Source organism: Ranitomeya imitator, chromosome 3 (assembly GCF_032444005.1).
Source record: "Ranitomeya imitator isolate aRanImi1 chromosome 3, aRanImi1.pri, whole genome shotgun sequence".
NCBI lineage: Eukaryota > Metazoa > Chordata > Amphibia > Anura > Dendrobatidae > Ranitomeya > Ranitomeya imitator.
The window spans coordinates 94915719-95053914 of NC_091284.1; the positions used below are offsets into that span (position 1 = coordinate 94915719).

Genomic DNA, 138196 nt, shown 5'->3' on the forward strand with positions numbered 1-138196 from the left:
GGGTTTGGACGACACTAGTCTAATGTGTATTGAGGGAGTGAGACTTTTGCAGTTATTTCAGAGTTAATTATTCAAATATTCTTGTTTCAAAGGATTCTAGATGCCAAATTCCACTGTGTAATCTAAAGTGCCAGTAGCACCACCTATACCTCCAGAACAAGATATCTTGACGGGATGCATTATTGAGACAGGACTAGTAGCAGAACTAAATCATTATATAAATTTATTAAAATCAACAAAAAAAATGGCTGAGATGGGTTTCATGGTTTTTATTAAAAAAAGCACCATCTAAAATCAGAGAGAAAAAGATAAAAAAAAAGAAAAAATATCTTAAAAAGCCACAAATGCTTTAGCGCTCCTGCTTGTCTGCCTGTACATCAATGATGCCTATGTTATACACTTTAATGGACAGATTAACCTTTTATCGACTAGCTGTCGACAATGTATGGATGGTCCGAGACCTCCAGGATGAGACACATTCTTTGTTACTGCTTCCAGCTCTGGTTAACAGATTTAGATCCTAAAAACCACAACAGTTTTCTATTTCCCAGTCTAGATGTTATATTTAGTGAATCTGCTCTACCCTGCGCTAAAGTTGTAAAATGATTTTATTTCATACAGAGAAACCGCTTGGTGCAGAATGTGGCACCTCTAAAGTAAAAATCTTGACTAAAACATAAGAAAAATGATTACACAAGACGTTTCACAAGATGAGAAAGGACCAGTAAGTCATTGCTGAACCGTAAACCCGAATCCACACAACTGGATGAATCCGTGGCACAAACGTATGTATAAAAGGCTTTCCATGGGCCACATGTATTAATTTGTGATTGATTTATAATCCATTTGTGATTGATACCTGTTGATTTATCTACACAATTTCCATTAGTCACGGAGCTCTAGTTGTCGTCTACACGTGTGTACCTGGCCAGACTGCCACCCTATACTGTTGTATAACTGTTCTAGAAGGAAAAAGATAAAATATTCATTTTCAGCATTTCTGATGTCCACAGTGTTTGTCACCAAAAATTATAAAGGATTTTGATTGTTACAATCTTCATGATTTGCTCCAAGAATAGAAAACTAAAAGGAGAAATTGATATAGCAATGAGTGAGCTAAAAAGAGGTGTCTTCCTGAGCGGTGGGTTTGATTGAGGTACAGCAGATCCGTTGCCTTTGATGCCTTTTCTTTTCTTGTTCTTGGTTAATCATGCGATGTTTGGTTTAATGTGGTGATCCAGTGCTAAACAGAGGACATTTTTGTCTTAATGGTGAAAGGAGGACAATAGGAACAGTTGGAATCACTTCTTCTCTATGCCAAAGCACCCATAGGGTCCCAGGCTGGTAGCACCACTGGGTCCTGCTTCAGCACCTCCAAAACTTCCTCAGGTACATGTTTCTTGTCCACAACAACTTCGTAGACATACTCTGAGAACCATTCATCAGTCATGATGAGGTAACCTAGGCAAGAGCAAAAGTATCTTAATTATTAATAAGTTGTAATCGCCCAAGACTCATCTGGAACTTCTTTTTTGATATGTTCTAACATTTTATACACATTATGTAATTTAACTTAGAAGACCTGTAATTTGCTCCAAAAATTAGGTAAATGCCTTATAAAAATCCCTGGACACCCCAGATTATGTATCTCTTTTGCAACTTGAACTGCATCACTCCACAGCAGAGATATTTACATTTGCTTTTTCTGGAGGGCAGTATGTGAGATCTCTGCTATGCCGTCCAACTGGGTGTTTCTTCAGTCTTTCATGGGGAGTGTACTCGACCCCTCTCTCGTAGATGCTGCCAATCACAGCTGGGCAGCTGATCTAAACAAACAGTCTCAGACGCTGCCATGCAGTGATTGGCAGCATCTGGGAGGAAAGGGTGAAATTTCACGTCCCCATAGAAGACTGAAGAAACACCCAGTTGGTTTGCAAAGGAAATATTTCACATGGGGTTATGCATCTATGTTTGTGTGTGTATATGCGATATATCTATCTTTCAGGAATATATTGTAATCATACAACACACATACATAACCATAAACAATCAAAAGTACTTAAGCCTTGAACCCATCTGTGGTGGTACTGGGACCTTGATCTGGGGACTGTAAATTATAGCAGAGAATTCATTATTCAAACACAAAGGTTTCTGGAGATCTAAACACTCTTGAGCTTACAAGTCATGCAGGATCAGAGAAATGTGACGTCAGTTTTTTTGCAGCTACAAAGTAAAATAAGTTCTTCAAGGTCTGCCAAAATCAGAGGCAATACGTTTCTCTGATTAGAATACAAGCAATTGAGCTTAGCTGAATCTGTATAATACACTTTCTTTCAAGATCCCACCCAAATTCCTGCAATTATGCGGAAAACAAAATTTCTGGAATGTGAGAGCCTTCCAGGGATTGTTAAAGGATTAAAGATCACAATTGCGGTAGACTAGTCAATGTCTGACCAGTTTAGCGGTCACTTTTTTAAAATTGACCACTTGCACCAGTGGCCTTTACAGAGTTAGCCCTACAGCTGTTGTAAAACTAAATATCCCATCTCATCCCAACAGGGGCATGCATAGAGTTGTAGTATTGTACAACTGGAAAACTAATTTACAGAAAGATATAATTGATAAACTTAATTTGGTGAGTGCGGAAACCCAATCTAATTCAGAAAAGTCCATTACTGCCTGTACAGAACGATCAATGGCGGAGTCATTGGTACATCACAACAATTAATAATGGGGACCAGCAGAACTGTTATTTCACGACAACTTTATGAAAGCAAAATGCAATACAGGGATTTGTGGAATTGTCAGATATTCTTTGCATAAACTCAGGTGTCCTTCATTTGCGTAATGGATATCACCCAGACTGACCCCGATATTGCCCCTGTTTATACAAGGACAGATGATATTATATATTAGTAGAATTACTGGCTCTGCGTGGATCCATGTGGTTTTACGGTTTGTGTGAGGTTAAAATATAAAGCCAACATATCAGGAGTTGTTGTGCACAGAAACTTTCAGTCTCTAGTAGCGCTCTGAAGAGATTTCAATTTTTGATTTTGTAATCAAGCACCTGTTTGATTTTACACCCCTTCTTTCTGTATTTCTGCTCGATTACCTTTCTATTATTACAAACCAATAAAACATATTTGATTAGAAAAAGATTATTTCAAACAGTTCCAATAAGGGAAACCGATCAGTGCATTTTTACATATGAAGGTTGTGGCGTGGCTTTATAGATGCTGGTCAAACAATAAAAATGACCCTTTCTTTATACTCATCTGATGTGCCACTCATGAGAAATCTAGAGTAGAAGCCATATGCAAATTGGGCTGTAAGCGCTCTGAAGGCATGTTCATGCACTTGGCCTACTTCTGGGCCCTCCTCCAATGCACCTCAGTCTGTTTTGCATAAGGCTTCTACACTCGATTTCTCATGACCGGCACATCGGATTTCTACAAATAAGGCACCATATTTATTAGGGGACAAGAGCTTATACAGCCATACCGCTACTTCCATATTTATAAATCGTGCCGACAGGTTCTCTTCAAAGGAATCTGGTCACCTTGAAAATGAAGTCCAATCTGCTGGCATCATGTTAGAGAGCAAAAGGAGTGGAGTTGATTGAAATGTAGTTTTGTGAGAAAAGATTCAGTTTAACTTGTGTTTTAATCATTTAAACCTTAGCTATTTCTGGGATTTTTGGTCCAGTTGGTGGTCCTATCTGCAATTTCATGAAATGCTGACAAAGTAAGAATTTGAAAGTAAGTTTGTTTTCTTTTTAGAACTTTCAATATAACTTGAAAATCATGATACTTCCTCAAACACTACTAAAGTCCTGGATAACTCTTCATTTTCCAAAAATAACGGATAAGGCACACAAAAATCACGAGACTCTGCCTTTTGGTGACGCTCAAAACCTTTCTACATTTTTGGATTCTCTGGAAAAGATTCAAAAAGATATTGTTTCCTTCAGAGATTGCTTGGCTAATTGCGAAGATTTTAAAAAAGAAAAACAACTTAAAAATCAGAGGAGTTCCGGAATTGGTCCAGCTCTCTCAACTAAAAGACTATATTTCTACTATGATATCTCATTTATTACCTAAAACTAATGGGAGAAAAAATTTGATCGGAAGGCTTTCAGAATCCGCAGGCCACTCTCTCCCAACGGACATAGCGAGAGATGTTATTGTGTCCTTCTACCCTATTTGGGTAAGAAATTATCTTCTGGTCCTAACAAGGGATTCAAAAATACTCCCATCTCCGTACAATAAAATTACTTTTTTTAAGGACCTTTCTAGGGCCACTCTGCAAAAACGGAAATCATTTTACCAAATTACACGTGAGCTTCTGCACGCCGGAATATCTTATTACTGAACCCAGAATTCAACCTTACAAGTGAAATTCGCATCAAAACTAATCGCCATCTCTTCTCTGGAGGAAGGAATGGAGTTCTTAAAAAGATCAGGAATAACATCTTCCGCAGCTCCTCGTGGACTCTCCTTCTCATCTCCACCGGACTTCGGTCCCACTTTAAGATCCGGGATTACAACACTTGCTACATTTATATGGGTACCTTACCTGGAGTACATCTTCAATCGTACCCGAAACAACGGACTTTAATATTTAGCTAACATAATTTAAATATCCAAGAGGTTTCCTAGTCCACTTGATATAGTTTTTATTGAACTGAACTTTCCCTCAAACTAGTTTTAGGGTCACCTACTAGTGTTCCCAGACGTGACAAGCTCTCATATATTTCAAATATTACTGTATATTTTATAGTAGGTTTTGCATTTTTGCATACTACATTAATATGTAATTTTGTAGACTCTGTATTATTATTACTAATGATTTTATTTCTAGGTGCTGAAATACTAAGCAAGACTTATGGAAGTATATGTACGCTTGTCTCTCCCTTATTTTTATAGGGGGTTGCTTTTTTATTTCTTGTCCCTTTTCCTTCTTGCCCAAGTTTACTTGTCCCATTCCTTCCCATTATTTTATCTTCCTTTCCCACTTCCGCTTATTCTATATCCTACTTCCATATCCTTTAAAATGTTACATTTGGTTCTCTTTTTTTTATTGCATCCCTTTCCATTCCCTTTCCCCATTGTTCAGAGCTATATTTTCCCTCCCCTATTCCCAATTCCTGGTTTTTATTCAAAAAATTTATAAAAAATATTTAAAAAGAAAATCACATCACATTTTAAATAAATTCTGCATTGACTTATTTTAACATAGCCTGAAACACTTTCTAGTTATCAGCATTACCATTGTGTGTTTACAAGGAGGTCTATTTGGGGTTGGGATTTCCTCTTATACCCTTATCTTGTTTCTGTAAGGGGGCCTCTTGCAAAACATGGTCACCCAAGTGAACAAAACTTCCGCAAGTTGATAGCCTCCCATTTCCAGGTGGAGATTTCCGGAAATCACTACGTTTTTCCTCTGGTATCAATCAAACTAGAGAGGAAGTTAATTCTCCGATCCATTGTTGCTCTACCAGAAATGTGTTTTATAAACTTGATTAATAGTTTCTGCTTACGATGACTTTGAAGGAAAAAAACTACGGCTCGATCAGACCACGGAGTAGACATTTGTTATAATAAATGAGAAGGTAGTGGGTACACACTAAATCGACATTAGCCAGCTAGCAGATTGTTATTGCTGCTATTGCCAATGTATAAGGCAGAGACCATGTGAAGAAGGTATAATGAACATAGCTGGAAAGTGAAGGTTTCCTTTAGAATAAATGTCCTTTAATAAGTGGCCATTCCGAGCATAGGTAAATTTATAATCTTGCAACGTCACACTGGCCAGAAGGAATATTTTAGACTATTTCCTTTCCGGAAGAGTTTTCAGCAGGCTCCTTATCATCAGAGGCAGGATTAAAATGACAGGTAACAGCCTCTATACAGACCTGATAACACAAAATCCACCAATCACAATAGGTGATGTCACAGCTGACCTTGCTTCCCCTCCGTCAATAGTTGCTTCATTACAAAAGATGAGAAAGATTGGGTCGGGGGTCTGACCATTGTAGCTAATGTAAACACACAAACCCGATTATATATACCGGTAGGTCATTTTCTGATTACAAGTTCCCTTTAATTTAATTCAACAGTCACAATTCTAGAAACTTCCCTGGTCTTGTAGACCTAAATCAAGAATAACTTGCCATCTAATATATAGCATTTGCTGGCATTGCTACAGAGAAACCTTCAGCTCTACATAGGAGTATCCAATAATAAGCTATGGAATCTTTCTTTAATCTCTGTGGCGCTTTACAAAGGTCCATTCCAGACAGTCTGCGCTGCAACCCCGGAACCTCTGCTAATTAATAATGTCGTTTGCCATTGCAAGGATTTGGTGATTTAGCTTTGATTAGAATTTATCCAGGCGGCTCTCAAGTAAAAAAAATCTACAGGCAGTTTCAATTTACACTTTCTCCCCAGACACAAGTTTTGTCTCCACGATCTGCTATTCATTACATACCTATCAGGATCCTGGGTTTGTAAAAATACATCAGATCTAGCAGAATGTACAGGAAGCCAAAATGTCAAAGCAATCATATTTCATACATATATACTTTTACATAAGGGACAGAATGAAAATAAACATAGGCTATCACACACTGTTAGACTAAATAACCACAAGAGGAGAACCGGTGGCACTCGTCTAGATGTGTATGCACAAAGCTTCGCTCCCCTTTGTCATCCAGGAGTTTGGTTAACCTCTCATGTACTTTCTATTACTTTTGGCCAATATTCGACCCCCTTGTTGTTCAGGTGTTTATACTAAAATTTGTGACGGTGAAAATATATTAAGTGGCCACTAGTGATGAGCAAGCGTGGTCGGATAAGGTGAGTACGCTCATGTTCTAATCGAGCATTTTCGGCATGCTCGAAAAAAATGCTAGAGTCACCGCGGCTGCATGTCTCGCGGCTGTTCAACAGCCACAACACATGCAGTGGTTGCCTGTTTGTTAGGCAATCCCTGCATGTGTTTTGGCTGTCGAACAGCTGCGAGACATGCAGCCGGGGCGCCTCGAGCATTTTTTTTGAATACGATGAAAATACTCGATTAGGACACTAGCATACTTGTATAAAACCTTATCCAAGGACACTCGCTCATCACTAGTGGCCACGCTACACGGCTGGTATAGACGTGAAATCATGCCTAAGTAGCATGCTGTGGCAGTAAGGCTGGTGTTTGCTACAGATAAGTCCTGTACAGGTACTTTAGCCAATAATAAAGTGCATATAACCATAGAGAGCTCGCTTTCCCTCTCCAAAAGCCCAAAACTAGATGTAGCGTCTGCCTCACCCCTGCTATTTCAATTGTGCTTCTGTTATTCTGTAATACGTAAGGTCCGATTGAATGCATCAAAATATCCTCACATAACAAGGCTTATCTCACCCATTATAACAGCAGTAAAGTAAGGCCAGATTTACCTTTATTTCCACGATCATCTCCCCAGGAGTTTTCGACTCGCCATTTTTCAAATTCTCCTTCTTGACCATCCTGGAGATATTAAAGCAAATTGTTAAATGTTAATGGGGTAGCTGAAAATAATATAAGAAAAGGGCAAAATCTCCAAAAACTCGATACTTGATCAAAAGCAATCAAAGACTTTTGGGTACTAATGCAGATTTTTTTTTTTTTGGCGTGAACACTTAGGGTAGGTGCACACGGTCAGTAAACGCTGCGGGTTGGACACTGCGTACTTGCACAGTGTTCAACCCGCAGTGGCCAGATGTTACAGCCTAGTGGATGGGATTTCAAGAAATCCCATCTCCACTATGGTGCACCGGCACCCACGGCTTCCCTGCGGAGACGGACAAGCCTCCTCAAGATAAATGTCATCCATAGAATGTATTGGATGCGGTGAATCCACACGGTTCGGTGATCACAGAGGATTCACCTGTGTTCAATAGCCAGCAGCGCTTTGGAAAGAGCGGACATGTGCTGCGTCCAAAGTGCTGCCAATTACTGAAAGTGTGCACCTACCCTTATTATATGTGACACCACACTACTTTAACCCATTAGGGACCGAGATTAATGACCAGGCTAAATTTTAGATATCTGACCAGTGTTGCTTCATGTGGTCATAACTCTGGAGAGCTTTATTGCTTTCCAGTGATTCTGAGATTGTTTTCTTTGTGACATACCGTACTTTATGATAGTGGTAAAATTTAATCAATGTGACTTGCATTTAATTGTGAAAATATCACAATTTTGGTTAAAGGTTTTTTTTGGGGGGAAATTGAAAAAAATAAAAAATAAATCGCAATTTTCAGTTAGTCATGCTGTGCAAAATAATTAGTAATTAACACTTGCTATATGTCTACCTTGCATCTGCATCATTTTTAAAACGTCATTTTATTTTGTTACGATGTTACAAGAGTTAAAACTTTAGCAGCAATTCCTCATTTTTTTCAAAATTTTTGACAAAACCTGTTTCTATAGGGACCTGTTCAGGTTTAAATGGAATTTGCGGGGCCTATGTTTTGGAAACTCTCCAAAAGTGATACCATTTAAAAAAAACGAACCTCTCAAATACTTCAAAACTGTTGTCAGCAATTTTTTTAACCCTTCATGTCCTACACAAGAGTTAATGCAAAGTGGAATGAAAAAAAAAAAGTACCTCTAAGTTGTTGCTTTAGCCCCATTTTTTAAACTTTTACAAACGGTAATACCAAAAAGTGGAACCCACAATTTGTTACCCACTTTCTTTGAAGTGCAGCGATACCCCCATTTGTACTCAAAAAGTTTAGAAAGCGGCCGAGCTCAGAAAGGAAGGAGCAATACTGGAATTTTGGAACACAAATTGGCTGAAAGAGATGGCGGGGCACCATGTCACATTTGCAGCCCAGAGCACAGACAGCGGAAACCCCCAACAACTGACCTCATTTTGGAAACTACACCCTTCAAGGATTTTATCCCGGGGTATTGTGAGGATTTTGAACCCAAAGGTACTACACAGAATTTGATAACGTTAGCTAGCCATATTGAATATGTCTTCATATCCTCATAATTTTTTTTTTGCTTATGAAAAACTTTAACCCTAAGCCCAACCCTAACGGCAAAGAATTAAAGAAATAAAAATTATAAAATAAAAATAATAATAATCTAAGTGGATGACACAGGGGAGGGATGATTTACGAATTATTGTTTTTTTTTAATTACTGTGATGGGGTCTACCACAGTGATCAAAAGTCAGGAACCAATAGAAAAAATCCCTGCTGTTGCTGGGTGCAGCCGGCAAATCTCGGCGGGCGCACTACGCATGCACCCACCATTTTTCTTTATGAAGAAAGCGGAGTCTCGAGATTTTTGGATGCTGGGGGAACGATATTCATTTATTCCCAATCATCATTTTAAAATGGAGATGAGGGAATAAGGCACCTTAGCGGTCGCCGTTTCAATATATATCAGTGGTTGTTAAATCAAATTTTTCTATTGGGTTGGAAATTGGCCTACATCTTTGCCGGCCGATGAGGAATGTGTTATTCAGCTATGCTCTGCCTCTTAATTGCAAGTGGAGAGGAGCTCTGTCCAAATTGCTAGCCTTTAAATGCTGTTGTCGATCTTAGGCCGGCGTCACACTACAGTAGAATACGGCCGAGTGCTAAGCGGTAAAACTTTACATAGCACTCGGCCTAGCATTAATCTATGGGGCAGCTCACATCAGCGTTTTTTTATCAGGCGTATTCGACGTGCATGTAAAATCGAAGCAGGCTGCGATTGGCACAGAGACTTGGCAATACAAGCCTGCTTCGATTTTACATGCACGTCGAATACGCCTGAGAAAAAAACGCTGACGTGAGCTGCCCCATAGATTAATGCTAGGCCGAGTGCTATGTGAAGTTTTTCCGCTTAGCACTCGGCCGTATTCTACTGTAGTGTGACGCCGGCCTAAGATCGACAACAGCATTTAAAGGCTAGCAATTTGGACGAGCTCCTCTCCACTTGCAATTAAGAGGCAGAGCATAGCTGAATAAATATATACACACACTACATAGATAGATGAAAAGCCGGCAATTCAGCAACTCTGTACTGTAAAATCAAAGCAGGAGCCAACAACAGCATAGAATAGATGGATTACATACAGTACAGTATATACACATAGAATAGGTAGTTATACAGATGTAAATGACAAATACAATTAGTACAGTGTGTGTGCAGCTTACTGTACATGTATTTCATTAACATATGAGTTGAGAAAATTTCCCAACACGCTTGACCTGATGTTACATAGGTGAAATGAGTACATTGGCTGTGCACACACAGGACCTGTCTGATGACACCGCAAGCAGGAGAACTTTCTCACGCTCGAGGTGCAGTCAGACAGGTAATAGGAGTTCACAGGGAGACACTGGGCAGCAGTAGCACACGCTGCTCAGTGTCTCTGCGGGGGGACAGGCTGTATGGTCGCATCATGCAACCTGTCATTCTTTCATTGATCGCAGATGTGTTGCCATAAAGAACCTTGTGCCTGTCAGGGTTGGCTTTCATTTAAGACCCCGATTTTTCCTGTATACAGTAATTCTGTGGTATTGTTGTATACATATATCAGCCGATTTAAGTTCCCTAAGTGGAAATAAAGGTTCAAATTGCCACCTTTTCCTCCATCAAAATTAAAGAAATAAAAAAAATACACGTGATCCCCCTGTTCGCAAAAGTCTGCTCTATAGAATTAACCAGATCGTAAACACCGTAATGAGAAATTGAATAGGTACGTCTAAGGCGCCCCCCCCCCCACCCCACCCCGTTTGCGGCATGATGAACATGCAACTTTCTGGCACATGTCAGCTGTGCCCCTAACAGCCATGGGTGGAATCGCGATCCACCCTGCGGCTGTTAATATTTTAAATGCTGCTGTCAATCTCTGACAGCGGCATTTAACATGCTTGTGCCAGAAGTGTGTCACTAATCCCACCACGTCACATGACCGCATGTCGCCATGACAACCCAGGGTCTGCAGTAGACTCCTCTGGTTGCCATTGCCGGATAGTTATAAGCGCTGTCCAGCAGCCAGCATTCATAGCAGATGAGCATTTTAGCTACAAACAGCAGGACTGCAGCCATGCTCTGTGTAGCACAAGCGATCAGATCATCACAGCTTCTAGTCTCACGTGGAGACTATTGAAGCAAGTGTAAAGTGAAAAAAAAGTTTTAAAAAAAATTTAAATCACCCTCCTTTAGCCTAATTAAAAATAAAACAATAAAAAAATACACATATTTGGTATCGCCGAGTTCAGAAATGCCTGATCTTCAATATATGAAAAGAATTAATCTGATTGGTAAACAGCGTAATGAGAAAAAAAATCAAAATGGCAGTATTACGTTTTATTGGTCGCAGCAACATTTCATCAACATTCAATAATGGGTGATTAAAAGATCGTATCTACACCAAAATGCTATCAATAAAAATTTCAGCTCAACACACAATAGATAAGCCCTCACCTAGCATCAGACTTTTTTTTTACCTGAGAAACTTTGGATTTTTTTTACCACTTAAATAAAAAAAGAACCTTTACATGTTTGGTATCTTGGAACTCTTAATGACATGGAAAATCATAATGGTATGTCAGTTTTAGCATTTAGGGGACATAGTTTAAAAAAAAAAAAAAACAGTTGTGGAATTGCACTTTTTTTTTTTTTCAATTTCACCACACTTGGAATTTTTTACCCATTATCCAGTACACGAAATGGCAAACCCAATGGGGTCGTTTAAAAGTACAACTCATCTCGCAAAAAAACAAGACCTCACATGGCCATATTGATAGAAAAATGAAAAAAGTCTTGGAAGAAAAGCAACAAAACACGGAAACTCAAAAACGGAAAAACCCAAGGTGGTGAAGGGGTTAATTATTATTATTATTATTATTTTTTTTTTTTAAGCACTCGACAATTTCTTTCCAGTACATCACATGATAAAAATAGATGGCGTAATTCAAAAGTACCATTTGTACCTGTCTTCTGCCTTCGACACTGTGGACCACTCCCTTCTACTACAGATCCTCAGACTTGGCCTTATCCTGGATCTCGTCATATCTGACAGACCGAACTTTCAGTGTCTCCCTCTCCCACACCACCTCCTCACTTCGCCCCTTGTCAGTCGATGTTCCACAAGGCTCTGTTCTAGGACCCCTACTCTTCTCCATCTACACCTTCGGCCTTGGACAGCTCATAGAATCCCAGGGTATGGAGTACCATCTCTACGCTGATGACACGCAGATCTACCTCTCCGGACCTAACCTCACCTCCTTACTTACCAAAATCCCGCACTGTCTGTCTGCTATTTCAGCCTTCTTTTCTGCTCACTTTCTACAACAGAACACGGACAAAACAGAATTCATAATTTTTCCCCCATCTCACTCTACCCCTCCACCAGACCCAGGGCCATATTTGCCACTAGGCACTTGAGGGCACGTCCCTAGGGCGTGGACGATGCGGGGGGGGGGGGGGGGGGGGCAGGTGAGTATGAGGGACGGAGGGGAAGAGAGAGGATGGGGAGCCTGGAGCAGACCCATGGGAGAAGGAGCGGGAGGGTGGAGAGATGAGTCATGCATACTGGGGGATTATGAGCCATGCAAGATGGGAGAAGGAGCGGGGGGGGGAGGTGTGGCGAGATGAGCCATGCATACGGGGGGATTATGAGCCATGCATACAAGAGGTGGGGGGAATTATGAGCCATACATACAGGAGGGGGGGGGAATTATGAGCCATGCATACAGGAGGGGGGATTATGAGCCATGCATACAGGAGAGGGGGGTGGAATATGAGCCATGCATACAGGAGAGGGGGAGGGAATATGAGCCATGCATACAGGAGGAGGGGGTGGAATATGAGCCATGTATACAGGGGGGGGGGGGAATTATGAGCCATGCATACAGGGGGGGATTATGAGCCACGCATACAGGAGGGGGATATGAGCTATCATACAGGAGGGGGGAATATGAGCCATGCATACAGGAGGGGGGGGGGGGAATATGAGCCATGCATATGGGATGGGAGGGAGATGAGCAAGATGGGAGGGGGGTATTATATAGTATTGAGCATCATGTGGGGTCATTATACAGTATGGAGCATCATGTGGGGTCATTATACAGTATGGAGCATCATGTGTGGCCATTATACAGTATTGAGCATCATGTGTGGCCATTATACAGTATTGAGCATCATGTGGGGCCATTATACAGTATTGAACATCATGTGGGGTCATTATACAGTATGGAGCATCATGTGTGGCCATTATACAGTATGGTGCACCATGTGTGGCCAATGGCCATTATACAGTATGGAGCATCATGTGTGGCCATTATACAGTATGGAGCATCATGTGAGGCCAATGGCCATTATACAGTATGGAGCATCATGTGTGGCCATTATACAGTATGGAGCATCATGTGTGGCCATTATACAGTATGGTGCACCATGTGTGGCCAATGGCCATTATACAGTATGGAGCATCATGTGTGGCCATTATACAGTATGGAGCATCATGTGAGGCCAATGGCCATTATACAGTATGGAGCATCATGTGTGGCCATTATACAGTATGGAGCATCATGTGTGGCCATTATACAGTATGGAGCATCATGTGTGGTTATTATACAGTATGGAGCACTGTGTGGCCATATTTATTTCTGTTTATAATTATTGTATATGAAACAGCGTGATCAGCAGTGCTAAATGGGTGTGGTTGGGACGTGGATATGGGTGTGACTAGTTGTGAAATGGGTGTGGTCAGAGGCGTGGCCTAAAATTTGCCACGGCGCACTATGTGTGCAGCAAACTTTATACCTCTTTCCCTTCTTCAAAAGTTGGGAGGTATGGTACCACATTTGCCAGATCACAGCAAGTGCCACAAATCCCAAGGGGAATGAATGAGGCCAAACGCAGTGTTGCCGTAAGTGATCCGTTACACGGCAGATGCAGAAAAACTGCCCGATCTACTGCAAAAGGCTACTTTCACATCAGCAATTCTTGCCAAAGTATATGCCCATAGTGTCATACTTACCAATGGGGGAGGCAGCACTAAAAGTGCCTAGGGCAGCAGAAACTCTAAATACGGTCCTGACCAGACCTATCCATCAATGTCAATGGCTGCTCACTTTCCCCAGTCCCACACGCCCGATGCCTCAGGGTGATCCTCGACTGCCCTCTCTTTCAAGCCACATATCCAAGCCCTTGCCTCCTCCTGCCATCTCAAACTCAAAAATATTTCCCGCATCCACGCATTCCTTGACTGCGACACAACAAAAACACTAGTGCATGCCCTTATCATCTCCCGCTTTGACTACTGCAACCTCCTACTCTCTGGCCTCCCCTCTAGCACCCTGGCACCACTCTAATCCATCCTACACTCTGCTGCCTGACTAATCTACCTGTCTCCCCGCTATTCCCCAGCCTCTCCCTTATGCCAAACCCTTCACTGGCTTCCTATCGCCCAGAGACTCCAGTTCAAAACCCTTACAATGACATACAAAGCCATCCACAACCTTTCTCCTCCATACGAGTCTCCCGGTACCTACCTACATGCAACCTCCGATCCTCTCAAGATCTCCTTCTCTACTCCCCTCTCATCTCTTCTTCCCACAACCGCATCCAAGACTTTTCTCGTGCTTCCCCCATACTCTGGAACTCTCTACCACAACACATCAGGCTCTCGCCTACCATAGAAACCTTCAAAAAGAACCTGAAGACTCACCTCTTCCAACAAGCCTACAGTGATCCTCAACCTACTGAACCGCCGCACAACCTGCTCTACCCTCTCCTAGTGTATCCTCACCCATCCCCTGCAGACTGTGAGCCCTCGCGGGCAGGGTCCTCCCTCCTTATGTACCTGTGTGCCTTGTTTTTCGCTCATGTTTAATGTATTTGTCTATATTTGCCCCATATTCACAAGTAAAGCACCATGGAATAAATGGCGCTATAAAAGTGTATAATAATAATAATAATTTGTTTTGCAAAAATTAAGCCCTCGTGGCTATATCGAAGATAAAATAAAAAAAGTTATGGCTCTTGAAAGAATAGGAGAACAAGGCAAAAAATAAAATAAAAAAATCTTATTAAGAGAAACACTAAACATTTAGAATGCACCAAAAATAATTCCTCCCTTATTTGATCCTTTTTGTCCCACATTACAAGTAATGGGTAAAGAAATCGTTTTGTGTCTTAGGTTCGCAGCCATATTCATCTCCTCCTCTTCACCGTACTATGTCTGGCTGTAAAAAGGACTAAAGGTACATACACACATAACGATTTAGTTAACGATATCGTTGCAACGTCACGCTTTTTGTGAGGTAGCAACAGGCCCGGTAATGATCTCGTTATGTGTGACAGCGACCAACGATCAGGCCCTCCTGGGAGATCGTTGGTCGCTGGGGAATGATCAGGACCTTTTTTTGGTCGCTGATCACCCGCTGTCATCGCTGGATTGGCGTGTGTGACGCCGATCCAGCGATGTGTTCACTTGTAACCAGGGTAAATATCGGGTTGCTAAGCGCAGGGCCGCGCTTAGTAACCCGATATTTACCCTGGTTACCATTGTAAAAGTTAAAAAAAAAAACAGTACATACTAACATTCCGATGTCTGTCACGTCCCCCGCCGTCAGCTTCCCTGCACTGACTGTCAGCGCCGGCCGTAAAGCAGATCACAGCGGTGACGTCAGTCAGTGCGGGAAGCTGACGGCGGGGGACGTGACAGACATCGGAATGTGAGTATGTACTGTTTTTTTTTTTTACTTTTACAATGGTAACCAGGGTAAATATCGGCTTACTAAGCGCGGCCCTGCACTTAGTAATCCGATGTTTACCCTGGTTACCCGGGGACTTCGGCATCGTTGAAGACAGTTTCAACGATGCCGAAGTCGTTCCCCTGATTGTTGGTCGCTGGAGAGAGCTGTCTGTGTGACAGCTCCCCAGCGACCACACAACGACTTACCAACAATCACGGCCAGGTCGTATCGCTGGTCGTGATCGTTGGTAAGTCGTTTAGTGTAACGGTACCTTAACTGCAGAAGGAGCTTCCCCCCACTTCCCAGTCTGCAGCCTTGATAAAGGGACAGAGCTTCAGTCGGTCACCAGCTTAACATGAAACTGATCGCCAGGAGAGTAACCTCTTTATTTGCTGCAGAATTTCTATAGGGCTTTAGTATTTCTATAGGGCTTTATTCACACATCAGTATTTTTGAGCAGTATTTCATCAGTATCTGTATACCAAAACCAGGAGTCTCTTCAATTTTACATACATTTAATATATTACCTAAATAAGATTTGGGAGTTTTAATTTTAGTCATAGATCTCTTGTTTGTCTGAAATACTGGATATCACAGATTTAATAAGTTCCCATGTGAAATAGAAGAGCTCTTCATTATTTTGGGACACATAGTAATAACGTTTTAAACATTTTTGTAATCCGATTTATATGTGATGTATCAGTACTAAATAGTCTAAGTTGGTGAAGTGAGAAAAATACAGGCAGAAATTATATTTATAGGATCAAATAACTAAAAATGACCATGTGCAGAGACTAGAGAAACAGTCCATACGACCACAATAAGAAGAATGGTCAGAAAAAAGTACGGTATTTGCTTACACACAAAAAATAGAAGGTTTGTTTTGAGTTTGTCAAAAGACATGTGGGAGACTCCCCAAATGTATGGAGGAAGATGCTGTGGTTAGATGAGACTAAAATTCGACTTTTCGGCTACCAAGGTAAACGCTATGTCTGCCGCCAAACCAACACTGCTCATGTTTTTCGGCAGCAGGGACAGGGAAAATGGTCCAAGTTGAGAGAAAGATGGATGGTGTGAAGTACAGGGATATTCTTCAGCAAAACCTGATTCAGTCTGTCACCAGAGGAAACCATCTAACATGAAGGAGTTGGAGCATTTTTGCCTTGAGGAATGGGCAAAATTCCCACTGGAAAGCTCAGAGACTTATCCAAAGCAACCTGCAGCTGTACAGTGGGTACTAGCTCAAAAGGGGGCTTCTACTCAATACTGAGCAAAGGGTCTGAATACTCCTGACCATGTGATATTTCAGTTTTTCTTTTTTTATAAATATGCAAAAATTTATACATTTCTGTTTTTTTTCCAGTCAAGATGGGGTGCAGAGTGTACATTAATGAGAAAAAAAATGAACTTTTTTGAATTTACCAAATGGCTGCAATGAAACAAAGAGTGAAAAATGTAAAGGGGTCTGAATACTTTCCGTACCCACTGTAACTGCCGCAAAAGGAGGCTCTACAAAGTACTGACACTAGGGGGGTGGTGAATAGTTATGCACACTGATGTTTTCAGTTATTTTGTCCTATTTGTTGTTTGTTTCGCAATAAAAAGAAAACCAAAGCTTCACAGATGTAGGCATGTTCTTTACATGAACTGATGCAAACCCTCAAAATAAACAGTGAAACTGCAGGTTGTGAGGTAGCAAAACACAAAAAATGCCAAGGAGGGGTGTGTGAATACCTTTGGAAGTCACTGTACAAACACTGATACAAAATACAGATGTGTGAATGAGGCCTAGGTAGAGATTATTTCAGGATCAAGCAGAATATGCTGCAGACCAAGGCCTCCCTTAGGCTACTTTCACACTAGCGTCGGCCCGTCAGAGTGCGTCGAGCCGACGTACCAACACATTGTGTCAACGCAACACAACGGGGGCAGTGGATGCATTATTACAACGCATCCGCTGCCCCATTGTGAGTTGCGGGAAGGAAGGGGCGGAGTTCCGGCCGCGCATGCGCGGTCGGAAATGGCGGACACAACGCACCAAAAAACGTTACAAGCAACGTTTTTTGGTGCCAACGGTCCGCCACAACACGTTGCAACCGTCGCAATGTGTGTGGCAATGCGTCGCTAATACAAGCCTATGGAGAAAAAACGCATCCTGCAAATAACTTTGCAGAATGCGTTTTTTCTGCAAAACGACGCATTGCGACATGCGTCGTACGACGCTAGTGTGAAAGTAGCCTTACGCGTCAACATTTTCCCCGTATGAAAAAACAGATCAATTTTGTGGGGGAATACACTTTGATCAGAGTTTGATACAAGTGGCATCAGTTTTTCTCGAACATGGAGGGCAAAAAGAGAAAAAAAAAAAAATTCTCCACTTTCTCGACAGTCCGTGAAATTTCTACCGCACTCAGAAGTAGTCCGAGTGCGGTCCGATTTTTACATGAACCCATAGACTTGCATTGCAGATTTGGATCCAACCATTGGATCAAAACTGGACATGTCTCTGCTCGGAAAGCACGGTCTGTGAAGAATCATGAACATTTGAATACCCCATAGACTGAAAGGTATGAGTGCCATCCGTGAACGCCACGTAATAAAGATTCCTATATTTTCAACAACAACTTACTTTTAGTGTAATAGTTTTCCCTAAAAAATGAAACCTCTCTTTTGAGTGTACAAAAAAAAGCGGGTGAAAACCGATTGCCCCCATCACACTGAGCGGCAGCTTATCTGATGCCTTTGATGATATTAGGTGAAGTCCAACAGTTAACAAGGCAGAGTCACAAGCTCATCTTGTACCAGCAGTATGAACAAGGTTTTAATGTTTTTCAAATATAATTGTGGATTTAACTTTTCTTAATCCTTTACCAACGTTATTGGGAAGCACAAATTCCCAGCAAGATTTTCTTTCTTTCGCTCTTATGCCATTTTATTAGATAATCCAGATAAGAAGCGGAGAAGTGCTGCATTCTGTAACCCCCTGGGAGGGAGGAATAACAAGTCAGGAGGTCGGTGTACAAATTTGATGTTAATGAATCTCCTCCCGGAGGTAGTTTCTCAGCATAAAACATTCATTGACTCAAGATCATTATATAACATAAGCGGTCTAATTTTCTGCTCGGATGTAAGTATTCTACAGAGTTATGTGAGTGGTGAGAGGTACAGGTTTCAAATAAAGGGCTGCTTTCTCCCCGTTTCAAATAAAGGGCTGTTTTCCCACACACAAAGTACATTTTAATCAATAGAGTAAGGAGTAAGACTTTAAAGGGGTTTTCCCACAAGCAAAGTTCATTTTAATAAACAATTTAATTAACAGATCTTGGAATTATAATAATTTCCACAATTGGATGTGATTAAATAAAATGTTCCTGTGCTGAGATAATCCAATAAATGTGCCCCTGCTGTGTACTGTGTAATGGCCGTGTCTGACCGTGCAAGAACATGGTCTGATCATACCACAGCTCCTGGGCAGGGGAGGCGTAAAAGAATATACAGACAGGACAGCACGGGATCACAAATAATTATTTTTACACTTAGTAGGAGAAGAGGATCATCATCGCGCTATTGTAAGTGGTATGTCCTGATGAAGGGGTCGTCTGAACCCTGAAACGCGTTGAATAAACCACGCTGAACCTTTACTATTCCTGGAATTCTTCTGGCGGCAGCGCGATGATCATCCTCTTCTCCTACTAAGTGTATACTTCTACCAGGTCCGGCACTGACCTGTAGATCTGCAGCAGTCGCCATTATTATATGTCTTTTTATCGTCCTCACCAGGTGAGTAGTTCACTTGGTGGGTGCACCCTATGCAACATGAGACAAGACCCTATTGCGTTTTTTGTGTCTCCTTTTTCTATCAAATAATTATTTTTGTGAGACCTGTTTTTAAAGAAATGTTTTACATCAAAGAAAGAATCAGCTGTGATACCATGATGTCCTGTCTGTATACTCTTTTCCCATTCCCAGGAGCTGTGGTATGATCAGAACATGTCTCTGCACGGTCAGACACGGCCATTACACAGTACACAGCAGGGACACATTTATAAGATTATCTCAGCACAGGAACATTTTTTGGATACGCATCCAATTGTGGAACTTATTATTATTCTAAGATCTATTGATTAAAATGTTTATTAAAATTAACTTTGCTTGTGGGAAAACCCCTTTAAAGTCTTACTCCTATCTTCATAGACAGATATTGTAGGGCAGTGCTTGTAAAAACTTACACTTTTAAAACTTACTACCCATTAAAATTCGGTAACGTTCTTGACCGGTTATCCTCTGAAGCCAGGTGTACAAGTCCCGGCTTCAGAGGATGAATGCAGTGAGGGAAAGAAGCCATACGCAGGCGCTAGCGATGACGCCGGCGCTTGTAAGTTATAATATCACACCCACAGGGGCATGATAACATCTAAGTGGGCCGACTAGTCTGGGGACACTAACACCCCATCGACTAGTCCAAGCCCTCATTTACATATCATAAACGGACTTTAGAAATACTTTTTCTACAGATCTATTTATGCATGTAATATAACACAGGGACTGTTAGGCAGTGTGTCTACATATGCAGACTAAACTGAAGGTGGTATAGTATAGAATTTCCCACATAGTGTTTTAGGAGAAAAATATGCTTTTTGCAGTTTTTTTTTGTGGGGTTATTTTCCACCTGGCTGCTGCCAGATATAACCAGAAAGCCAATAGTGAAATTGACAATTCTGGGTCCATGTGTTTTTTTCTTCAATATGCTTCACATGTGGCAATTTTTCAGGTGAATTCAAATAATCATCTCTATGATTTGTTAAAAACAAAAGAAACAACAACTAACATGTAACAATGTATGAATGGAAAGAAGAATGCATATAACATTTTTGCACTGGCCATAAAAGGTCAAACTCGCTATTTTCCACTCAAATTCCTTCTGTCAAACCATGCAGAAGGAAGTGGAGGTCAGTGTCTACAGAAGGGTAGAACACCGCACAGAAGCGAGGACTCTGGCGGTCAGAGCACTCCTGAGATTTCGTAAATGGTGTGTGATGTTAAGCGATACCGACAACGATCCGGATCGCTGCAGCGTCGCTGTTTGGTCGCTGGAGAGCTGTCACACAGACCGCTCTCCAGCGACCAACGATGCCGGTAACCAGGGTAAACATCGGGTAACTAAGCGCAGGGCCGCGCTTAGTAACCCGATGTTTACCCTGGTTACCATCCTAAAAGTAAAAAAAACAAACACTACATACTTACCTACAGCCGTCTGTCCTCCAGCGCTGTGCTCTGCACTCCTCCTGTACTGTCTGTGTGAGCACAGCGGCCGGAAAGCAGAGCGGTGAAGTCACCGCTCTGCTTTCCGGCTGACCGACGCTCACAGCCAGTACAGGAGGAGTGCAGAGCACAGCGCTGGAGGACAGACGGCTGTAGGTAAGTATGTAGTGTTTGTTTTTTTACTTTTAGGATGGTAACCAGGGTAAACATCGGGTTACTAAGCGCGGCCCTGCGCTTAGTTACCCGATGTTTACCCTGGTTACCAGTGAAGACATCGCTGAATCGGTGTCACACACACCGATTCAGCGATGTCTGCGGGGAGTCCAGCGACGAAATAAAGTTCTGGACTTTCTTCCCCGACCAGCGACAGCACAGCAGGGCCTGATCGCTGCTGCCTGTCACACTGGACGATATCGCTAGCGAGGACGCTGCAACGTCACGGATCGCTAGCGATATCGTCTAGTGTGACGGTACCTTTACACAAGTAGAGAAGCAATCAATACAGAGGTGTCGCTAAACATTAAAATAGGCTCTGGAGGAAGACTCTCCGGAAGATCTTTGTCCTGCCCAGAGATCTTAAAACCTAATTTACATATTAAGAAACACTTAATATAAGTAATCTGATTACAGATATTATTGTATAAGTTTATTCTATGACCTGCAGGTGGGCTTAGTTGTCCACTACTTGGAGAACTCCTTCTCATACAACTCGCTTGGCCCCCAAGAAATAATAAAGCTTATACTCACCACCTGTGCTGGCGCCATTCCCCCTGTGTTGGCACTCCTTCTCCCAGGGCTCCCATGTGTTTTTTTCAACATGTGTCGCCGGCGCCAAATCAGCGCTGGCGTCACTGTCCCCGCCTCCTGTCGACTTGAGCAGGAAGAGGAAGTCCAAAATCAGGTGCAGCCTGGACTTCCTCTTCATGTTCAATTGGTCCGAAGGCGCTGTTTGGGCACCGGCGTCACATGTCACAAGAGCAGCAATGGAGCCCCAAAACCGCGAGTCCTGACACTGTGGGAATGGTGCCGACACGGGATGTGAGTCTTCATTATTTTATGGGGGCCAAACATTTGGATCAAGAAAAGGTTGTCCTAATAGTGGACAACCACTTTAACAGGGCTTATCCCTCTAACAGATTCCCTTCAGGGTTCATGCAGACGACTGTATTTAGTCTATGAGGCTGTACACATGTCAACAACTATTTCTTTGGACAGAGTCTGTCCGAGGAAAATAAATAAATCACAGCATTTATCGTACTCAACCCTGCAAGTCAATGGTTTATAAAAAAAATAAAAAAAACAGACTACACTAACATCTAATTTTAAAGAACTGACAGAATGGAGAAGATAGAGAAAATTTTTTTATTTCTTCATCTTCTCCACAACCCAAAAAAATCAGGTCACTCTATGATCACACTCTGATCAGCATAACTGGACAGATTTTCTCGGATGAAAGAAAATACTGTTGTGTGACCATAGCCCTAAAGAGGTTGTTCAAGTACAATAAAACCTCGCCCCAGTGACTGAATTTGCAATCCTTGCATGTCTTGTGGCTGTTGAACATATTTTTCGAGCACGCCGAAGACACTCAGTTAGCACATGCTCAGATCACACCTTATCCGAGAACATTCGCTCATCACTAATGCCCAACTGTGCAAGATGATAAAAGTAGACTGATACCGGAAATCTTTATCTTCTTAAAGATTATGGTATAATTTGAAAATTGGTATTCCATTAATTTCAAATAATATGGAATTTGGAAAGTGGTATATTGCACCACTATGTAGAACTACATGGACGAAAATATTGCTAATGTGGCCATGGAGGGCTTGTGTGATGAACCGGTAAGGTAACATTTTGGCTTCATACTGTACCTTCTCAGTGACAGCAGTCAGAGCCATGGCGTGCGTCATCATTGAGTCTCCAAATATCAGTCGTTCTGCCTTGTTTATGTTCTTGACAGAAACACCGAACACCAACTCATGATCAAAACTGGAATAAAGGAGCAGAAAGGTTTAATATACACTCAAGCTAAATCCCATGAAAATAAAAAAAGTGAAATAATCTGTGCTTGTTCTTTATGTTTAACCTCAAAAAAATAATAATTTGTGCCGCCATTTTTCAAGACTCGTAACCTTATTATTTTTCGGTCAATAGGACTAGAAAAGGGCTTGCTTTTTATGTATCAAGCTGTAGGTTTTAATGGTATCATTTTGGGATACATACAATGTTTTGATAGCTTTTTGCATTTTGAGGGGTTTTTGGGGGACCCAAAAAAGTAAATATCGGTATATATATGTATATATGTATATATATATATATATATATATATATATATATATACACAAAGTTTGCCACTAGGGAATACATTTCATTTTTATGAAAGATTCAACATTTAGTTAGATGGGGATTCCAAAAATGGTTGCTTTTATATGTTTTTCATTATTTTTAAATAATGGGAATGGGAAGGGGGGTTATATTTCAAAATTATTATTTTTCTTTTCTTTTTTTTTACACTTTTTACGGTAATTTTTAGTCCTCAGAGGGAAGCTGAACCTGTAATTGGATGATCGCTTACACTTTAATTTCAATACTGTAGTGTTGCATTATATAATGAAACTTAGTCTTTCATGAAGCACAGCACGGGAACAGATTCCCTACGAGGATAGCGGTTTCAAGATAGATCGCGATAAAATAGCTGAGTTCATATCAATGAGTTTCCATGTTCTCCCTGTGTTTGTGCGTGTTTCCTCCGCGTTCTCCGATATTCTTCTACACACAATAGACATACTGATAGGGAACTTAGATGTGAGTCCCAATAGGGACAGGAAAGATGATGTCTGCAAAGTGTTGTGTATATTAATGGCGCTATATAAGTGAAAAATAAATTAAATAAATAAATGTAAGCGGTTAAACAGCAGTGATCGGAGATGGCTAGGACCGCTGCTGTTAATGGAAGATGCCAGCTGTATAATACAGCCTGCACCTGTAATGTGTGGAATATGCTCACCTCCTGAGCCCGCTCCACACTCCTACACCCACTCCAAGGCCTAATAGTACATCATGGGGCAGGAAGGTGTTTAGAGGTTTTTGAACACATAGAGACCCTCATTGATCCTGTGAACAAGAGAACTTCCTCCATAACTCATGCTACTCATTAAAATTAATGTATTTTTCTCGAGCTACTCACTTATTCATCGGGAAGTGAGAGGCACCGGTGATTATAAATTTACATGATGATCATGTAGGAGTCCTGGCAGGTATCTGGAGAAAAGATGTCTCCTGATTGAATTTGCCTTCTATGACATATCAGTGAAGACCCCAGTGATGCCCCCCATCAAATGTGGAAGTGAGTGGCGCCTGAATAATCCTTAAATGGAAAGACACATATATGACCAATAAAAGGGCTATACCTAGTTAATTCTCGTAATCTCAGGTCATAGACCCCTCGTTTGACCCAACAGGGTTTTAATACTGGAGGTTAGGACCATCCCGGTTGGGGTACACCTTGGCGCTGGTGGGAAGGCTTTTATGCTTTTAAATCAAAAACAGTGTTTACTAGGTTCCCCATGTTATTTATATGCACTATTGCTCTTACTTACAGTAGGGAATATGTTTATTTTGTTTCTTGTTATGACCTGGTGGTTAGGAGCACCCGACCTGATAGTTAAACTCATACAGGACGAGCTCTGGGATGTGGGAGCTCTGTTGACCGCAAGCCCTAATCCTATCGCACACACTAAAAATAGCCGTGGAGCACTCCTGACGCTCCCTAGGCGCCTCGTCACAGCCTCAGAGCTAGCTAACCCTAGAGATAGAAAATAAAGCCTACCTTGCCTCAGAGAAATTCCCCAAAGGAATAGGCAGCCCCCCACATATAATGATTGTGAGTAAAGATGAAAGTCACAAACGCAGAAATGAAATAGGTTTCAGCAAAGGGAGGCCAGACTTACTAAATAGACAGAGGATAGGAAAGGAATCTTTGCAGGTCAGCACAAAAACCTACAAAAGACCACGCAGAGTGTGCAAAAAGGGTCCTCCGCACCGACTCACGGTGCGGGGGGTGCCACTCTGCATCCCAGAGCTTCCAGCTAGCAAGACAAAATCAAGATAACCAGCTGGACAAAGAAACAAAGAGCAAAAATAACAATAAGGAACTTAGCTTCTGCAGGAGAAGACAGGTCACCAGGCAGATCCAGGAGCGAACTGAACCAATGCTAAAACATTGACAGCTGGCATGGAGTAATGATCTGAGTGGAGTTAAATAGAGAAGCCAACCAAAGGATAAACCACGTCACCTGTGTAAGGAACCTCAGAAGCAGCAGCTTCACTCATAGCCACCAGAGGGAGCCCATAGACAGAACTCACCGAAGTACCATTCACGACCACAGGAGGGAGTTCGACAACAGAATTCACAACAGTACCCCCCCCTTGAGGAGGGGTCACCGAACCCTCACCAGAGCCCCCAGGCCGATCAGGATGAGCCAAATGAAAGGCACGAACAAGATCGGCAGCATGAACATCAGAGGCAAAAACCCAGGAATTATCTTCTTGACCATAACCCTTCCACTTGACCAGGTACTGGAGTTTCCGTCTCGAAACACGAGAATTCAAAATCTTCTCCACCACATACTCCAACTCCCCCTCGACCAACACCGGGGCAGGAGGATCAACGGAGGGAACCATAGGCGCCACGTATCTCCGCAACAACGACCTATGGAACACATTATGAATGGCAAAAGAAGCTGGAAGGTCCAAACGAAATGACACAGGATTAAGAACCTCAGAAATCTTATATGGTCCAATGAAACGAGGCTTAAACTTAGGAGAGGAAACCTTCATAGGAACGTGACGAGATGACAACCAAACCAAATCCCCAACCCGAAGTCGGGGACCAACACAACGCCGGCGGTTAGCGAAACGTTGAGCCTTCTCCTGGGACAATGTCAAATTGTCCACCACATGAGTCCAAATCTGCTGCAACCTGTCCACCACCGCATCCACACCAGGACAGTCCGAAGGCTCAACCTGCCCTGAAGAGAAACGAGGATGGAAACCAGAATTGCAGAAAAAAGGAGAAACTAAAGTAGCCGAGCTGGCCCGATTATTAAGGGCGAACTCAGCCAAAGGCAAGAAGGACACCCAATCATCCTGATCAGCAGAAACAAAGCATCTCAGATATGTCTCCAAAGTCTGATTAGTTCGTTCGGATTGGCCATTAGTCTGAGGATGGAAAGCCGAAGAAAAAGACAAATCAATGCCCATCTTAGCGCAAAAGGACCGCCAAAACCTCGAAACAAACTGGGAACCTCTGTCCGAGACGATGTTCTCCGGAATGCCATGCAAACGAACCACATGCTGGAAAAACAATGGCACCAAATCAGAGGAGGAAGGCAGTTTAGATAAGGGTACCAAATGGACCATCTTAGAGAAGCGATCACAAACCACCCAAATGACCGACATCTTTTGAGAAACAGGGAGATCAGAAATAAAATCCATGGAAATATGCGTCCAGGGCCTCTTCGGAATCGGCAAGGGCAAAAGCAACCCACTGGCACGAGAACAGCAGGGCTTAGCCCGAGCACAAATCCCACAGGACTGCACAAAAGAACGCACATCCCGTGACAAAGAAGGCCACCAAAAAGATCTAGCCACCAAATCTCTGGTACCAAAGATTCCAGGATGACCAGCCAATATTGAACAATGAATCTCCGAGATAACTCTACCAGTCCATCTATCAGAGACAAACAGTTTCTCCGTAGGACAACGGTCAGGTCTATCAGCCTGAAACATTTGCAGCACACGCCGCAAATCAGGGGAAATGGCAGACAAAATTACCCCTTCTTTAAGAATACCCGCCGGCTCCGGAACACCCGGAGAGTCAGGCACAAAACTCCTTGACAGGGCATCAGCCTTCACATTCTTAGATCCCGGAAGGTATGAAACCACAAAATCAAAACGGGAGAAAAAGAGCGACCATTGAGCCTGTCTAGGATTCAACCGTTTGGCAGACTTGAGATAAGTCAAATTCTTGTGATCCGTCAAGACCACCACGCGATGTTTAGCTCCTTCAAGCCAATGTCGCCACTCCTCGAATGCCCACTTCATGGCCAACAACTCCCGATTGCCCACATCATAATTGAGCTCAGCAGGCGAGAATTTTCTAGAAAAGAAGGCACAGGGTTTCATCACCGAGCCATCAGAACTTCTTTGCGACAAAACAGCCCCTGCTCCAATTTCAGAAGCATCAACCTCCACCTGAAAAGGGAGCGAAACATCTGGCTGGCACAACACAGGGGCAGAAGCAAAACGACGCTTCAACTCCTGAAAAGCCGCTACAGCCGCAGAGGACCAATTGACCACATCAGCACCTTTCTTGGTCAAATCAGTCAACGGTTTAGCAATACTGGAAAAGTTAGCGATGAAGCGACGATAAAAATTAGCAAAGCCCAGGAACTTCTGCAAGCTCTTCACAGATGTCGGCTGAGTCCAATCGTAAATGGCCTGAACTTTAACAGGGTCCATCTCGATAGTAGAAGGGGAAAAAATGAAACCCAAAAATGAAACCTTCTGAACTCCAAAGAGACACTTTGACCCCTTCACAAACAAGGAATTCGCACGAAGGACCTGGAACACCATTCTGACCTGCTTCACATGAGACTCCCAATCATCCGAAAAGACCAAAATGTCATCCAAATATACAATCATAAATCTATCCAGGTACTCTCGGAAGATGTCATGCATAAAGGACTGAAACACAGATGGAGCATTAGAAAGCCCGAATGGCATAACCAGGTACTCAAAATGGCCCTCAGGCGTATTAAATGCTGTTTTCCATTCATCACCCTGTTTAATTCGCACAAGATTATACGCCCCTCGAAGATCTATCTTGGGGAACCAACTAGCCCCCTTAATCCGAGCAAATAAATCAGACAGCAGCGGCAAAGGATACTGAAATTTGACTGTGATCTTATTAAGAAGGCGGTAATCAATACAAGGTCTCAAAGAACCATCCTTCTTGGCCACAAAAAAGAACCCTGCTCCCAATGGTGACGACGACGGACGAATATGACCCTTCTCCAAGGATTCCTTTATATAACTCCGCATAGCGGCGTGCTCTGGCACAGATAAATTAAACAGACGGCCCTTAGGAAACGTACTACCAGGAATCAAATTAATAGCACAGTCGCAATCCCTATGAGGAGGTAGGGTGTTGTGAATTCTGTGGCTGAGTTCACTTCTGTGGTCACAAGTGGTATTGCAGTCTCTGGGCTTCCTCCCTCAGGTGTTTTGGTGAGCTCGTTGGCTGCCTTGCTATTTAGCTCCACCTGAGTCTGTCTTCCTTGCTCCTGGTCAATGTTCCAGTGTTGGATCTGAGCTACTGCATCTTTCCTTGGGCCTGCTGCTCTGCTAGATAAGTGCTTCTAGTTTGTTTTCTGTTTTTTCTGTCCAGCTTGCTATTAACTTTTGCTGGAAGCTCTGAGAAGCAAAGGGGTGCACCGCCGTGCTGTTAGTTCGGCACGGTGGGTCTTTTTGCCCCTTTGCGTGGTTTTCGTTTTAGGGTTTTTTGTAGACTGCATAGTTCTCTTTGCTATCCTCGCTCTGTCTAGAATATCGGGCCTCACTTTGCTGAATCTATTTCATTCCTACGTTTGTCTTTTCATCTTGCTAACAGTCATTATATGTGGGGGGCTGCCTATTCCTTTAGGGTATTTCTCTGAGGTAAGTCAGGCTTGTATTTCTATCTTCAGGCTAGTCAGCTCCTCAGGCAGTGCCGAGTTGCATAGGTAGTGATAGGCGCAATCCACTGCTGCTTATAGTTGTGTGAGGATAGATCAGGTATTGCAGTCTGCAGAGATTCCACGTCTCAGAGCTCGTCCTATTGTTTTTGGTTATTGCCAGATCTCTGTATGTGCGCTGATTACTGCACGCTGTGTTGCCTGATTGCCAGCCATAACAGTACCAGGAGCCACACCAATGATTCCCAATAGAGGGAAAAAAGAAATCCTGACATCATTTTTTTTTCTTAGCTCTGTCTTCAGTCTTTTTTTTCCCCTAGACATTAGAGTGCTTCAGGACACAGCTGTGGACATGGATATTCAGGCTCTGTGCTCCTCAATGGATAATCTCGTTGTAAATGTACAAAAGATTCAAGATACTATTGATCAGAAATCGATGCTAGAACCAAGAATTCCGATTCCTGATTTGTTTTTTGGTGACAGAACTAAGTTCCTGAGCTTCAGAAATAATTGTAAGCTATTTTTGGCCTTGAAACCTCATTCTTCTGGTAATCCTATTCAACAGGTTTTGATTATTATTTCTTTTTTGCGCGGCGACCCACAGGACTGGGCGTTTTCTCTTGCACCAGGAGATTCTGCATTGAGTAATGTTGATGCATTTTTCCAGGCGCTGGGATTGCTTTACGATGAGCCTAATTCAGTGGATCAGGCTGAGAAAAATCTGCTGGCTTTATGCCAGGGTCAGGATGATGTAGAAGTATATTGTCAGAAATTTAGGAAGTGGTCAGTACTCACTCTGTGGAATGAATCTGCACTAGCGGCTTTGTTCAGAAAGGGTCTCTCTGAAGCTCTTAAGGATGTAATGGTGGGATTTCCTATGCCTGCTGGTTTGAATGAGTCTATGTCCTTGGCCATTCAGATCGGTCGTCGCTTGCGCGAGCGTAAATCTGTGCACCATCTGGCGGTATTGTCTGAGAGTAAACCTGAGCCTATGCAGTGCGACAGGACTATGACTAAAGTAGAACGGCAAGAACACAGACGTCTGAACAGACTGTGTTTCTATTGTGGTGATTCTACTCATGCTATTTCTAATTGTCCTAAACGCACTAGGCGGTTCGATAGCTCTGCCGTTATTGGTACTGTACAGTCCAAATTCCTTTTGTCCATTACCTTAATGTGCTCTTTGTCATCGTATTCTGTCATGGCGTTTGTGGATTCAGGCGCTGCCCTGAATCTGATGGATTTGGATTATGCTAAACGTTGTGGATTTTTCTTGGAGCCTTTGCGGTGTCCTATTCCGTTGAGAGGAATTGATGCTACACCTTTGGCCAAGAATAAGCCTCAGTACTGGGCCCAGCTGACCATGTGCATGGCTCCTGCACATCAGGAAGTTATTCGCTTTCTGGTACTGCATAATATGCATGATGTGGTCGTGTTGGGGTTGCCATGGCTACAAACCCATAATCCAGTATTGGATTGGAACTCTATGTCGGTAACCAGCTGGGGTTGTCAGGGAGTACATGGTGATGTTCCATTTTTGTCTATTTCGTCATCCATTCCTTCTGACATCCCAGAGTTCTTGTCGGACTTTCAGGATGTATTTGAAGAGTCCAATTCTGATGCCCTACCTTCGCATAGGAATTGTGATTGTGCTATCGATTTGATTCCTGGTAGTAAATTCCCTAAGGGTCGTTTATTTAATTTGTCCGTACCTGAACACACCGCTATGCGCAGTTATGTGAAGGAGTCCCTGGAGAAGGGACATATTCGCCCATCGTCGTCACCATTGGGAGCAGGGTTCTTTTTTGTAGCCAAGAAGGATGGTTCGCTAAGACCGTGTATTGATTACCGCCTTCTTAATAAGATCACTGTTAAGTTTCAGTATCCCTTGCCATTGATTTCTGACTTGTTTGCTCGGATTAAGGGGGCTAGTTGGTTTACTAAGATTGATCTTCGTGGTGCGTATAATCTGGTGAGAATCAGGCAGGGAGATGAATGGAAAACGGCATTTAATACGCCCGAGGGTCATTTTGAGTATCTGGTGATGCCGTTCGGACTTGCCAATGCTCCATCTGTTTTTCAGTCTTTTATGCATGACATTTTCCGTGAGTATCTGGATAAATTCTTGATTGTTTACTTGGATGACATTTTGATCTTCTCAGATGATTGGGAGTCTCATGTGAAGCAAGTCAGAATGGTTTTCCAGGTACTGCGTGCTAATTCCTTGTTCGTGAAGGGATCAAAGTGTCTCTTCGGTGTGCAGAAAGTTTCATTTTTGGGGTTCATCTTTTCCCCTTCTACTATCAAGATGGATCCGGTTAAGGTTCAGGCCATCCAGGATTGGACTCAGCCGACATCTCTAAAAAGTCTGCAGAAATTCCTGGGCTTTGCTAATTTTTATCGTCGCTTCATCTGTAATTTTTCTAGCATTGCCAGACCATTGACCGATTTGACCAAGAAGGGTGCTGATTTGGTTAATTGGTCTTCTGCTGCCGTGGAAGCTTTTCAGGAGTTGAAGCGTCGTTTTTGCTGTGCCCCTGTGTTGTGTCAACCTGATGTTTCTCTTCCGTTCCAGGTCGAGGTTGATGCTTCTGAGATTGGTGCAGGGGCGGTTTTGTCACAGAGAGGTTCTGGTTGCTCAGTGTTCAAACCATGTGTGTTCTTTTCCAGGAAATTTTCTGCTGCTGAGCGTAATTATGATGTGGGCAACCGAGAGTTGCTGGCCATGAAGTGGGCATTCGAGGAGTGGCGTCATTGGCTTGAGGGTGCTAAGCATCGCGTGGTGGTTTTGACTGATCATAAGAACCTTACTTATCTTGAGTCTGCCAAGCGCTTGAATCCTAGACAGGCCCGTTGGTCGTTATTTTTTGCTCGTTTTGATTTTGTGATTTCATACCTTCCGGGCTCTAAAAATGTGAAGGCGGATGCTCTGTCTAGGAGTTTTGTGCCCGACTCTCCGGGGTTATCTGAGCCGGCGAGTATCCTCAAGGAAGGAGTCATTGTGTCTGCCATCTCCCCTGATTTGCGGAGAGTGTTGCAGAAATTTCAGGCTAATAAACCTGATCGTTGTCCGGCCGAGAAACTGTTCGTCCCTGATAGGTGGACTAGTAAAGTTATCTCTGAACTTCATTGTTCGGTGCTGGCCGGTCATCCAGGAATCTTTGGTACCAGGGAGTTGGTTGCTAGATCCTTCTGGTGGCCATCTCTGTCACGGGATGTGCGTGCTTTTGTGCAGTCCTGTGGAATTTGTGCTAGGGCTAAGCCCTGCTGTTCTTGTGCCAGTGGGTTGCTTTTGCCCTTGCCGGTCCCGAAGAGGCCTTGGACACATATTTCGATGGATTTCATTTCTGACCTTCCCGTTTCTCAAAAAATGTCGGTCATTTGGGTGGTCTGTGATCGCTTTTCTAAAATGGTCCATTTGGTGCCCTTGGTTAAATTGCCTTCCTCCTCTGATTTGGTGCCTTTGTTCTTCCAGCATGTGGTTCGTTTACATGGCATTCCTGAGAATATTGTTTCTGACAGAGGTTCCCAGTTTGTCTCGAGGTTCTGGCGAGCCTTTTGTGGTAGGATGGGCATTGACCTATCTTTCTCCTCGGCCTTCCATCCTCAGACTAATGGCCAGACCGAACGAACCAATCAGACCTTGGAAACATATCTGAGATGTTTTGTTTCCGCTGACCAGGATGATTGGGTGTCATTTTTGCCGTTGGCTGAGTTCGCCCTTAATAATCGGGCCAGCTCGGCTACCTTGGTCTCTCCATTTTTCTGCAATTCTGGGTTCCATCCTCGTTTCTCTTCAGGACAGGTTGAGTCTTCGGACTGTCCTGGTGTGGATTCTGTGGTGGACAGGTTGCAGCAGATCTGGACTCAGGTAGTGGACAATTTGACCTTGTCCCAGGAGAAGGCTCAGCTTTTCGCTAATCGCAGACGCCGTGTGGGACCCCGACTTCGTGTTGGGGATCTGGTTTGGTTATCTTCTCGTCATATTCCTATGAAGGTTTCCTCTCCTAAATTTAAACCTCGTTTTATTGGTCCGTATAGGATTTCTGAGACTCTCAATCCGGTGTCTTTTCGTCTGACCCTCCCAGACTCCTTTTCCATACATAATGTATTCCATAGGTCGTTGTTGAGGAGATACGTGGCACCTATGGTTCCATCTGTGGAGCCTCCTGCCCCTGTTTTGGTGGAGGGGGAATTGGAGTATATTGTGGAGAAGATTTTGGATTCTCGTGTCTCTAGACGGAAACTCCAGTATCTGGTCAAATGGAAGGGTTATGCTCAGGAAGATAATTCCTGGGTTTTTGCCTCTGATGTCCATGCCCCAGATCTTGTTCGTGCCTTTCATGTGGCTCATCCTGGTCGGCCTGGGGGTTCTGGTGAGGGTTCGGTGACCCCTCCTCAAGGGGGGGGTACTGTTGTGAATTCTGTGGCTGAGTTCACTTCTGTGGTCACAAGTGGTATTGCAGTCTCTGGGCTTCCTCCCTCAGGTGTTTTGGTGAGCTCGTTGGCTGCCTTGCTATTTAGCTCCACCTGAGTCTGTCTTCCTTGCTCCTGGTCAATGTTCCAGTGTTGGATCTGAGCTACTGCATCTTTCCTTGGGCCTGCTGCTCTGCTAGATAAGTGCTTCTAGTTTGTTTTCTGTTTTTTCTGTCCAGCTTGCTATTAACTTTTGCTGGAAGCTCTGAGAAGCAAAGGGGTGCACCGCCGTGCTGTTAGTTCGGCACGGTGGGTCTTTTTGCCCCTTTGCGTGGTTTTCGTTTTAGGGTTTTTTGTAGACTGCATAGTTCTCTTTGCTATCCTCGCTCTGTCTAGAATATCGGGCCTCACTTTGCTGAATCTATTTCATTCCTACGTTTGTCTTTTCATCTTGCTAACAGTCATTATATGTGAGGGGCTGCCTATTCCTTTGGGGTATTTCTCTGAGGTAAGTCAGGCTTGTATTTCTATCTTCAGGCTAGTCAGCTCCTCAGGCAGTGCCGAGTTACATAGGTAGTGATAGGCGCAATCCACTGCTGCTTATAGTTGTGTGAGGATAGATCAGGTATTGCAGTCTGCAGAGATTCCACGTCTCAGAGCTCGTCCTATTGTTTTTGGTTATTGCCAGATCTCTGTATGTGCGCTGATTACTGCACGCTGTGTTGCCTGATTGCCAGCCATAACAGTAGGGCACCAGATTTGGGCTCTTCAAATACATCCCGGTAATCTGATAAAAACTCAGGGACTTCAGAAGGAGTGGAAGGCGAAATTGACAGCAATGGAACATCACCATGTACCCCCTGACAACCCCAGCTGGACACAGACATAGATTTCCAATCCAACACTGGATTATGGACCTGTAGCCATGGCAACCCCAAAACAACCACATCATGCAGATTATGCAACACCAAAAAGCGAATATCCTCCTGATGTGCAGGAGCCATGCACATGGTCAATTGAGTCCAGTACTGAGGCTTATTCTTGGCCAAAGGCGTAGCATCAATTCCTCTCAATGGAATAGGATACTGCAAGGGCTCCAAGAAAAAACCACAGCGCCTGGCAAACTCTAAGTCCATCAAATTCAGGGCAGCGCCTGAATCCACAAATGCCATTACAGAATAGGACAACAGAGAGCAAATCAGAGTAACAGACAAAAGAAATTTAGACTGTACCGTACCAATGGTGGCAAACCTAGCGAACCGCTTAGTGCGCTTAGGACAATCGGAGATAGCATGAGTGGATTCACCACAGTAAAAACACAGCCCATTCCGACGTCTGTGTTCTTGCCGTTCAGCTCTAGTCAAAGTCCTATCACATTGCATAGGCTCAGGTCTTTGCTCAGAGAATACCGCCAGATGGTGCACAGCTTTGCGCTCACGCATGCGCCGATCGATCTGAATGGCCAAGGACATAGACTCATTCAGACCAGCAGGCGTGGGAAATCCCACCATGACATCCTTAAGGGCTTCAGAAAGACCCTTTCTGAAAATTGCCGCCAGGGCACATTCATTCCACTGAGTAAGCACAGACCACTTTCTAAACTTCTGACAGTACACCTCCGCTTCATCCTGACCCTGACACAAAGCCAGCAAGATTTTCTCTGCCTGATCCACTGAATTTGGTTCATCATAAAGCAATCCAAGCGCCAGAAAAAACGCATCTACATCTCGCAATGCAGGGTCTCCTGGCGCAAGGGAAAATGCCCAGTCTTGAGGGTCACCACGCAAAGAGTTTCAAAGCTGGAAACAGTTTACAATTATTTTTGAAATTCAAGAATCTAGATCTATCCCCAGAAAATAAATCAGGAATAGGAATTCTAGGCTCTAACATAGGATTCTGAACCACAAAATCTTGAATGTTTTGTACCCTTGCAGTGAGATGATCCACACAAGAGGATAGACCCTGAATGTCCATCTCTACACCTGTGTCCTGAACCCCCCAAAGGTCTAGGGGAAAAGAAAGACAAAACACAGTGCAAAGAAAAAAAAATGGACTCAGAAGTCCTCTTATCCCTCTATTGAGATGCATTAATACTTTGGGCCAGCTGTACTGTTATGACCTGGTGGTTAGGAGCACCCGACCTGATAGTTAAACTCATACAGGACGAGCTCTGGGATGTGGGAGCTCTGTTGACCGCAAGCCCTAATCCTATCGCACACACTAAAAATAGCCGTGGAGCACTCCTGACGCTCCCTAGGCGCCTCGTCACAGCCTCAGAGCTAGCTAACCCTAGAGATAGAAAATAAAGCCTACCTTGCCTCAGAGAAATTCCCAAAGGAATAGGCAGCCCCCCACATATAATGATTGTGAGTAAAGATGAAAGTCACAAACGCAGAAATGAAATAGGTTTCAGCAAAGGGAGGCCAGACTTACTAAATAGACAGAGGATAGGAAAGGAATCTTTGCAGGTCAGCACAAAAACCTACAAAAGACCACGCAGAGTGTGCAAAAAGGGTCCTCTGCACCGACTCACGGTGCGGGGGGTGCCACTCTGCATCCCAGAGCTTCCAGCTAGCAAGACAAAATCATGATAACCAGCTGGACAAAGAAACAAAGAGCAAAAATAACAATAAGGAAATTAGCTTCTGCAGGAGAAGACAGGTCACCAGGCAGATCCAGGAGCGAACATTGACAGCTGGCATGGAGTAACGATCTGAGTGGAGTTAAATAGAGAAGCCAACCAAAGGATAAACCACGTCACCTGTGTAAGGAACCTCAGAAGCAGCAGCTTCACTCATAGCCACCAGAGGGAGCCCATAGACAGAACTCACCGAAGTACCATTCACGACCACAGGAGGGAGTTCGACAACAGAATTCACAACAGTTTCTACCTTAGGCTATGTCCATAAAACTCTTTTGTAAGCGAGCCACATTGACCGATGACCATCATGTTTTCAGCATTTTTTTTCTTTTTGGGTGGCGGGGTGGAGAGAATACAGTGCTATTACCTAATAGATTCTGAAAAGCATTTAATATATACTAAAATAAGCATGAAAAATAGAAGCGCTATTTATGAATTCAGCTGCTTGAGACAGGAAATAAGAGGAATTACATTTCTGGGCAGAGACTCATTAAATATCTCACTTATCTGCCCTGTAATCAGTGTATATTTCACGGCTGGAGGGAAGAAGTGAGATAAGGGCGCAGAGCAGAATTATCCCCAAATGCACGGGTCGCTCTGCGCCACTCTTGTGTATACAACTCCTTTGCAGACCTTTGCGTCGCCGTGGTTACAGAATACAAATGATTGACCAAAACTTTCAAATTTAAAAACCAAATTGTATTTAAAGGGACCCTGTCACCCCGAAATTCACGGGTGAGGTAAGCCCACCGGCATCAGGGGCTTATCTACAGCATTCTGTAATGCTGTAGATAAGCCCCCGATGTTACCTGAAAGAGGAGAAAAAGACGTTATATTATACTCACCCAGGGGCGGTCCCGCTGCTGGTCCGGTCGGATGGGCGTCTCCGGTCCGCTGCGGCGCCTCCCATCTTCATTACAAGACGTCCGCTTCTGATCTTCAGCCACGGCTCCGGTGCAGGCGTACTTTGCTCTGCCCTGTTGAGGGCAGAGGATAGTACTGCAGTGCGCAGGCGCCGGGCCTCTGACCTTTCCGGCGCCTGCGCACTGCAGTACTATCCTCTGCCCTCAACAGGGCAGAGCAAAGTACACCTGCGCCGGAGCCGTGGCTGAAGATCAGAAGAGGACGTCTTGTAATGAAGATGGGAGGCGCCGCAGCGGACCGGAGACGCCCATCCGACCTGACCAGCAGCGGGACCGCCCCTGGGTGAGTATAATATAACGTCTTTTTCTCCTCTTTCAGGTAACATCGGGGGCTTATCTACAGCATTACAGAATGCTGTAGATAAGCCCCTGATGCCGGTGGGCTTAGCTCACCCGCGATTTTCGGGGTGACAGGTTCCCTTTAAAGACCTTTTTCTATTACTCACTGAACCGATTGCTGTAGGTAATAAGACCACGTCTTCTCAAACACAGCTGTATTACACAGGGGGGAATGAACGTACGACAAATCAAAGCGAAACCTGCACTAAACACTTCTTGGGGTCCATGCAGCACGATAATGGGGAAATGAGCGCTTGTAGTAAGGCTCGTTTCCGACAACTGGTCCATCTAAACAGACCAGCAAACATGCAAAAAAATGTGAAAAATGGTCGTACAACAGATACAATTATTTTTAAAACTTACTATCGCCCGGAGTAAACTGGGTATGTGCTGCCAATGTCATAGTGTATGGAAAAGAACGATGGTGTTAAAAAAATAATCATTCTGTGCACTTCTAAATGCAAAGATTTAAGTACATTTTCTCCCCAAGATGGACAAGCCCTTTAAATGACCGCCGATCAGCTTACTTGACATTACATCATTTTCTGGCCACGATGATGTAGTTTAACAACGGCCCAACAGTGATAAGAACACGGGTTTACATTTACTTTGAGAAAATGATCATGGGGTTTTTTGTCACTTGTTATCTAATCACATTATATTTTGAAGCCAGATACTTTGTATACGTTAACAAAATTAAATTTGGCACTACTTATGATTTTTTTTCCTTGGAATTCAACTTACATGTTCAAGTCATTGATTCCTAATTTTCCTTGAAAGTGCTTTCCAACATCACATCCAAACCACACAGCCTATGATAAATGAAGGAAAATGCCAGTAAGGAGTCAAACATGATGCAAAAATATAAACCCTCCTGTTAAAATGTTGAAGGGTTGGACCCCGCAAAAATTTTCTTCTTTAAAAGAGGCTATGTCTAATTTGCTGATTACTGCAGTCTATCAAATGGGACTTCCTCCAATCTATAAAAAAAATGTGTTTTGAAGCGCCCCATTAGAATAAAATCGTTGTCGCGTATACACCCCACTGCTTAATTTACTACCTATGGGATTACCGCAGACGGCATTGTAAAATGATTGGCCATCTCCGGCAGTCCCATAGACAATGAACGCAACTGCCAGATTCTATGGGACCTTTTAGTGTCCAGTCTCTGGATCGTTTGGAGTGCCAGCTGTCGGCCTCACCACAATCCCGTTCTGTGGACTGGTGCTAACCTACCAAGTTGGGGAAAAACCTTAGAACACCCGTTGGTGGATTCGGCAGACCTTAACACATATTCAAGTAATGAATAACTAATGGTTGGCAACCTATATGCTGATCATGGGGTTTCGACCATGCAGATCAGCAGGATGTAGGGTCTCAGATCCCCACAGCCCATTGTTTGTGCTTGGTCATTCTAAATAAATGCCGTGCTGGGTAAAAAAAACAAAACCAAAGTTTTGTCTGGAATTGGAATCTGGAATTCCTTGCCTGAGGAGGTGGTGATGGCGAACTCAGTCGAGGGGTTCAAGAGAGGCCTGGATGTCTTCCTGGAGCAGAACAATATTGTATCATACAATTATTAGGTTCTGTAGAAGGACGTAGATCTGGGGATTTATTATGATGGAATATAGGCTGAACTGGATGGACAAATGTCTTTTTTCAGCCTTATTAACTATGTTACTATGTTACTAAAGTACTGTACCCACCTCCCCATCCTTTATTGAGGCCGCTGCCAGCTTTTTTAATACTTCAATAGACTGGTTATTATATAGTGTTTTCCTGCCTTCCACCATGTTCCCAAGGAACTGAACAGTATATAGCTTCTCAAAAGGGTTTTGTGGTCGAGGATCATTTACAAGGCAGATCTGCAGAGAGAAACAGATAAAAACAGAAATCTTTTAATGAAATACTAATACAACACAGTGCTCAAAGGTACAAAGCAATCCTCCATATTGATATTAAATAACCATCGTTCTACATTTTTATTTCATAAAGCAATACTACGCATGAAAATTATATACACACATATATATATAATCTATCTCATGAGAAAAATCTGCTACTTTCTCCTCCTGGACTGAACACTCACTCTTAGGCTACTTTCACACTTAGCGTCATGCACTGCACGGCGCTATGCGACGTTTTGTAGAAAAAACGCATCCTGCAAAAGTGCTTGCAGGATGCGTTTTTTCTCCATTGACTTGCATTAGCGTCGCATTGCAACGCTTTGCCACACGTCGCAGCCGTCGTGCGACGGTTGCGTCGTGTTGTGGCGGACCATCGGCTGCAAAAAACGTTACATGTAACATTTTTTGCTGCCAACGGTCCGCCATTTCCGACCGCGCATGCGCGGCCGGAACTCCGCCCCCCCGCACCTCACAATGGGGCAGCGGATGCGCTGGAAAAATGCATCCGCTGCCCCCCTTGTGCGGCGCATTCACTGCTAGCGTCGGTACATCGGCCCGACGCACTGCGACGGGCCGAGTACGACGCTAGTGTGAAAGTAGCCTAAGGCTAATTAATTCATGGGTAACATATCTGTATTCAGTGAAGTCATACTGTACCATATATTCACATTACTCTTTTTTTTTTTTTAAACAAATTTTTATTCATTTACCAATTGTGTCGAGCATTACATCTTATTGACATTAAATTCTTAATAATTAACACAACGTTATGGGGATTAGGGAAGGGAAGAGGATAGAGGAAATGGTGACATTACAATAACTATCCAATCACATTCTCTATATGCGAATCTGCAAAGTTATTTAAGAACGGTATTTAAACGGAAAGGTAACCAATTGTTCCATTTTTTATAAAATTGAGCTATATTATTATTAGATGTAGCAATTATTTTTTCTGATAGGCAATTTTCGTTGATATATTCACATTACTCAGATAGGAGACAAGTTGGTGCTTTTCAGATTCTGTGGAGGGGGAGGAGCTAGAGGCTGTCAGACATTCTGCTGCTGTTTTCCCTGAAACACATTTCTCCATAGAACTTTATGAGCACCAACTGTCACATCCCATCTCAGTAATGGAACAGTCTATATTAAATAAAGACAGCTTTTACACCTGAATTGAGAATTTTGAGAATGAAGGATGGAGGAAAAAGAAAAGTGGAATTCTCTCATAAGATAATGTGTATCTATCTATATAGGATGGTCACTTACTCTTTAAATATTCTGTACATTCTCAGTCTCACTATTAGACTTTTATAAGAAAATGTTAGTACGTATTCAGGAAAAAAATGTGCTCAATTTAAAGAGATCAAATATTATTTCTTGGATTTGTATTAACTAAAACCAGACTTTATCCGTATTTTTTTTATTTACTATATAATACCAATACCGGACGAAGGGGAAGCGAAACGCGCCTTGGTGCGGTGTGTGCGGGGGGCAGTGGAGTGTCAGACTGGATGGCATGATTTGTCTTATGTTTGTGTATGCTTTTATTATTTAATATTAATTGCCACTTGGTATTTATCACATGATTTTTGCATATTTTTTCACACTTTTTATGTCTTACATGGAGTAGTTATAAGGGTTATTTTCTGCTTTATTATTGGTGCATAATTTCTCATTGATATTTATTTATATAGTTTTTTTTTAATATATGTATATATTTTTTTACCGAACAGTCTGATATTCCTTGCCCCTGTCACACGTTAATTTTGATATTGTTTTTTATGCTATTAATTTTTTGTGTAAATCAAGTTTATTAAAGAATTTGCAAGTAACAGAACTTTGCAATGTAAAATAATAACAATCAGAAACATATCAGGTACTCCCAACACAGTCAAGTAATGTGATACATAGAAAAATGATAAAGTATTCAAAATCAGCCTGTAAAAAGACTTCTTTGTCTCCTTAGACATATAGTGCGCTATCTTAGAGACTTTAGAGATGAGAGTCCGCGAACAGTGATCACGTTCTGGATAACGGGCCTAGTTACGTCTTCCCATCAACTCTGAAGTGGTCTATTGCTATGGGCAATAATAGTCCTGACCACTAAAAGTCTAATACTCCAGGACCCGCTTTATTAATTGAGGTTAATTAATACTGGGATAAGATTAACCAGGATGTCCCTTTATATAAACTTTGGTATGAATTAAACCAACATTAAAATGAACATACCGTATATTCTGGTGTATAAGACGACTGGGCGTATAAGACGACCCCCAACTTTTCTATATAAAATATGGAATTTGGGATATACCCGCCGTATAAGACGGGGGTCATCTTATACACCCAGTCATCTTATACGGCGTGTGGTTCCCAGGGTCTGGAGGAGAGGAAACTCCCCTTCAGGCCCTGGGATCCATATTCATGTAAAAAATAAAGAATAAAAATAAAAAACATGGATATACTCACCCTCGGACGGGCCCTGGCTCACAGCGCTGCTAGCGTCTGCCTCTGTTCCTTAGGAATGCAGTGAGTGAAGGACCTTCGATGACGTCGCGGTCACATGAGCGGTCACCGACATGCAGGATCGCTCCCTGCACACGCCGTACCCGGCGTATAAGACGACCCTTGACTTTTGGGACAATTTTTAGGGGTCAAAAAGTCGTCTTATACGCCGGGAAATACGGTACATATGAAAACCCGATAGCACCCTAATAGGTCAACCAAGCCAGATATTAAGCTCCTCAGTTTCCCTGAACACCAACCAGGGGGTCCAGACTCTCAAAACTTTATCCGAGGTTACGGTATCCTGACCAACCAACTGCTCCATACGAAAGACTATTAATTTTTTAATACAGGATTTTTTGTGACGTCAATTTTTTCCTGTATGAATATTTTATTTTAGATTTTTTTTTTTTCTTTGGTATTTTGTGTAATCAAGTTTTTACAGTGTTCAATGAAGTAATATATATATATATATATATATATATATATATATATATATATATATATATATACAGTACAGACCAAAAGTTTGGACACACCTTCTCATTTAAAGATTTTTCTGTATTTTCATGACTATGAAAATTGTACATTCACACTGAAGGCATCAAAACTATGAATTAACACATGTGGAATTATATTCTTAGAAAAAAAGTGTGAAACAACTGAAATTATGTCTTATATTCTAGGTTCTTCAAAGTAGCCACGTTTTGCTTTGATGACTGCTTTGCACACTCTTGGCATTCTCTTGATGAGCTTCAAGAGGTAGTCACCAGAAATGGTGGTTTTCACTTCACAGGTGTGCCCTGTCAGGTTTAATAAGTGGGATTCCTTGCCTTACAAATGGAGTTGGGAGTTGGAGTTGTGTTGTGCAGAAGTCTGGTGGATACACAGCTGATAGTCCTACTGAATAGACTGCTAGAATTTGTATTATGGCAAGAAAAAAGCAGCTAAGTAAAGAAAAACGAGTGGCCATCATTACTTTAAGAAATGAAGGTCAGTCAGTCCGAAAAATTGGGAAAACTTTGAAAGTGTCCCCAAGTGCAGTGGCAAAAACCTTCACGCGCTACAAAGAAACTGGCTCACATGAGGACCGCCCCAGGAAAGGAAGACCAAGAGTCACCTCTGCTTCTGAGGATAAGTTTATCCGAGTCACCAGCTTCAGAAATCGCAGGTTAAAAGCAGCTCAGATTAGAGACCAGGTCAATGCCACACAGAGTTCTAGCAGCAGACACATCTCTACAACAACTGTTAAGAGGAGACTTTGTGCAGCAGGCCTTCATGGTAAAATAGCTGCTAGGAAACCACTGCTAAGGACAGGCAACAAGCAGAAGAGACTTGTTTGGGCTAAAGAACACAAGGAATGGACATTAGACCAGTGGAAATCTGTACTTTGGTCTGATGAGTCCAAATTTGAGATCTTTGGTTCCAACGTGTCTTTGTGCGATGCAGAAAAGGTGAACGGATGGACTCTACATGCATGGCTACCACAGCATCTTGCAGCGGCATGCTATTCCATCCGGTTTGTGTTTAGTTGGACCATCATTTATTTTTCAACAGGACAATGACCCTAAACACTCCTCCAGGCTGTGTAAGGGCTATTTGACCAAGAAGGAGAGTGATGGGGTGCTACGCCAGATGACCTGGCCTCCACAGTCACCAGACCTGAACCCAATCGAGATGGTTTGGGGTGAGCTGGACCGCAGAGTGAAGGCATAAGGACCAACAAGTGCTAAGCATCTCTGGGAACTCCTTCAAGATTGTTGGAAGACCATTCCCGGGGACTACCTCTTGAAGCTCCTCAAGAGAATGCCAAGAGTGTGCAAAGCAGTCATCAAAGCAAAAGGTGGCTACTTTGAAGAACCTAGAATATAAGACATATTTTCAGTTGTTTCACACTTTCTTGCTAAGTATATAATTCCACATGTGTTAATTCATAGTTTTGATGCCTTCAGTGTGAATGTACAATTTTCATAGTCATCTGTGTGCCAGCACCGTCACTTACGGTAAATACTATTGTCAGAGATTGACAGCAGCATTGGAATGAATTAACAGCAGCTCCGGATGTCGCACATTTAAAAAAAATAAAATAAAATAAATTCTATGTATATTATATGAAGACTTTTACTGTTTTAAGTTTGCAATATGTCTTTCTTTGTTGTAAATGACTACCTTATTAATCACTTGTTTGTTGCCATTATTCTATATATTAGCTTCACGATAATTGTGAAATATGTCTGAGATGTTTCGTGACAACCAGTATTCCAATATGCGGACATGAGTGATGGCTGAGTGATATGCTGGAGAACAAACAACAAAATGGGAAGCGGATGAGAGGGAGGGCTGTTATCATAGTCCTAAAGCCAGGAAGAGCTGATAAAAACAGCGGCAGACAAATTCTCTGAAGTCTGGATGCAGTTTTCTCGAATTTCTCCATCCAGCACATGTGTTTTGTTTTTTCAGGGCAGAATACACAGTATAGTCTTACAGAAACATATTCCAAGAAACATTAGGAACATGAAATGTAGGAAAACTTCCACAGTATAATTATTAAATTAGCCACAAACTTGGTACGAGACGATTTGTCACTTGTTTGTGATTAAAGTAAACCAAATCTAAAGTGATCCACGTGAATTACAATCATTAAATTCAAATATAATGGATTGCATAAAATTCTACTCATTCAAGTAACTAAATGGTTGACACTTTTGGAAAATATTAAAAAGACATGAAGGGGTTTTTCAATGTAAAAAGTGGACCCCAAACCCTTTAATATAGAATACATAACAAATGGTAATGCTCCTAAGGATTCATTTGAGGGCGCGGATAGCAGCGCCGCCTCACAGCTTCTATCACTCACCCTGCTCCTGTCGCCACCCCCTGATGACATCTTGTGTCAGGGAAATAGGCAACGGAGACAGAAGCAGGGACTGTATCTGGATGATTGGACTGTATCTGCAGCCACTGAAGCTGCGTCACTTTTCCATCACCCCATTCAGAAAAAGGACATAATCAGGGTACACCAGTGAGAGTAGCTGTGGAAGAGGACTGCAGCGCCGCCCTTACAAATACTGATCCAAAAAACTGACAAAAATACTGAACGTGTGAATGAAGCCTTATGATGAGGTCTTGATTGACTTGACCACACCATTCTGGATAGTAAGGCCGGCGTCACACGCAGCGTATGAAAATACGGTCCGTATATTACGGCCGTAATACGCTGAAAAGTCCCGAAAATAGTGGTCCGTAGCTCCTCCGTAGGCAGGGTGTGTCACCGTTTTTTGCGCATGGCATCCTCCGTATGTAATCTGTATGGCAGCCGTAATGCGTGTTTTTATCGCAGGCTTGCAAAACCGACATACGGCTATACAAAGGGATCCATGTGTTAAAAAAAAAAAAAAACATGTATACTGTCTCTCTCTCTCTCTATATATATATGTCAGGGAGACACATATATGTATATATATTAATATTTCATACAGCACGAGATAGCAGAAAGCCGGTAATTCAATTACCGGCTTTTGCTTTCTCCTTCCTAAAACCCGACATGATATGAGACCTGGTTTACATGCAGTAAACCATCTCATATCACCATTTTTTTTGCATATTCCACACTACTAATGTCAGTAGTGTGTATGTGCAAAATTTGGCCGTTCTAGCTATTAAAATAAAGGGTTAAATGGCGGAAAAAATTGGCGTGGGCTCCCGCACAATTTTCTCCGCCAGAGTAGTAAGGCCAGTGACTGAGGGCAGATATTAATAGCCTGGAGAGGGTCCACGGTTATTGGCCCCCCCCTGGCTAAAAACACCTGCCCCCAGCCACCCCAGAAAAGGCACATCTGGAAGATGCGCCTATTCTGGCACTTGGCCACTCTCTTCCCATTCCCGTGTAGCGGTGGGATATAGGGTAATGAAGGGTTAATGCCACCTTGCTATTGTAAGGTGACATTAAGCCAGATTAATAATGGAGAGGCGTCAATTATGACACCTATCCATTATTAATCCAATAGTAGTAAAGGGTTAAAAAAAAACCACACACACATTATTAAAAATTAATTTATTGAAAAAAACACAAAGGTTGTTGTATTAATTTATTCTACTCTCAATCCACTCACTGAAGACCCTCGATCTGTAAATTAAAAAAAAAATAATAAACCAACAATATACATACCTTCCGAGGATCTGGCACGTCCAACGATGTAGATCCATCTGAAGGGGTTAAAATATTTTGCAGACACGAGCTCCGCTAATGCAGGATGCTCATTTCTGCAAAACCCCGGCGAATGAAGCTAAATATAGGTCAATGACCTATATTTACCTGCATTTGCGGTGAGGCGCCCTCTGCTGGCTGTTCCTAGATCGTGGGAACTTTCCTAGAAAGCTCCCTTGCTCGAGTTCATATGAGGACAACCAGCAGAGGGCGCCCTCTTATGATCTCGAGCCTGGGAGCTTTCTAGGAAAGTTCCCACGATCTAGGAACAGCCAGCAGAGGGCGCCTCACCGCAAACGAAAGCTAAATATAGATCATTGACCTATATTTAGCTTCATTCGCCGGGGTTTTGCAGAAATGAGCATCCTGCATTAGCGGAGCTCGTGTCTGCAAAATATTTTAACCCCTTCAGATGGATCTACATCGTTGGACCTTACAGATCCTCGGAAGGTATGTATATTGTTGGTTTATTATTTTTTTTTAATTTACAGATCGAGGGTCTTCAGTGAGTGGATTGAGAGTAGAATAAATTAATACAACAGCCTTTGTGATTTTTTCAATAAATTAATTTTTAATAATGTGTTTGTGGTTTTTTTTTAACCCTTTACTAGTATTGGATTAATAATGGATAGGTGTCATAATTGACGCCTCTCCATTATTAATCTTGCTTAATGTCACCTTACAATAGCAAGGTGGCATTAACCCTTCATTACCCCATATCCCACCGCTACACGGGAATGGGAAGAGAGTGGCCAAGTGCCAGAATAGGCGCATCTTCCAGATGTGCCTTTTCTGGGGTGGCTGCGGGCAGGTGTTTTTAGCCAGGGGGGGGCCAATAACCGTGGACCCTCTCCAGGCTATTAATATCTGCCCTCAGTCACTGGCCTTACTACTCTGGCGGAGAAAATTGTGTGGGAGCCCACGCCAATTTTTTTCCGCCATTTAACCCTTTATTTTAATAGCTAGAACGGCCAAATTTTGCATATACACACTACTAACATTAGTAGTGTGGAATATGCAAAAAAAATGGTGATATGAGATGGTTTACTGTATGTAAACCAGGTCTCATATCATGTCGGGTTTAGGAAGGAGAAAGCAAAAGCCGGTAACTGAATTACCGGCTTTACTCTCTAACAGCGCTGCGTATTCCTCGCAAGTCACACTGCTGGTCCGTGTGTAATCCGTATTTTTGGGGCTTCCATAGACTTTCATTGACGTTTTATTTGCGCAATACGGTGACAAACGCAGCATGCTGCGATTTTCTACGGCCGTAGAAAGCCGTATAATACGGATCAGTTTAATACGGCAGATAGGAGCAGGGGCATAGAGAATAATTGTGCCGTATTTTTTGCGAGTTTTACGGACGTAGTTTCTGCGCTCTTACGTCCGTAAAACTCGCAAGTGTGACGGCGGCCTTACACTGCTGACTGTCATTCCTGCATAGATTTAGATATTTTTTTTGCTTTATAATTAAAAGGGAGATCCAGAATAAAACACAAATTAAAACACAATTACTTCTGCTTTCTCTGCGCCACTCCTTTGTCACTGTTCCTGTGTTTCTCGCCAGTTCAGGAAAATAAATAAATAATGTTCCCTGACTGCTGCAGACAATCACTAGCCTCAATAATGCAGTTTGCATGTACAGAACATGATGACCAGTAATCGGCTGCAGCAGTAAGGCAATTGTTTTTCCTTTACTTGATAATATTTCTCACCTTAAAGCCAAGTTTGCAGGCACCTGGGAAAGCCATTTAATCTTCCTATACCCAGTTCTCTTGTACACTGCACGAAAATTTTCCATAATGAAAGCCCAATTTATCCTAATTTTTACCAAAGTAATTTGGTTGCTGGTGAAATTTACACAACTTGTCCTTCTCCCCCCAAAACTAATTCTGTGAGCCCCATTAGGGACAAAGCTGAGGTTAGGTTAATTATAATCTCTGTACAGCGCTGACGAATACGTTGGAGCTGTATAAGCAATAGAAATGCATAAATCTTACACATCTTTTTTAGATGCTCACCTTGTCTTCCACATTGAAAACCGGTTTTACATGCTCCTTATAAAAATCCTGGGGTGTCACAGGTCCAATCTTGTGATAAGTCTTCTCTTTGTCCCTGAATTCCCAGGTGAAGGTCTCTGGTGGGCTCCCTACACATATACTCACCACCCGGTATACCTGAAAAATAAAAACAAACAAACGATTTATATTCCGCCATCAAAAAGATAATGCACAATGCTTATTTAGCGTTTTTATGGAAGCAGATCAGACGATCATTCATTATAGAGAGGAGATTGAGAAGGTGTTGACTTGGCCTTCAAACTCCCCAGGTCTTAGTTGGGTACAACAGTAGCTGTAGGGTGTGCTGGAAATCTCAGTGGACATAGATGATCTGCTGCTAAAAGTCTTAATACTGAATACTGGCATAAAACGCTTTGAAATGTCGCCAACTTTTTGCACAACACCAGTTGTAAAGCAGTTCCGCCAAAATGGGTGGACGTGGGGCAGGATGAGGTGTGGTTTGCGTTGGCTTTTTTTTTTTACACCCGATATGCTACTCCAGTAGCATTTCTGTCAAGCCACAAGCCGATGAGAAGATGCACCAAATTAATTACGTAATTCTTAATGAATTCTGCGCATTGTCCTCTGATAAGTCCTAGTGAACCATTAGTATTAGATAACAGAGGAAACTGTGGCATTCTTTGTGGGGTCTGTGCCTCGACAGATCAACGTGGATTCAGAAACAAGAAGGACTTGCACATTATTAGGTTTTCACTTTATGGATGATTGGCGCACATCGGAAAACACCCAAGACAAATAGATTTGGCATGTGCCATGCATTTTGTTCTCTTTGTTCTGTGGGAACTTGAGCCTGAATTCGTGAAACCACAATGGTCCGGGCTCCACACATGATGTAATGATCTGCTCAGAAGAGATTTGGGTGTGACACCCCCCGGTTGGCATACTACAGGCAACTGCAGAGGAAATTTCAGTAAACAGATCAGAGAATAGATATGGAGGAATGCCGAGCGTTACTGAGGTGCCACAGAACAGGATGCCGGAGGGCTGAGATTACGGCACACAAACATTGGACTACCGAGGGCATACAGCAAGCTATGACATGATGGGAGGGCAGGAAGAGGGCACTAAAAACTCCGCCACTCCACAATCAGCGGTCCCAATGAGCTGTCAGCAAAGTGCCAACTGGAGAGATATGCAGGGTGTACACTACTAATGAAAGGAGGAGAAAGGGAAAAGGAAATGCTTCATTGTTAAACAATTCACTTGGCAACTTTGTGTAATGATGGAAGACGTGAAAAATAATCTACATATCCAACAAACGACACGAGCCGGTGCCAGAGGCATATCACGGGTTGTCAGCACACCGGGGGTGTAAGGCAAATTTTGTGCCTCCTAGCACAGTAAAATGCCCCTGAGTACAACTCCAAAAGAAATAATGTCACCTCCATTGAAAAAAAAAAAAGTTGATACTCACCTAATCCAATCTACTGAGTCCACTTTTTCCCTTAATAATCAACCCAATGCAGTGACGACGTGCAGCCTGTGCAGGGACGATGTGCAGCCTGTGCAGGGATGAGGTGCAGCCTGTGCAGGGATGAGGTGCAGCCTGTGTAGGGATGACATGGCGCAGCCTGTGCAGGGATGAGGTGCAGCCTGTGCAGGGATGAGGGGCAGCCTGTGCAGGGATGAGGCGCAGCCTGTGCAGGGATGAGGTGCAGCCTGTGCAGGGATGAGGTGCAGCCTGTGCAGGGATGAGGCGCAGCCTGTGCAGGGATGAGGTGCAGCCTGTGCAGGGATGAGGTGCAGCCTGTGCAGGGATGAGGCGCAGCCTGTGCAGGGATGAGGTGCAGCCTGTGCAGGGATGACGCGCAGCCTGTGCAGGGATGAGGTGCAGCCTGTGCAGGGATGAGGTGCAGCCTGTGCAGGGATGAGGTGCAGCCTGTGCAGGGATGAGGTGCAGCCTGTGTAGGGATGACATGGTGCAGCCTGTGCAGGGATGAGGTGCAGCCTGTGCAGGGATGAGGTGCAGCCTGTGCAGGGATGAGGTGCAGCCTGTGTAGGGATGACATGGTGCAGCCTGTGCAGGGATGAGGTGCAGCCTGTGCAGGGATGAGGTGCAGCCTGTGCAGGGATGAGGTGCAGCCTGTGTAGGGATGACATGGTGCAGCCTGTGCAGGGATGGGGTGCAGCCTGTGCAGGGATGAGGTGCAGCCTGTGCAGGGATGAGGTGCAGCCCGTGCAGGGATGAGGTGCAGCCTGTGCAGGGATGACATGGTGCAGCCTGTGCAGGGACGCTGACATCTTGTACAGCAGTTTATATCTCCCTGCTCCACCAAGGATACAACCATATTTGAGTCATGTTGAAATCTGGGGGATGTGCATGCGCTCAAATATTTACCACTAGCATCACTTCTTAAAAGACATAAAAGTTTTTTTGTTTTTTTTAAAAAGGGGGGGGGGGCGTGCAATTTTTGGAGTTGCAACATTTTGAAATAAGTAAGAGAAAAGACTACTTTTTTTCAGTATAGAAATTGTGTTCCCTCATCCACGTTACACCACTGGCTGGTTCTTCAGCTGCCACGAGCCTCCACGGTCAGCTTCTGCCTATATGTATACAACATTAGGATGGCCAATTTTAACAGAAACCTAATGCATTGTGGACCAGTGTAAGGCGCTTCCATCACACATCCGTGAAAAAACGGTATCGGTGCTACCAGTGTTTTCCATGCATGTGTCCATTTCTACTATTAGGGGGTCAACAGTATTTTTTATCGTATGTATAAAGAAAGAATTAGATTACAAAGCTTCTCCCATCCTTGGCAATGTTAAACACGTACAACACATGGATTGTACACTGATGCCATCCGTGGGCTGTACTTGTTTTTCACTGACCCACAGACTTGTGTTGGCCCTTGTCACCCGCGCTGCTGGAAGAAAACAATAATTTCTCCATGTTTTTTGCATGGACACACGGTCCATGTAAAAATACAGATATCACCGTAGGTTATATAATGTGCACATATTGTATCTGTGAAATAAAACGGATACCGCACGTAATTGAAACACGGGGTCTGAAGGAGACCTAAAGCTGCTGCAAATTTGGCTTGTGAAGTGTTGTACTATGGTCTTTCCTCCATGCTGGCACTACATTCACCAACAGGACACACAGGAGCTTCATAAAAAAAAAAAAAAAAACTATATATATATATATATATATATATATAAATAATAAATAAATATTTATAATGTAAAATGCTGTGTTTATTATAATATAAATATATTTATATTAATGAAAATTTGTATTTACTTATATTTTTTTTTATATTAAATATACAGCATTGTACATTATATATAACCTTTACATTATAAAATAATGGTACATACACTTTCACAAATGTCCCATTCCTTTAGGTTTCTTTCACACTTCAGTTGTTTGGCGTCAGTCAGCTCCAACATAGGGACAGATCGACGGATCCGTCACAATTGTTGAGAAAACCGTTCTAACGGATCCTTTTTTTTTGACGGATCAGTTACTTGGGGGTTGTCTGGGAAAAGTATCTACTTTTTGGAGCATGCGCAATTGAAAAAGCGAATTGGGGCGACGGATCCGCCGAAATGACGGTTGCGACGGATCCGTCGCCCATAGGCGGCCATTCTATGGAATGGCGGACGCAACGGATCCGTCGCGAACCGCCATTTCGGCGCAGACAAAAAAAAACGTTACAATGTCCGTCAACGTCTAGATGACGTCCGCCAAATTTCGACGGATCCGTCGCATGGCGGATGGAACGGACGACCATCCGCCACAATCCGTCGCTAATGCATGTCTATGGGAAAATAGCGGATCCGCAAAAATATGGCGGATCCGCTATTTGAGGAAAATGGCGGTTTCAGACTGACGCCAAAAGACTGAATTGTGAAAGAGGCCTTAGTGGAACAATCGCTGACCTGAGCCCGCCAATTCTTTAGTTTCGATGCGACTGTAAATAATCCGATTCATTAATACTAAACCCAGGAAGTGCAGAGATCTATGCCGTAGTCCTAAAGTAAAGGTAAAGATTACATAATGTGCTGCACTAAATATAACAAAATGATATTAGTGGTATTGAAAGGTGAACCCCAAATTAGTCAGCAGGAGGTAGTGTGTGTGTCTACAGTAGAAATCCTCACCCTGCATTTTTACATACAATTTAGGTTGTTTTCATATATTCAGGACGGCTTGCTGCACATTTTTCTCCAAGTTTCCCAAAAATAGGAAAAAAAAAACCCCAAAACTTGCATTGAACCTGAATCTAACAATGAGGATTATTAATAAGCCAGAAAACCTATCACCATGAGATTCTTCTCCACTTCTATTGCAATGAATCTAAATTGGCTTCTGTTGTTTTAGGAAAAACTCTCTGGAGCGGCGCTGGGTCTCTGCAATCCATTCGGTGTCCCCCTCCAATCTTTCTTTAGGCAGGAGGCAAGATTTATTGTAATAGTAATGCAGAATCCCTCTAAATACTGTTCTTTATGTCTTGCCAAAAAAAATGTGAACCATGACATCAACTTCCTTAGAAGTAGAGCAATGACCTACAAGACAGAGGAGGAACAAAGGCTGTTTCTTAAAACTTGGTAGTGAGGACATTGCTCAGTTATCCAGCATCTCGGATGTAGAAAGTCAGCTTAAAATGTTAACTTCGAAAAGGCTTTTGTTCCCAAGCATAATAATAAATGGAGTACAGCCTAAAGCGCTCAGGTCCGGCACCTATAGGCCGTCTGGAAACCAACTGTTAATGAACAAATTCAACAATCAAGAGCAGCAGAACCTATATTACTATTTCACAAAACATAAATGGAACCTTCAAACAGGAGCTGAGCCATAAATGGAACACGTACATGCAGTGTGATCAGCATGATATAACGAAGTTGAACAAAAAAGAAAAATATAGGTTTGTTGGAAAATTTTCAGTAAAACTTACACTGAAATCACTGGTGCTTACATGGATGAGTCCAGTGGGCGGTCCTAATAGTGACTGACAGCTATCTCTGCATGCACAGTCATACAGGGAAGACTGTCAGCCACTGACTAGGACCGCCCCCTGGACTTATTCATATAAAGATCAGGGATTTCAATGAATAAACGTTTTCCTTCCATCAAAAGCTGACGTCAATCTGATCGGCTCCTCCTGCCTTATAATGTCCTGCCTGCAGATCAGATACTATTTTCACCATGACAGGTTCCCTTTAAGTTTCATGATAGAAACCAAAACTATGAACATCTGTTTTAGACAAAAGCCAGATGTGTCTAGACCTAGAATGGTCCAATAAAAAAAAAAAACATTAAACTAAGGAAGATTCTTTTTTTCTTTCATCTGGACACCACGTAACACCAAAGATGAAATAATCCGCATTGTGATGGCGGCATGCCCGTCACCACAAGGTAATATGACACAAGATTGCATCTAATGGGCAACATTGGCTGCAGAGCCCTACACCAGTAAGTCCAGCTCTTATAATGAGCTGCTATAAAATGCCACCAATACCATTCATTTACTAAAATTGCTCTAGTTGCAAAAAAAAAAAATATATATATACATTTTTTTAATCTTTTTTTTCTTGAAACTAGAACAATTTTTGATTTTGGTATCCAAGCCAAATGAAGATTTTGGTCTTGGACGGTATTGGTGCGCTTTATTATTACTGTATAGTGTATATTGAAATTTAAGAACAAACATATGGATGCTCACACAGTATTAATAAATGCAGTTCAGGACAATGTATGGTCTTCTAATTTTAGTCTTGGGATAACAGGGACATAGAAGGCTACAATAGTTAATAGGTGTTAGTGACTACATGCATTCCTAATCTTTTGTTTGTGATTTCAGCTGTTTCAAAAAAGGAAAAATCCTAAAAACTGGAGTATTTTGCCATTTCTTGACATGTCTTCTGCTATACTGCCCTCTTGTGGTTGTCACAGTTCATCAAAACGTAATGGTAAAACAATTTATAAATCACATTTGTAATATACTAGATGGTGGCCCGATTCTAACGCATCGGGTATTCTAGAATATGCATGTCCTCGTAGTATATTGCCCAGCCACGTAGTATATTGCCCAGCCACGTAGTATATTGCCCAGATACGTAGTATATTGCCCAGTCAACGTAGTATATTGCCCAGCCACGTAGTATATTGCCCAGCCACGTAGTATATTGCCCAGCCACGTAGTATATTGCCCAGCTACGTAGTATATTGCCCAGCCACGTATATTGCCCAGTGACGTAGTATATTGTCCAGTCACGTAGTATATTGTCCAGTCACGTAGTATATTGCCCAGCCACGTAGTATATTGCCCAGCTACGTAGTATATTGCCCAGTCACGTAGTATATTGCCCAGCCACGTAGTATATTGTCCAGTCACGTAGTATATTGTCCAGTCACGTAGTATATTGTCCAGTCACGTAGTATATTGCCCAGCTACGTAGTATATTGCCCAGTCACGTAGTATATTGTCCAGTCACGTAGTATATTGCCCAGTGACGTAGTATATTGTCCAGTCACGTAGTATATTGTCCAGTCACGTAGTATATTGCCCAGCTACGTAGTATATTGCCCAGTCACGTAGTATATTGTCCAGCCACGTAGTATATTGCCCAGTGACGTAGTATATTGTCCAGTCACGTAGTATATTGCCCAGTCACGTAGTATATTGCCCAGCCACGTAGTATATTGCCCAGTGACGTAGTATATTGTCCAGTCACGTAGTATATTGCCCAGTCACGTAGTATATTGCCCAGCCACGTAGTATATTGCCCAGCCACGTAGTATATTGCCCAGTCACGTAGTAGATTGCCCAGTCACGTAGTATATTGCTCAGTCACGTAGTATATTGCCCAGCCACGTAGTATATTGCCCAGCCACGTAGTATATTGCCCAGTCACGTAGTATATTGCCCAGTGACGTAGTATATTGTCCAGTCACGTAGTATATTGCCCAGCCACGTAGTATATTGCTCAGTCACGTAGTATATTGCCCAGCCACGTAGTATATTGCCCAGTCACGTAGTATATTGCCCAGTCACGTAGTATATTGCTCAGTCACGTAGTATATTGCCCAGCCACGTAGTATATTGCCCAGCCACTTAGTATATTGCCCAGTCACGTAGTATATTGCTCAGTCACGTAGTATATTGCTCAGTCACGTAGTATATTGCCCAGTCATGTAGTATATTGCCCAGTCACGTAGTATATTGCTCAGTCACGTAGTATATTGCCAAGCCACGTAGTATATTGTCCAGCCACGTAGTATATTGCACAGCGACGTAGTATATTGCACAGCCACGTAGTATATTGCACAGCGACGTAGTATACAGCACAGAGCCACGTAGTATACAGCACAGAGCCACGTAGTATACAGCACAGACACGTAGTATATTGCCCAGCCACGTAGTATATTGCCCAGCTACGTATGTAACAGGTTAAAAAATAAAAAATAAACATATACTCACCTTCCGAGGGCCCCTTGTAGTCCTGTTGCCTGTGTGCGGTGCACGCGGCAGCTTCCGGTCCCAGGGTTGGTATGAGCACAGGAACTGTGATGACGTCGCAGTCACATGACCGTGACGTAATGGCAGGTTTTTCTCGCAGGACCTGTGATGACGTCGCGGTCACATGACCGTGACGTCATGGCAGGTCCTTCTCGCATACCATCCTTGCCAGCCACCGGAACCTGCCGCTTGCATGGAGCGGTCACCGGAGCGTCGCGAGGAGCGGGAAAGGCGGCGGAAGGTGAGTATATAATGATTTTTAATTATTTTTTATTATTTTTAACATTAGATCGTTTTACTATTGATGCTGCATACCGCCCCAGCTCTGCCCATTCTGTTAGAGCTTGGCGAAACTGGCGTGAAAACTTCATATTGCCCTAAAATTTTGCAACTTTTAAAAGCTATTTATGCAAGAATTGTGGTGTAAATTGCTTGGATGAATTGGGGCCAGTGTATTTTTTAGGCAAATTGAACTTGGAAAAGTATGGAATTTTGGTTGCGTGTGAAAAAACAAGAAAAAAAAAAAAAGGGTAGTGGATTGGCGGCTATCTGGAGATTTTCAAATCTATTTCCATGTGGAAATGGCATTAATAATAAAGTATAAAATCTGCAACTAAATCAGCACAAATATCTGCAATAAAATCTGCATGTAGCAAAAGCAAATTTCATGGTGGCACAAAAAAAAAAAAAAACGCGTTCAGAATTTTTTTAACCCCTTCCCGACCCATGACGCCGCGTAGGCGTCATGAAAGTCGGTGCCAATCCGACCCATGACGCCTATGTGGCGTCATGGAAAGATCGCGTCCCTGCAGATCGGGTGAAAGGGTTAACTCCCATTTCTCCCGATCTGCAGGGACAGGGGGAGTGGTAGTTTAGCCCAGGGGGGGTGGCTTCACCCCCTCGTGGCTACGATCGCTCTGATTAGCTGTTGAAAGTGAAACTGCCAATCAGAGCGATTTGTAATATTTCACCTATTATAACGGGTGAAATATTACAATCCAGCCATGGCCGATGCTGCAATATCATCGGCCATGGCTGGAAATACTAATGTGCCCCCACCCCACCGATCGCCCGCCCAGCCGTCCGATCTGTCCGGTACACTGCTCCGGCTCCCCTCATTCAGTGCTCCGCTCCCCCCCGTGCTCTTGTCCGCTCCCCCCGTGCTCCAATCACCCCCCCTGCATTCCGATCCACCCCCCCGTGCTCCGTTCCAGCCCCCCCGTGCTCCGTTCCAGCCCCCCGTGCTCCGTTCCACGCCCCCCGTGCTCCGTTCCACGCCTGCCGCGCTCCGATTCCCCCCCCCCGTGGTCCCCCCCACCCCATCACACTTACCGATCCTGCCGGGGTCCCGTCTGTCTTCTCCCTGGGCGCCGCCATCTTCCAAAATGGCGGGCGCATGCGCAGTGCGCCCGCCGAATCTGCCGGCCGGCAGATTCGTTCCAAAGTGCATTTTGATCACTGAGATAGATTATATCTCAGTGATCAAAATAAAAAAAATAATAAATGACCCCCCCCCCTTTGTCACCCCCATAGGTAGGGACAATAAAAAAATAAAGAAATTTTTTTTTCCACTAATGTTAGAATAGGGTTAGGGTTAGGGTTAGGGGTAGGGTTAGGGTTAGGGCTAGGGTTAGGGGTAGGGTTAGGGTTAGGGCTAGGGTTAGGGGTAGGGGTAGGGTTAGGGCTAGGGTTAGGGCTAGGGGTAGGGTTAGGGCTAGGGTTGGGGTTTCGGTATGTGCACACGTATTCTGGTCCTCTGCGGATTTTTCCGCTGCGGATTTGATAAATCCGCAGTGCTAAACCGCTGCGGATTTATGGCGGATTTACCGCGTTTTTTTCTGCGCATTTCACTGCGGTTTTACAATTGCGATTTTCTATTTGAGCAGTTGTAAAACCGCTGCGGAATCCGCACAAAGAAGTGACATGCTGCGGAATGTAAACCGCTGCGTTTCCGTGCAGTTTTTCCGCAGCATGTGTACAGCGATTTTTGTTTCCCATAGGTCTACATTGAACTGTAAACTCATGGGAAACTGCTGCGGATCTGCAGCGTTTTCCGCAGTGTGCACATACCTTTAGAATTAGGCTATGTGCACACGGTGCGGATTTGGCTGCGGATTCGCAGCAGTGTTCCATCAGGTTTACAGTACCATGTAAACATATGAAAAACCAAATCCGCTGTGCCCATGGTGCAGAAAATACCACGCGGAAATGCTGCGTTGTATTTTCCGCAGCATGTCAATTCTTTGTGCGGATTCCGCGGCATTTTACACCTGTTCCTCAATAGGAATCCGCAGGTGAAATCCGCACAAAAAACACTGGAAATCCGCGGAAAATCCGCAGGTAAAACGCAGTGCCTTTTACCCGCGGATTTTTCAAAAATGGTGCGGAAATATCTCACACGAATCCGCAACGTGGGCACATAGCCTTAGGGTTAGGGTTGGAATTAGGGTTGTGGTTAGGGTTGTGATTAGGGTTATGGCTACAGTTGGGATTAGGGTTAGGGGTGTGGGGGGGGGGGGTTAGTGTTGGAGGTAGAATTGAGGGGTTACCACTGTTTAGGCACATCAGGGGTCTCCAAACGCAACATGGCGCCACCATTGATTCCAGCCAATCTCGTATTCAAAAAGTCAAATGGTGCTCCCTCACTTCCGAGCCCTGACGTGTGCCCAAACAGTGGTTTACCCCCACATATGGGGTATCAGTGTACTCAGGATAAACTGCGCAACAATTACTGGGGTCCAATTTCTCCTGTTACCCTTGTGAATCTAAAAAAATGCTTGCTAAAACATCATTTTTGAGGAAAGAAAAATGATTTTTTATTTTCACGGCTCTGCGTTGTAAACGTCTGTGAAGCACTTGGGGGTTCAAAGTGCTCACCACATATCTAGATAAGTTCCTTGGGGGGTCTAGTTTCTAAAATATGGTCACTTGTGGGGGGTTTCTACTGTTTAGGCACACCAGGGGCTCTGCAAACGCAATGTGACGCCCGCAGACCATTCCATCAAAGTCTGCATTTCAAAAGTCACTACTTCCCTTCTGAGCCCCGACGTGTGCCCAAACAGTGATTTACCCCCACACATGGGATATCAGCGTACTCAGGAGAAACTGGACAACAACTATTGGGGTCTAATTTCTCCTGTAACCCTTGGGAAAATAAAAAATTGCAGGCTAAAAGATCATTTTTGAGAAAATAATTTTTTTATTTTATTTTCATGGCTCTGCGTTATAAACTTCTGTGAAGCACTTGGGGGTTCAAAGTCCTCACCACACATCTAGATTAGTTCCTTTGGGGGTCTAGTTTCCAAAATGGGGTCATTTCTGGGGGATCTCCAATGTTTAGGCACACAGGGGCTCTCCAAACGTGACATGGTGTCCGCTAATGATTGGAGCTAATTTTCCATTTAAAAAGCCAAATGGCGTGCCATCCCTTCCGAGCCCTGCCGTGCGCCCAAACAGTGGTTTACCCCCACATATGGGGTATCAGCGTACTCAGGACAAACTGGATAACAATATTTGGGGTCCAATTTCTCCTATTATCCTTGGCAAAATAGGAAATTCCAGGCTAAAAAATCATTTTTGAGGAAAGAAAAATTATTTTTTATTTTCATGGCTCTGCGTTATAAACTTCTGTGAAGCACCTGGGGGTTTAAAGTGCTCAATATGCATCTAGATAAGTTCCTTGGGGGGTCTAGTTTCCAAAATGGGGTCACTTGTGGGGGAGCTCCAATGTTTAGGCACACAGGGGCTCTCCAAACGCGACATGGTGTCCGCTAACAATTGGAGCTAATTTTCCATTCAAAAAGTCAAATGGCGCGCCTTCCCTTCCAAGCCCTGCCGAGTGCCCAAACAGTGGTTTACCCCCACATATGAGGTATCGGCGTACTCGGGAGAAATTGCCCAACAAATTTTATGATCCATTTTATCCTACTGCCCATGTGAAAATGAAAAAATTGAGGCGAAAAAAATTTTTTTGTGAAAAAAAAGTACTTTTTCATTTTTACAGATCAATTTGTGAAGCACCTGAGGGGTTAAAGTGCTCACTAGGCATCTAAATAAGTTCCTTTGGGGGTCTAGTTTGCAAAATGGGGTCACATGTGGGGGAGCGCCAATGTTTAGGCACACAGGAGCTATCCAAACGCAACATGGTGTCCGCTAACGATGGAAATAATTTTTCATTCAAAAAGTCAAATGGCGCTCCTTCCCTTCCGAGCCTTACCATGTGCCCAAACAGTGGTTTACCCCCACATGTGAGGTATTGGTGTACTCAGGAGAAATTGCCCAACATATTTTAGGATCCATTTTATCCTGTTGCCCATGTGAAAATGAAAAAATTGAGGCTAAAAGAATTTTTTTGTGAAAAAAAAGTACTTTTTCATTTTTACGGATCAATTTGTGAAGCACCTGGGGGTTCAAAGTGCTCACTATGCATCTAGATAAGTTCCTTGGGGCGTCTAGTTTCCAAAATGGGGTCACTTGTGGGGGAGCTCCAATTTTTAGGCACACGGGGGCTCTCCAAACGTGACATGGTGTCCGCTAAAGAGTGGAGCCAATTTTTGATTCAAAAAGTCAAATGGCGCTCCTTCCCTTCCAAGCCCTGCCGTGCGTCCAAACAGTGGTTTACCCCCACATATGAGGTATCAGCGTACTCAGGACAAATTGGACAACAACTTTCGTGGTTCAGTTTCTCCTTTTACCATTGGGAAAATAAAAAAATTGTTGCTAAAAGATAATTTTTGTGACTAAAAAGTTAAATGTTCATTTTTTCCTTCCATGTTGCTTCTGCTGCTGTGAAGCACCTGAAGGGTTAATAAACTTCTTGAATGTGGTTTTGAGTACCTTGAGGGGTGCAGTTTTTAGAATGGTGTCACTTTTGGGTATTTTCAGCCATATAGACCCCTCAAACTGACTTCAAATGTGAGGTGGTCCCTAAAAAAAATGGTTTTGTAAATTTCGTTGTAAAAATGACAAATCGCTGGTCAAATTTTAACCCTTATAACTTCCTAAAAAAAAAAAATTTTGTTTCCAAAATTGTGCTGATGTAAAGTAAACATGTGGGAAATGTTATTTATTAACTATTTTGTGTCACATATCTCTCTGGTTTAACAGAATAAAAATTCAAAATGTGAAAATTGCGAAATTTTCAAAATTTTCGCCAAATTTCCATTTTTATCACAAATAAACGCAGAATTTATTGACCTAAATTTACCACTAGCATGAAGCCCAATATGTCACGAAAAAACAATCTCAGAACCGCTAGGATCCGTTGAAGCGTTCCTGAGTTATTACCTCATAAAGGGACACTGGTCAGAATTGCAAAAAACGGCAAGGTCTTTAAGGTCAAAATAGGCTGGGTCATGAAGGGGTTAAGCCACCAAAATAGTGAACTAAACATGTCAGGCATCATCATAATTGTACGGACTTGAAGAATTATTTTTGATTAACGCTGTAAAAATAAACCATTTCACAGCAATTGTAGTTTTGAATGACACCATTTATTTTACTATATAAATGTACAGAAAAATGGCAAAAAAAAAAATTTCAACTGGTCCCATAAAAATCAAGGTCTCAGTGTGTTGGCGGAAAAAAATAATACAAAAAAAAAAAAGTAACTGCTCTATGAAAAAGGGAAGACGAAAGTGAAAAAAAAACAAAAGAAAATTGTCAGCATCCTTAAGGGGTTCAATAACTTAAATCACTTCAGCAAAACTAATGCAGCTACTGAAATTGGGAACGGTCCAGAATATCAAAGAATTCAGCGTGCCAGCCACACCCGAAGTGAGAAACATTCAGTCTGAGGGTATGTGCACACGTCCGGATTTTTAGCGTTTTTTTTTGCGGAATTTCGCAATAAAAACGCTATAAATCCGGTAAAAAAAAACGCTAACATTATGCATCCTATCTTTTAGAATGCATTCCGCATTTTTTGTGCAGATGTTAGCGTTTTTTTCCGCAAAAAAAACGCATTCCGCAAAAAGAACGGACATGCTCATTCTTTTTGCAGATTTTTTGCGGATTCCATAGCAAAAATGACATTCAGGAAAAAAAAGAAAAAAAACGCAAAAAATCCGCGCAAAAACCGCGCAAATTCCGCGAGAAATCCGCGCAAAAAAAAAAACGCGAATTTCTGGCAGAATTCTCAGGATTTTGTCAGGAAAAAAACCTGACGTGTGCACATACCCTGAGGGTGGAATTTACCAAGCTCGGCTTTTCTTACACCGGTTTTAGTCTGGACAGGAGTAAAATGCTACGAATATTAAATGGCAAAAGTCGATTTAATTAGTCCAGAAAAGCAAATTGACACCAGCTACAGACAGAGCAGATTTGCATAATGTTATACACCGCTTGTGTAATGGTGGGAGAGCCCCTCCCCTCATGACGCGACAACAGCAAGGTAAAAAAGGACAACATTTATCATAAAACAAAGTTGTTGTTTTTTTATGACAGAAAAATGGTGCACATCACTTAATAATTCTCACCGTAATATTAAAATCATATCCAAACATAAGATAGCACTCACCTCCTCTATCATAGTGTCCAAAGCTGCAGAGATTTCTTCCTCGGTGCAGCCGCTGGATACCATGTTCCTCAGTCTAAGACAATATTCCCTCATCTTCAATAAACAGAAATCGAAGATTGCAAATTAAGAAAAATGGCACAAAAGTGTTTTAATTTCAACTCTCACCTACACATAAATGTAAGAATGTGTCACCGCAATATGGTGCAACTCTACACAATCCGACATGCTTATTACTGACTTTCTGGACAGTGACACGGTGACCCTATTAACAGCGGGAATGTTAAAAGGAATCAGGTTTTGCCATGTAGTCTGAGAGCATGATGTAGGGGCGGATTCCAGTGATGCCTCACTTACTGGGCTGCTTGCTGTCATTTTGATACACAGTTTACTCTGTTGCAGATCTAGCAGCTCTCTTGAATGCTGAACCCTGCATAATCTTACCCACACCACTGATTGGCAGCTTTCTGTGTTCACTGTGCATAGGCAGAAAGTTGCTAATCAGTGGTGGGGGCAGAATTATTGACTAAGATGCAAGACACCTAGTCCTGTAGTGATAGTCTCCATGCTGAAAAAACACTAATTTTCTTGAAACAACACAGTCCAAAACAGGATTTTTGGTTGCTTACCGTAAAATCTTTTTCTCTGAGCCTTCATTGGGGGACACAGGAAACCATGGACACAGGAAACCATGGGTGTATGCTGCTGCCACTAGGAGGCTGACACTATGCAAATAAAAAAAGTTAGCTCCTCCTCTGCAGTGTACACCCTACCGACAGGAAGTAGGATATTCAGTTAGTGAGAAAGCAGTAGGAGAAGCAACGAGAAAGAACAATATAATAATAATAATCTTTATTTATATAGCGCCAACAAACTCCGCAGCGCTCCACAGATTAACAGTTTCAAACGCTCAAAGAGTGTTCAAAGAACTCAAACGTTAACAGTATAACAATAAACAGAGCTGTTCAACTTGGGAGCGTGCTGTGTCCCCCAATGAAGGCTCAGAGAAAAAGATTTTACGGTGAGCAACCAAAAATCCTGTTTTCTCTATCGCCTCATTGGGGGACACAGGGAACCATGGGACGTCCCAAAGCAGTCCCTGGGGCGGGAACAGCAGTCAACTCCAATCTAGGTCAGAGGAACTCACCACCGTCGCCTGTAAGGTCTTCCTACCTAAGCCGGCAAACGCTTAAGCTAGGCATCGAAGTTTCGCGAACATGTGGAGGACCGAACGTCGGTCTGTAGAGGTGCAAGGCAGAGACCTTATATGTGCACCGCCGGGAGACGCCCACTGCCCGGGTAGAGTGCGCCTTAAACCTGGAAGGAGGAGCACTGCTCTGACCTGGCAAATCTAAACATTGCTGACCGGATTTTGCGGGCATACGTTGATTAGGAAGCCGGAGGGCCTCTCTACGCCGAGCCCTTATACTGAAAAGGGGGCCTTAGCTGGATAGACCCGGTAGCGTGATGAGAGAACGCTACAAAGGACGAGTCCGAGCAGGACAAAGGGAAGGGAATCAAGAATGATGAACAGAACCATGGAGAACCTCGGCAAGGTAAGAGCAGAGCACTGAACCTGTGATCCACAGAATGTACAAAACTGCTGCCACAGACTCTGGAAGTGGTTGAGAGCCTGAAAGGAAGGTATAAAATTAAAATGGACCCACCCCTCGCAAAAATGCAGGAGTGTCCGATGTCTGAAGAAAGGGAGGACCTGGATGAAGGCTTTCATAAAATAAAGGCAAGCACACGCGGTCCCAGGAGGACTCTGTCCCTCCGAGGACCTCCTTAATAATTGGTTCACGTTGGAGACAAACTGACGGAAACCCTCGGAAGGCAAGCTGTCAGGGACTTCCTAGAGGATAAGTCCTGTCACGCCATAAGCAAGTGGTCCTTCGGAAGGGCACCATATTGCTGAATGTCCAAGTAGCACCTGCAGTGGCATCCGCGGGGACGGATACCATGCACTTCCTGCAGGATTAAATTAGTCCGCAAGGACAGAGATTTTCTCCGATCGGACTCCATGAAGGGGGCCCTGATGGAGCGGCTTAGCCCATGCGTCTATAAACCTTGCTGTCTAGGTGGAGACAAAGGCAGGGCACAATGTAGCGGCGGACACTTCAATGGCCGACTTTGCCGTGGACTATTAGTTCGTCGTTGGTATCCTTGAGGGATGCTCTCTGTGGAAGAGGAGGACTGGAAAAGCTGGAAACCGGAGGGTCCAGAGACGGAGAAGGGGTCCAGCTCGTAGTAAGTTCAGGGGAGAGGGAATATAGGAAAACCGAGAAGCTTCCCTCTTTGGAACGGCTGGACTAAGGATTTTAAGAGAAAACCCAGAAAAGACCATAAATTGAAATGACAAGAAAAAGCTTGAGAGCAGGGTACTGGGAGCCTGCTAGAAAACATGACAAGATGGGCATTGATAAGCACAATCGGACATGAGCAGTCAAGGGAGAAGAGTCCATGAAAAACTGGAGTATGTCAATTCGATGGGAAGTTGGCCCTATGAAGGAGTACATAGGCCCCGGAAAAAAACTTGACTGCCAAAAGGAAGATCCGTACCTATGACGACCTGAGTGACCCTATCCGTCCCGGACCCTCTGGAATGGGAGAGGATTGTAGTGTGTGGATCTACTTACCTAAGTATAAGACACCACACAAACGAGGATAACAATGAAAGGGATACGAATCCTGCTGAAGGAAGGAACGTATTATCCCAAAAACCCATCATTGGATCCAGGCGTGGAGCAGCCCTGTACACTGGACGATGCTTGCACAGAGTAAGATCCAATTCCTATCCGAGGTGGGAGAACCTGTTCCTGCCACAGTCGGAAATAAAATCCCGGCGCTGCTCGATGTTGAATCTAGTGTCTGTAAGAAAGAAGAGGTAAGAACTGATGCATAAATAGGAAGCTCTGTATAGAGGTAGTTCAAAGGCCCCTAGAATAGTGCCGTGAACAATCATGAGTCAAGGTATTATATGGGCTCTGACTTCGTAAGAGACAGCCAGACGTATAATACTGTAAATCATATAAGATGGAGTAACGCACTGGATAGTGCAGATAGATCTAGGACAGCACTGTAAACTTACCTACTGGATAGTTAGTGGTAGGACCGAATAACCAAACAGAGTGGAAAGGCTCCTGGGGAGCAACCCGCAATTAAGGCCCAGTGCGTGGCTGAAGGAAAACTGCAACCAGTTGGTACCTGACACCGGCGAGTCCGACCTACCTGAAAGTGGACTGGCCACTTATGCTGCCACTGAGGTCCACCCTGTGGCACTGAGATCCACCTTGTGGTACGTGCTAGATGTTCTGTTTAGCTGTTAATAGACCACAGACGTTATTGACCGTGAAATACACGGTAAAAGTTGCGGCTCTGACTCACCTGAATGCGGTTGTAACTGCTGCGGCAGTCAACCAGAAGTGATAAATACCGGGCACCTCTCTCTGAGTGGTGATTAAAGGGTAGCCTAGGCAGATGCTGCAAAAGAACCTTAGGAGAGTGATAGAGGGCGTTTCTGACATACCTGACTCTGGAGCAAAAGAGCAGGACCAGTGCAGCAATCGATCTCGGGCACGTCTAAACCACTGGAACGATGGCAGGTATTGACTTAATGTGTCTGGAAGATGATATCTAAAGCCTGGACAGTGCTGCTGCAATCGACAGGAGGAATAGGGGAGTGCACCTGACTTACCTGAATATAGTACAGAACGCCGGTACCCCTGCGGTGGTCAATCCAAGACATGACTGATCCGCTGAAGATACGACAGTTTCAAATAACGTACTGTACCTGGAAGGTGGTGCGTGTGAAACCTGGGTGTCGGATAGAGTGCTGCTGCAATCGGCTCTCGGTATCCTGCAACTATGGCAGATATAGTACTGGTGCGATCAGCTCTCGGTATCTTGCGACTATGGCAGATAGAGTACTGCTGCGATCAGCTCTCGGTATCCTGCGACTAAGGCGGATAGAGTACTGCTGCGATTGGCTCAGTATCCTGCGACTATGGCAGATAGAGTACTGCTGCATTCGGCACCCGATATCCTGCAACTATGGCAGATAGAGTACTGCTGCGATCGGCACCCGATATCCTGCAACTATGGCAGATAGAGTACTGCTGCGATCGGCTCTCGGTATCCTGTGACTAATCAGCCTGGAGAGAGCCCTGGAGAAGGGTATAGGAGAGAGTTGATTCTGTGTTGCGGTCTAGGTCGTGATACCTGACGGCATTAGGCAGAATAACAGCTTCCGTGTAGTAAGCCGCACCACGGAGTCTGTCTTGAAGTATGTCCTGCCGTGCTCATTCTCCTGAAGGTAGGACAGTAGGCTTGTCAACAGGGAGCCTAAACTCTACTCTCTGTTGTGCACCTGAGTTCAAACCTTTGCGCCTGCGATCTGTGGTCAGATTCTTTATCCACTGAGCCACAGCAGACGTTGCTGGGAAATACAGACTCTTAACCGGCTGGAAGTCAGGTCTGAACACTGCAGTCGTGAAGTGAGTAGGAGCAGCTCCCTTCTCTGCTTAGAGCAGTTTAATGGTTGCATCCGGAGGAGGCTGCAGGGAGATGGAGGGCAAGTGCCTGAGAGCAGGAGATATGGAAACATTTGATATGCCAGGGCTCTAGCATCGCTGTGTGTAGAGACATAGCCGAGCACCGCTGAAAATCAGGGCACAAGTCTGCAATAGCAGAAATCACAACAGCAGTGTGAAAACGTAGAACTCTGAGAAATATGCAACTGAAACCTTCTACGAAGTGAACGTCATATGGCAGGTCTTATAATGGTCCATCTCCCCGTGGAAGGTGAGGGGCGGACAGTGGCCCAGATGACGGCAGCGTGGGGCATACTGCCATACCCCGCTGGAAACTGCATGGCTCTAGGGCACTTATTACACCGGTGACTGCACGGCTCTTGCTACTACGCCAGTGACTGTACGGCTCTAGAGTGCTACTTTGCCAGTGATTGCGCGGCTCCAGAGTACTATTACGCATTATGCCGGTGACTGCACGGGTCTAGAGTACTACTACGTATTGCGCCAGTGACTGCACGGGTCTAGAGTAGTGATACACCATCGACTGCACGGCTTTAGAGTACTAATACGTAACACACCAGTGACTGCATTACACCAGTGGCTGCACGGTTGACCGGCTTGTATTAAAGGACGACGAGAACACTTTCTTATAGGATTAGGCATGATAAGCATACCTACTAAGGAATGCCAGAAGGTTAGGGGAACAGGAGAGATGCAGAGAGGAGGGCCAAACTGCTAAGCAGCGCTACTCACAGCAGTTGTAGTGTCCTGTAGTCTGCTCCAAGGTTGTAACTGCGAGAGGCATCAGGACACAGGTCCAGGGCACCAGTATGAAGATGGAGGCGGGGAACCCGGCCATTGCAGATGCACGCTGGTGGCAAGCACACAGATCGGAAGAGGGGGGGGGGGGGGGCGCGAATAGCCATCAGTTCCGGAGGAGAACGGTTCCCAACAAGATAGTGGCGATCCCAGGCCGAATGGTGCGGCTGGGAGTAGTGGGCGGAGCTAGCTGCTCTGAACAGGAATGGGTACAGACTAAACCGCCTGTAGGGGAGCACCAAGATGGCGCCGGTGGGCGGAGCTTGCCAAAGATGGTCGGGCGGGAGAAAAGCCCGCCCGATAAAAAGGAAGGGGGCGGAGCGCGGCACCGGAAGTAGGCCCCGGGAGAAGCCGGGGCCTAAATTAGAAGCCGGTGACCGCTGAAAAGTGTGCGCGGGCGCAAAGGAAAAGGTGCGGGCAGCTGCCGCATGCAAAGAGGCGCCGGTGCCGGAAGTAGGCCCCGGGAAGAGCCGGGACCTATATTAAAAGCCGGCGGCCGCAGGAGACTACCGCGGCCACTGGGAAGGACCGCGGGTCACCTAAAAGGTACGACCGCTGTGGTATTTCAGCGCGGCTGCCAGTAGGGGGGCCGCGCCGCAGAAGGCAGAGTGATCGCGGCCGTGGGGATATCAGAGCCGCCGCGCAAAAAGATAGGCCCCCGATTTCTTGTCCCTAATAGCCCCAGTGCAGAAAAGGTGCGGCCGCAGGGCTAGTAGTGCGGCCGCAGAAATAGTAGTGCGGCTGCCAGTAAGGCACCGCACAAAGTAGCAGGGGAGGTAGGGAATCCAAGACTCGGAGCACCAATACTCACCTAACATCCCACGCAGTCGTACTAACCTTAAAAAGAAAAAAAAAAAAAAAAACATGGAAGATATTAGACGTCCTTGGAGCTGGTGGACGTCCTCGTCTCCTCCGACCGACAGGCTCTGGAAGGCGAGTGGGTGGGGGACGGAGCCAGGACCGGACTTCTGAGCACGCTTGTGTGCTAGGCTCTTGGTCCTGGAGAGGGATTTATGAGGATACGGGGTGGCAGTACACGCCGTACTCATAGTCCGCTTTGTGGGACTACAGGTGTGACTGTTCACCCTGTATCCCTTCCGGAAAACCTGAAAAGAAACGACGCACATTGAGGTAGATAAGGGTCTAATGAAAGACCCGTGTCCACCTCCTACTGACACTAAGCTAAACTGAATATCCTACTTCCTGTCGGTAGGGTGTACACTGCAGAGGAGGAGCTAACTTTTTTTATTTGCATAGTGTCAGCCTCCTAGTGGCAGCAGCATACACCCATGGTTTCCTGTGTCCCCCAATGAGGCGATAGAGAAAGAGTGATACATCACTAGAACCAGGGCCTCTGCCCCTACATCATGCTGCTCTCAGATTACATAGCATGCTGACAGATTCACATTAATGCCCAGTTGTTAAATGTGTGAGAAAATTGTGCTGTTCGTTTGTTAATATAGATTTCTGAGAAAAAAATGGAGACTAAACAGAGTATGGACAGGTCCTCTCATAAGATGCTATGTTCCGCAAAAGTAAAATGAACCAAGGTGCGTTGTACGAAGACAAAAGTGACAATCTTGGTTGGCAAGATGAACTTATTAGCCCTCTTTTTACTAATTCTAAACACTTGCATGGGCTGTTACCTGGAAAATATGTTTAGATATTAAGCAAAGTGCACAAATTGGCCAGTTAATGAGAACCCATCAATTTGTGTGTAGATCCATGATGGAGTGAAACCATAGGAATTCCCTTGATGACAAGAACCAAGCAGCAGCTGAATAGGTCAATGTTGGTGCAAAGTTTCGACATGTACAGTAAGTCCTTAGTTCAGGATCAATGTTCCCATTCAGGCTGCTTGTGCTTACTGAAGTATTAACGACTGCTGCCCTGAGCGTGCGTGACGGCACCAGCTGCGGGCCAAAAAGATTATCCTACACGCTCCTACGTCCTCCAATTATAGCTCCGGAGCAGATGGCAGTCTTTTATAGGTACTGATATTAGTAGATCGATTTTCAATTAATATTTATAAATATCTGAATAAATCGCTCATCACTTGTCCCCAAAGGTGAATAATTCTATCTCGCCATTTAAAGGGAACCTGTCACCTCAAATTGGCTGGATATTTAAATGAGTTTTTACCGGTTCGATGGTCGGCGTTTCCTCTTCATTTCTCCACCCCGTCCATCCCTGTTGTCCACAATATGTTAGTGAATTAGAGTATATGGCGCTCACCTACGCTAATTCACTACCATATTGCGGACAACAGGGACGGACGGGTGGAGAAATGAAGATGAAACGCCGCCCATCGGACAGGTAAAAAGTCATTTAAATATCCCACCAATTTGAGGTGACAGATTCCCTTTAAGCCTGCTGGATTGCCCGTATTTAATTGGAATATCTGCTTTCTGCTTTCGACATTTGATGTATATAATTACCTTCTCTTCAATGTTTTTCTATGCCCCAAAAGAATGACCCTTTCATTTACCATTGTGTGACAATTTGTAATATTTGGACAGTGGATATCCTAGTTGTACGCGCGTTGTATCACACTAACCTGTAATTCCCGGTTGGTTCTCCCCACATATAGTTTATGACAGTGCCATTGAATGTAATAAATGATGCCTCTGCTGTGGTTATAGGATTCATTTACGCGATACACTTGGTGAGTCCTGCATTGAGCAGAGGGTCGGACACGATGACCCCAGAGGTCCCTTCCAACTCATACATTCTAGGGTTCTACAGTAGGAATCCTGATGGTAACTATCCCTCTGTAGTTCCAGGAGTATATACTGGACTGATATTTCCCGTCGAGTGGCACATTGTACTTTTTTTTTTACAGGGAAAGAAACCACACTTTTGTGATTGAGTCGCATGTCCCAATGGGTATGGATTTTTATATAACTTGCTAGGTTCCTCGCGTTTCTGTAAATGAAGCAAGGCTGGGGTGGAATGAGTTCTCTTATGATCGTGTCCTGATGCAGAAAGGACCGATGTTTACTATCTGTTTGAGTAACTTGTATCCCGAGTTATGATTAGGATATTGAAATGATTTTCATTCACCTCCGTACCGACATTATTATTGGGGGTCAGTAAGGATTCTCTAGGTATTTCCTCTATGTTCTTGCACAAGTTTTTTATCATGTTTCTTTTAAATCGCATAAATTGCCCCCTAGGGATATTGATAAGCCGCATTGGTATCCATTAGGATGAAGCCATTACTGTCGGTCGGCTTGATGCAGGATTTAGTGGCTATATTATCTCCATTAATAAAAATGGTGATATCTAAGAAGTTAATGGATACAATACTAATTGTGGAGGTGAAGTTTAAATTAAAATATTTTTATTAATAATATTTACTAACTGCGTTAATCTTCTCCTCTGGACCAAATATAATGGTGTACCCCGAACCATCAGGAAGAGTACTCATCGCATTACTTTTGTGTATGATGTTTCTCTTTTGAAGGGGTTAAATGGTGGGAAAATGTGCTTTTTCCTGCAGTTTTGCTCGTACATGTTCACTAGATGTTTAGCTTGACAGAAATTAGCAGTTCTCCCCTTCTCTTAAATGGGGGATAAAGGATGTAGGACTGTGGCTTAACTTAGATGTTGCCAGCAAGGTTGGGTGGGATACAAAAGGCTACAACGCAGCCAATTTGTAAGAAAGGTACCTGTTTTGCTTTCAATGAAGAGCAATGTAAATGGATGAAGACGTGCAAATATAGGCACGAGCGTTCACTTTGTGGAGGGGCACACCCAATGGCAAAATGCTTTTAAAAAAGCAAACGTGCCGGGTCAGCCCTCCACAAAAGAATATTTTAACAAAAGCACCGACGCCAGTAAAATTGGAGAACATGGTAATGTGGCAAGAGCGGTACCCAAACCGCAAGATGGATAAATTATGAACTGTAGGTTTTGAGAAAGGTTTTGTCATTTACGGATGTCAGTTGTTTATGAGTTAATAGTTTGAAGTGAGCAGAACTACACCTAGAGGTGGTGTAAGCTAAGTTAAGTAAGGAGATTAATGCAGGTAGAGTGCCTGGACCGTTTTCGGAACAGCCATTTCCTAATTTTCGTCTGTCACGTCTGGGGTAGTACCAAAGAAAGAGCTGGGCTCTTTCAGGTTAATTCTCCCAATAGCTTCCCTCACTTAATCTCCGGTCCTCCCAAGACCTCCTTCTCTCCTCCACACTTATTCGCTCCTCACCCAACCACCTTCAAGACTTCTCCCGAATATCCCCCATCCTCTGGAATTCTTTGCCCCAACATGTCCGACTATCAACCACATTCGGATCCTTCAGACGGAACCTGAAAACCCATCTCTTCAGGAAAGCCTAGAGCCTGCACTGACCCCGCTGCCGCCTCATCACTACCGAAGCTACCCCCTCACCAACACCGGAGCTCCTGCAACCCTCAACCTACTGTCTTCATCCCCACCATCATGAAGAATGTAAGCCCGCAAGGGCAGGGTCCTCACCCCTCTGTATCAGTCTGTCATTGTTAGTTTGCTTACTGTAAGTGATATCTGTAATTTGTATGTAACCCCTTCTCATGTACAGCACCATGGAATCAATGGTGCTATATAAATTAATAATAATAATAATTTGCCACTTGTCATACCCATACGGTGCTTCACTGAATGATAGTATAGACGGTAAGTTAGTGTTAACTTCTTACACATCATTTGATGAAGCGGCGGATATATTTAGAAGTTTTTGGCCTGGAGCATTGATGGCCAAAGCTGATATTGAAGCAGTGTGTCGATTACTACCTATCCACCCGGATGGTTTTAACGCATTAAGTTTTCAGGTTCGCGGTTGTTTTTATGTTGATAAATGTCTTCCTAAGGGGTGTTCAGTATCTTGTTTTTACTTCGAGGCCTTTTCTTCTTTCACTGAACGGGTGGTGGCGGTGCAATGTATGAAGGGTGGAATTGTGCATTATTTAGATGATGTTTTTGTTCGTATGACCTAGTGAGTCAGACGTGTGTAGCCAGATATTGGTTTCTTTTGAGCAAATTTGGAGTTATTTTGGGATCACATTAGCTAAGGATGAGACGGTTTTACCATCAACATGAATCGAGTATTTGGGGATCGTGATTGACACAGTTAAAGGAGAGTTTAGGTTACCAGTAGAGAAAGCTGTAAAATGTAGAAAAGCGTTAGCCGCAATATGTTCAAAGAAGAATGCAACAGTAAAAGAAGTGGCATCTTTGTTAGGGTTGTTGGCCTTTGCTTCCAGGGTGATACCTATGGGTAGAGTGTTTTTTAGGTGGTTGTCCATGCTTGTTGCATGGATAAGGAACCCATCTTTTCATGTGTGTTTTTCAAGGGAAATAAAGGAGGAGGATCTTGAGGTTTGGTTTTATTTTTATTTATATTTTTATGGCAAAGTTGTTTGGAGAGACCACTTTATGGCATTGGAGGACATGAATTTATTTACTTTATTTGATGTGTCCGGGTTGAGAGTTTTTGGTGCTTTCTGGCGTGGTAATTGGCATGTGGCTAGGTGGCATCAGGCCTGGGTAAAGAACAGAGTGATGACATCTTCCACAAGCTGTGGCAACCGTGGATGGACTTGAATTAGGATGATAAATGAAAATATAAGGAGCCTAGTATTCAATGGAAATATAACGGATGTTTATTCAAATGTTTGTATGATGATGGGAAGTGGGGTGGCTCTGGGTGAGGGCTCTGGGTGAGGTCTCTGGGGTTGGGCGGGGTGGGGGGGCTCTGAGTCGGGGGGAAAAAGTTATCTGTAAATGTTTAATGAAACATTGCCATGAGAAATATTCTGATTGTTTATTCTTTGCGGATAATAAAAATCTATCTGATATTAAAAAAAAGAAGAGTGATGAAGAACTTCATTTTGCTAGAGCTTTTTCCAGTTTTGGTAGCTTTAGTCTTTTGGGGCCCTCAGCTAGATAACAAATGTATTTTACTGTCAACAGATAAAGATGTAGTTTTTGCTGTAAATTGCCTGTCGTGGTGGTGTAGTTTAGTGGTAAAGTTGTTGAGACATTTGGTTTTGATTTGTTTAAAATTGAGTATCTGGTTGGAGGCACTGCACATTGAAGTTGCCCATGAACTAGCAAAAAGAGGACAGGATGGTCTTAAAATATGCATCAGTTAAAATGCGTTATTTAATGATTCATATGGCAAGGTCTAAAACCGATCCTTCCGGGAAGGGCAGTAGTCTAAGACTAATGCGTTTCCCTGAAGTCCTTATAAGTCCAGTTTGATTATCAAGAGAATACTTACGGTAGGTGTGCAGCCAGAAGGGTGCAGGCAGTTACTGCTGCACCAGTCGGCCTTGCCCTTAACGCAATTTCAATAAGAAAATATCTGTCAAATTCGGGATTAGGGGATAAATATTTTTCAACCCACTTGTTTCGTATTGGGGCAGCAACGTAGGCCGCTAGGTTGGGACGGAGTAAAAAGGTAATAAAGAGACTGGGAAGATGGGAGCCTAACTTATCAGTCGTACACTAGAAAGTAAATTTGTGCTAATCTTCTGTTTATATAGTTTTTACAGGTGTTACGGTCTGGATTCTGGGGCACCCTGTCATTCATTGGGCACAGATCAGAGCGCAACATCGGTGCTACGGGCAAAACCTGTCGTTGTTTCCTGATCGAATGAAAGTATGCTGGCCAAGGATAAGTGGGCAAAGATAGAATGGTCTGATCGACCAGGTGATGAGGAGGAGCGACAGAGTTCCAGCCCCCCGATATCATTAATGTCCACCTTGGAGGAAACAACGTTGAAAAAATGGGGACGGTGGAGTTATTATTTCAAATGAAAAGAGGGTTACCAGAAATCAGAAGGGTTAAGATTGTGTTTTCTGAAATTATTCCTAGGTTACTCTGGGCTAAGTTAGTGGATCTTAGATACTGCAAAAAGACAAGGAAACGCTTGAATAAATCAATTTATACACATTTTTGCCATTAATCTGATGTTTTTCATTTCATCACGATGACTTGGAAGGTGGGTTACCCGGGCTTTATAGAGATGACTTGGTACATTTATAGGAGAATGGTAATGATATTTTGAACCTAGACTTGCAAGCAATGGTGGAAATACCTCATGGTGGGGAGTGGCTATACCTGCCTGGTTAGGCAAGATGGCCTGGTGGAGTTAGTCATTCAGGTATCTGATTGGGCAGAAGGTTTTTTTGGTTAACGGGCTTGAGCTTTTGCCTAGCAGCGGCTATGTAAATTCTAGAAAAGTTGCTGAATATAAATGCTGTGTTTATATGATTATAATTAAAGGCCATGGCCAATTTTATCCACCCAAGTTAACGTGTCAGTACGTTTAGTTTGTGCTATATAGATAAGGTATAGGAGTTATATTGTGTAATGCCACGTCATCAATGAAGCGTTTCCAGAGCAGCAAATTTGCACCAGTTGGAGGGAAGGTCTCTCGTTCCCCCTGCCGACCAAAATTTTATTTTATTTTATTTTTTTAGGAAACTTGGTGCAAATCTGGCCCCTATCGCCATGCCCTGTAGATAAAATTGATCTTCACATTTAAAAAGCTATGTGTTAAAATAATAACAATAGCTTTTTTAATAAAACTGATGTTCTACCGGGATCTCTAAATTACCGACACCCATTTTGAGAGAGGCACCTTATTAGCTTAGGGTTCCATTCAAGAAAAGTCGCCTTGCCATGGTTGATGGGATCTCATGAATTGGCCAATTTGTGCGCTAAGTACCTTCATTTTTAAAAGTATTTTCCATAGCAGCAATGCAGTTCCAATTTCATATATTCAATGCTTGAGCATCATAGCGTAGTGTACAGAATGGAGACACCCGCGATTCATGAAGAAGTATGCACCTGAACCAGGTGCGTCTGAGTCCACCACGCCCCTTCATCAAGACCAGCGAGTAAACTGCCAGTGTTGCTTAATCGAGGCTTGAAAGTTATCATTTGGGATCTGCATCAATCCCGAAAACACACCCTATCTAAGTGAAGCAGTAGCTGTGCATGCACACCATCACTCTATTAATTTTCTCTGTTAATCTGTTGTAGATAGTCGATTGCAACTACAGAAGGTGAGAATGTCCAATGTTGAGAATAACTAACGAAAAATTAAAAAAAAAAATTTTTTTTACCTTGTGATTCAATATGTCGTTCATTCTACGAGTGGCCTCAGATGTATGGGATTCTGGGAAACATTTCTTTGGGATGACGCCATATTTTTCTATCGGAGAAAATAAAAGGAGAGACTTGTAATAGTTTATTGATTTTGTTTGTCAGAAAGTCTAGATTGGGGAAAAGCTAAAAATTTGCCATTCAGGCACACACAAACACATTCTGTTTTGTAGGCTCACTAGGCCTGTGCCTACAGATGACCCTAGTGGATAGTGTGTCTGCGGAAGTTATGTACATAAGACCACACATGGTAAATTATTACATTTCTAATAAATATTATATTATTATTAATCATTTATTTGTTAATTATGTGATCACAGTGTCGTGTGGCTGACCGAAGGACATCAACAGAGGAACAAGGGTAAATCCTTACCGATCAGGTTAACAAGCATGTCCCACTGGCCTCCATCATTGCTGGGGTTTGAGAGAAGGAACTGCATAAGTCTCCCATCGATTGGCTCATCCTTGTGTGCGGTTTCAACAAAAGCATTTAGGAAATAATTGCAGCGTTCTACCTGTGGAAGGAAAAGATTGTTAATAGGGTCTCAATAGTGAACTACTGAGGAATGTGATGGATTCTCAGAACACACATGTCTGGTCCATGTCGGAAGAAAAGTTTAGCACGGTGTTACTCAGAAAAAAGATTTATTGCCCTTAGTAAAAGAAACCACAAATAATTCCCTAGTTACCTTTTCAAAGACAGTTTTCCAAGAAAAAGTTGTTGTTTTTTAATTCCATAGGCTTACAGATGTAAAATATAAAATATAAATTCTCAGCGGTGATGACAAGGTAGTTGGCAACGTTTCACCGAGGTATTGGCTGCAGTGGTCATGTGCGCTGCAGCCTGTCAGCAAAGACCAGAGGGAGAGGCAGCACTGGATCTGCACAGGGTGACTATATGATTATAGTAGAGTTTATTTTTTATGTCTGCAAGGCTATGGAAAAATTACTTTAGGGTATGTAGAAACGGCATCTTTTTCAGGCGAATTCTGCCTGGACCCACCTGCAAAGCGCTCAATAAAGATTCAAAATAATGAACATATGCACAGCAATGACAAAACGACTTATTGTGCATACGTTAGGGCTTTTTTAACTTATTCAGGCTTCGAAAGGCCGTGAAGCGACTCTATCTACTGACCATTCTTCAGGTGGTTTCCGCTAGGAAGCGGACATTATTTTGTATTCTAAAAATATAAATTATACCCCCATGGGACATCAATTTTTATATTGTGAAATTTTTAACTGTAACTGTAATAAAGCGACACTTATTGTGATCGGTGGGCCCAACAGAAGCTGTGAAATTACCGATTTTTCTGTTCATAACATAGTGCATACACAGCAACATTTAGATTTTAAAAAGGTAGTTTCTTTCTAGTCCCACACTGCAGAGAGAGTGCAGGATAACAAGCTTCATTGCAGTGATATCAAAATACGTCCCTGCAGACGAGGAACCTGCACCACCCGTCTTCTGGGCTTTTGTTAAGACTTTAATGGCTAACAAAAGTAGATACATGGTACCAAGCCTAACATGTCCACTGCTCATCTCCCCTCCAGCAGGTCTCGGCACAGGAGAAGGAAGTTACAGGTTATCTTTTCGGGGCCGGCTGAACACAGGTAACTTTTTCAAGAGAGGAAGAGGAACATTATGGCTTGCACTTTAATGAACCAGCTGAGTCACAATACTGTAGCGGGATTTCCCGGGGCAATGGGATCCTTCCCTGTCCCTCAAGGTAGGAGGACCCTAGGCTATCCTTGTTCCACAGACTACCCCTGATGGTGGAGTTGCTGGGGTCTCGTACCTTGCTATGCTTCTATATGCACGTTGATCTGTTTCCTCCCCCAACAGGGAGTTATGGGACAGAAGTGTATAGGATAACACAAACCTGACAGACAGGGGAAACAGACAATGATAAAAGAAAAGAGTCATGCAAACACACTCACTAAACAACTGAGTGGAAATCAATTGAACAGTAGGAGGGGTAAACCAAATGGGAGAGGATTAGGATAGACACACAATGCCAAATCTATGCAGATATCTCCTGTAAACTACACCAACAGACTGGTACCAATTCAGAACTCTCCTTCACCACCAAACCAGGAAGTTGTAATTATCACCAGAAATTTCCTAGTGCAAGTGGAGAGCATATATACCTGAGATGAGTGGCCAACACAGAACTGCTGAGACAATTCAGAGAGCTCCAGGGAAGATAGACAGAACTGATTTACCCTTGCAATAACAGTGCAAGGAAAGACTGCACTGCTAATAGGAAGGTGAAGCAGATTAGTACGTGCAGGGGTTTGTGTAACCACACGACGCGATCTTCTGGCCCCTCTCTGTCGCGGTATCCCCGTGACACTGATACTATAAGAATATCCGAATTATTGAATTAAAAAAGCACTCTGCAAGTTAGGGAACTCATCAGCTATGTTGAACACTCTTATTTTAAAGGGGTTGTTTCTGTTTAGGGAAAACCCATGTCTCCCCCAAATCCATTAAGGGCTCCATTCACATCTTTGGTAGAAACCAGTCATAAATGCTGTCATAAAGGTCAAACCAAGTAGGTCCAAAAACATACGGCCTCCATGATATGATAGAAACCCATTATAGTCTGTTATGCACTATTGGTGTCTGCTTTGTGATGGATCCAACATGGCTGCCGTTTTGCCCTTTCAATTTCTGATTTCTCATGAAATTTGGAAAAATCTTTCAGAAGAGCAGTACTTTTGTTATTACAATACTGGGGATAATTTTTGGGCAGGGCAAGGCACCAAATCTGCAGCTACAGACTTTTCAGTGTGCATCCTTGTGCAGATCAACTTTACATGGCTTTAATAGAAAACATGATGATGATGATAACCAGATAAATTTACCTTATCCCAGAAAAACAGATATGACTGGCTAAACTCAAATTCTTCAAGATTGAACTTCTTTATAAAAGGTAATCTCATCACGTTCAGACAGGAAAATATCCAGCACCTTCCTGAAAAGATGGAAGAGAAGACGATAATCAATAATACATGGTATAAAAAGGGCAAAAATGCCAACCAGATATCAGTCTGGCACATTTCATTATATTCCATCCAAATCATACAATGTACATAGATTTAGTCATTAAAAGCTTGAACATCAGCCAACATTTTCAGAATTATGTTTATTTTTCTTACAGAATTATTGGCTTCTTTTCATTTTTGCAAAAGTGGCATCAGGAACTTGCTTTAATATCTGGTACATGAATACGTTTTCGGTGGGATCTGCTCACACATCTGTTTTAGTGGACACCTGCATTAACCATACTGGAGCATCTTTTCTTAAATCTCCAAGTTGTTCCTTAGAAATGCAAGAATAAATTGACAACTGCATGTTGAACAATCTCTTTGTCAATATGGTGTTCCCCTATCCAGCGTGCTACTGCTGATTGAACAGTGGGAAAGTGTACACCCCTAAACTGATAACACCCAGTTGTCAATTTATTCTTATATTACTAGTCGGAATAACAGAGGAACGTAGAGTTCTAAGAAAAGACGGACTATGAATGTTATAGGCAATACAATTATTTATTAAACCAGACAAGTGGGGGAAACCAGCAGGCTGTCTTTATCTATCCTATCAATCATATGCATATTTTCAGATTAATAATAATAATAATTATTATTATTATTTATATAGCGCCAACATATTCCTCAGCACTTTTATAATTAAGCGGGGACATGTATACACAATAAATTCAGTACAAGTTAAGACAATTTAAACAGTGACATTAGGAGTGAGGTCCCTGCTCGCAAGCTTACAATCTACAAGGAATGGGGGGACACAATAGGTGAAAAGTGCTTGTTATTTCAGGTCTGGCAATTATAATAAATAGAGATTTTCATCTAAAGCTGCATGATCCGGTCATCAGCCCGTGTGTTTAAGTGCAATAGTCAAGTATCAAGTGCAGTTATCGTGTGCATGGAGGGTGTGGAGACAGATGAATAGTAGGGTGCAGATTCAGAATAATATTTGGAAGGAGGGAACAGAACAAAGTTAGTTTACTGAGTAGTTGATTTGGTAGGCTTGTTTGAAGAGATGGGTTTTTAAAGCGCGCTTGAATAGGTCGGGGCTAGGTATCAGTCTGATCGTCTGGGGAAGTGCATTCCAGAGAACTGGCGCAGCACGAGAGAAGTCTTGTAGACGGAAGTGCGAGGTTAGGATCACGGGGGATGTTAGTCTTAGGTCATTTGTAGAACGGAGGGCACGTGTAGGGCGATAGACAGAGATGAGAGAGGAGAGAGGAGATATAAGGCGGTGCAGAACTGTGGAGAGCTTTGTGGGTGAGAGAGATGAGTTTATACTGGACCCTGTAGCGAATGGGTAGCCAGTGTAATGACTGGCACAAGATGGACTAAAAAGGCACGGATGACTGACCTCGTGGAGACCAAAACATCCAACACCGCGGAGACACCATCACGTGTTTCTCAACGCAGTGATCCAGAACACTGCCCCCAAATATGCAAATGCATGTAGAGGAGCTGCGGAGACACCATCACGTGTTTCTCAACGCAGGCAGTGAATAGCCAGGCCTTTCCCCGGGAAGGAACAACCAAGGGAAGGGCAGCATCCAATAAAGGAAAACATCCAATAAAGGAAAACCACCTATGCCAAGCATGGTATCCATCCACAGACAGCTGTTTCGGGGTTTTTGCCCCTCATCAGTGTGGAGTAGGAAACTGGCTATCAGGAGCAGTGCCTAGTAGAAAGTCTATAAAGGCACGGATAATTGACCTCGTGGAGACCAAAACATCCAACACTGCGGAGACACCATCACATGTTTCTCAACGCAGTGATCCAGAACACTGCCCCCAAATATGCAAATGAATGTAGAGGAGCTGCGGAGACACCATCACGTGTTTCTCAACGCAGGCAGTGAATAGCCAGGTCTTTCCCCGGGAAGGAACAACCAAGGGAAGGGCAGCATCCAACAAAGGAAAACATCCAATAAAGGAAAACCACCTATGCCAAGCATGGTATCCATCCACAGACAGCTGTTTCGGGGATTTTGCCCCTCATCAGTGTGGAGTAGGAAACTGGCTATCAGGAGCAGTGCCTAGTAGAAGATGGAGGCATCGGTGAAGCGGCTGGACAGAAATATGACCCTGGCTGCCGCATTCAAGATGGATTGGAGAGGAGAAAGTTTGGTAAGAGGGAGACCGATCAGAAGAGAGATGCAGTAGTCCAGACGAGAATGAATGAGAGTGACAGTAAGAGTCTTAGCAGTTTCAACGGTGAGAAAAGGTTGGATTCTGGAGATGTTTTTAAGATGCAGGTGGCAAGAGCGAGTGAGTGATCGGATATAGGGAGTAAAGGAAAGTTTGGTGTCGAATATGACCCCAAGACAGTGGGCATGCTGCTTGGGAGTTATGGTTGAACCCATTGGGAGAAAACACAAGAAGTTCCATTTTGGAGAGATTTACTTTCAGATAGAGGGAGGACATGATGTTAAAGACAGCAGACAGAAAATCCTTGGTATTCTGAATTAGGGTAGGGGTGATGTCAGGGGAAGAAGTGTATAATTGGGTGTCATCAGCATAGAGATGATACTGGAACCCAAATCTGCTGATTGTTTGTCCAATAAGGGCCATGTATAGAGAGAAGAGAAGGGGGCCTAGGACTGAGCCCTGCGGAACCCCGATAGTAAGGGGACGAGGAGAGGAAAAGGAGCCGGCAAAAGATACAGTGAAGGAGCGGTCAGAGAGGTAGGAGGAGAACCAGGAGAGGGCTGTGTCCTTGAGGCCTATGGAGCGGAGCATAGTGAGAAGGAGCTGGTGAACCACAGTGTCAAATGTGGCAGAGAGATCCAGGAGAATCAGCAGATAGCACTGACCTTTGGATTTAGCTGTTATTAGATAATTAGAGACTTTAGTGAGGGCAGTTTCAGTGGAGTGTAAAGAGCGGAAACCAGATTGTAAGGGGTCGAGAAGAGAGTTATCCGAGAGATAGCGGATTAGACGGGAGTGGACCAAGCGGGTTTAGAGATGAAGGAAAGGTTAGAGACAGGTCTGTAGTTAGCAGTAGAGTTCTGGTCCAGGGATGGCTTTTTAAGTAAAGGGGTTATGATGGCATGTTTAAATGAGGAGGGAAAGATACCTGAAGAAAGAGAGAGGTTAAATATTTTAGTCAGGTGAGTGGTGACCACTGGTGAGAGAGACTGCAGGAGATGTGAAGGAATGGGGTCACTGTTGCAGGTTGTAGGCCGATCAGAAGTGAGGAGCTTGGATACTTCTTCTGAAGCAGGCTCAAAGATGTCTAGTGAGCTTGAGGTGTGGCAGGGAAGGGGATCCAGGCACTGAGGAGATTGGGCTGAAATATCCTGATGGATGTGGTTGATTTTTTCTAGGAAATAAGTGGCCAGATCCTCACCACTGAGATTGGTGATGGGGGCCGGTACTTTAGGTTTCAGGAGAGAGTTTAAGGTTTCAAAAAGTCATTTTGGGTTGTTGGATAGTGAGGTGATGAGGGTGGTGAAGTAGGATTGTTTGGCCAGATAAAGGGCAGAGTTATAGGTTTTGAGCATGAACTTATAGTGGATGAAGTCTCCTGCTAGGAGAGATTTTCTCCACTGCAGCTCTGCACACCTTGAAAGCGTGTTTGCATAGTGTGCCAGGACTGCCGTTGTCTGTGTTGGGTCTTTCTGCGTGTAGAAGGTGCTGCTTCATCTAGGGCATTCTTAAGTGTATTAAGGTACCGTCACACTAAGCGACGCTGCAGCGATACCGACAACGATGTCGATCGCTGCAGCGTCGCTGTTTGGTCGCTGGAGAGCTGTCACACAGACAGCTCTCCAGCGACCAACGATGCCGGTAACCAGGGTAAACATCGGGTTACTAAGCGCAGGGCCGCACTTAGTAACCCGATGTTTACCTGGGGATTTATTATGATGGAATATAGGCTGAACTGGATGGACAAATGTCTTTTTTCGGCCTTACTAACTATGTTACTATGTTACTATGTTACCCTGGTTACCATCGTAAAAGTAAAAAAAAAAAACACTACATACTTACCTTCCGCTGTCTGTCCCCGGCGCTGTGCTTTCCTGCACTGGCTGTGAGCACAGCGGCCGGAAAGCAGAGCGGTGACGTCACCGCTGTGCTTTCCGGCTGGCCGGCGCTCACAGCCAGTGCAGAGAAGCACAGCGGGGGACAGAGAGCGGAAGGTAAGTATGTAGTGTTTGTTTTTTTTAACTTTTACGCTGGTAACCAGGGTAAACATCGGGTTACTAAGCGCGGCCCTGCGCTTAGTAACCCAATGTTTACCCTGGTTACCAGTGAAGACATCGCTGAATCGGCGTCACACACGCCGATTCAGCGATGTCTGCAGGGAGTCCAGCGAAGAAATAAAGTGCTGGACTTTCTGCAGCGACTGACGACATCACAGCAGGATCCTGATCGCTGCTGCGTGTCAAACTGAACGATATCGCTAGCCAGGACGCTGCAACGTCACGGATCGCTAGCGATATCGTTCAGTGTGACGGTACCTTTATTGAAGTGTTACAATGCTAAGTCTGGACAGGAGAGGGAGGAGATGAGGGCTAAAGATGGGTGGAGATTGTCCATAAGCTGCTGGGTATTAATGGTACGTGTATTCCAATAAGTGTGGTAAGGGGGGTGTCCTGGGTGAGGAGACAATTCTTGACAGAGAAGGAAAGAAGGTTGTGGTCCGAGAGCGGGAGCGGGGAGTTAGTAAAGTCTTGCATAGAGCCGTGACAGGAGAAAACCAGGTCCAGATTATTCCCGTCCTCATGCGTAGGAGAATTAGTAAACTGTGAGAGGCCGAATGAAGAAGTTAGAGAAAGAAGATGAGAGGCAGATTGGGAGAGGGGATCATTGATGGGGATGTTAAAGTCTCCCATGATGAGGGTGGGGATGTCACAGGATAGCAAGTGAGTAAGCCAGGTGGCAAAGTGGTCTAGAAACAGGCGGGAGGAGCCTAGAGGGCGATAAACAACTGACACTAGCAAGGAGAAGGGCTTAAAGAGTCTGATGGCGTGGACTTCAAAGGAAGGAAATGTAAGTGAGGGAACCGGGGGGATGACCTGGAAAGCACATTGTGATGAAAGGAGAAAACCAACACCTCCACCCTGTCTGTTCTCAGGTGTCTGGTGGTATGTGAAAATTTCTACCCAGTAAACGAGAGAGCGGCAGCGGCGGTGGTGTCCGAGTGCTGGATCCAGATTTCTGTAATAGCCAGAAGGTTAAGGGAATTAGAGAGGAAGAGATCGTGAATGTAAGTTAGTTTGTTACACACAGACCGTGCATTCCAGAGAGCACAGTGGAAAGCGATAGGAGAAGGCATACACTGAATGTTAATAAGATTAGCAGGGTTTCTATATGCAGCTGGAGGAGAGTAATATATGCTGGTGGAGGGAGGTCCAGGGTTGGGGGAGATGTCTCCTGCAACTAGAAGAAGGAGAAAAAACAGAAAGAGCAGGTGGTGGGATGATTTGTATGAACTTTTTGAGTGCTTCATGGAGGTAGTGGCTGGTTTGGAGTGGGTAAGAAATGTCAGTAGAGCCTCAGAGTTATACATGGGAGAGGGGAGAAGGGAGGGGTGGACATAGAGAGAGTGCCCAGAATTTGTTAAAGGGCGGGCGAGTTGTGAGAAAGCAGAAATAAAAACAAGTAAGAAGCAGATTGATTAAACTGGTAACCCCATCTTGTAGTAGGTGTAATAATAATATTAGCAAATACCTCCAATTAGAAATGAAGTATAGTTCTTTTGATTTGCTATATCACTTACCTCAAGTGCAGGGCATTGCAGTAGCTTAGGTATCCATGGCTATGACCACTAGCAACTAACCAACCTACTGTCACTATAAGAGTCGTAACCATAGATACCATATATTATTATTATACTGACTACATTCTGGGATAGGATCTTGCATATCTGAATACCCCTTTATCTAGTTCTTTTTTCGCATAGAGGGGTATTCAGACTCCACTCATTTGCTTTTCAAAGATTGAGCAGATCCGATGATGTCAGGTCTACTGATACCTGCTTGGATGAATAAGTGATTGACTAGTCTAGTGCACCGGCCGTCCCGCTTATTAGTATTCATTAGAACAGGACAAGGGGACAACACCTGCAGATTTATCGCTCATCCCAACAGGTGTCAGATGTGACATCACCAGCCCACTCACCTCCTGATGCAGAAGTATCCCATCAATTCCAATAATGCTGGATGTCTGGAATCATTTTTTTGCTGGGAACTCCAATTTTAATTGATATATTTTAAAGTATCCAATAAATACACTTATCACAAAGCAGATCATCATGAAAGATTAGTAAACTGCATTTTTTTCCTAAATTCCATCTTATCAAAATGTAATTCTCTACTATTCTATTTTACACAGGTAAAAATACAATCTAGCATACACCAGGACTCCCTACACTCAGTGTATGCACCAGAGCCTCAGGCTGGGCTCCCATAACGTTTTATGAATTATGGTTTTGCTCTGCTGTATTAGAAGGAGAAAAATAGTTTTTGCAGGGACAAAACGGACACGTGAAAAACCATTGGCGCCAGACTTGAGGTGTGTTCACACTGAGGTTTTTCAGGAGTTTTTGATGTGGGAAAGCTATGAAAATCATCATCAGAAACTGTGGATTTACACAGGATGACGTGCTGGTGAGAACTGAAAACTTTAAGCTTAAAATGCATCCGATGAACAAGCGGTTTGCTCAATGTCAAGTTATTTAAAGGAACCTGTCTGGTCCGATAACGCTATCAACCTTCAGATATAGGGTTACTTAGTAGGTAGTGTTGTGAAAGTTCCTGGCAACAATACAGAGAATGTGGCACTCGGGAGAACATGAACTTTGTTTCTCCTGGGAGCCGCCGGATTTCAGTCATACAAGTGTGTCCGGAGCAATAACAGTCACCGCCCCAGCATGGAGAGCGGCGTCTTAAGCGCACCTCAACGGACAGACAGCTCGCGGTGCAGTGCATCAGTACGGAGCTGGCTGGCTGTCAGTCGGGACAGCCAACGCTCTCAGTGTTGGGAGCAGTGACTGAGTTGCTCCTGGCATGAATCTATGACTGAAAGCTGGCAGCTCCAGGGAGAAATAAAGTTTATTTTTTCCCGGTTGCAGCACTTTTAGAACTGTTGAAGAGAAAGAACGGTTCTGTTGACGTGAGATTAAATCAGCGGTAGGAGCAGTCTGTGACCACCCTGAGCCAGAGGAGATCCGCGCAGGTCAGCCCAGGACGTTAGTAAGCGACTAGCTGCCGATAAGTGCTTGGACCCCATAAAATAAAGAAATTATGCTGGACCTTTTTTTTAACTGTATATATAAACTGATCCCCAACTTTCAAGCAGAAGTGGTCAGACGAATGGTCAGGTCACTTCTTTTAGCCACTTTACGGCTTTCAATGGCTGAAGTGGTTAAAAGAAGCTCACAAAGATGGAACATGTGCACACCGAGTCGTTTCGACCCTGCAGTGCATATGTTTATTCTTTTTACCATTTTTTTCCCCAAGTGGAATCTGCCTAAAAGGAGACGCAGTGTGCAAATACCCTAGGAAAAGAACATAAATAATAAAGGAGTTTTTTTAAGCTAGAAATGTTACACCAGCGCCTTACTTAAAGGGGTTGTCCACTTTTGGGGAGATTTTTTTTTTCTTACTTAAATGCATGTAATTGGGGCTAAAAATCATTTTTGCTGTTGTGTTTCATTTACATTTTTCTGCTGTTTGCCTCCTATGTCTTTGCATTACACTGTCCAAATTACCAGGGTGGCCTCATTATCTGTATTTTATCAGATGTGTTGGGAACATGACATGGCACTTACTACAGGTATGACAGGTTCTCCTCCTACTCGTTAGTGCCGCCTTCCTCACAGACTGAAGCTCTCCTGTCCGTACAATGGCGCTGGTGGAGGAGCATGTGACCAGAGAGGAGAACCTCTTCATTCGCGGTGATGCGCCCTCTGCTGGTTGTCCTCATATGAACTCGAGCCTGGGAACTTTTCTGATTTTTTCCCACGCTCGAAGGACATCCAGCAGAGGGAGCATCACCACGAATTAAGGTAACTACAGGTCATTGACCTAATTTACATTCATTCGCTGGGGTTTTACAGTCAGGAGCACAGCTGCACTATAGCAGAGCTCCTGCCTGTAAAAAAAATTAACCCCTTCAGATGGATTTACATCATGGGACGTGACAGATCATCGGAAGGTATGTATATTGTTGGTTTATTATTTTTTCTTTGTTACAGAGCGAGGGTCTTCAGGTGGATTACCAGGATAATAAAATATTCAAATAACCTGTGTTTTTATTTCATTAAAAGATTTTTTAATAATGTGTTTGTGTTTTCAGACTATTGGATTAATAATGGATAGGTGTCATAATTGACACCTCTCTATTATTAATCTAGCTTAATGTCACCTTACAATAGCAAGGTGACTTTAACCCTTCATTACCCCATATCCCACCACTACACGGGAATGGGAAGAGAGTGGCCAAGTGCCAGAATAGACGCATCTTCCAGATGTGCCTTTTCTGGGGTGGCTGCGGGCAGATGTTTTTAGCCAGGGGCGGGCCAATAACCGTGGACCCTCTCCAGGCTATTAATATCTGCCCTCAGTCACTGGCTTTACCACTCCGGCGGAGAAAATTGCGTGGGAGCCCACGCCAAATTTTTCCGCTATTTAACCCTTTAATTTAATAGCTAGAGCGCCCAAATTTTGCACATACACACTACTAAAATTAGTAGTGTGGAATATGCAAAAAAAATGGGAATATGACATGGTTTACTGTATGTAAACCATGTCTCATATCATGTCGGGTTTTGGAAGGATAGCAAAAGCCGGCAATTGAATTACCGTCTTTTAAGCTATCTAGCGCTGGATGAAATATTAATATATAATATATATATATATATATATATATATATATATATGACAGTACATATGTTTTTATTATTTTTTGAGCACATGGATCCCTTGTATATCCGTATGTCGGTTTTGCAAGCCTGTGAGAAAATCTCGCAGTACGGATGCCATGCGGATTACATACGGAGGATGCCATGCGCAAAATACGCTGACACACCCTGCCTACGGAGGAGATACGGACCACTATTTTGGGGACTTTTCTGCGTATTACGGCCGTAAATTACGGACCGTATTTTTATACGCTGAGTGTGACGCCGGCCTAATACAGCAGCTATAGGAGGTAATTGGTGCAAAACTTTTAATGAATCTTAATAGCAAAAATGATTTTTAGCCCCAAAGGCATCCATTTAAGTAACAAAAAAATTGTCCCCAAAGATAGACAACCCCTTCAAGAAAAGATATGAAGGAATAAGATTGGCCAAATTCATTAAGACTGAAGTCAGAAATGCCAAATTCAAATCGGGGATATAGATCCTATAATGCAGTTTCTGTGAATTTTGTGGTTGGTTCCCTTTAGATGTCTGATATGTGCCCTATTTTGCGGATATGCCACAGAACTGCTTTCACCATTCGTACATTTTGGGTCAGCTATGACAATATTCATTATGGCTCCATCACTTAACCAAACACAACCAAGCAGATCTCTGAAGAAAGCGTCATACCTGAGTTCTTCTGGTTGGTGACCGGTTTGCCCTCAGCGGGGATGGTGTGCTGGAAGACGTGGACACTGTCCTGGACTGTCTGCCTCTGTAAGCACACCTCCAGGGGGTCACTGCATGTCGCCACATTCTGGGCCAGCACAAAGCGGGGCTCAGCCTTCAGCTTCTTCCTAAAAGCTGCTGTTTTATCTAAGCTCAACCCTGGCCACACAGGAGACAAATAACAGCAAAACACGTTATACAAAATACCACAACGGGGACATAAAGGAACTGATTGGACAAGAAACCATTGTTAGAATTGCCTATGGGCAGTGATCAATAGGCCTCGTTGACGTTACTTATCAATAAATGTACGTGGACATAAACTTTTCTTTCTGTCTGGCTTTTATTTTCTGACCCCTTCTTAAGGTACCTTCACACTGAGCGACTTTAGAACGATAACGATAGCGATCCGTGACGTTGCAGCGTCCTGGATAGCGATATCGTTGTGTTTGACACGCAGCAGCGATCAGGATCCTGCTGTGACATCACTGGTCGGAGCTAGAAGGCCAGAACTTTATTTCGTCGCTGGATCACTCGCTGACATCGCTGAATCGGCGTGTGTGACGCCGATTCAGCGATGTCTTCACTGGTAACCAGGGTAAACATCGGGTTACTAAGCGCAGGGCCGCGCTTAGTAACCCGATGTTTACCCTGGTTACCAGAGTAAATGTAAAAAAAAAAAAACACTACATACTTACATTCCGGTGTCTATCGCGTCCCCCGGCGTCAGCTTCCCTGCACTGTGTCAGCGCCGGCCGTAAAGCAGAGCACAGTGGTGACGTCACCGCTCTGCTTTACGGCCGGCGCTTACATATAGAAATATATATTTCTCTGGAGATTTTATCCCTGTTATATTATCCAACATGTGCACTTTTATTTATATGTATCACCACTACTAATAAAGATTTATGATTGTATACGTATACCCTGCTTTGTGATCTGTTTCTGGGGTTGGGTCTTTTTGCCTTAGGTGGTTGGTTGTCCTGAGCTCTAAGTAGCAGATTCTACTGCACTACTCTCTGCCTGTGCCACACGCACCAGGCCGCCCTCTGCCTGCGCTACCCGCACCAGGCCGCCCTCTGCCTGCACTACACGCACCAGGCTGCTCTCTGCCTGCGCTACACGCACCAGGCTGCTCTCTGCCTGCGCTACACGCACTTTACTGACTTCTATCGGTAATTTTATATTTTACACCACATTACATGTTCTGCACAGCTTGCACTGTATTACTTGTTCTGCACTGCATGTACCGTAATACATATTCTGCACTGTATACACCATACTGCATGTTCTGCTCTGCATAAACCATATTACATGTTCTCTACCGCATTAGCTGGTTTGCACTGCATTATGTTCTACACTGATCTCTACCTTTGGCTGGAGTCACACTTGCAGTGTGATGTGAGAAACTCGCGTGAGTCTCGCGCATCAATACCCGGCACTGCTGCTGGCACTCGGGACCGAAGAAATACATGCAGCCACACACTCCGATCCTGAGTGCCAGCAGCAGTGTCAGGTATTGATGCGCGAGTTTCTCGCATCACACTCGCAAGTGTGACCCCGGCCTTTGCGTCAGGATGAGCTGCTCCTGTGGACACCATGTAAGGACAGCTCCATGTCACTGTAGTGCAGAGCGTCCTGAAGCACTAATGTCCCAGTGCCCGGCAGCTGTTACTGACTTTATATACACTGTGTTCCAAATTATTAAGCAAATGATATTTTTCTCGGATTTTCCTAAATGGTCGGTGCAAATGACAGTCAGTCCAATAAACGTCATCACCCGTTAGATTATACATCGAATTTTATTGAAGAAACCTCCCAGTGATAACAGTATAATCTCCAAAATGAATAAAAACTCAAAATGCACTGTTCCAAATTATTAGGCACAATAGAATTTCTAAACATTTGATATTTTTAAAGAACTGAAAATGCTCATTTGTGGAATTTGCAGCATTAGGAGGTCACATTCACTGAACAAAAAAGCTATTTAACTCCAAAACCTCCTAACAGGCCAAGTTACATGTTACCATAGGACCCCTTCTTTGATATCACCTTCACAATTCTTGCATCCATTGAACTTGTGAGTTTTTGGAGAGTTTCTGCTTGTATTTCTTTGCATGAAGTCAGAATAGCCTCCCAGAGCTGCTGTTTTGATGTGAACTGCCCCCCACCCTCATCGATCTTTTACTTGATGATACTCCAAAGGTTCTCTGTAGGGTTGAGGTGAGGGGAAGATGGCGGCCACACCATGAGTTTATCTCCTTTTATGCCCATAGCAGCCAATGACTCAGAGGTTTCTTTGCAGCATGAGATGGTGCATTGTCATGCATGAAGATGATTTTGCTCCTGAAGGCATGTTTCTGCTTTTTAGACCATGGAAGAAAGTTGTCAGTCAGAAACTCTATATACTTTGCAGAGGTCATTTTCACATCTTCAGGAACCTTAAAGTGCCCTACCAGCTGTTTCCCCATGATTCCGGCCCAAAACATGACTCCTCCACCTCCTTGCTGATGTCGCAGCCTTGTTGGGACATGGCGGCCATCCACCAACCATCCACTCCTCCATCCATCTGGACCATCCAGGGTTGCTCGACACTCATCAGTAAACAAGACTGTTTGGAAATTAGTGTTCACGTATGTCTGGACCCACTGCAACTGTTTTGATTGTGAACACTGTTTAGGGGTGGCCGAATAGTAGGTTTATGCACCACAGCAAGCCTTTGAAGGATCCTACACCTTGTGGTTCAAGGGACTCCAGAGGCACCAGCAGCTTCAGATAACTGTTTGCTGCTTTGCAATGGTATTTTGGCAGCTGCTCCCTTAATCCAATGAATTTGTCTGGCAGAAACCTTCCTCATTATGCCTTTATCTGCATGAACTCTGTCTGTGCTCTGTTTCAGTCACAAAACTCTTCACAGTATGATGATCACTCCAAGTTTTCGTGAAATATCTAATTTTTTCATACCTTGTCCAAGGCATTGCACTATTTAACACTTTTCAGCAGCAGAGAGATCCTTTTTATTTCTCATATTGCTTGAAACCTGTGGCCTGCTTAATAATGTGGAAGATCATATTTAAGTAGTTTTCCTAATTAGAATCACCTGGAAAACTAATTATCACCTGTGTTTAAGATTGATTTCAGTGATCCATTGAGCCCTGAGACACAATACCATCCACGAGTTTATTTGAAAAACAAAACAATTAAATCTTTATGACACTTGAATCCAATTTGCATAATAATTTGGAACACGGTGTAATGTCCCGATGCCCGGCAGCTGTTACTGACTTTATATATAAGAGGATATATTATCTGTATTATTCATCATACTTATCTCTTCCTCATATGTTTCAATTTTGGAGGCTGAGGAAGAAATTCTAAGTTTACCCACGATCAGCAATCACTGCAGGTTTCCGGCTACGTACTTGTTCAGCGTCCAACCTGCAGTGTCCACATGTTACAGTCTAGCGGATGGGATTTCCAGAAATCTCATGCCCACTATGCGCCCAGAGACGCCCGCGGAGACTGACATGTGTCGCGTCTTTCTCCGTTACTAGGTCATTATTACCAGGGCTGTGGAGTCGGAGTCCATTTTGATGGAGTTGAGTCGGTGTCATGGCTTACCGACTCCACAGCTGATTATTACCGCACGATGAGCGCCCGGATAAAACCCACAAACGCCGCGGTGGAACGGTTTCGTTTAGGAGCTTTTTTCCCCCCATCTTTCCGCGCATTGTTTAATAACACGACCGGCCGTTCAAAACGACAACTCACTTTGCAAAAGAAAAAATAAATCTCGTACGAAAAAAAAGTTACGGCTCTTGGAAATAGGGGAGGAAACACGAAAACGCATAAAAATTAAAAATCTGCTGCGTCCTCAGGGGTTAACTGTTTAACATCCCCTTTAAGCAGACCCCTCCCTCCTGTCTGTGGTGACCCCTGGAGTCAGGACACTCATCTATATGCCGGCACCCATGCAGACAAAGTGCTTAAGCTCATCCACGCACGTACAGCTGTCAAAAAAATGCTGGGACTTCTCGTTCTACAACACGTGACTGGTCAGCGGTCACCAACCCGCTGCAGACCTACAGGAAAGCCACGCCCACCCTCAAACCACGCCCCGTATCATAAACCCCACAGCCCATGCCCCGCCCATGACTCAGCACCAGCGTCTATGGCCCTAAAGAGGAAAAAAAAGAGCAGGTCACCTGACCGCGTCCGATGCTGAGGACCGCGGGGTTATATAGTCTGTCTCCCCCCGTGTTACCTGTGCTCATGGTATGTTCCTGTGCTTATATAACAGCGGCGCTGTGCAAAGAGTCTTCTCTACCGAGCCGGCAAGTCTCGTTGTCTCCGTGCGGCTTCCGGGGCTGGAGCAGGAAGTGGCGGACACACTTGCAGTGTGTAGATGAATCAGGCTCTATGGGGAGGGATCTGGGGGCGGTATTGGAAGGGGGATTTTTTTTTTCAGACACGTGATAATATACCATAAGTGAAAGGGAAAGTGAATGTGAGAGGAAGTGTCCGCCGGGGGCGCTGTCTGGTGGGTGGGCTCTGCTGCTCTCTCTGTCTGCATGGGCGGTTAAAGGGATCATGTTAAAACTGCAAACAAGTGACTTGTAAAACCATTTACTAATAATCCGCTCTGTTCTCAAGCACTGCTTGTCACCTAGGTTACTGGCCATCTCCACTGGCTTTCGGAGGTGGCCGGTTTCCTAGGCAATGACTGCACTGTAAGCACTGATCTGATTTGTAAGCAGCATTTTTTTCTAGCACTGGAGTGGTGCTTCTAATCTAATGCCATCTTCATCTTCTATCGGAGCCGACCTGGTTCTGCACCATCCTGTGACTACAACTTCTGACTGGCCGGAAGTTAGAAGTAACCATCACAGGCTGTCAATGTTAAGGTTGTCCACTATTACATTGATGTCCTACCCTTAGGACTAGTCATCAATGTGTGATCGGCCGGGGTCCGATTCCTGGCACCCCCGACGATCTGCTGTTATCTGTCTTCTGGTAATGGCTGAGGCTTGGTGCTGCACATCTGCATTCTGCTCAAATCAATAGGCGGCGGATGTGCAGTACCCTGCGGCAGTCGCTACAAGTAGACGGAGCACCTCAGCAGAAGAGCACTTCCTGCCAGGAGGCGCCAACACCAATAACAGCAGATCGTGCCAGGTGTCCGACCCGGCCGATCAGACATGGGTCATCAATCCTAACGCTAGGTCATCAATGTAAAAGTAGTGAGCAATCTCTTAAAGGGATCCTGTCACCCCAAAATGGAAGGTGAGCTAAGCCCACCAGCATCAGGGGCTTATCTACAGCATTCTGTAATGCTGTAGATAAGCCCCCAATGTTACCTGAAAGATGAGAAAAAAAGGTTAGATTATACTCACCCCAGGGGCGGTCCCGCTGCGGTCCGATCCGATGGGCGTCGCGGTCCGGTCCGGGGCCTCCCATCTTCTTACGATGACGTCCTCTTCTTGTATTCACGCTGCGGCTCCGGCGCAGGTGTACTTTGTCTTCCCTGTTGTGGGCGGAGCAAAGTACTACAGGTCGCAGGCACCGGGAAAGGTGAGAGAGGCCCAGCGCCTGCGCACTGCAGTACTTTGCTCTGCCCTCAACAGGACAGACAAAGTACGCCTGCACCGGAGCCGCAGCGTGAAGACCAGAAGAGGACGTCATCCTATGAAGATAGGAGACCCCAGACCGCGACGCCCATTGTACCGGGACAGCCCCTGGGTGAGTATAATATAAACTCTTTTTCTCCTCTTTCAGGATACATTGGGGGCTTATCTACAACATTCCAGAATGCTGTAGATAAACCCCTGATGACGGTAGGTTTAGCTCAACTTTCATTTTGGGGGTGACAGGTTCCCTTTAAGTTTATGCGAGCTAGACTTACATTGAAAAATGACCTCTGGCTCGCTACAGCACACACCGGAGTGATCCCATAGAAGAAGAGAGATGGTAAGTTTATGACTGTGGGCATTCACCTTAGGTTAGAAGCACCACTCCAGCACTGCAACAGGAAAAAACCGCAGTGGTGCTTGCAGTTGGCTGTATCTAGCCAGCCGCGTTGTCCGTGCGCTCTTCTAATGCTGTGTCTGGCCATACAGGAACATGGTCTGATCATAGCACATCTTCTGGGTAGGGAAGAGACAAAAGAGAGTATACAACAGGACAGAACTGTGCTTTTTGTGAGGTAAAACATTTCCCTGCCTGTTCACCCCCTGGCCATTTTTGTGTTTGTTTTTTCCTCACCTTCTTCCTAGAGCCTTAACTTTTTTTTTATTTTCCCATCAATATGGCCGTGTGAGAGCTTGTTTTTTGCAGGACGAGCTCTAAACTTATGATATATATATATAATTTTTTTTTTTTTTGTCCTTAAACTTTTTTTTTTGTTTTTACTGGCTTCAAATGTCTCCATGGGAGACTAGGAGCTGCGATTATCCGCTTCAGCCCTGTTGTATGTAGCTAAAATGATCACTTGCCATTAGCGCTGACCGCTGGGCTGTGCTCATCTTAGCTATCCAGCAATGACAACCACAGAGATCTCCTTCAGATTCCGGGTTTTCATGCCAACCCATCGGCGACTCGCGGTCATGCGATACTGACGCCGATGGGCAGGGTTTGTGACGCGCTTCTGGCGCAAACATGATAAATGCCGCTGTCAGAGATTGACAGCGGCATTTAACATGTTAACAGCCGCTGGTGATCGCGATTCCACCTGCGGCTATTAGGGGCACATGTCAGCTGATTTAATCTGACATGTGCCGAAAAAGATGTGGGTTCAGTGCTGGAGACCCAACATGCGCCGTACATGTACGCCACATGTTATGAAGAGGCTATATATAGGCAGGGAAATATCTCAACTCACAGAAACAGCTGCGATCCCATGCTGTCCTGTCTGTGTACTTTTTTCCTTCCACCCCTATGCAGGAGATGTAGCAGATTTCAACAGCGCAGCTGCCTGGGGGCAGAGGGTTTGGTCACTCCGGACCCCACGCTTTAAATGGCCCACCCGAAGCTATGCTACTGTTAACTACTTTGTAGGAGTGCACAGTGCACAGCCACTATATGGAGGCCATTATATTATATGGAGGCCTATGGGGAGTGCATTATGCTATATGGAGGCCTATGGGGAGTGCATTATATTACATGGTGGCCTATGGGGAGTGAATTATACTCCATGGAGGCCTATGGGGAGTGCATTATACTACATGGAGGCGTATGGGGAGTTCATTATACCACATGGAAGCCTATGGAGAGTGCATTATACTATATGGAGGCTCTTTAGGGTGCCATCTTATTGTGAGTGGGCCATCGTACAGTGTGGGGCCATCAAACAGTTTAGGGGTCAGTATACTTTGTGTGGGGTACAAAACAGTGCGGGGGCATTATACTGTGTTTAAGAGAGCATCATATTGTGTATAGGGGAGCTCTGCAGGGGGGGAGACTAGGTACATTATTAAATGTAAAGTGGGCACTTATAGGAGAACTAGGTTATTATGACTGTGAGAGGAGCACACTGGGCATTATTACTTTTTAAGGGGCAAAATGTTGGCACTTCTCTAGGGCACTTGCACAGGGTATTAATATATTTTAGAGGGCACACAGTAGGTGCAGTAATAGGGACACGTACTGCAGCAGCGGCTCAGTATTGCGGTATCAGCAGGATGAGGAGTTTGTGCAGTTTGGAATGGATAGTGACAGAGCTGGAAATGTGAGAAGTCAGATGAGACTTTGTTGTAATCTCTGGAGCCGAGTCCTGGCTTGAGAAATAATGTCGGTCTGGGCCAGATGGGAAAAGGCAGGAAAAGTGAACGTTTCCATCAGAAAGAACGTCGCCTGTAAAGCTAGGTTCACATATGCCAAAAGGGATCGCGTTTGCCGATCCCGCTAGCGCAGATGTCCGATCTGCGCTAGCGAGGAACGGACCGCGAACGCTGCAAGCAGCGTTCGAGGTCCGTCACTCAAATGACGGCACATCGCTAGCACACGCCCAGTGTGGGCGTGCACTAGCGATGTGTTCACCATTACAAGCAATGGCGGCGTTAACGGACTACGTTACACCGCGTTATGCTGCGGTGTAACGTAGTCCATTTAACGGGTTCACATGAGCCGTCTTGCTGAATCTATCCACCACCAATATTAGTGTTACCTGCTGATACAGTTAAATAATTATTGAAATCTACGGACAAATGAGTCCATAGTCTACAAGGAATCGCCAATGGTTGGCGAGCCGTGGACATACGAGTATCTTTGACCAGGACGAGGGTCATAGAGTGTGCACAAGCACAGTGTAATCCTGAATACACTGATGCACCCCAGACCACCAAACACGATGAGTAAGAAGGTCTGTGGTGGCTTTTACTACCAGTGTGATGTAGTGGCAGAGACCCTGATTCCAGTGATGTATCACTTACTCGCTTGCTGCAATTTCAATAAAATCCCTCTTTTATTTGCTAAGCTCTGTATAACCCAGCCCACACCAATGATTGGCCTGCTTTCTGTTTACATAAGCAGAAAGCATCCAATCAATAGTGAGGGCAGGGTAATACAGAGCCCTTGTATATAGAGTCTTCATGACAGCAGATTCACTAGTCCGGTAGTGATAATCTCCTGCTGATAAAACAGTAATTGTATAATAACTACAGCAAGCAGCCCAGTGACACATCACTGGAATCAGGGACTCTGCCTACATACAATGTTACTCTTTAATTAGGTAAACAAAACATAAGTTGCTGTCAGAGGATGATCAGGAAATCAGTGATACTGTCCAGTTGTCCTTTAGTGCCAGCACAGAATGGATTTACTATACAGCACGTACAGTATATCCATGGATTGTCGGTTACTGCAGGGTATAACAGCCATCCGGAGGCGAGAGCAAGACATGTTCTCTGTAACCACACTGACCACAAGGATCACAGACAAATGGCACCCCTATATTCCTTAGTATTCTTCAAGAGACTTTACCAAAATATGTTATTTGGGTTTTTTTTAGCTGGAGGACCCCCATAATTCAGACCACAAATTCTCTCCCATTGGCAACAGACTCTAATCAGCCCGGTCTCACAGTCATTACAATTATCCTCTAAGGCCGGTTTCACACGTCAGTGGCTCCGGTACGTGTGGTGACAGTTTCCTCACGTACCGGAGACACTGACTCACATAGACACATTAAAATCAATGTGTCTCTGCACATGTCAGCGTGTTTTCACGGACCGTGTGTCCGTTTGGAAAACACGGAGACATGTCAGTGTTTGTGGGAACGCACGGATCACACGGACCCATTAAAGTCAATGGGTCCGTGTAAAAAACGTACCGCACACAGATGCTGTCCGTGTGCAGTCCGTGTGCCGTGCAGGAGACAGCGCTACTGTAAGCACTGTCCCCCCAGCTTGTGGTGCTGACGCCCCATTCATTTCTTCTCTCCAGCAGCGTTCGCTGGAGAGAAGGAATGAAAAATCTTTTTTTTTTTCTTTGTAAAAATAAAGTTCCCGGTAATCTCCCCCCTCCCACCCCCTGTGCTCTCGCCCGCTGGCAATAAAATACTTACCCGGCTCCCTCGGCGCTTTCATCCTTTCAGCGTCGCAGCTCTTCCTGTATGAGCGGTTACGTGGTGCCGCATATTACAGTGATGAATATGCGGCTCCACCTCCCATAGAGGGTAGAAGGGGGGAGATTACCGGGAACTTTATTTTTACAAAAAAAAAAAAAAAAAAAGATTTTTCATTCCTTCTTTCCAGCGAACACTGCTGGAGAGAAGAAATGAATGGGGCTTCAGCACCACAAGCTGGGGACAGCGCTTAACTCTAGCGCTGTCTCCTGCACGGTGCGTGTGGTACCCAGTCGGCACATGGACGGCACACGGCTGCCGCACGTGAGCCACACTGATGTGCCACGTGAGCGCACGGACACGGATAACTCCGGTACCGATTTTTCCGGTACCGGAATTATCTGGACGTGTGGGACAGGCCTTAGGCCGCCTGCACATGTTCAGTATTTGGTCAGTATTTTATCTTCCTATTTGTAAGCCAAAACCAGCAAGGGGTGATAAACTCAGAAGTGGTGACGTGTTTCTGTTAGGCCGCCGTCACACTTGCGAGTTTTACGGACGTATGAGCGCAGAAAATACGTCCGTAAAACTCGCAAAACAAACGGCACAATTATTCTCTATGCCCCAGCTCCTATCTGCCGTATTTTACTGATCCATATTATACAGCTTTCTACGGCCATAGAAAATCGCAGCATGCTGCGTTTGTCACCGTACTGTGCAAGAAATACGCCAATGAAAGTCTATGGAAGCCTGAAAAATACGGATCACACACGGACCAGCAGTGTGGCTTGCGAGAAATACGCAGCGGTGTTAGAGAGAAAAGCCGGTAATTCATTGCGGTGTACAGTAAAATCACACTGACAGCTTACAATAGAATAGGTAGAATAAATGTGTACACATAGAATAGGTATATATATATATATATATATATATATATATAATCTCAGTAGATATATAAATATTTCTTCCAGCGCTAGATAGCTTTAAAGCCGGTAATTCAATTACTGGCTTTTGCTCTCTCCTTCCTAAGCCCGACATGATTTGAGACATGGTTTACATACAGTAAACCATCTCATATCCCCTTTTTTTGCATATTCCACACTACTAATGTTAGTAGTGTGTATATGCAAAATTTGACCGTTCTATCTACTAAATTAAAGGGTTAAATGGCGGAAAAAATTGGCGTGGGCTCCCGTGCAATTTTCTCCGCCAGAGTAGTAAAGCCAGTGACTGAGGGCAGATATTAATAGCCTGGAGAGGGTCCATGGTTATTGGCCCCCCCTGGCTAAAAACACCTGCCCCCAGCCACCCCAGAAAAGGCACATCTGGAAGATGCGCCTATTCTGGCACTTGGCCACTCTCTTCCCATTCCCATGTAGTGGTGGGATATGGGGTAATGAAGGGTTAATGCTACCTTGCTATTGTAAGGTGACATTAAGCCAAATTAATAATGGAGAGGCGTCAATTATGACACCTATCCATTATTAATCCAATACTAGTAAAGAGTTAAAAAAATACACAAACACATTAATAAAAATTATTTTAATGAAATAAAAACAAAGGTTGTTGTAATATTTTATTCAACGCCCAATCCAATCACTGAAGACCCTCGTTCTGTAACAAAAATAACATAATAAACCAACAATATCCTTACCTTCCGCAGATCTGTAAAGTCCAACGATGTAAATCCATCTGAAGGGGTTAAAATATTTTGCAGCCACGAGCTTTGCTAATGCAACGTTGTTCGTGGCTGCAAAACCACGGGGAATGAAGGTAAAGTAGGTCAATGACCTATATTTACCTTCATTTGCGGTGAGGCGCCCTCTGCTGGTTGTTCCTAGATCGAGGGAACTTTCCTAGAAAGCTCCCAGGCTCGAGTTCATAAGAGGCGCCCTCTGCTGGTTGTCCTTATATGAACTCACCGCAAATGAAGGTAAATATAGGTCATTGACCTACTTTACCTTCATTCCCCGGGGTTTTGCAGCCACGAACAACATTGCATTAAGGTACCGTCACACTAAGCGACGCTGCAGCGATACCGACAACGATCCGGATCGCTGCAGCATCGCTGTTTGGTCGCTGGAGAGCTGTCACATAGACAGCTCTCCAGCGACCAACTATACCAGTAACCAGGGTAAACATCGGGTTACTAAGCGCAGGGCCGCGCTTAGTAACCCGATGTTTACCCTGGTTACCAGCGTAAAAGTATAATTAAAAAAAACACTACATACTTACCTTCCGCTGTCTGTCCCTCGGCGCTCTGCTTCTCTGCCCTGTGTAAGCACAGCGGTCGGAAAGCACAGCGGTGACGTCATTGGGCGTTGAATAAAATATTACAACAACCTTTGTTTTCATTAAAATAATTTTTAATAATGTTTGTGTATTTTTTTTTAACCCTTTACTAGTATTGGATTAATAATGGATAGGTGTCATAATTGACGCCTCTCCATTATTAATTTGGCTTAATGTCACCTTACAATAGCAAGGTGGCATTAACCCTTCATTACCCCATATCCCACCGCTACACGGGAATGGGAAGAGAGTGGCCAAGTGCCAGAATAGGCGCATCTTCCAGATGTGCCTTTTCTGGGGTGGCTGGGGGCAGATATTTGTAGCCAGGGGGGGGGCCAATAACCATGGACCCTCTCCAGGCTATTAATATCTGCCCTCAGTCACTGGCTTTACTACTCTGGCGGAGAAAATTGCGCGGGAGCCCACACCAATTTTTTCCGCCATTTAACCCTTTAATTTAGTAGATAGAACGGCCAAATTTTGCATATACACACTACTAACATTAGTAGTGTGGAATATGCAAAAAAAAAGGGGGATATGAGATGGTTTACTGTATGTAAACCATGTCTCATATCATGTTGGGTTTAGGAAGGAGATAGCAAAAGCCGGTAATTAAATTACCGGCTTTAAAGCTATCTCGCGCTGGTATATATATACCGTATTTTTTTTTTTTTTTGTGACACATGGATCATGGTATGTTGGTTTTGCACGCCTGCGAGAAAAACACGCAGTACGGATGCCATACGGATTACATACGGAGGATGCCATGCGCAAAAAACGCTGACACACCCTGCCTACGGAGGAGCTACGGACCACTATTTTGGGGACTTTTCAGCGTATTACGGCCGAAATATACGGACCGTATTGTTTTACGCTGTATGTGACGCCGGCCTTATACTTTTCCTCTGATTGTTCCACTCCTGGTTTTGGTTATTCATACTGATGTAAAATACTGACCAAATTCAAATACTCAACGTGTGCACGTGGCCTAAGGCTATGTTCCCACAGTGTTTATTTGGTGAGTTTGTGACACTGCAGAAAATTTCATTTCATGCTTCAATTACCTATATTAGGTTGTGGGTTTTTTTGTTGCATTTTTGAGTGCTTATTTTATGTCTGTATCTTTTTTATTTTTTAATTTTCGCTTTTGTTTCTTTTTGTATATCATGTTTTAAATAAAGCTACTTTGTGTTGTAATCTTCCTGTCTCCTGAGCTTTGATAAAGCTTTAATGATAATCTTGTGTTGATTACATACATTTTTGCTGCATAAACGCAATAGAAACATATATGCATTTTTTTATGTGCTGATTTTCTGCATCTCCTTAAAGTCTATGGGAAAAACTCATATTAACTGCAAAAGAAATTGACATCTGCAGATTTCAAAAAAAACTCAATGCATTTCAAATTCTTTAGTGTTAAAAAAAGCATGAGATTTACATACATATCAGAAGCAAAAACATGCAATGATTGAGACAGACGTCTGAAACCTTAATCATTTTTAATGGGTTTTAGAGATGAAGTTGCAACTTTTTTTTCTCTATTTTTGCACAATAAAGTTTGTTTTTTGATAGAAGATTGTGATACTGGATCACTGTTCTTTGCTTCTTCATACCTCTTGCTCATTACAAGTCTCCGTGTGTGGATCTTCTTATGGGTGTGATGACTATCTTTGACTTTTTGATTATATGCATGACATCCACTTTGCTGGAGATGTAATACCCTTTAATATGTTTTTAGCATGAAAATATGCAACAGAACTTAGCTTACATGGGTGCGTCACTCAGGGGCAGCAGCTGGTTGTAAATGAGGTGGGGATAAGAAGGCGGTTATCATAGAAGTGACCATGTACTGCAGTCTGTCCTGGGGAGGGTGAAGAAAGGACAGTTTGTTTTTATAACAGCAATCGGGGGACAGGAGTATATGAAACCAGAAAACTCCTTTAATGCTTCCAACCTCCGCTGCTTCACTGCAACTCACACTATCAAATCAGTCAGGAAGGATTATGGGCACTTTTACTTGGCGATATTTTACATCAGTATTTGTTTCAGATGCCAGGAGAGGATCCAAAACACAGAAGAGGTGAAAATGATTCAGTTATTTATTTCCTCTGGTTTTTAGCTAACAAATACTGATGTAAATTACAGCCCCAAATACTGTGTGAATGAGGTGAGGAAGCTGCCTGTAATCCTGTAATATAGTGTGAGTCCTTACTCCGAGGATGAGCGCATACTCGCAGGTGCTGCTGCCGGCAGATGTCCAGACGTATGACCCATTGATGTGTGATGGACCCCCGACTCCCAAACATCAATCGGACATAAGCACAAAATAAATACACAAAGCATCGCAATTAGGTGTCAAACGTTCACAACGTTTATTTAAATTCACATGACACTGAAAATGGCACAACCGCCGACTCACGAAGAGTCACGCCCCAGCACTCAGGAGAGGAAAAAACCCCTGTGGTGGAAACCTCTAGGGAACCATGGCTGGAGGATCGCCCTTCCCTTGGGCTTAGAGAATTAGTGCCAATATATAACAGATGGAACTTCAGAATTTTATAATTTGTATATTTTACCACAATTAAAGAGAACGACATAACAAATATAGACTATAAATGTGATGAACTGGGTGTGGGAGAGATCTGGCTGCAATGTCTGTCACCACATTGGCTGGTAGAGCGAATTTGGTTGATCTGATTCCCAGGTGGATGTACAGGATCATTTCTCCCTTACAGATCTAGGTCCAAGTCTCAAGAAGTCCGACACTTGGTGAAATGGATTGTTCATTATGGATGACCCCTAATAGATAAATATCACCTCCCCCTCCCAATTTATCACCCATTAACGTCATAGATTATCCATGAACTCCCAAAGAAGAGCTGCTCTTTGTAGAGGGTAACAGAAGGGGATCCTGTGCTGGGAACCCCCTTCGGTTACCTTTCCATGCCCTGGGGGTGTCTAAAGAAGACACCCCATTTCCCTGCTAGAACCTCCAAATTACCACAAGGTCGGCACATTACGTGGGGTGGTCAAGCTCAACGTCCTCAGGCGCATCAGTAATGGCACGGATTGTGGCAGCTCAGCCCTCTATTATGGAACCTTCTTTATCAGACTTGTTTATGACCTCATAACAGTTGTCATGGTTTCTACAAGGGATATTACTGACGCCGGGCCAAGTATTAACCCTTTCATTATTGGTAATTTGCTTTCATTATAAAGACAAATAACTTCACTTGTTACCAGCAGGCGCCTATCATTATGGCTTCCCTTAGGCACCAGAAGAAATATAGATTATAGATTAAACATGCGAGTGTGTCGGGAGGGTTTTGCACTTTTTAGATGCAGAGATTGGACAGATAACTAGCACTTTACAAAGAAAAAAATTAAAAGGAAATTACTTGTAAAATAATATAGGGAATTGTAGCATTTTCCTAATGTACATTCTACATAGTTACATAGGCTGAAAAAAAGATCTAGGAATATAAAATTCAAACTATATTCATAGTTATACATTTTCTATTGTTAAATTATTTATAAATCACAATGTCATGTTTTGTTAAAAAAAAATATCCTGCCCTTTTTTAAATGCTGCTATAGTGTCTGCCATTACTCCCTCTTGTGGTCGGCATTCCACTGTCTGACTGCTCTAACTGTAAAGAACCCTTTCCCATTCAGCTGCCAGAATTGTCTTTTCTCCACGTGAGAAATTGTTCCATTACTCTTTGTAAGGTCCTCAAAAGTGATAAGTCCAGTACTGTGCATTGACCACATATGTATTAATACATATAAATGATATCTTGTAATAATGTACTGTAGTTTCCACCTTTGAACTGATTCTAAATTCCAAATATCTTTTTAAAATGTGGGGCCCAAATTGGATCCCATATTCTAGATGTGGCCTCACCAGCGATTTATAGACGGGTAATAATACATTTGGATCACAGAATTTTATCTCTTTTTATACACCTTAAAATATTGTTTCCTTTTGCAGCTGCTGCTTGACATTGAGCACTGCTGCTCTGCTTACTTGTAACGAGAATACCCAATTCCTTCTCCTGTTCTGTAATATCTAATATATTTACATTTAAAGGGAACCTGTCACCCCGTTTTTCAGTACGAGATAAAAATACTGTGAAATAGGGCCTGAGCTGTGCGTTACTATAGTGTATTTTGTGTACCCTGATTCCCCACCTATGCTGCCGAAATACCTTACCAAAGTCGCCGTTTTCGCCTGTCAATCAGGCTGGACAGGTCATATGGGCATGGCGACATCGCTGTTTCTTCCCCCAGATCTTACATATATTTCCGTTGGTGGCGTAGTGGTTTGCGCATGCCCATCTTCTGAATCCACTGGGCAGGAGAAGAAAAAACGCGCGATCGGCGCTATTTCCCTGGTGATCTGTGGGGGCAACCATCTTCCTGAGGCCGCGCATGCGCATATGGAGTCCTCTGCTGCCCGGGGCTTCAGGAAAATGGCTGCGGGATGCCGCGCGTGCGCAGATGGAGATCGCGGCGGCCATTTTCCGATTATTCCCGTTGTGGTAAATTACTCTACATTTATTAACATTAAACTTCATTTGCCATGTGTTTGCCTTTGAAGAATTCTTTTCCAAATCCTTTTGTAATATTGTAATGTCAGAGGTTAATAAGGTAGGGATATCCAGATGTTTTTGGGATTTTAAAAAAAAATGTATTGGTAGAATTGAATAAAAATAGAACATTTTGGAAAAGGTCTCACATTTTTTCTACAGTACTGGGAATGTTCTGTTTTTATTGAATTCTACTAAAAAGTTTTTTTTTTAGCAAACAAATAGCAGGTAGCCATAGGAAAAGATAGGGATATTTGTTCCTATTACAACCACCAAGCAGGAGTGTTTTTTCATCCGAGCTGGCTAGTTCAAAGTGGTTGAGCTGGATCTCTCTCTTTCTCATTTATTGCCTTGATCCATTACTTTTAGATTCAGAACAGCTGTGGTGTTAAAATAATTTTTACTTAAAGGGAATCTGTCAGCAGTTTATTGCTATTTCATCTGAGAGCAGCATAATGTAGGAAAAGAGACCCTGATTCCAGCAATGTATCACTTAGATGACCGGATGCAGCAGTTGTGACAGAGTTTTTAGATTTGGCAATGCAGCAGAGCTGAGAAAGCTGACCATGCCCCCGCCACAATTAACCCTGCCTACACCATCATTGATTGTGGATACTTCACACTACACCTTGGAAATCAAGGTCCCAGAGTCTGGAGGAAGAGTGGAGAGGTCACAATCCAAGCTGCTTGAGGTCTAGTGTGAAGTTTCCACAATCAGTGATGGTTTGGGGAGCCATGTCATCTGCTGGTGTAGGCCCACTGTGTTTTATCAAGACCAAAGTCAGCGCAGTAGTCTACCAGAAAATTTTAGAGAACTTCATGCTTCCCTCTGCCGACAAGCTTTTTGGAGATGGCAATTTCTTTCTCCAGCAGAACTTGGCCCCTGTCCACACTGTCAAAAGTACCAACACCTGGTTTACAAACAACAGTATCACTGTGCTTGATTGGCAGCAAACTCGCCTGACCTTAACCCCATAGAGAATCTATGGGGTATTGTAAAGAGGAAGATGAGAGACACCAGACCCAACAATGCAGACGAGCTGAAGGCTGCTATCAAAGCCACCTGGGCTTCCATAACCCCTCAGCATTGCCACAGGCTGATCGCCTCCATGCCACGCCGCATTGATGCAGTAATTGATGCCAAAGGAGCCCTGACCAAGTATTGAGTGCATTTACTGAACATACATTTCAGTAGGCCAACATTTCGGATGTTAAAATCATTTTTCAAGCTGGTGTTATAAAGTGTTCTAATTTACTGATATAATGAGTTTTGGGTTTTCATTGGCTGTAAGCCATAATCATCAACATTAACAGAAATAAACACTTGAAATACATCACTCTATTTGTATTGACTCTAATATATGAGGTTCACTTTTTTGTACTGAAGAACTGAAATAAATTAACTTTTTGATGATATTCTAATTTTTTTCAGATGCACCTGTAAACAACAGCACATAGCCGGATATGTATCACATCGTTGAGTTCTCGTGGCATTGTGGGGCACAAGGAACCAAATATTAAGGAGATGAAGATTACTTTCATAGAGGGGTTATGATTATTCATAAAGGCTTGATCTCCAGGATTAGGAGGGATTTGGGGTATAAACATAATAAAAAATCAAAGCAAACAGAAAAAGGGTCTGTGACCCAAACTGGTAGGTGAGACCGCCTAGCTCCATATTGTACGAGGTCACAAACTGGTTCACCTCAGGAAGGAAGCACTAATTAGTCCTCAGAAGCACATAACCCTGAAATATGCATTCATTATACACTGTCCATTATAAAAATGTCTAACGTGCTACTTACTACCTGGTTTTAGCTAAGATACAAGATTTACTTGTAAGGAGAGATGAAAAAGGTAATGGGGGATGACATATAAATATACTGAGGAACTCTATGTAACATTAAATATCAGCAAAAAAGAAAGGGAGGAATGGCGGGCACATCTATTCTTAGACACATTGTGACCTTCCTTTTAGAAAAGATGGAGTCTAGTGACCTCTAGAACGAGCTCAGCTAGTCCAGACGGTGAGGAGATAAGACCATAATGGCCTAAAGGCAGAAAAAACAAAAATCCCCAAAGTAAGGCTCTGTTCACGTGTCCAGTAATCATCAGTTAGAATGGATCCAGCAGCAATCTATTAAAAAAATAATGCAGACGGTAAAAAAAATGGTTTCAACTGAATCCGTTTTTTTTAACAGTGAAGTCTATGGAACACTGACCAGTTTTACAGTCTGGCCCCTGTGCACCGAAATCTCATTATTAGCAGAAGACTTCACATGGTGATTACAGATAACAATAGAGCGGATTTCTTCACCGTAGATACCAATGAGATCAGTATTACAGTCATGTCTTTACTTGCTGACAGAATCTCTTTAAGGAGCATTTATCCTGGCTGAGCATAGCTGATAAAGTGGTTTTTCACTCCAAAGAAATCTTTCAGCATACAGCGTACGGAATAACTGACAGTGTGCAGTATATGCAATGTCAGGATTCGGCTCTGCTTGTCGGTTGTAGTGGTCGTCACATCACTGCAGGAATGTGATTGACCCACGTTCTGACCAGATTGTCATCTGCTATACTGAGCAGAACATTGGGAGAATATGCTGAGGTTTTATCTATTGCTTCTCCTGCGGTTTGTTTGTGTGTTTCCCTTCACAGCACTTTTTCTATTTTTTTACATTCAAATGTTTCTTGCAGTCCTGGTGGCGGCCCAACGCCGGGGAAGCTTCACACACGTGCCTTGCATGGCTCACGTCCTCAACCTGGTGGTACAGTAATTTCTCTGCCAATATCCTGACCTGTATGCGCTGCTGCGGAAAGCATGGTCGCTTACGATGATAGCACCCTGCAGGTCATCGACTTGCATCGCTTCAGGGGTCTTTCGGCCTACTGGTTAACCATTTGATTTGTGATGTTCTGACAGGGTGAAATTCCACTCTGCACATGTTGCAGCGACTGTGGCAACAGCGACGAGCCCTGGGGCAGAATGTCCTTTTGCATAGCCTGGGCCAATGTAGTCTGGACATGGTGCAAATCACGCTTGAGGAGTGAGCACTGATGAAGGACCTCTGCACCTTTCTGAACAGTTTTGAAATGGTTGCTAAGATAATGCCTTCATCAGTATCACTATTCCGGTCATCTACGTGCTGCAGTACACTTTGAATAGTCTTCATGAGGAGGTGGTGGTCCCAGAGGAAGAGGTGGAAGCGGAGAAGGATGCGGAAGGGATAACAATGTCTCAAATTTTCGGACAGTCGCACAGGTGGGTGTGATGGGAGAGAGGCTTACAGCAATTGAGTGGGGCTCATGGTAGTGTTAGTGAAGGTGCAGGAGTCAAGGAACAATTGGAGGAGGACTAGGTGTTGGACATGCAATAGTCAGGAGAAGAAGAGGATAGTGATCCACTCTCAGTTGTCCGTGGTTGGCGGGAGGGAACTGAGGAACTAACCATGAGTGTTACCCTGACACCAACACACCATGGACTTCGACCTCATGGAAGCATTTGACACATCAGCGCCTTCTTGCTGCACTATCTTTAACATGCTGCCCATATTCTAAGGGTTAGAAATAGTGCTGACTACTGGGTTGCCACTCTATTAGATCCATGGTACAAGAGTAAATTTAGCCAGAAGCTTCCCCCCGGAAAGGGATACGCGCATGCTGGAGTATCGAAACACGCTTGTAGACAATCTTAAGAGTAGCTTTCCACAAGACACCAGTGAGGCACACAGTGTGCATACCAGTTCTAGATGTCCAACCCCGAGAACATCAAGGTGTCATCGCAAAAACATCAGTAGCAGCAGTGTAAGTGGCTAAAGCCATTTCGGTTAGTCATTTCACACATTTTAAGACCAGCCTGTGCACAAAGTGCACGTTGTGAACAACTGGAGAGGATGGTGCAGGAGTATCAGGAGCTCAATATCAATGCCATCAGGTGGGGGGGTTGGATCCTTTTGATCTTCAAAAATGGAAGAGTGGCCTGGGCTCGCCTGTCATGCCTTGGAGGTTTTGTCATGACCAGCAGCCAGCGTTCTCTCAGAACATGTCTTCAGCGCTGCTGGTGGTATCCTGACGGATAAGCGCATCCGGCTGTCCCCTGAAGGTGTAGACTGCCTAACTGTCATCAAAATGAAAAGTCATTGACTTTTGCATCCCAATTGCAGACTGGGCAGACTAGACGATGGTGTTGTTTATAGTGTCATGCATTGATCTTGCGTTATTGTAATCTGTGCCGTCTTTGTGGTATCTTCTGTGCCTACTGTTGCTACCGCTGCTGATGTTACAAACAATTTTTTTAAATGTGGAGACTCCGAGTTGGCTTTCCATCTGGTGGGTTGCCTGTAGTGGGATGTGAGTCAGATGCCTATTATATTTCTACTCTGTGGAAATTGATGGCACTTTAGCGGTGTGTGACATTTATTTTTTGAAATGTGAAGACTCCAAGTTGGGTCTCCATTTGGTGGGTTGCCTGTGTAAGTAGGGCTCCTAGACGGGCAGGCCTGCATTTTCAGCCAACTACCGGTGTCTTTCCTTACATCTTTCTACCAATATTACTGTATGAAACTGATGTTTGTGCTATCTGACTGTGGCTGGAATGAAAAAAAATAATTGGGGGTGTTGCATGAGGTATCAGATCTCCCAGCTACGAAGGCTTACACCACTCCCTTAAATACCAGGTCCTCAATGAAGCTTCAATTCCAAGCTGTAAATGCTGGCCCAGAACCTGATACCTCATGCATGGCTCATGGCTGACTGCTTCTGTGCCATTTGCAAGTTTCTTCTGTGAGTCAATTGATGCCAGTTTTCATGGTGTCTGTCCCTAGTTTTAGCTGTTTAGGAAGCTTTTTGCCACCCCTGTATACGTTTGGTTTGGCCTCCCATTGAATCTAATGGGGTTTGGGTACATTCGTCGAACCGTTCGATAAACATGTTAGGCGAACATTTAACCATTCGGCAAATCAAACCAAACTGAACCTTGAAAGGTTCGATCATCTCTAGTTGGGAACACAAGAGGAAGTTCCTAGAATATTTCCTCAATAACAAAACAATTTTATATCATATACTAAATACACCACATTGAGATAACAAGTGATTTTGATATTTTTAAATGCATTTATAAGTCCTGCATTTGATTTACACATAACAATGCAAACTACAGACTTAATCATTAAAAAAGGACATATGAAAATCACCCCATTCTTTTATAGACCTGGATGTGTCTGTACGCATGTTGTAAAAAAATAATAGCAGCACATGATAAGTGCATCCATCGCCAAAGGAGGAGGCATTGGCTGTAATAAATAATTACATTGCAGAAATAAGCATGATGTACACTGTAATTTCCACCAGGGAGCAGTATAAACCTAAAGATGTTGCCTTTGTCCCATGTAACGTTTTCTTTAAAAGTTTTTTGCATGTTTAAACATAAATTTATGATTAACAACTGTGTTTATTTTTGGGATTGAATATACAACGTGGATATTTTTCCTTTTCATTTGAAAAAAATAATCCATTAAGAACACATCTCAAAAAAATTGTGACAAGGTCATGTTTAATTTTAGTTACCATCCTGTCCTCTTTGGTAGATAATAATAATAATTTTATTTCTATAGTGCCAACATATTCCGCAGCGCTTTACATTTTATAATGTTGTCCCACTCTTGTCTTATGTAGGATTCTCGCTGCTCCACGGTCCTGGATCTTCTTTCCTGGATTTTCCGTTTCACAAGGCGCCTTAATTTTTTCCATTGGTGTAAGGTCTGCTAGGGTTGAGCGACTTTTACTTTTATAGGATCGGGTCGGGTTTCACAAAACCCGACTTTCTCAAAAGTCGGGTCGAGGGAAATCGGCCGATCCTATAGAAAAGTCGGGGTCGGCCGAAACACGAAAACCAATGCAGTGCAATGGGATACTATGGTTCCCAGGGTCTGAAGGAGAGGAAACTCTCCTTCAGGCCCTGGGATCCATATTTAAGTGTAAAATAAAGAATTAAAATAAAAAATATTGCTATACTTACCTTCTGACGCGCCCTGGTACTAACCGCCAGCCTTCCTTCCTTAGAATCAGCGCGTGAAGGACCTTAGATGACGTCGCGGCTTGTGATTGGCCGCGCGACCGCCCAGACGTCGCGGCTTGTGATTGGCCGCGCGACCGCCCATGTGACTGCTCACGCGACCAATCACAAGCCGCGACGTCACCGAAGGTCTTTCAAGCGCTGATTCTTAGGAAGGAAGGCTGCCGGAAAGAAGCAGGGCGCGTCCGAGGGTGAGTATATTCCTATCGCGGCTTGTGATTGGTCGCGTGAGCGGTCACATGGGCGGTCGCGCGACTAATCACAAGCCGCGACGTCATCTAAGGTCATTCACGCGCTGATTCTAAGGAAGGAAGGCTGCCGGTTAGTACCAGGGCGCGTCAGAGGGTAAGTATAGCAATATTTTTTATTTTAATTCTTTATTTTACACTTAAATATGGATTCCGATACCGATTTCCGATATTGCAAACATATTGGAACTCGGTATCGGAATTCCGATACCAGATTCAGAAGATCGCCGACCTCATGGCCGACCCCACACAGGGGTCGGGTCGGGTTTCATGAAACCCGACTTTGCCAAAAGTCGGCGACTTCTGAAAATGGCCGACCCGTTTCGCTCAACCCTAGTCTGGACTGCAGGCGGCCAGTTCATCTGAATTCTTCTGCAAAGACATGCTGTTGTGATGGACGCAGTGTGTGGTTGAGCACTGAGTTGATGAAATTCAAAAGGCCTTCCCTGAAATAAGCGTTGCCTGAATGGGAACATAATTTTGTTCTAAAACCGCTATATAATGCTCAGCATAGATAATGGCTTTCAAGATGTGTAAGCTGCCCATGCCATAGGCACTAATGCAACTTCATACTGTGCACCGATAACAAGCTGGATGGTCCCTTTCCTATTGAGTCCAAGATAATAGCGGCTGTGGTTTCCATAAAGACTTTAACATTTTGATAAATCTGAATACAGAACAGTTTCCAATTTGCATCAGTCCATTTTAAAGAAGAACTGTGATCAAAGTTTTTATCTTATAGTGGTTGTCCAGTCTAAAATGAGAAGTTTGCAATTACTTTTGTGAATCTTCCCACTGTGCAATGTGAGTATTCGCTGTTCTCTGCCCGGGAACGGTGGTCGGGTATGCAATATACATAAGCCTAGCCAGAACCCAGCATGTGCTAGCAGAATTCAAAAGTCTGCAGTCACACACAATCCCTTTAATATATTTTGGCTGTGCCTAAACAACACCGCCGGTCAGGACTCAAATACAGTACAGTAGACAAGAAGGCAGAAACAAACAACGGCTTTATTGAAAGATAAAGGATTATATGCCGAGAAATAAGACAAAACAGTTATTGTAATGATAACAGCAATAATAGACACAAAGAGTGATAGCTGAAGAATGTCACACAAGCTACTCTCCAGCTAAGGCAATGCAAAGTTCAATACAAACAGTATAAACAATTTCAACAAACTTCTCTCTTCTAAAGGTACCATCACATTTAGCGACGCTGCAGCGATCTAGACAACGATCCCGATCGCTGCAGCATCGCTGTGTGGTCGCTGGAGAGCTGTCACACAGACAGCTCTCCAGCGACCAACGATGCCGAAGTCCCCTGGTAACCAGGGTAAACATCGGGTTACTAAGCGCAGGGCCGCGCTTAGTAACCCGATGTTTACCCTGGTTACCATTGTAAATGTAAAAAAAAAAACACACTACATACTTACATTCCGGTGTCTGTCCCCCGGCGTCAGCTTCCCTGCACTGTGTCAGCGCCGGCCGTAAAGCAGAGTGGTGACGTCACCGCTGTGCTTTACGGCCGGCCGGCGCTCACAGTCAGTGCGGGAAGCTGACGGCGAGGGGACAGACACCGGAATGTAAGTATGTAGTGTTTTTTTTTTTTTACATTTACAATGGTAACCAGGGTAAACATCGGGTTACTAAGTGCGGCCCTGCGCTTAGTAACCCGATGTTTACCCTGGTTACCAGGGGACTTCAGCATCGTTGGTCGCTGGAGAGCTGTCTGTGTGACAGCTCTCCAGCGACCACACAGCGACGCTGCAGCGATCGGGATCGTTGTCTAGATTGCTGTGACGATATCGCTATCCAGGACGCTGCAACGTCACGGATCGCTATCGTTATCGTTCTAAAGTCGCTCAGTGTGAAGGTACCTTAACTTACTACCTGGCTTTGGATAATCAGGCCGCATCGCTACAGTGTCGTAGCTACAGAACCCTGCTCTGCACCCTAACACAGTTCAACACCAGTGTCTCACTCACAGCTTAGAAGAAAGTCTGCTAGCTGCTGCTTGGTCCTGATGAAGTGGAGCCGAGCTTGTTGTGTTGAGCTATTCCTTCAGGTTAACTGATCTGGTTTCTTCAAGATACGAGCAAGTCTATTTCCCACTTTCAATGTTGAGAGATTACTGGTACCGCAGCATTGTTTCATCTCTCCGGTTGCAGGTGCTCCAGGAGAACTACTCTATCTGTGTGATGCGACTCTTTCCTTTTGACATTTTCCTGGTAATCAATCCTGCGGTAACCACACGCTCTCTCTGGAAGCCGTTAGTTCATTTACCAGTCTGTGTTGGGAGACTTAGGCCGGGATCACACATGCGAGAAACATGTCCGTGTCTCGCATGTAAAATCCAGGCTGTGGCGCCGGCACTCCAGAGTGGAGCGTGCGGCCGCATAGCAACACATGGAGCCGCACGCTCCGCTCCCAAGTGCCGGCGCCAGAGCTTGGATTTCACATGCGAGACACGGACATGTTTCTCGCATGTATGATCCCGGCCTTATAGTCCTGCCTGTCTCTCACAGACACGAGGCTCCCTCTTTACTTCTTGACCCCACACACTTCCTGTTTCTTGTCCAAAACCAACACATAGCAAGCTGCAGAGGAGAAAGGAGGAGTCCCAGTACACACAAATCAGAGGGGAACATTGTCTCTTAAAGTCACAGTCCAATATCCAATGAACAGCGCTCCACTCGGGTGTAAAAGTCTCCAAAAAGTGCTTTATTTAGCCATGACACAGCAGCAACGTTTCGACCAACACTTGGTCTTTATCAACCATATATTACAGCATGCTGGGTTGTCTTAAATAGTGTGAATGCCACATAGTGCACCAATCACCATCAAGCACTACCCACATACAACAATTGACAAATATAACATATAAAACAGACATCAGATATAAGCATATATATTCTCAATAAACAACCACATGTACAACTCATACATAACCATAATAATAAATATATCGCAGAAGATCTCCATTTGTTTATTTCATGGTCAGCAAATCCGCTTCATGCACCATCATCTCCATAGGAACCACCAATGAATCAGCCGCTCTCTGTCCATATCGTCATAGGTGTTATGCAGTCCAATCCAGGATCTCGGCGCTAAAAAGTCCAACACCCTATCACCACATATGGTTCATAAAGCACCGCAGTGCTGTCCAATGCACAGGGCTCCCTCATTTGAATCGGCGTCCCACACCACATACCTAGGTTTACTGCCGGGTCAGAGACGCCCCGAGGGAGCGGACGCGCACAAAGCACAGGATGAGTCCCCACCACGTAATCGCAGTAGAGGCACGCCCACACTGCACAGCGCGCACGCGCCACCACTCGGCCGCCCCATACGAGCGCAGCAAAGCAAATCCTCAGGTAACCCATATGGCAGGTCAGGACAGCATTGCAGATGCGCAAGCGCGTCCTACCTAAGACGAAACTCTATCAGGCAAGAGTACGTCACGGCAGTATACCGCGCATGCGCAACCCACATACACTCATCCTATCCACATTCTAGCAGGGATATATACGACTGATGCATCCATATCATAAGAATAATGAAAAACAATTAAAAAAAACAATGAAACATCATGTGACCCAAACAAAACAAACGTGAAATAATCAATCATACAAAATTGTGAAAAACACAAAAATATAAACCCCAACCATTATAAACATCTAAATAAATCATAAATTACAATGAGGCAGTCGGACGGCAAAGGAGGAAAAGACAATATATATTCCATTTATTGAATAGTTTATTAACCAATTTAACCAATCCTCAAACGTCTCAATCCATCCAGCCATCCACTGTCCCAAAGTATCCTATAAAAATAAAATCAAAACATTAGCAAGATTTTATATCCGACATCAATAAAAACAATCTATACACTGATAATACACATAATTAGAGGGGTACAGATCCCATCATCGGGTACAAAATTGTAGATTAAAATCCACATTTAAACCCGTGGGTTGTAAGGACCCCAGGGTGTAGATCCATCTCATCTCCTTTGTTTTAAGGATCTGAACTCTATGCCCTCCTCTCCTCAGTACAGGAACACTATCAATAACCCTGAATCTCAGCTGGTTCAGGCTGGTTTCACACTTGCGTTTCAAAACGCATGCGTTTAAAAAAAAAACGCATGGTGAAAAAACGCATGTAAACGCGTGCAAACGCTGCATTTTTTTGACGCATGCGTTTTTGCATGTGGTGAAAAAAACGCGGCGTTTTGATGCGTTTACATGCATTTTTTCATGCGTTTGCGTTTTTTAAACGCATGCAGATAAATTTGTGACAGCTGCCCACTATAAACAGAAAGAGCTAGGGTTAGGGGTAGGGTTAGGGGTAGGGATCCTAACCCTAACCCTAAAGGGATCCTAACCCTAACCCTAAAGGGATCCTAACCCTAACCCTACCCCTAACCCTACCCCTAACCCTACCCCTAACCCTACCCTTAAAGGGGTTAGGGGTAGGGTTAGGAGTAGGGTTAGGGGTAGGGGTAGGATCCCTTTATCAATTTTATGGTGTGGGGTGGTTTATCAGTGTGTTTTTATGTTTTTTTTTAATTAAAACGCATGCAAACGCATGCACAAAAAAAAGCATGCGTTCCCATTGACTCCAATGTGTTTTTTGACCAAAAAAAACGCATGAAAACGCATGCGTTTTTTTGTGTCCAAAAAACACCTAAAAAATACTACAAGTTGCATTTTTGAAAATGAACGCATGCAGTAAAAAAATGCATACGATTGAAAACGCGACCAAACGCGCACACAAAAAAACGCATGTGTTTTCAATGTTAAATATAGGGAAAAAAACACATGCTTTTTTTGTGCAAAAAATGCTGCAGACAAAAACGCAAGTGTGAAACCACCCTCACAGAATGTCTTTTCTCCAAAAAATGTTTAGGGACTGGTAAATTCAATAGCCCTGTCCTGACTGTACTCTTGTGTTTACTAATACGGGCCTTCACTTCCATAGTGGTTTCACCCACATATGTCAAGCCACATGTGCGTTCATAAAGTCAAATGTGCTCCCTCCCTTCTGAGCCTTGTCATGCGCCCAGTGTCTTTTCCTCACATATGGAGTATCGGCATACTCAGGAGAAATTGCACAACAAATTATGTGGTCCATTTTCTCCTGATACCCTTGTGAAAAAAAAATTGGTTCCAAAGTAATTTTTTTGTGAAAAAAGTAAAATGTTAATTTTTTCGTTCCACATTGCTTTAGTTCTCGTTAAGCACATGAAGGTGCTAATAAACTTCTTGAATTTAGTTTTGCGCACCTTGAGGGGTGCAGTTTTTATTATGGTGTCACTTTTGGGTAGTTTCTGTCATATTGACCCCCCAAAGTCACTTCAAATGTGAGGTGGTCCATAAAAATGGTTTTGTAAATTTTTTGGGAACATTGAGAAATCGCTGGTCAACTTTTAACCCTTATAACTTCCTAACAAAAAAAGTTATTTCCAACATTGTGCTGATGTAGAGTAGGCATGTGGGAAATGTTATTTATTAATTATTTGGTGTGACACCACTGTCTGATTTAAGGGCATAAAAATTCAAAATTTGAAAATTGCAAAATTTTTGTCATATTTCCATTTTTTTTCCTAAGTAAACGCAAGTCATATCGAATAAATTTTACCACTAACATGAAGTACAATATGTCATGAAAAAAGAATCTCAGAATCAGTGGGATCCGTCACAATCAACTCTTTAATGAGTCGTGCAATAGAACTTAGGATAAAAGCCAAATCAGTATCTCAATTCGCAGACATGGTGTTTCGGGCTGTTGGCCCTCATCAGTGCGAAGCATGAGAACTGATTTGGCTAGGTGAGAGGCTCTGGACTGGGGTCTAAGGGGTATCGTTTCTCCTTATGGAGAGTGACATACCATCTCTGGCTTTTCAAGGTAAAGAGGCTTATTCGCCGTCCAATGCTCCTCTGGGAATATGACATTAATTTATAATTGGTGACTGAATGAAGCTGATTCACTTCTATAGCACCATTACAGTCTTTTCTTGCACAGCGGCACTCTTGGCCATTTGGTTATATAACTGTGACCACCACAATTACTTTTACATAGTAACATAGTTATTAAGGTTGAAGGAAGACTTTAAGTCCATCTAGTTCAACCCATAGCCTAACCTAACATGCCCTAACATGTTGATCCAGAGGAAGGCAAAAAAAAACCATGTGGCTAATAGTAAGCTCCACTTTGGGGGAAAAAATTCCTTCCCGACTCCACATACGGCAATCAGACTAGTTCCCTGGATCAACGCCCTATCAAGGAATCTAGTATATATATGCTGTAACATTATACTTTTCAAGAAAGGTATCCAGTCCCCTCTTAAATTTAAGTAATGAATCACTCATTACAACATCATACGGCAGAGAGTTCCATAGTCTCACTGCTCTTACAGTAAAGAATCCGTGTCTGTTATTATGCTTAAACCTTTTTTCCTCCAGACGTAGAGGATGCCCCCTTGTCCCTGTCTCAGATCTATGATTAAAGAGATCATCAGAAAGGTCTTTGCACTGTCCCCTCATATATTTATACATTAAAATAAGATCACCCCTTAGTCTTCATTTTTCCAAACTAAATAGCCCCAAATGTAATAACTTATCTTGGTATTGCAGACCCCCCAGTCCTCTAATAACCTTGGTCGCTCTTCTCTGCACCCGCTCTAGTTCAGCTATGTCTTTCTTATAGACCGGAGACCAGAAATGTGCACAGTATTCTAAGTGTGGCCGAACTAGTGACTTGTATAGTGGTACAATTATGTTCTCCTCATGAGCATCTATGCCTCTTTTAATGCATCCCATTATTTTATTTGCCTTTGTAGCAGCTGCCTGACACTGGCCACTGAACATGAGTTTGTCATCCACCCATACACCCAGGTCTTTTTCATTGATGGTTTTGCCCAGAGTTTTAGAATTAAGTGCATAGTTATACATCTTATTACTTCTACCCAAGTGCATGACCTTACATTTATCCCCATTAAAGCTCATTTTCAATGGATCAGCCCAAGTTTCTAGTTTACTTAAATCATCCTGTAATATAAAAATGTCCTCCTCTGTATTGATTACCCTGCAGAGTTTAGTGTCATCCGCAAATATTGAAATTCTGCTCTGAATGTCCCCTACAAGGTCATTAATAAATATGTTAAAAAGAAGAGGGCCCAATACTGACCCCTGTGGTACCCCACTGCTAACCGCGACCCAGTCCGAGTGTGCTCCATTAATAACCACCCTTTGTTTCCTATCCCTGAGCCAGCTCTTAACCCACTTACACATATTTTCCCCTACCCCATTATTCTCATTTTATGTATCAACCTTTTGTGTGGCACCGTATCAAAAGCTTTTGAAAAGTCCATATACACTACGTCCACTGTGTTCCCTTGGTCCAGTCCTGAACTTACCTCTTCATAGAAGCTGATCAGATTAGTCTGACATTTTGTCACTCTATTGATTAAGAAAGCTTCATTCAGTCCCAGAGATCAGACCCCACGTTGAAAAAGCAATGGCAATCACCAATAACATAGTTAATAGGAATAACAGTAGTGGGCAGCAAAGGGTCCACATAGATGGAGCGGAGGGGTTATTCTGCACTCCAATTCCCAAAGATGAGGTCACAATTGGATTGGCAAAGTATTGAGCTATAAGCTTCCTGCCCACCATTCTCCATCCTGTAGGCTGCAGGCATCTTGTTGAGAGTTCTAGAAGGCAAACCACTACCAATGTTGTAATAATGCCATGTGTTAGCAACATACCATCCTCAATAGCGTACCTGGTGTGACGGGGTGTGTGACAGGGAAGACAGAGACATCAGGCAGGTGAACAATTCAAAAGAACTTTATTGGAACTGGGAAAATATAACACCAAACATAGATTCCATAGAGTCTGCAATGTGGCCACACAAAAGGAACAAATAAGGGGGCGCCGCCTGGTAATCCAGCAGGGTGGGCAAGACATCACAAACACACATGGCAACTGATCTCCAATCTCTAATAGTCCATACACTGGAACCAGGACTGGCGGCAGCAACAAATCCTATCCCTTCACAAAACACTGCACCAACATCCAAACCAAACCTGTGGCTTATTGTTCTACCTCTAATGGGATCAAGAAGGTTCTAGAAGCCCAGTCTCCAGCCTGTCTGCAGGGTTGTGTATTAGCGATGCCCCCTGCAGAAAGGTGCAAAGACACACATGTCTCCACCAGATGCAGGACAGAAAATGCTAATGTAGGTCGGATTACAGTATGGTCCATGGAAACAGGCTGGGTGTGACACTCTTGGTCGTTAGTCCCTTCTGATTCCTCAGTGTGCTTGTGATATCCCCTTTTAATGCGTTATAAATAAATGTGAAGGTTTACTTTTACCTCGCCGGAGAAATCTTTTTCTATATGTGCTTCGTATACGACCAGGACCGGGGTGGCTCTGTACGAAGATTCTGCTTTCCTGAAGAGACTCCAACAGTGAGCTAACTCTCCCATATCCCCCATTCCATGTATACTTTGGTGTGACACTCTGTTACACCTGGAAGGGGAAGTAGTGGGGGCGGTGGCCCTGGGCAAAACCTATAAGTCAAACCTATTATGAAGCATTAAACCGTAATCTCCCTGCCCTATCATTCTTTGTCTTGTAGGCCACAGACCACTTGTTGAGGTACCAGAGGTCAGACCTCTTGTGATGATAAAGTTATGTCACATGCCATTACATCACAGGCTGCCCCGGGCATTGCTAAGGTCAACAATGTACCTGCACAAGCGGCACGATGATGTCACTATAATGCTATGCCTGCTCTTGGTTAATAACTGAAGAAGGACTCACTGTGTTCGCTAGGGAATTGAGATACGGTGAGTATAAATGTTATTTTTTCAAGGGGAAAAAGGGGTTAGCTGCTGTCACAGATTGACACTAGTAATTAAGGGGTTAATAAAAGTATTCGGAGCTCAGTTCCAATCTCTCCTGTTACAGCGGCAAAGTTTGGTGATGGGTTAAAGAGGACCGGTCAACTCGAGAAATACTATTTACCTGCAGATATTTGGGAAATCTGCAGGTATATAGCATTTAAACCCTGGTTATCCAGCATACTGAAGCAGAGTCTACAGAGAAAAAATAAGTTTACTTTTCCCTGTAGCCACTCGCTTCTAGCCATCAAGGAGATGCAGGGAGCATTTACAGCCACTGCTCACTATATAGTGAGCAATTGCTCCATGACATTTTGACTGACAGAATGCTCTGAACGCACACACTGCATATACAATGAAGAACAGGCTATCAGTCAGTGTGCCAGTGAGTGATCACAACTGGGTTCTGTGTAGAGATTGATGACTGTAACCACTCCCTGCACCACCCCAATGACTGGAAGCAAGTGGCTACAAGAAGGATATAACTTAATTTTCTCTCTGAAGCTGCTGCTTGAGTAAGCCAGTCAGATATGATTTAAACACGACTTACCTGCAGAGTTCACCTATATATGCAGGTAAATAGCATTTTTCGAGGTGACAGGTTCCTTTTAAGGAAAATACTGCAAATAGCTTTAGAAAAGGCTTATGTCGTTATGTTGCCACCTCCTGTCTTGGTGGATGGCAATTTAGAGTTTGAAGTCTCCAAGGTGGTTGACTCTCGAGTAGTGCGCCGCACTTTACAGTACCTGGTACACTCTTATGGTTATGGGCCTGAGGAGAGGTCTTGGGTACCAGCCTCGGACATTCATGCGGTTCGGCTGGTCAGTATGTTTCACCGCCGCCATCCGGACAAGCCGGGTCCTATAAGTCGTGAGGGCCCTGGGGTCCCTCATAGAAGGCAGGGTACTGTCATGTCGGACGTTATTCACACTAGGGCGTCCGACAGACAGCGGTAATTCCGCATTCGTCCACTTTGCGCTCAGTGGCGCCGGCTAGATTTTATCTAGGTTGTCCGGGGTTAATCTAGCTGGTACTCGGATTGGAGGCTGGGTCACGCCCTCTGCCTTTAAATAGTTCTGCTGAACTTTGGGCGTCGCCGATTATAGCTTGTGTCTTGTGCCTGGTGATCTCGGTCTGGAGTGGTGGTCTAGGAGAAGGAATATTGTATCTGGTGGTGTATTATCCTTTATCATATTTCTCCTTCCTATATTTGTATTTGTTTTGCCCTGTGCACATTTTCGTGTATTCCTTTGTGACTGCGACGTGGTGCATTTTTCAGTTTTCCCTGTCTGTGCTTTCTGTGGGGATTGGTGTGTGGTCTCTTCGCTGGGTGGCTGGAGGTGGTTTCGGCTTAGGGCTGAAACAGGAGACAGGGTCAGGCCTGGCGGCCCAGACATGCACACCTTTAGTGTAACTTCTGGGAGAGGGTCAGACAGGGTTTTCTGTTGTGAATTCTGTGGCAGAGCTCCCTCCTGTGGTCACAAGTGGTACTGCGGCTTCTGAGTTTCCTTCCTCAGGTGATGTGGTGAAGTCGTTAGGTGCTGCTCTATTTAACTCCACCTAGTGCTTTGCTCCTGGCCTCCAGTCAATGTTCTAGTGTTGGTCTTGCTTCCTCCTGGATCGTTCCTGTGGCCTGTCTGCTCTTCATAAGCTAAGTTTGCTTGTGTTATTTTTGTTTGCTATTTTTTCTGTCCAGCTTGCTTAATTGGTTTTTCTTGCTTGCTGGAAGCTCTGGAACGCAGAGGGAGCGCCTCCGTACCGTTAGTCGGTGCGGAGGGTCTTTTTGCCCCTCTGCGTGGTTGTTTGTAGGGTTTTGTGTTGACCGCAAAGTTATCTTTCCTATCTTCGGTCTGTTCAGTAAGTTGGGCCTCACTTTGCTAAATCTATTTCATCTCTGCGTTTGTATTTTTATCTCTACTCACAGTCATTATATGTGGGGGGCTGCCTTTTCCTTTGGGGTATTTCTCTGAGGCAAGGCAGGCTTATTTTTCTATCTTAGGCCTAGCTAGTTTCTCAGGCTGTGCCGAGTTGCATAGGGAGCGTTAGGCGCAATCCACGGCTGCCTCTAGTGTGGTTGGATAGGATTAGGGATTGCGGTCAGCAGAGTTCCCACGTCTCAGAGCTCGTCCTATGTTATTATCAGGTCACTTTGTGTGCTCTGAACTTCAAGGTCCATTGTGGTTCTGAGTTACCTAATCATAACAGTTTTCCTAGCCTGAGGGATATCACAGGCGCCCGGGTAACCAGCCTTAGTCTACCCAGTACTCCCATGACACAGGCATAGTATAACACTAAATCTGAAGTCACATATAGTCACATATTTATACCCAACAAGATTTGGAAGAATATGGGGGATATGATTTAATGCCAGTCGACTATATCATATCATATCTGGTCAGAGGTTATAGACCTCCTTCAAAATGTGAAGCTGAGACAGGACACCTGACTCAGCAAGTGATCCAACTTCAAAAGCTCCAAGTGGAAAAACTTACACCTCCAGCAGTCTAGCTGGAACCAAGGCCTTTCTGGTAGAACGAACCAGTGCTAGGAGCTCAAGCCTAACTGCTTCAAAGAAACCCCCACAGACAGACGGGAGCCGTAATTTCATAAGGAGTTATTGAATTATTGTACTTCCTAGCCATATACCTGTTACATTTTCAAGATCTCGGGAATGGGACAAATGCCCACTGGGGTCTCAACCCGTTCTAGCACGCAGGGTGGGGCAAAATGTAACATGATTAGAAGAAGCCAGGTAGCGAAGCCGTGTTTGGTCTCCAAGCGTAACAGGGGTCAGATCCGATAGCGCCAAAACTACCTCTCTACAACCTTCTATTGAGAAGCTATGATCCATCATAAATTTTGGAAATTCATCTACCAAACTCATGGGAAGGCTAACTAGGACCATCCCAGGGTGGGAAAGGGAGTGACCGACCAATGGGTCAATTGCTCGTGGGAGGCTGTGGTCCCGGGTTCTCTTCTAAGAGAGGTCACATCACCATATCGTGTTGGGAAAAAATGGAAACCACTGACACCACCTCCCACGTGGCTGCGCAGAACCAAAGCCTAACATACAACTGGTAACTGATTTTTGTGTCATCTGCTTATGCTAAGTGTATTTTCATATCATGTATTTTCATATCTGAACTTTTTTTATATGGACAGTGACGAGTAAAAGAGTAATAATATTTTGAACTTTTGACTTTCAGACTCCAGATCTCACCATCCACTACTGCTTCAAATGTGAGGCTACGATAATTTTATCGACAATTATCTTGGCTATCTCATACATAAATTTGACTTGCAACTATTTAGAATATGATTAGTTATGCAGATTATTGTCATGACACTGCATTCTTACTGTTTTGCTCCTAAAAAAATCTAAATTTTTATTTTTATTATCTTGTTAGTATTTTGTTAAATGACATTTTGCTTTCTTTCAACACTGCCTGAATCATTCTGGGTATGCTCTCAATCACATTCAAACATGTCTAGACCAAAATCTCATCCCAGGTCTCTTCTACACATTCCCAAAGTTGGTGCATACTGATCGACTCACTTTGTGTATGTATACAGTTTTTTCTTCAGTTCTACAAACAAGTGTTTGATAGTGTTGAGGTTTGCTGACTATGAGGTCTGGGGACTGTGGGGGTTAATCCAGCACCTCTACTTCATTGTCTTTGAATCATTTCTTCAGCAATCTCGACATATCCTTCCGGTTGCTGTCCTGCTGGAGCACAATGTCATCCTTTTCGTACCCATAGTACTCAAGTCTATGAACTAACTTGTCTTGTAGGATACTCACATATAGCTCAGCTTTGAGCCCACCCTCAATCCTGATCAAGCATCTAATGCCTTTGGCTGTGAAACAACCCCATATCATCAAGCTTCCTCCACCAAACTTGACGGTTCCTTTAATTTCTCAATCCGTTAGCCCCTTTTTCCTTTGTTTCTTCCAGACCCATTTCAACCCATCAGAGCCTAGTCTATTGACTTTTGTCTTATCACTCCAAATCACCCATTTCCAATCTTCTACTGTCCACTTTTTTTGCACACTCGAGCCAATGCTTCTTATGATGATATTGAAGTCCAGGCTTCGTCACCTTTTTTTGAGCCATAATTTGAGAATTGTGTAACATGCGTTATACGATGCTTGCATGGATATCTGTGATTTCACTATTACGAAGCTTACAAGCCACCTCCACTGCCGTGTTTGTCGGGCGAGAACTGACAGACCTTGTAATGAGCCAGCTTGTTGACTCCTATATTTTGCCTGTACGCCAACCTCTTGGCTTTTGAATGGATGGACGGACTTAATTTTGTATTGTTCCAACTGTCATGGCATTCACATGATGCAGTTTGGCAATTTTCTTGAACTAGAGACTGCTATCAATGAGCTGGATTATGTGGTTTCTCTTCATGGCTGTGCCTTAATTTTAACCAGCGATCTTTCTCTTGGGAATCAACCTAATAACACACTGAGCTGTTAGGGAATGTGAGCACAGGTTGTAATTTGTAGTATAGAGAAAAATATTTTTCAACCACCAGAAGCAAAATAGTAACAATGCAGTGAAATTACAAGAATCTGCTTAACTAATTATATACTAAATAACTGCAAGGCAAATTTATGTATGAGATAGCCAATATGATTGTCTATAAAATGATGGTAGTCTCATATTCGAAGAAGTATTGCATGGTGAGATATGGAGCCTGAAAGTCAAAAGTTCAAAATCTTGTTACCCTTTTGCTCCTCACTGTATATCCGTTGTGTATATAGTGTTTTGTCTAGTGTGCACTTAAGGCAATTAAAGATCCAAATTAACCTTGGACTGCTTTTTTATCGTAATCCACAAATCCATACGACCGTGTTCTCAGTCTAACGTCACATGTTGCCGTGGCTGGTTTCTGGCCCAGTATAATCGTGTTAATGGACTTGGCTCATATCTAATGAGGATCTGGTTGCAGTCCTACCAGGCTGGCAAGGTTGTGTTTCACGTGTGCTAGTGAAAGGGGCCTCTCAGACTGTCAGGGTTGTGAGCGAGTGTTGTGCCACATTGACAGTTGCTTGGGCCACATGGCCACACAAGGCCCATTCATACAATAAATAGACACAACAAACAGTAGGTGGAATTAATGGCCGTGTCATTTATTTTTGAGTTACTTAAATTTCATAACAAACATTTTGACCTTAAAAATTAGCTCATAACTAACCGAAAGTTTAAACACCATATAAACCAATCCACCCATAAGGGCGATTTTCCTCGCAAAACAAATGATCACGACAGGATAGTTAAACCAATAAAAAAGGGGGGAGGGTGGGATCTTCTGTTTCTTCAGTCCAATGTCGACTGAGGTAAAATTCAAACTGCAGGGCTTTTTATAACCTCCTAAAAAGCCCGCCAAACACCCAACGGCCAATGAAAAGCCGTTATTTTAGGCACCAGACACACTGGATAAATCCAGTTCAAACCGCTCCTGGCATATAGCCAAAGCTAACTCAAAAACACCAAATTAACCCTTGAACAGCGTTAACATATACAAACTCTTCATATTCAGGGCCTGTGAGGCCATGAGACCCCCCCTATAATTTTGTTATTATGGTCAGGGGAGGGCTTACATGGCCACACAAGGCCCATTCATACAACAAATAGACACAACAAACAGTAGGTGGAATTAATGGCCGTGTCATTTATTTTTGAGTTACTTAAATTTCATAACAAACATTTTAACCTTAAAAATTTACTCTTAACTAACCGAAAGTTTAAACACCATATAAACCAATCCACCCATAAGGGCGATTTTCCACACGCCAAGTCTCAAAGAGACATGGCCCCCCACTGCAGCACAGCCATTTTTCCACCATTGTTTGGAGATTCAGGTTAAAAATGTCCAATCCTATATCTGAAAGATGAATCAAGTCATTTCTGTAAAGACCAGGTAGAAATCCTTCCAAGTCCACATGTCTGAAAGAGAAGCCATTAATCAAAGGAAGGAATTTAGACATCACCCGGTTGACCCTCTTCCGAATTTTTTCTAAAAAAGAGAGTTCGCCTCTGCTCCATAGTAACCTAGGGATGATCTCTGAAAAAAAACAAAAGAGGTAAATGGGGAAGATTGCTTAAGGTAAATAAAATCTGATCTCAACAAAGCTAACAAGTCCAATGTTTTGGTTTTCCCGAGATCATTTCCGGCCAAGTGAAAAACTACTAAATCCGGAGAGGGAAATTTACAGAAACATTTCTCAAATTCTGCTATTAAATTGTACCAAGACATGCCTCTAACACTGTGCCAAAAAACTTGAACAATATCCTGGCTGAAAGAAAGGTTTTCAGAATAAGACCGTTGATTGGCTCTCTTCTGAGCCCAAAAAACATAGGAATGTCCTATAATCCAGACAACCTTGGCACCTGAAATAAAATCAAAATCAGTTATCATATAAATCATGCCTAACATAAAGCTTAAATCTACCCGATTCCCATCTGCCCAGTTGCATAATCTGAGTATCCTGAAGACCGGATCTCGACGCTTCAGTTGCCGCTCCTATCCGGAAAGAATGAGAGGTAAATCTTAAATGATCTTTACCTAGCAACTGCAAACACTTTTTTAAAACTGCATTAAATTGAAAGATTGTCGCCGGTGTGCCGTCCAAATGAATAAATAAAGGACCAGGGACACTTGGTCTAACTCGAAGCAAGCGTTTGGCATTGGCAACTGGACAGAAGTTCTTATCTGGAATAGAATCAAGCTTTAGCCTAAAGCCTCGCCCTAACTGATCCGTTTTAGATCTCCTGACAAACAAAAACAAGTGCGAGTCAAAAACTGACACATCCGAAACCATCAGGCCCGACGGATCTGATTTTCTTGTCGAAACTATCTCCCCGACCCGCAAAACCCCGAAAAACGCTAGCGTAAATGCCGAAGAAAACAACAAACTTTCAAAAGAGTCAATACAAACTTTTTGCAGGGATACACAAAAATCTTCTAACAGCTGGAGGGAAATAGGGCATCTAGAATCTGTCTTGGAACTGGTTCTTCTAAACCCCTTCAAAAATTGCTTGACGGGAAATAAACCCGTCAACGGAACCTTACCAAATAATTTTAGAAAAAACGACACCCCAGCCAAGGATTTAGCAAGCGCTGAGTACGACAAACCTTTGTTACAAAGAAATTCCCCGAATCTCAAACCAGAAATAGGACTGGAAATACTAAAATCAAAATTATTAAGATTACAGAAGCCAATCCATTGTTGCCATGCGGCTGAATAGTCAGCCCATGATCGAGATGACAATGAATTTTCAATAAAATGAGGAATTAGCTCAAAATTAGGTCCCAAATCTCTAGCGGGCAAGACGTCGGATCCAAGTCTGCGTTGGGCACCTGTTGGCGAAAAATTTGCCATTGTTGATAGCAGAGAGAATCCGTAATTAAAGCTAGACTACTCGCCCCCACTTTGGATTTCAACCAGATGTTTAGTTTTAAACATAGCAAAACCAGCTGTCTTAAAATTCACAAATTCTTGGAAGACAAGGTGTTAATACAAAGAATAACACCCTTGTTATTTGACAAAATCAACATCCTATTATCTTTCATCAGATGACCCCACAAATACAATCCAAGGAAAAAAGCTCTAAAACCATGGGATTTAAAACTCACTGATTGCGCAACCAAGAATCAGGCCATTTGTGAGAAAACCAATGTGAAGAAAATAGGATTCCGCAGCCGCTATCAGGGTTGGAAGAAAAAGCAAACGGAAGAGAATCCGCTAAGACAAAATCCGATTGCCAACAGGATTTACCATTGAAGCCCGACAGAAAGGACCTCCAAACCCTGGCGTCTTCTTCCAACTCTGAAGAGACCCGAATATGCGACTCAGGGGATGAAAGCCCTAAGGTTGAATTGTAGAGGCGTCTTGAAAAAATTCTGCCCATCGGAATAACACGTAAGGCGAAATTCAAAAGGCCCAATAGAGATTGCATGTCCCTTAACGTTACCTTTTTACTGGATAAGAATTTATCCAGAGCATTGCCTAATTTCGAAATTTTTTCTTCTGGGAGCCTGCATTCCATTTTTACCGAGTCCAATGTAATGCCTAAAAAATCAAACAAAACGTTTGTCGTGGACAGGTCTTATCATGAGCTAATGGGACCCCAAACTGCTCGCACATGTATATAAAGCTATTTAAAGTGACTAAGCAAGAATCAGAAGAGGGAGGCCCTACAAAAAGGAAATCATCTAAATAGTGTAAAATCCCGGCATCCCGAGTGTTAGACTCCAAAACCCAGTGTAAAAACTATGAAAAATTCTCAAAATAAAAACAGGATAACGAAAACCCCATAGGTAAACACATGTAGAAAAAATTTTGGTTTTCAAAATGAAAGCCCAAAGAATTAAATCCAGCCGGATGGACGGGAAGCAATCTAAATACAGACTTGATGTCCGACTTTGCCATTAGTGAGTACCTACCATATTTCCTAAGCAAGTCAATAGCCGAGTCAAAGGACGAATAAGAATCGGAACATAGGGATTTATCCACCTCAGGGATGAACCTATGGGGTACGATAGGTGATGAATCATGCGAAAACTGCCCGGATCTTTCTTGGGGACAATACCGAGGGGGGAAACCCGAAAAATTTTCAAAAGGAGGGGAAGAGAAGGGGCCCGCAATCCTGCCCAAAGACAATTCCTCAAAAATCTTTTTTCTAGCCACCTCGAGATGAAAATTTAAGGATGCCAGGTTTTTAACCAACACGCAACCAGGGCCCTTAAATTGAGGGACTTCGAAACCAAAAAGAAAACCATTAAACAAAAGTTTACTGGTCTCCTGGTTTGGATATATTTTTAGCCACCATAGCATTTCTAGTACCTTCACCGGAGTCCGAGCTTTTTGAAATTGGGTCCCTGGGAGATGCTTGAGACGCTTGTTTCCGAAAGCACTTGGACATTGGATGTGAGTTCCCGCAGAAGGAACACTCATGGCGGAATCTGCATGAGCTACCCCATTTGCACTGAGACTCATTAAACGCAAAACACACTCCCTTCCTTGGAAAAACCGTAGCTGGCTGTTTCATGGAATATTGCCTTTGGGGGAGCATAAGGTTAATCCATAACCCCACATCTTTAACCCCCCAGTTAACATCAGGGTGTACAGCTAATTGCTGTCTAAACGCCTCATCGTAATGGAGCCAAGCGAGGCCTCCAAAATTACGATAAGCCTCCAAAATAATATCTACATGTTGGAATAACTCACTACACAAATTGGGAAACTTTTCCCCCAGGACCGCTGAATAGATGGAAAAGGCCTGAATCCAGTTGTTAAACGATTTCATTGAGCTACTTCTAGGGTCATCACTATCAGGCTTAAGGCCCCTTCACATTTAGCGACGCTGCAGCGATACCGACAACGATCCGAATCGCTGCAGCGTCGCTGTTTGGTCTCCAGCGACCAACGATGCCGGTAACCAGGGTAAACATCGGGTAACTAAGCGCAGGGCCGCGCTTAGTAACCCGATGTTTACCCTGGTTACCATGCTAAAAGTAAAAAAAAACAAACAGTACATACTTACCTACCGCTGTCTGTCCTCCAGCGCTGCGCTCTGCTTCTCTACTCTCCTCCTGTACTGTCTGGGAGCCGGAAAGCAGAGCAGTGACGTCACCGCTCTGCTTTCCGGCTCACAGCCAGTACAGGAGGAGTGCAGAGCGCAGCGCTGGAGAACAGACAGCGGTAGGTAAGTATGTACTGTTTGTTTTTTTTTACTTTTAGCATGGTAACCAGGGTAAACATCGGGTTACTAAGCGCGGCCCTGCGCTTAGTTACCCGATGTTTACCCTGGTTACCAGTGAAGACATCGCTGGATCGGTGTCACACACGCCGATCCAGCGATGTCAGCAGGGAGTCCAGCGACGAAATAAAGTTCTGGACTTTATTCAGCGACCAACGATCTCCCAGCAGGGGCCTGATCGTTGGTCGCTGTCACACATAACGATTTAATTAACGATATCGTTGCTACGTCACAAATAGCAACGATATCGTTAACAATATCGTTATGTGTTAAGGTACCTTTAGGCTCCTTCTCCGATCTATTCAAGTGGTCCTTGCGGGGAAGTAACAAAAATAAATCAACATAACTATTGTTCCAAATGAGCTCCTTAACTGACGAGCTCAAATGAAAACCGAGAGGTGAAAGGTCGCATGTCAGCGCCTCTTTAAATGGGTTCAGAGGGGATGGGTTAACCTCAGTGTTAAGGGGTCCTATAACTCTAGGTGAAGAATTGATAACATCGCCTAATGATTCAGATAAAACACTTCTTATTATATCCCTAAGCTGGTTAGGAGGGACAGACAGGGGTACATTGAAGCTCTCACCCCCTCTGGATAATCCTCCTTTGGACCTCTGATCCAGTGGACAGCCAGCGCTCAAGCCCTGCAGAGAAGGCAGACACACTGGATAAATCCAGTTCAAACCGCTCCTGGCATATAGCCAGAGCTAACTCAAAAACACCAAATTAACCCTCGAACAGCATTAACATATACAAACTCTTCATATTCAGGGCCTGTGAGGCCATGAGACCCCCCCTATAATTTTGTTATTATGGTCGGGGGAGGGCTTACATTATCTCACTCCCCATGCCTCACTGTGCCCGTGTGGACAGAGGGGTGACTATGTAAAACTGTGCCAAACTGATATTATGTATCGCCAGGGAGGCGAGGAACGTCACGTTGGAAGAAAGTGGGGAGACTGTACCAGATGACCCATGACATATTAGTGACGTGAGTTCTTCAAAAAGACAAAGAAATAATGCAGTAAATAAGACAAGTGACATAAAGCAGAACTATCAATATGGGAAGGGAAGAAACAGTTGTGGCAGTAAATATTGGAGCAGTTCCTAGGTAACATTTTCTTGTCCTTTGCTTGAGGTCTGGTCCAGGGTTGCGATGTCCACAAATGGTCTGAGGAGCACATTTCTTAATTTATGTAAAAAGGCATAAATCCATACGACACGTTCATTCCTTTTATGTTTTGCAGGACTGGTATCTAACACATGATATGGTCAACATATGGCGGTAATACTGTGTCAGTGTGCCACCATAGTTGTAATCAGGGTTACCGGTTAGGGGCCCAGGCAGCTGTTTCACCCCCTTGAGCTGAACCCTTAGCTATGCCTCTTATGAAAGATCATCAAAAGTTGGTATTTCCAGACTCTTCTGTCTCTCTGGGATGTGAAGCTACCTTGCAACACCAGCAATTTTATGCCCATGATGCTGTATCAGGGATACATAAATGTTTGTCCACATATAGATCCATTGTTCTTTTACTGTGTGGTGATGAGAATTCATCCTTGTTTTAAGTTTTTGTCCTGTTTTCCCTACATGCAGACTCCCAGTTGGACATTTAGTACATATACAGTGGGTACGGACAGTATTCAGACCCCTTTAAATTTTTCACTCTTTGTTTCATTGCAACCATTTCGTCAATTCAAAAAGGTTCAATTTTTTCTCATTAATGTACACTCTGAACCCCATCTTGACTGAAAAAAAACCCCAGAAATGTAGTAGTTTTTGCAAATTTATTAAAAAAAAAGGAAAGCTGAAATATCACATCGTCATAAGTATTCAGACTCTTTGCTCAATATTGAGTAGAGGCAGCCTTTTGAGCTAGTAGAGCCATGAGTCTTCTTGGGAATGATGCAACAACTTTTTCACTCCTGGATTTGGGGATCCTCTGCCATTCTTCCATGCAGATCCTTTCCAGTTCCATCAAATTGGATGGTGAACATTGGTGGACAGCCATTTTCAAGTCTCTCCAGAGATGCTCAATTGGGTTTAGGTCAGGGCTCTGGCTGGGCCAGTCAAGAATGGTCACAGGGTTGTTTTGAAGCCACTCCTTTTGTTATTTTAACTGTGTGTGGAGCGCCCCCAGACACAGGGCCACGAGTTCTCGGTACCAGGCCTCTCTGGTTCGGTTCTGATGCTGTCACGGTGGCTAGACCCGGTCCACGACCCTGCTAAGGGGCGTCCAATAAAGGTGGTACAGTCTGTCAGGGATTCGTGACGCCACCTGTGGTGTTCGGTCAGGGCGACCGACGCTGCTGTGGGGTCCGCTGTGGTGATGGAATGGCAGCTGGATGGTATACCTTCCCACAGGTGAAGTATGTCCCCAGGGCTTCCCAGTAAGGTGGATGGTGATGGTGTGAGGTGCAGTCAATAACGAGGACACAAGGTTGCAGTCTCTTTACCTCTTTACTGAAGACTTCAGGATCCAGAGCACGCTTAACAGGGCTATCTGAGGCCATCCAGTCCGATGGGCACTTCCAGAATTCCCTTTGCAGGTGGAAATCGTTGCCTACCAATAGCGCCTGTGTGTTGCAATGCTACCCTGCTGAGCATTCGGAATAGTCCTCACAACTTCTGTTCTCGTTCGTTTATTCTTTCTAATATGTTCCAGATGTTTCTAGTTCAACGTCCCCCAGGTATGTTATGGCTAGGACGCACCCGTATGACGGGAAGGCCTGGAGGTCTTCCGGGACCCTAGAGACGCCCCTCTCCCACTGTTGCCCCCTATGCCTTCGTAGGTGTTTAGGTGAGACAGCCAACCTATAATTAACTGTCCTGCGGAGTTTGGAGTAAGGCGTAGAGTTGGTTACTCCCTCAGTGTTCCGGCCACCGACTACGCACCTCAGAAGGATGTTGCCTCGGTCTCACGGCACGACTCCTACTGGCTCTCCTTTGTGCTTGATCTCGTTTCTCACTGTCTCACAAAATCCTTTGCTTCGTGTCTCTTTCTTAGGATACCGCCGCGGGGTGTGCAGGCGCGGTTCCGTAACGTTCTGTTCTGGTCGCTAGGTGCCTGCCAGGTTCCCACGCCTGACAGGGACCCCCCTGAATCTTCTTCCTGCAACACCCCCTGCCACGGGATGTTGCCTGAATCCAACCCAGTCAGCTTCTGACTTACTTTCTATCCAACCCCTAGTTTTACCAGTGTGAGGAGGGGCCCAATAAATAAAGCCTTTTGCTCCCCCTAGTGGCCGGAGTGTGAAGTGTAATGTGTGCTGGTGATACCTGGTCAGTAGAATTCCTTCAGTGCCATCAGACGTACCATCACTCCCCTTAGTGGCAGAGTGTCATACTGCAATGACCAGATCTCTGGGGCGCTGCACTCCCCCCTGGTTAAATCCAGTACTCCTGGACTGGGAAGAAGAACAGCAATACAATTCAGCAAAAGACATACAAAATTTTTGAAATGCTTAAAACAAGTAAATAGAACAATGCTTCCCTTTATGGGAGGTGAGGACACTTGAACGTTACAAACAAAAACAGGATTAAATATTTTTAAATAACATTATGACTATAAATAACTCTGTTCACCCAACCGGGTATTCTACTCAGTGCAAACTCTGAACCATAAGTTAACTTTTCCTTTAAGGGCGTAGAAGCTGAACCCACTAAAGGCCTACTATAAAATACTATAAAATAACTCAACTTGTCTTTCCTTTCTAGCTTCACCAATGCAGGACCGCCTAGCTCCTGGGCTGGGCCTACTGTCATTGTCTCTCTTTCAGCTACCAACTGTCATTCTACGGTTCTCAGGAGGACTCTCTCTCTAACCCCTACGGGTTCACTTTCAATCTTTCCTGTCCTCAATCTCTATCAACATTATCAAACTTTTCTACATTTCAACATTATTAACATTCCAACTTTTCTCAAGGCAACATTATAACTTCAGTGCAATATGTGAACATTCCCTTTAAGAGGAAACCAAGTCTCTCTGAGGTAGTGCAGATTCTCTCTGTCTGCAAGTCTAATGAAAGCAAAACCTTCTGCGTCATTTCCAGAAGCATTATCTTCGCAAAGTCTTCTTTCTGTGTAAAACCAGTAGGGAGCACCTTTAAGAAGGTGCAAACTATATACAAAACAGTTTTGGATTCATTCACTGTTCATGATCCGGCAGTCTTTGGAAACGATAATGAACAAACAAAAAGAAGAGGGATCCCGGGTAAACAAAGGGATCCCTTAGGAGTTAACCCTGGACGGGTTTAAAGCAGCAAAACAGGAAACAGTTAAACAACTATGTACATACTCGGTTCTTCGAGGTTTATTTCTGCGACCGTTGCGGTCTTACCTCGCAGACCACCTCTCTCGGCCGAGAACGGGTGGGACCCCCAATAACACGCCGGACCTGGTCTGTCTGGTGGTCCGCAGCAGGGGCTTCACCCTCCGGAACCTCAGCTGCAACCTGAAGGACTGCGCATCTCTGGACACCCCTGGCCACCCAACCGATCTCCCTCTGCCACCGGGTGTAGGTCACCGCATCCCCAGGTCTCAGGTCCCGATCTTCGTCGATCGTTCCATAGCAGGGCTCCACCTCGCTCCGGTTGACACGGACCTGCAAGGGCTCTCCAATCTCCTGGATGACCCCCCTCTCCTCCTTGGGGTTATAGAAGACCACCACCCCCCACTGTGATGGTGGGACCTTCTCCTCTTCTGTGAGGTCGACCATGGTCACATGTCACATGCTTCCTCCATGCCGCCACTAGGCGTTGCTGGTGTTCCGTCACCGGCAGGATCATCAGGTCTAGCTCCTGCAGGGCGCGACTCCCTGGTCGGGTGTGGGGCCCTGATGCGGCCGGAGTGGGTAGAGGGGGGACACCGGAGAGAGACGGATCTCCGTCGGGTGGCCCAGCCGGGAACTCACCCGAGCGCGGGCCTCCAGGCAGCGCGCCAGCCACCGAGCCTCAGCGGCGGCCACCCAGCCATCAGGCATCCGTCCGCCGGGTTTTCCTTCAGGCAGCTCCACAGCGGTCGAGGTCTGCAGCGGCGGTGATTCCGAGGTCGCCGCGGGTGATGCAGGCCTGCGCCTGGCCGGGGCGTCTCCATGTGGTGGCCTGGAAGTCGCCATCTTTGTCCCCTCCTCTGGATCTTCTTCCTGGGCTCTTTTTCGGGGGCGGCTCCATCCCCACTGTCCCCACCCTCCATAGCGGATGAAAAGGCGGACCTCAGCGGCTGACGGGCCCGCCCTCAGGATACAACAATACTTAGACTGGGCGGCCATTATCTTTCGCGCTCTTCAGTTCTTTCACACCCACTTCCACGCCCTTCTTCTTCTGCGCTCCTCGTGGCGCTGTAATGGCGGCGGTTTTGGTGGGAATCTTGCGGCAATCAGCAATACACAGTCCTTGCAATAAATCACAGTCCAAACACATTTCAATCACAGTTCCAAGGCACACTTGACCTGCTTCTCAGGCTTAAGTACGATCCTGTTTGTGACGCCAAGTTGGAGCGCCCCCAGACACAGGGCCACGAGTTCTCGGTACCGGTACCGGTGCTGTGGACAAAGAGCACCATGCGTGCTCGAAACGCGTTCAGCTAACTTATGGCTTCTTTTCTGGAATAGTTGTGCAGCTACTTGTAAGCAGCTTTTTCCGAATTTTAAATTTGTGGAAAGAAAATTGATGACTTTTACTCCGGAGCTGGATTTTTTTCTTACTTACTCAGGGGATGGGCAGTGCCTGGTTTTCTCCACACATACCGCTTAGAATTATCACCAAAAAGGTTTATCTTCCTCTCATCCGACCAGAGAATCTTATTTCTCATAGTCTGGGAGTCCTTCATGTATTTTTTATGCTGGCTTTCATATGTTTTGCACTAAGGAGAGGCTTCCGTTGGGCCACTCTGCCATAAAGGCCCAACTGGTGGAGGACTGCAGTGATAGTTGACTTTGTGGAACATTCTGCCATCTCCCTACTCCATCTCTGGAGCTCAGCCACAGTGATCTTGGGGTTCTTCTTTACCTCTCACCAAAGCTCTTCTCCCACGATTGCTCAGTTTCGCTGGACAGCCAGGTCTAGGAAGACTTCTGGTGGTCCCAAACTTCTTCCATTTAAGGATTATGGAGGCCACTGTGCTCTTAGGAGCCTTGAGTAATGCAGAAATTCTGTTGTAACCATGGTCAGATCTGTGCCTTGCCACAATTCTACCTCTGAGCCCTGTGACCAATTCCTTTGACCTCATAATTCTCATTTGGTCTGACAAGCACTGTGAGTGTGAGGTCTTATATAGACAGGCGTGTGCCTTTGCAAATCAAGTCTTATCAGTTTTATTAAACACAGCTGGACTCCACTGAAGGAGTAGAACCATCTCAAGGAGGATCACAAGGAAATGGACAGCATGTGACTTAAATATGAGTGTCTGAGCAAAGGGTCTCAATACTTATGACCATGTGATATTTCAGTTTTTCTTTTTTAATAAATTTGCAAACATTTCTACATTTCTGTTTTTTATCAGTCAAGATGGGGTGCTGAGTGTACATTAATGAGAAAAAAATTAACTTTTTTTAATTTACCAAATAGCTGCAATGAAACAAAGACTGAAAAATTTAAAGGCGTCTGAATACTTTCCGCACTCACTGTAGATTCGAGTGCTCCCTAAAACACAGAAGGGGTCTATAAATATGGATTTTAATCAGCCATCCTTTTGTAATGAAGGTTGTAGTTTCCATACAGCTCCCCTTAGCACCTCCAAACTTGGATTGTAGGTGACAACTAGAGGCACACAGTTGCTTTCTTCTTTAGTTTTGTAATGTAGGAGATGATTCCTTGATATTCTGGTAGCTCTGGCATTGTTTTTTTCAATTATTCTTTGTACAAAGATGTATTTTTCCTTTTAAAAATTCTCAATGATCTTAAAGGCACTCTGTCACCCCCAAAATGGTATATGAGCTGCGTCGGACTGGAGCACCTTGGGCCCACCAGAGAAAATCATTCTTGAGGCCCACTATTTAGCTACATAGAAATAGATACAAGACCACCAACTGTGCGGTAAAAAGAGCTAATATCAGGGTATAATATAAGGTAGTTCACGTCTTAATTAAGTAGCAAGGGTTGGGGTAGCCCCCTCACAGAATATAATGTAGCCCCCTCATAAAATATAATGCAGTCCCCTCTCATAGAATATAATGCAGCACCCCACAAAATATAATGCAACCCCCTCAGGTATAACGCAGTCCCCACCATAGAATATAATGTAGCACCCTCATAGGGTATAATGCAGCCCCCTCATATAGTATAATGCAGCCCACCACAGAATATAATGTAGTCCCCTGAGAGAATGCAGCCCCACCACAGAATATAATGCAGCCCCCCATGGAGTATACTGTAGCCCCCTATAATAAAATGTAGTCCCCTGAGAATAATGCAGTCCCCCCACAGAATATAATGTAGCCCCCTCATAAAGTATAATGCAGCCCCTCTCCACCCCCATCAATGTCCTCATCACCACCTCCATCATTGCCTTCTCCCCCTCCACCCCTATCATTCTCCCCCACCACCTCCATCACTGCCCATTCCACCACCTGCATCATTGCCTCCTCCCCCACCATCATTGTCCATTTCATCACCTCCATCATTGCCATCCCCCACCACCATCATTGCCCATCACCTCCATCATTGCCTCCCCCCACCAACATCATTGCCCATTTCATCACCTCCATCATTGCCTCCCACCACCACTATTGCCCATCTCCTCCATCATTGCCTCCCCACCACCATCATTGCTCATCACCTCCATCATTGCCTCCCCACCATCATTGTCTATCGCCTCCATTGCCCATCACCTCCATCATTGCCCATCACCTCCATCATTGCCTCCCCCACCATCATTGCCCATCACCTTTATCATTGCCTCTCTACCATCATTGCCTATCACCTCCATCATTGCCCATCACCTCCATCATTGCCTCCTCCACCACCATTGCCCATCACCTCCATCATTGCCTCCCCACCATCATTGCCTTTCACCTCCATCATTGCCTCCCCCACCATCATTGCCCATCACCTCCATCATTGCCTCCCCCACCATCATTGCCTCATCACCTCCATCATTGCCTCCCCCACCATCATTGCCCATCACCTCAATCATTCCCTTCCTCACCATCATTGCCCATCACCTCCATCAATGTCTCACCACCATCATTGCCCATCACTTGCATCATTGCCCCCCACCTCATCACTGCCTCCCCACCACCACTATCATTGCCCATCAATTCCATCATTGTCTTCCCCCACCATCATTGCCCATCACCTCCATCATTGTCTCCTCCCACCACCATCATTGCCCATCACCTCCATCATTGTCTCCACCACCACCATCATTCATTGCCCATCGCCTCCATCATTGTCTCCCCCCACCAATATCATTGTCCTTCACCACCACCACACACACACACACACACACACACACACACCTCACTGCAGCAGGAGCTCATCACACACTCAGGCACACACACACACTCTCACACACACATACACGCAGGCACACACACACTCTCACATACACACACAGGCACACAGCACAGCTCACCTCCCCGCAGCAGCAGCTCATCCCAGCAGCCTCTTCTCGCTGGATTCCTGGAAGCTTTCTGACTGAGACAGCAGCACGCTGGATGATGACGTCATCTGTTGTGAATTCCGCTCTTGGGCTCCCTCCGGTGGTTGTAAGGGGCACTTTTGTGAGTTCTGCTCTTGGGCTCCCTCTTGTGGTTTCTAGTGGTATGGCTGCTCCTTGGAGTTAGCTGTCATCAGCTGCCTCCACTTATCGTCCGCTATTTAAGTCTGGCTCTTTCTCCAGCCTGTGCCACTTGTCAATGTTTCCTGGCT

At 43.9% G+C, this 138196-nt stretch overlaps 1 protein-coding gene across 1 annotated transcript; it reads right to left on the reverse strand.

The window, feature by feature from the left end:
* Positions 1 to 206: 206 nt before the first annotated feature.
* On the reverse strand, positions 207 to 92350 carry BLMH (bleomycin hydrolase). Its single transcript, XM_069761166.1, has 12 exons — positions 92143 to 92350; positions 87840 to 88037; positions 78122 to 78231; positions 75624 to 75765; positions 75211 to 75299; positions 61750 to 61842; positions 47704 to 47859; positions 38773 to 38931; positions 37811 to 37878; positions 22883 to 23000; positions 7452 to 7521; positions 207 to 1461 (listed from the first exon to the last, which is right to left on the reverse strand). The coding sequence occupies exons 1-12, from the start codon at positions 92150 to 92152 to the stop codon at positions 1313 to 1315; spliced, it is 1362 nt and encodes a 453-aa protein (XP_069617267.1). The 5' UTR covers positions 92153 to 92350; the 3' UTR covers positions 207 to 1312.
* Positions 92351 to 138196: the final 45846 nt, after the last annotated feature.

Bases quoted from the DNA above. Each gene is read 5' to 3' on its own strand.
- BLMH (XM_069761166.1), bottom strand. The intron at 78,232-87,839 runs GTATGACGCTTT...CCATCTTTTCAG, and splicing joins CACCAACCAGAAGAACTCAG to GAAGGTGCTGGATATTTTCC. The intron at 75,300-75,623 runs GTAAGGATTTAC...TTTCTCCGATAG, and splicing joins CATGCTTGTTAACCTGATCG to AAAAATATGGCGTCATCCCA.